The sequence below is a fragment of the Antechinus flavipes genome, chromosome 1 (assembly GCF_016432865.1).
Source record: "Antechinus flavipes isolate AdamAnt ecotype Samford, QLD, Australia chromosome 1, AdamAnt_v2, whole genome shotgun sequence".
Classification (NCBI taxonomy): Eukaryota; Metazoa; Chordata; class Mammalia; order Dasyuromorphia; family Dasyuridae; genus Antechinus; species Antechinus flavipes.
Genome location: NC_067398.1, coordinates 574,683,236 through 574,827,414, shown reverse-complemented (window position 1 = coordinate 574,827,414; position 144,179 = coordinate 574,683,236).

Here is a 144,179-nt window from a genome sequence, read left to right as displayed (position 1 = left end):
AGAATCTCAAAACACAGGGGAAAAAAACCTAATTAAAAGAATCCACAGATCATCTCTAGGAAGAAAAACAATCCAAAAGTTAAACAAAGAACCCAAGACGGAAAAGCTTCAAGACATGAAGTTTCCAAATTTATTAATTCCACTGATGAACAAAAAATTTTACAAGTAAGCTGAAAAAAGAAAGATATTGAGGAAAGGAAATTTAACCAACACAAGAGTATTTTGTACTCATCATCAGGGAGGGAAAGCAGGACAGAATGGAGTAATGTGTTAAGAAGTTCAAAGGCGCTTAAGATAAAGCCCAAGGAGACCTACCCTGCAAAACTAATATAATTATATATATAAATTTATTATGTTATTATAATTTTATAATTTATATTATAAATTTAAAAATGGACATTTAATTTAACAGACATTTAAAATATTCCCACAAAGAAAAATCAGACCTGAAGAAACTATTTGTTTCTCAAAAATCACAAACTAAAAAAAAATAATAATAATAATACAAGAAGGGTAAATAAATGCAACTAAGGACAAACAACAGCAACTAAGGACAAAAAAAAATAAAGAAAATATTATAATGTACACAAATAGAGAGTGGTGGAAAGAAATTAAATAAAAAGTAATGATCAGGAAAGGCCTGATACATGATATCAAATTTTTTATTACCCTACTTACAAGCCAATCAGTGTTTTTTGTGAGGTTAAATTAAAGGAATATGTATTGAAGGAAGGAGGGGAGATGATAAAATAGAATGTTTTGAACCCTAGTCAAGTGAAAGTCTAATAATGAAGGGGGGAAAAAAAAACTATTTTAGTGTCATAGGAAAGATTTTACAGAAGAATGAATGAGAATGAAATAAGGGGAAAACTGAAAAAGAGGGAAATATTGTTTCAGTGTTGGAAGAGGGTACCTGTAAAGGGCAGAATGACTGATTTAAACAAGGTGTTAACTCCGTGGAATTGATAAGACAATGATTATCTAGTTTTACATGTACTTAGTACTTAATATAGTTCTACAAGATTGACACCTATTATACAAGATTCACACCTATGATGATGTAATTATAATAGAGTATATAAAAGTCAACAAGGACTGGACTAGAGACATTCACTACATCTCCTGTCCTTTTTCATTTCTCCACTGAAACCAAGACCCATCTGAGGGGCCTCCAGAAAGCAAGCCAGGACCCAGGTGAAGGAGACAGACTGTGGAGGAAATAATGAAGAATTTGGACTTTATCCCTGGCTATTCTCATGGTGATTATTACTCAGCTGAAATGAAGGCTGGTCCCAATGTTCCTACAAGAGGAGAGATGTTTAATAAAAAGAGATGGAAACTTTGAAATAGGAATTCTCTGTAGAGATTCGTTCCTTAAAGAGATAGTTATCCAATTGTAGAAAGCTCAGGGAACTTGACACAAGAATGAAAGAACATGGTTTACTAGGAAGAGATTTTGAGATGAATGGGTGAAAAAAAGACAGAGGGAAGGTCAAAGATCAATAATAAACTGAATGATATAGGAAATAGGAAGATTCTATCATGGGACAATATCTTCCCTATTATATGCTGAAATTGATATTTCTAAGAATGAAGGGCAACAGACAAAAAAAGGGACCAAAGGACAAGATATATAAGGTGATAATACAAGGGTTTTTTTTGAAGAGGGAGTCTAAAATAAATATTTCAAAAGTTTTAGTGTCATGAGGAATACAGAAAATATAGAAGGAGCCAATAAGAATACAGGCCATAAACAGGTCCAGAATAGAAAGAGAAGATGAATAATAAAAAAATGAGAGAAAATATTTTTTAGGAAACAGAATAGTAAAGGAAATTTTAAAAATTAACACACAAAACAAGTTGAAGGGGAGGAAAGAACAATGAGACGATTACTTAAATGAAAGAAGAAAAAAAGAGGTAAATAATTAAATAGATAAAAGCAAGAACAATAAAAAGGAAATAACAAACAAAACTCTAAATGTATCAATAGCATAACAAATGGGAGGAGTACTTAGCAGTAAAGGAAAGATAGTGGGAATAAAGTTACATTCAAATATATTATTCTAAAATAATTGCAAAGAAATAATACTATGTTTTTAAAGGAAGAAGGGGGAAATCCTAATTAAAATATTAGAAATAAGTGAAAGAAATTATGAACCTAACTCTAATAACTCTAAATGTGAATGAATTAAACAACCCAATAAAATGAGAGGATGGAAATGAAATGATTGGGTAAAACAAACACATTAAGAAAATACAAAAGCATACTCAAAATAAAAATAAGGGACTGGGAAAAATGTTCCATATATTAAATGAAAAAAATATAATTATGCTATCATATAAAAGGGGAACACATTTAAAACTTTAAAGGGGATAATAAGAAAACTATACTGTCCTATAGAAAACTATACACAACAAATATTATTATTAAATAGTAAGCTACAAATACTGTAGCAAAGAATTCATAAAGGAAAGCCTAGCTGAATTATGAGAAAATAGAAAATAATATAATGTTGATAGGAGATTTCAATGTTCTCTAGGTTTTGAATAAGTTTAACAAAAGATGACCAAAAGAGCAAATATAGTACTGAACAAATTTCTGGAGAAACCAGAACTAAAATATTTGTCATTTTTTATCTGGAACTGCTAAAGCACATTTCTCAGCACCATTTAGAACTTTTACAAAAATCGACTGTGTTTTAGGGCACAGAGATATTGCAAACAAATGTAAAACATAATAAATTTAACAATAAAATTGGTAGTCAGTTCAGGGACCAAAAATAAAGATACAGATCCAAATGAACTCAACATTGAAATCATAAATAATGTCAAAGAAAAAATCATAGAAGCAGTTAAAAATTATGGGAAAGAAATGACTAATAATGAAACAATTTACCTTACCTTACTGGGATGTAACTTAAGCTATCGTTAGGAGAAAAATCATTATCTTTCTATGATATATTAATGTAATAAAAAAGAGGATTAATGTACTGAATATGCATATAAAAATTAGAAAGGCAATAAATAAACTTAAAGTAATCATATCAGAAGAGATATAAAAAATTTGTAAAGAAATAAGTAAAGTGAAAACAAAAAACTATAGAAATCATAAGTAAAATTAAAAGTTGCTTGAAAAGACATAAAATTGAGAAGCTAAAAAATTTGATCAATAAATCAAATAAGTAAAATACAACAAATAAAAAATGAAAACACAACAAAACCAGAAGAAATAAAAAGAGTAATCAGAACATATTCTAGTTACATGCTAAAAAATTTTATTTTTAATAATTAATTTCTATTTTTAGCATGTAATAGAGAATACAAAAGATAACTTAAAAAATATAAAATACTCAAATGAATGGAAGACCAAATAGAGATTTTTAAATGATCTAATCTTAAAAAAAAGAAATAGATGTAAAGGACTACAATAGAGGGAAAACATAACAAACTTTTTGGTCCTGATAAATTTACAGGATTTCTATCAAATTTTTAAAGAATAATTAGTACCCATATTACACAAATTATTTTCAAAAACTGAGAATTTATCCTACCAGAATCCTTTCATGAGACAAATGTAGTCCTGACATCTGAATCAAAGAAGAATAAGACACAGATGGAGAATTGTAGACCAATATCATTTTAAAATATCAATTTAAAAATTTTAAATAATATCCTGTCAAGCAAATTGCAGAAATTTGTCCAACAAATCATTTATTATGATCAAGTTGGACTTATTACAAGGATGCAAAGATGGTTCAACATTAGGAAAACAAACAACATAATGATTTATATTATAAACAAAAACATCTAAACCACATAATATCTTAACAGAGGAATGAAAAAAATCTTTGCTAAAAGCATCTTTTTTAGTACTTTTAAAAAAGTACTAATTTAAGCTAAAAAAATTCTACAAATTATAGTTTTATGGGGAATATATTTTTAAATCATGAAAACTTTCTGAAATCAAAAAGAAGCATTATATAAATTATAATGATATATTTGAACTTTTCCCAATAAATATAAGAGGAAAGCAAGGATGGTAATTCTCCACACTATTATCTAATTTAATTCTTGAAATATTTATAGCAATGAGACAAGAGAAAAATTAGAAGCATAAAGACAGATAAAGAGAAGTGAAACTATATTTGCTGATGACATGTTTTTGGAAAATATAGAAAATCAGAAAAAACTAATTAAAAAAACAAGTTTCAATACATTTCTGGCTACAAAATAATCAAAGAATTAACTCCATTTCTCGTAATAATAATACAATTACAGAGACAATTAAAGAAAGGGAAATCCAATTTTAAAAAATTGTGAAATGTCTATCTACCAAAGCACATGAATTACTTGTATAGATTCAATTAATAATTATGATGGTGAAACCAACATTTACATAGAGTTTACTATGTGTCAGTCACTGTGCTGAATGCCTTACAAATAATATCTCATTTTATCCTCACAACAATCCTGGAAGAGTTATTATTGCTCTCATTTTACAGTTAAAGAAATTGAGGCAAAGAGAGGTTGAGTAACTATTCAGGATCAAATAACTAATAAGAGACTGAGCCTGAATTTGAGCTGACTTTTTAATTGGATTTTCTGACCTCAGGCCCATTATTTTATCCACTACAATTTCTAATTGCCTTATCTTCTCAAAATATTCCTTAAAAGAAATTAAGAATAGATTAAATAGCCAATGAATATTCAATGCTCATGGCTGGACCTTGCCAATATAATAAAAGTGACAACATTTCCAAAATTGATTTGCAGTTTTAATACTACATCAATCAAATTATCAATGGGATATTTTATAGAACTTGATAGAATGATAACATTCATTTAAAAAAACATTCATTTAGATTATCATCTATACAATCAAGAAAAATGATTAAGAATCAAAGATAAAGGTGAATGGCAATTCCAGATCTCAAATTATATTATAAAACAACAGTAATCAAAAATATCTGGTATTGTTTAGAAAATGGTGAGATATATCAGTAGAAATGGCTATACAAGGGAGAATTAGGAATAATGGAACTTAATGCAGTGTTCAACAGAGTACTTAGAAAAGAGCTGTCTATTTGATAAAAAATTGCTAAAAAGATTTACAATTTGAAACAATCTTTCAAAGTAGATTCAAATCAAACCATTGGATTCAAATTATATTTATCAAATCAATACCTTGGTTCACATTCCACAATATACTTACTGTAAGTAATCTGTGACCCTAATAATAAAGCTCCTATTGTTTTAATAGTTACAAAGGAACCAGATCATATATCTCTTAAAGTTATTGGTAGGAAATGTATTCTTAACCAAAGGATAGAAACAATAATAAAAGATAAAAGTTTACTCTAAATGAAATTGGAAAAATGTCTGTACCAACACAATTAATGCACTTAGGATAAGAAAGGATAAAAACTAAAATAGGAAAAATCTATCAAATTTATTGGATTAGGATATCCAAGATATATAAGCAATTCATACATATATGTATATATGTATTTGTATGGATGTATATGTACAAACATGTGCATATATACCTATATACATTTATTGAGATAATCATGTGTTTCAGATGTTTTTGTTTTTAATATAATTCTGTTGATTGTTTTCCTAATAGAGAATCATCCTTATAAATCTCTTATATAAATCTAACTTGGTCATAATGAATGATTTGTGGATGCATTTCTATGATCTCATGAGATACCCTAGTGTTCTATCCACTGCACTAGGCCTGGAATCAGGAAAACTCATCTTCAGGAGTTCAAATCTGGCCTCAAGCATTTACTAGCTATATAATCCTGGGCTAGTCATTTAACCCTGTTTGCTCCAATTCCTTATCCATAAAATGAACTGAAGAAATAAATAGCAAACCATTCAAGTATCTTTGCCAAGAAATACCCAAAATAGGTTATGGATAATTAGACATGATATAAAAATGACTAAACACAAAAACAGAATAATTTTTAGAACATAAACATTTCTTGAGACCAAAGCATTTGAGAACTATTGCCCTAGAAGGTGTCAAATAAGACAAAATACTCAGAACAGTATTTTTAACGTAGTGAAAAATCAGAAGCAAGATGGGGGCTCATTATTTGAGAATTGTTTAAACAAATTGTGAAATTTGGTTGCAATGCAATTTACAATAAATATAATATAAATGACAGGAACAATAAAAACTAAATAGTGTGTGATCATAATGATATATGTTGGACTGGGAAATGAGAAGAGGAACCATCTTTTCTTTACTTAATTGCAACTGATGTCAACATTTTGATGGGTTTTCCTTAACATTAAAGGACATTCATTGGCTATGGTGCAGCTAAATAATTTAAATTTAGATAAACATAAAAATAAAAGTCACCAATACAATTTAAAAGAAAACAATCTCTTTTGGTGTTACTCTACCTGTACATTCTCATCTTTCATTTTTTACTTTAGAAGTTAATTTCTGGTAGAACAATGCAACAAGTCACATGAAAGCTAATGATTCTAAAATTAAGGTTAGGGAGCTAGTCCTTAGGGAAGATGAACATTGTCATGTTGAGTAGTTATGAAGGTCTTTTTTTCCCAGCTTGATTTCTCCTAGTGCTTCAGCACAGTTCCTTTCACATGATAGGCATTTAGTTAATAGACTTACTGATTTGGGGACTAGTTGAATCATTAGAAAAAATTTCTAATTTGCATGCAAGCTCATGGGAAAATCACATAGAAAAAAGACAAAAAAGTATATCAGCAGTGTATAGGTACAAGAAATGTTTCCATCAGAAAGGACTAACTGACTGAATTATCTCTTGTGAAGAAAGTAATTGCAGTCTGAGTGTTTAATATAGATTTCAGCAATGAGACTGATAGTGATGTAGAGAATGGCCACTTGCAATTTTACTGAGTTTTTCTCATGTATGTATACAACATATCTGCATGCCATATGAAAGTAGTACTTGTAAGTAACCAATTTTGGTCACTGACTGGAAATTAAAATGATCCCACCTATAATATAATATATTGAGCTAAAACTCTGAGCCAATGGCACTTTATCAAATGGCCCATAGTCTCCTTTAATGAAGTAAACCTCAGATCTTCCTCATCATCTGAGATGCTCAATCATTCAATTTGGAACAGCTGTACCAAATGCAGAATAATTCTATTGATCAATATGTGATGCATAAGCTAAAATAAGCAAAATAATATGTCAGCATAGTCATCAATTAGGTAAAATAAAGAATATCCCCTCATGAGATGGACAGGCTTCTCCTTAATTTGGGCAGCAGAAAATGGCAAAGCTAGTGCCCTAAGTGGTCTATTTCTATTGGACAAGGTCTGGAGGTACAAAAATATTTTGGGAGACTTTCCAAGTAGTTGTGATTTCTGCCATTCTGAGCTTGGCAATAATGACAAGGCAAAACAAGGGTGAAGGGACTTTCGTTAACTTCCTATAAGTAAGTGAACTTAGAATCTGCAGCTCACAACTCTGGGGCCTTATATAAAGAATCCTGATATAATTCAATTAATACTAATAGGAAAAGAATAGGGGTCCAAATGAATTATTACTCACATGACAGCTCTTCCAAATCAATGCAGCATTGATTATTCAACTAAATGTCTTGTAAATTCCTTCTAGTCACCAAATAAAGGAACCAATTTTTATCATTTGTCTATCACCACAACTGAAATGAAGTCACTGGCCATTTCTCTGCCATCTAGTGTAATTTTAGAGATAATCTTTCAGAAGATTAAAGTAATGTTTTCCTGGTTTGCTCCATAGAAATAGCAAACAGGGAATCCTGAGGCTAGCTGGGTCCTGAGGTAGCCTCAGACAAACAACAGAAACTTTGATTTCTCAGAAAGCATAGGGAGTTTGAGGGTCTGAGTCTGGGATGACTGAGGGAACCTCTGCTGATTAGAAACTTTAAATAACTTTTTGTTGACAGAACCCATGCCAGGGTAATTTTTTACAGCATTATCCCTTGCACTCACTTCTGTTCCGATTTTTCCCCTCCCTCCCTCCATCCCCTCCCTGGGATGGCAAGCAGTCCTATACATGTTAAATAGATTACAGTACATCCTAGATAGAATATATGTGTGCAGAACCGAACAGTTCTCTTGTTGCACAGGGAGAATTGGATTCAGAAGGTATAAATAACCCAGGAAGAAAAACAAAAATGCAAGCAGTTTATATTCATTTCCCAGTGTTCTTTCTTTGGGTGTATCTCCTTTCGTCCATCCTTGATCAATTGAAACTGAATTAGCTCTCTTTATCGAAGAGATCCACTTCCATCAGAATACATCCTCAAACAGTATCGTTGTTGAGGTATATAATGATCTCCTGGTTCTGCTCATTTCACTTAGCATCAGTTCATGTAAGTCTCACCAGTCCTCTCTGTATTCATCCTGCTGGTCATTTCTTACAGAACAATAATATTCCATAATGTTCATATACCACAATTTACTCAACCATTCTCCAATTGATGGGCATCCATTCATTTTCCAGCTTCTAGCCACTACAAACAGGGCTGCCACAAACATTTTGGCACATACAGGTCCCTTTCCCTTCTTTAGTATCTCTTTGGGGTATAAGTCCAGTAGAAACACTGATAGATCAAAGGGTATGCACAATTTGATAACTTTTTGCATAGTTCCAAATTGCTCTCCAGAATGGCTGGATGTGTTCACAACTCCACCAACAATGTATCAGTGTCCCTGTTTTCCCACATCCCCTCCAACATTCTGCATTATCTTTCCCTGTCATTCTAGCCAATCTGACAGGTGTGCAGTGGTATCTCAGAGTTGTCTTAATTTGCATTTCTCTTATTAATAATGATTTGGAGCATATTTTCATATGGCTAGAAATAGTTTTAATTTCTTCATCTGAGAATTGTCTGTTCATGTCCTTTGACTATTTATCAATTGGAGAATGGCTTGATTTCTTATAAATTAGGGTCAATTCTCTATATATTTTGGAAACGAGGTCTTTATCAGAATCTTTGACTATAAAAATGTTTTCCCACTTTATTATTTCCCTTCTAATCTTGTCTTCATTAGTTTTGTTTGTACAAAACCTTTTCAATTTGATATAATCAAAATTTTCTATTTTGTAGTCAATAGTGATCTCTAGTTCTTCTTTGGTCATAAATTCCTTCCTCTTCCACAGATCTGAGAGGTAAACTATCCTATTCTCTTCCAATTTATTTATCTGATTAGAAACTTTAGACCCAGATGTGCTGCAGAGACACAGACCTGGGGAAGAAGGAACCAGTGAGTGTAAAAACATCAGGGCAGTAAAGCTGCTGGCTACAAGCATTTACTGGAGGGTGGAGCTTTTGGTTTGATGTTCCAGATCAGAGAAAGCTAATGTGAAGCTAAAGGCACCATCCCTCTACCACAGCACTATAGGTGCTTAAATTAATACTTCTCATTTAAAAAAAAATTAACAGGCAAAGAGAAAAGAACCCAACCATAGAAACTTACTACAGGAAGTAAGATGACTGGGGTTCCTCTTCAAAGCAGGACTGTGAAGTAAAAAAAAAAAAAAAAAGCCTCTTCTACTCCAAAGAGTAACATTAAATGGCTTTGGGCCCAGAAAGAATTCATAAAACTCAAAAAAGCCTTAAAAAATCAAATGAGAGAATTTTAAGAAAAACTTTAAAAATCCAAGACAAACAGGAAGATTATGAAAAAAAAGTTAATCAACCAGTAAAGAAGATATAGAGTCTTAAAGAAGGAAATATTTTTTTGAAAATTAGAATTGGGCAAAGGAAAATAGTAAAGCTATAAGACCAAGAAATAATCAAATAAAATAAAAAGAATGAAAAAATAGAATAAAATGTGAAACATCTTATAAGAAAAACAATAGATCTGGAGAAAGCTTAAAAAGAGAAAATATAAGAATAAGTGGATTACCTGAAAGCCATGATCAAAAAAAGAACCTTGATACAATAATGCAAGATATAACCAAAGAAAATCATCCTAAAGTGATAGAACACAAGGGGAAGTAGAAACAGAAAAAATCTATCAATTACCACCTCAAAGAGATATTTTTGTGGAAAATAAAAGGAATATTATTGCCAAATTTTAAAACCTTCAGATCAAGGAGAAAAGAAACAAATAAAAAACTCAATTCAAATATACTGTAGTTACAATTAGAATTGTGCAGGATGTATAAGTAACTACAACAAAAGACTACAGGTCCTGAATAATATATATCAGCAAAAAAACAGGAACTATGGTCAAAAATATCATATCCAGCAAAATTTTCCATAATATTGAATGAAAAAAGGGACATTCAACGAACCTGCACATTTTCAGAGCCTTGTTTCAACCAAAGCTGAATTTTATAGAAAATTTAATGTATAAGGGCCAACATCAAAGATTAATTTCAAGGGACTCATCATGGACAAATTGCTTGTTGTTTTTTTTTTTTTTTTAAATATGGAAATGCATGCCATTTTTTTAAGGTTGACATTTGTAATTGGGTAGCTCAAAAGGAAGATTGGGGCAGAGTTCAGTATGATGTAATGAATAATGATGTAATACTATCTAGGAAAATGTAAAAATACTAATGATGTTATATGCATGAGGTATGACACAGAGATATTAGAGGAGGGAGGAGAGCTCATAGTAGGTGAGGAAACCTATTCACATTGGAAATGAGTTAACATAGGGAACACTACATATGTACTATGAAGGGTATAGCAACCTCCAAAATCTGTAAAGAATTAAAAGGGGAGGGAATAGGATAAAGTGGGAGTATAGAAAGATATGCAGATTTATGGCAATGTAGATTAATAGGCAAGGAATAAAGAATAAGATGGGGTATAAAAGGGTATGTAGAATTATAGATTAATGAGAAAGGGAAAAAGAAGGGAAAGGTAGAATAGGAGAATGTGGAGTATAGAAGGGTGTTTAGATTAAAGAGAGTGGAATAAAGAGGGAAAGAAAGGGTGGGGGGAGAAGATAAGGGAGACATCCATCTGTGAGGGGAGGTTAAGTATTAGCAAGAGAAATTAAGGAGTGGGATAAAGGAGAAGAATTAGCAGGGACAGGAAATAAGAGATATATACAAACACCACAACAAGGATCAGGAAAAGAATTTATTAAAAATAAAAAGAAAGACCAGTAATCAAGGATCTCAAAGTCAAACTTTAAGATTCAATCAAGAGAGAAATCTCCATTATAATAAATATTATTTTAGATGTATGTTTACACATGTGTAAATGCTTGTATATGTGTATATATGTGTGTGTGAAACATATATATGGGTAGGTACATGTATAATTGTATGCATATGTGTATATAAGTATGTGTGTGTATGTATGTGTGTGTGTAAATATCTGAAATCTACTTGGGGGACCTGGGGAGGGGGTGAAAGTGAGAAACAAAGAATAAAATAAAAAGTACACAGCAGAGAACAAACGAATAACCTACAAAGAAACGAAGATAAGGTAGACAATCATGAATATAATCTCTTCCATTATTATATATGCTTTCTTGAAATGGAAATTTATTGCTATATATTTTGTATCCTCCTTGATGTGGTCATGAGCACTTGACAATGGGTTTTTGGTTTGTTTTTGATTTGTTTTCAATTTTTTTTTTGATGTCTTTCTTTTTCTAATCTTTTTTCTTATTTTATATTTAACTTAATTTAAAAATTTATAAAAATAGTTTCTATGGAATCTAAATCCATAGACTCATATATGTGGTTTTTCTTTCCCTATTTCTCTTTAGTTTATTTCTCTGTTGGTCAGATTTTAAGACTCTAGTCAAATATATTTTTTACCAACTTGAATTTGGTGTACTCCATCTCTAAGAACTCATCAATCCTATCTTTTAAAATGCACTTCATAACTCTAAATATTATTTTCACATAACACTCGCTAAACAAATTATTATATTTCTCACATCTTTTCTTGTCTTCTGAAACCTTTGACTTTGATAGATAGCAATGATATTTTTATCACCACATGTACCCTTAAGATCATCACTTCTTTATCTGGGCTTTTGTAATCCCTAGCAATGCTTCCTTATTTCCTTCTAATAATCATTTTCACTATCAGAATTGGATTTAGAGACACTTGCCTTCATTGAATTTTATTTTAAAAAATTAAGTTTTATAGGATAGGATGAAATTGTCATACTCCATTCCCACCTCTCTCTCTGGCAATGCTTCTATCAGTAAATATTTAAATCTTCCTGTCTTGAATCAGTATTCATGTTAAATGCCTTCTTCCAACTATCTTTTTTTTTTTTTTAACTTCCCCATTTCTTGAACCCCCGTGGTGGCCAACTCATGTTCAGATTGCTAGTTTCCTTATTTCAAGTCTTAATATGTTTCTTAATAACTCCTGCCTCCTGCTCCTAGTTCTGCTTTCTAGAGCCAATCATATCCTTCTGGTACATAATAGCCTTAGTGGTGTTTGAATAAGGCTGTCTTATCTCCTTTAAGCCATCTTTTCTCTAGGCCGAACACCTCAAATTCATTAAATTGATCTCTTTTTAGCTTGATTAAGAATCCTATCACCTTTGTCCTTTTGTTCCCCATAGGCCAAATACTCCCAATATATTAAATTGTTCCTCTCTTAGCATGATTGAGAATTTCCTCATCACTTTGATTGCCCTCCACTGAAGGAGGTTCACCTTGACCTACATCTTTCCAAAACCTCAAAACCCCAAACCGAACACAGAATTGCAAGAGGAGCTGGGTGTTCTCTTGAAATCACTTGCTTCACCAAGCCCTGATGAAACATTACTATGCCATAATGATCCCCCATCAAGAGGACATCTAGATTTATAGGAACATTTTCTCATCCTCCTCCCATCAAGAAAATGTGGGAGTTTTTTGTTTGTTTTTTGTTTTACTTTAGGGTGGTCCGATTCTAACATCATTCTCAACCTAAGTTATAGGAAACAACTATTAAAAGAAATATAACCTGAAATGTAGGATCCCATGCATTAGAACTGGCAGAGACCTTAGGTATCACCTCATCCACAGTCTTCCTTATTTCTCTCAGCAGTTCCAACCTATTGCTTTGTGGATTGGAGTAAAACTATAAAGACTCTCACTGGCTCCTAGAATTAATGGAAGAAATTTAACAACCCATGTCTGCTATCTTGGTAGGTTTTAGTTGCTTTGGGCTGGTTGTCAGCAGCTCATCTGGCAACCCTGTAGGAGAGGTTAATTAGAAGGGCGAGTTAGAGTGCTACCCAGAGGGAGCAAGTGTGCTGTGCCTACTGTGAGCCTGGGAGATATACAAAGAACTTTGGAAGTATTTATTTTCTCTGTTGGGGAATCTTTTTCTCCACAGGACCCGAGTTCAGACAGGGGCCAGCACCTTGTTGCCTCCACATGAGAGACAGAGAATCAAAGTACACTGAAAATGAATGATGGTTAGAATGGGGATCAGAGCCTTGACTTCTAGTCAGAGGAGCCAAAGAGGTTTTCTGCAGCTCTCCATAGTAAAAAGCTATTGATTTCCTAAAGTAAGAGCTTACTGTTTCCTGAAGTTTAAGTTTATTCAGTTTCCTGCCCTTTGAGAGTCCCTTGCTGTTAAGAACTACAGTAGAATTTAGGACTTGTTAATAAAAAGATGAATTATTTGTCTCTGGCCATAACTGAACCCTTGAATTGAGACTTTGTTGTCAGGGTCAAATGAGAAAAGGGAGGAATTGTCTACTATTCTCTCCTTTTGATGATCTTCCAATGATGCAACCAAGACCAACTCTAGCAAGAGATTTTGAGCTAATATCCCATCCGGATCACTGTTCTGCAGATTTTATATAGTAATCCCAGAAGCCATATTTCACAAGTACAGAACAGAGCTGGAAGCAAGCTTGGAGACCATCTAGTCCATCCCCCCTCATTCTACAGAGATAGTACAATAGTAGTTTCAATCCTGATGAAATATTTACAAAAGCATTAGGATAACAGTACTTTTCATGCAGACATATTAGATTAATTGAAACCAAGAAAAATATCATTGACATATTTATGCCAATGGTACAAAATTATGGGCAAGTGTCAAAATGACCTTGAAATCAAAATCTTTCTAGAAAGTGTCTCAGTGTTAAAAGAATGGCAAAGTGACACATAAAGTTTTAGAATATCAAAAAATTATTGTATCTCTCCTGTGTCTCCATGTCTTCAATCTATCAATGAACTTTGTGCTGGTTGTTGACAAAATATCAAAGCTTATCAAAGAGATGTTTAGCAAACGTCTAGAAGAAATGTGGAAATCATAGAGGGCAGTATGGTTTCATCAAGTACAGATTGTATCAGACTAAATTTGTTTCTTTTTTTTAATAGTTACTAAACTGAAAGTTAAAGGGAATGCTGTAAATATAACTGACCTAGATTTTAGCAGAGTGTTTGATAAAAAGTTTTGTGTTATTATTGTGAAAAAATGAAAAGATATGGACTAGATAATAGTTCAATCAAAGAGTTTCCAAATTGGTTGCATGGCTGGTCTCAAAGAATTGTCTTCAATGGTTAGATATCAACTTGGAGGGAAAACTCCAATGGAAAGCCCAAGGAATTTGTGTGAGGCTCTGAACTTTTTAAACATTTTTATTTAACATGATTATCATTAATTTGAATAAAGGATTAAATGGCATTGTTATTAAATTTTCAGGTAATTCAAATCTTGGAAAAACAGCTATACACTGAATAAAAGCCAGGTTAGAAAAATATTTTTGGTAGGTTGGAGAATTGAAATTCTGGAGGAAGAGCCAAGATGAAAGAGTGAGCAAAACACCTGCTACGAGCAAAACACCAAATACAAGGGACTCCTGTGCTCAAAGACAACACTCAGAATTGCACAGGAAACACAGTAAAGCTCCACCTTTACCCCAGGAGCAGAGCTCGGCCATAAAAGGCACAAAAGAGGACATACAAAAAGAGAAGTAAAGAAAATGATCAAGAAACAGATATGAAAGTTATTATGGTGACAGGGAAGACCAAAACACCAACTCAGATGAGGACAAAATGTCCAGAGAGGAAATCTCAAATTGTGATATGAATTGGTCTCAAGTCCAAAGAGGCTTCTTGGAAGTTCTCTTAAAAGATTTTAAAAGTCAAATAAGAAAGGTAGAAGAAAAAATGAAAAAATAAATGAGAGCTATGCAAGAGAGAGTCAACAGCTTAGAAAAGGAAGGGAAAAAATTTGATTGAAGAAAACTATACCTTAAAAACACAATAGCCCAAATGCAAAAACAAAGTCCATTGAAGAAAATAACACCTTGAAAAGTAGAATTAATGAAATTGAAAAAGAGAGAAAATCACACATTAAAAAGTAGAATTGGGCAAGTGGAATCTAATGACTCTGTGAGATATCAAGAATCAGTCAAACAAACTTAAAAGAATGCAAAAATGGAAGTAAATGTAAAATACCTGATTAGAAAAACAACCAACCTGGAAAATAAATCCAGGAGAAACAATTTTAAAAGTATTGATCTACTTGAAGACTTGGATAGCATTCTTCAAAAGACCATGAAGAAAAATTGCCCTGATATACTAGAACCAGAGGGGAAAACAATCATTGAAAGAATCCATTGATTACCTCCAGAAAGAGATCCCACAAGGAAAACCCCAAGGAACATTGCTACAAAACTCCAGAACTATAATCTCAAGGAAAAAATACTGCAAGCTGCCAGATAAAAACAATTCAAGTATCAGGAAGCAACTGTCAGGATTACCCAAGATTAAGCAGCAAAAGTAAAAATAGATCAAGTTAAAAGAGATAAGGAAGGAAACTACATCTTGTTAAAGGGTCCCATAAACAATGATGTATTATGATGTAATTACACAATTACACAAAAAACAATGATGTAATTAAGTATATATGCACAAGTGGTAGAGCATCCAAATTCTTAGAGAAAATGTTAATCCAGTTACAGGAAGAAATAGACAGCAAAGCTATATTAGTGGGGAGCCTCAATCCTCCCCTCTCAGAATTAAATAATTCTAACCACAAAATAAACAAGAAAGAAACTAGGAGGTTTAATAGAATTAGAAAATTTTGATATGATCTATTTCTAGAGTAAATTGAATAGGGAAAAATAAATAAAGCTTTTTTTCTCAGCAGTACATGGTACCTACACAAAAATTGACTATGTATTAGGGGAACAAATACTTCACAATCAAAGCCAGAAATAGTAAATCCTTCCTTTTCAGACAGCAACACAAAAACAAATTGTATTCAGCAAAAGGCTTAGGAAAGATAGACCAAGAGCCATTTGGGAATTGAATAATCAAATTCTAAATAATGAGTGGGTCAAACCACAGATCACAGGAACAAACAACAATTTCAGCTAAGAGAATGACAACAATGAGATAATAGACCAAAACCTATAGGATGCAGTCAAAGCAGTTCTTAGGGGAAATTTTATATCTCTAAATAGTTACATGAATACAATAGAAAAAGAAGAGAGTAATTAGGTATGCCACTTAAAAAGTTTTAAAAAAGAACAAATTAAAAATCCCAATTAAATATCAAACTAGAAATTCTACAACTCAAAGGAGAGATTAATAAAATTTAAACTAAGAAAACTATTGAATGAATCAATAAAAGTAAGAATATATTTTATGGAAAAAAAACCAACAAAATAAATAAATCTCTGCTTAATTTAATCAGAAAAGGGAAAGGAAAAAATCAAATTATTAGCACCAGAAATGAAAAAGGTGAACATGCCATCAATGATAAAGAAATTACAGCAATAATTGGGGGACATTTTGCCCAATTGCATGCCAGCAAGTATGGCAATCCAATTGAAATGAATACTTACAAAAATATAAATTGCCCAGATTAACAGAAGAGGAAATAAATTACTCATATAGTCCCATTTTGGAAAAAGAAATTGAACAAACCATCAATGCACTTTGTAAGAAAAAATCTCCAAGACCAAATAGATTTATAAGTTAATTCTGCCAAACATTTAAGGAAATATTAATTCCAACATTATGTAAGCTATTTGGAAAAATAGTTAAAGAAGGAATCCTGCTAAATTCCTTCTATGACATAAATATGGTACTGATACCTAAACCAGGAAGAGCCAAAACAGAAAGAAAATTACAGACCAATCTTTCTAATGAATATCAATGCATAAATTTTAAATAAAATATTAGCAAAAGTGTTACAATTTATCAGCAAGATAATACACTATGACCAAGTGAGATTTATACCAGAAATGCGAGGCTGGTTTAATATCAGGAAAACTATTGCCATAATCGACCATATATTGAGATTATCATGGTAATTTCTGTTGATAATCTCAATAGATGCAGACAAAGTTTTTGACAAAATACAGCACTCGTTCCTACTAAAAACACTAAAGAGCATAGGTATAAAGGAGTTTTTTTTTCTTAAAATAATAAGCAGCATCTATCTAAAACCATTAGCAAGCATTATTTGTAATGGAGAGAAGCTGGACACAGTCCCAATAAGATCACAGATGAAACAAGGATGCCCATTATCACTGCTATTATTCAATATTGTACTAGAAATGTTGGCTTTAACAATAAGAAAAGGAAAAAAGAAATTAAAGAATTAGAATAGTCAATGAAGAGATAAAACTATTAACATTCTTTGCAGATGATATGATGATGTACTTAGAGAATCCTAGATAATCATCCAAAAACCTATTTTAAACAATTCACAGTTTTAGCAAAGTTAGGGATGAAATAAAATAAATTCACACAATCACAACATTTCAATATATTACTGACAAAACCCAGCAGCAAGAGATAGAAAAAGCAATTCCATTTAAAATAACTCTAGACAAAATAAAATATTTGGAAGTCTGTCTTTCAAGACAAACTTAGGAACTATGTGAACACACTTAACACTTCTCACATAAATTAAGTTAGATCTAACAATTTGAAAAATATCAATTGCTCCTAGGTAGACTGAACTAATATTAAAAAAAGACAATTCTACCTAAATCATTTAATGCCATACCAACCAAACTGCCAAAAAGATATTTTATACAAAGATAGAAAAAATAATAATACAATTCATCTGGAAAAACAAAAGGTCAAGAATATCAAGGGAATTAATGAAAGAAAAAATATAAAGGATGGTGTCTTAGCAATACCAGACCTAAAACTCTATTACAAAGCACCATTTATAAAAACCATTTGGTACTGGCTGAAAAATAGAATGGTGGATCAGTGGAGTAGGTTTAAGATGTATGACACAATAACCAATGACTATGGTAATCTAGTATTTATTAAATCTACAAACTCCAGCTTCTGGAATAAGAACTCACTATTCCACAAAAATTGCTGGAAAAACTGAAAAATAATGTCAGAAATTTGGCATAGACCTACACCTTACACTCTATACCAAAAATAAAGTCAAAATGGGTTCATAATTTTGGGCATAAAAGGTGATATCATAAGCAAATTAGTGGAACAAATGATAGTTTATCTATTAGTTCTTTGGAGAAGGGAGGGATTTATGACCAAAGCAGAACTAGAGAACATTACAAAATGCAAATGGACAACTTTGATTGCATTAAATTAAAATGGTTTTGCACAAACAAAACCAACACAAAAAAGATTAAAAGGGAAGTACAAAGATGGGGAAAATGTTTTACAGCCAGTGTTTCTGATAGAGCCTTAACTTCTAAAATAAATGAAGAATTGTGTCAAATTTATAAGAATGCAAATCATTCCCCAGCTGATAAATGATCAAAGGATATGGCTAAGATGACAGGAAAAGAATGATAAATGTTGGAGGCGATGTGGGAAAACTGTGATATTAATATATTGTTGATGGCATTGTGAAATGATCCAACCATTCTGGAGAGCTATTTGGTAGCCAAAGGGCTGTGAAACTAAATACCCTTTGATCCTGGGTCTGTATCCCAGGAAATAATAAAGGTGAAAAAATGATCCATATGTGCAAAAATGTTTGTAGCAATTATTTGTGGGGGCAAAGAACTGGAAATCGAGTCACCATCAATTGGTGAATGGCTGAACAAGTCATGATTTATGAAAGTAATGGAATATTCCTGTCCTATAAAAATGATAAACAAGCTGATTTTAGAAAGGCCTGGAAAGATTTACATGAACTGATGCTGAGTGAAACAGAAGCAGGAATGCATTGTACACAATAACAGCAAGAATGTATAATGATCAATGATGAAAGACTTGGTTCTTCTCAGAGCTTCAGTGATCCAAGTCAATCCCAATAAACGTTGCATAGAAAATACTATCTGCATCCAGAAAGAGAACCATGGAGATTGAATGTAAATCAACACAAAGTATATTCTTTTTTCTTCTCTGGTGGTTTTCTCTTTTGTTCTGATTTTTCTCTTCCAACATGATTCATAAAGAAATGCACATTTTAAAAGTTAATAGATATGTATAACCAGAAAAATAAAATGATTAAAAAAGAGAATTTAACTGAATCTAATAAAGTATTAAACTTGGGTTCAAGAAAAGTTTGCAACATTTTATATTTGAAGAAGACTCAGTTGGAGCAAAGATTATATGGGATAAAGTTCTAAATGTTTTATTGGGTTACAAGGTCAATATGAGTCAACTGTGAGATAAGGCAGCCAGAAATTTAATGTAATTGTTTTTAGTGGTGTTGCCATTGTATTCTTTTTTTCCCCTTTCAGGTCCAATTATTTGTGAACCTACGTGAGAATTTTTTCGCTAAGATACTTGAGTGGTTTGCCATAACATTCTCTGGCTCATTCTATAGATGAGGAAACTGAAGTGAACACAGGTAAGTGACTTGCTAGGGTCACACAGCTGGTATATGTTTGAGATCAGATTTGAAGTCAGGCAAGTGAGTCTTGCTGATTTCAAATCCACCTCTCTATTCACTGAGTTACCTAACTGCCCACCTAATATAATCTTAAGAGAAGGAACAGGGAGATGAGAGCCCTGCTGTACTCTTATTCAATTCACAGTTTGAGAATTTTTATTAGTCTTAGACACCATGTTTTAGGAAAGTCACCAACATATTTTAGTAAAGTTACCAACAAGGTGAAGAATATGCAAAGGAGGACTAGGATATTGAAGCTGCCACAAAGATTGGTTGAAGAAAAAGGGGAAGTGATCACTAATATAAAATATCTGAAAAACTGTCAAATGTAAGGGAGATTAACTTTACTCTTTGGTTTCTGAGAAGAGAAATAGGAAGAGTAAGTAGAAACAGCAAAGAGGAAAATGTAAGCCTGATGTAAGGAAAAACTTCCTCCTAATTAGATGGGAAGATCTTCTTTGTTGAAGGGCTTCTAGCAGAGTTTGGGTAACTAGATATTAGGTATGTTATGGTGGATATAGTTTATAAATCAGGAAGTAGTTGGACCATTAGGCATCCCTGATCCCTTAAAATTCCCCAATTTTATAATACTATGATTTCTATGTAATAATTTCTTGTTTTTAGCATCTAATTTACTATTAAAACAGATATGAAAACTATCTCTAGAAAATTATCTTATCCAGTGGTGCCAAATTCAAACAGAAACCAATCTCTGTGACTAGAAAAACAAAAATTAACATCAATATTGTATTGTATTTTTATTTATTTTGTTAAATATTTTTCAATGACATTTAATCTGATTCAAGTTATACTCAGTTTTGCAGGCCACCTTGTGAGTTTGATTCATCTGATTCTAATCTAATTACCATATCCTATAAATGATAACATCAAGGTCTAGAAAAACTGAGTATTTTGCCAGAAGCTTCACAGCAAGTTATCAGCAGGACCAGGTCTGGAAATCAGGTCATGATTTCCTCTTTTGAATTATGTGGTTGGACATAGTTCAAAATTCACTTTACTATCTGCTATAGAACCATAGAATTTAGAGCTAGAAGAGACTAAAGATCATTCACTCCAACCTCCTCATAAATAAGAAAATTGAATGCCAGAGAAATTAAATATTTAATCTAGGCACATAGATAGTAAGGAAAATAGTGTATGGCCTTGAATCCAGATTTTTTGACTCTAAATCCATTCCTATTTTTACTGCATTATAACTGAAGAATGACTTTGCCTTCAATCATGTTCACCATTTTAAGATTATTCTTTTTATTTTATTAAAGCTTTTTATTTACAAAACATATACATGGGTAATTTTTCAACATTGACCCTTGCAAAACTTTCTGTTCCAAATTTTTCCCTTTTTCCCCCCACTCCCCTTCCCTAAATGGCAAGTGATCCAATACATATTAAATATGTTAAAATATATTTTAAATCCAATATATATATACATATATATACATATTTATATAGTTATCTTGCTGCATAAGAAATATCGGATCAAGAAGGGGAAAAAACCTGAGAAAGAAAACAAAATGTAAGCAAACAACAACAGAGAGAATGAGCATGTTATGTTGTAGTCCACACTCTGTTCCCAAGGTTCTCTCTCTGGGTATACATGGCTCTCTTCATCACTAAACAAAATGGAACTGGTTTGAATCCTCTCATTGTTGAAGAGAGCCACGTCCATCAGAATTGATTGTTGTATAGCCTTGTTGTTGCCGTGTATAATGATCTCTTGCTTCTGCTCATTTGCAGTAAGTCTCTCCAGACTTCTCAAAAATCATCCTGTTGGTTGTTTCTTACAGAACAATAATATTCCATAACATTCATATACCATAATTTATTTAGCCATTCAGTTTCCAGTTTCTTGCCACTACAAAGAGGGCTGTCACAAACATTTTTGCACATACAGGTCCCTTTTCCTCCTTTAAAATCTCTTTGGGATATAAGCCCAGTAGAAACACTGCTGAGTCAAAGGGTATGCACAGTTTGATAACTTTTTGAGCATAGTTCCAAACACAATAAGATTATTGAACTATAGGATTCAGAGCTGTAATGGATTTTAGAAACTGAATGGGAATCCCACATCATAAAGATGAGGAAATTGAGGTCTAGAAAGTCAGGTAAGTCATTTACTTATGGTCACATAACACATATGTAACAGAACCTTGATTCAAATGCTAGCTTTCTAACTCAAAATCCAGTCCTGTTTTCACTGCATGGAATTACAAGTAGAGTTTATTTTTTCCATTCAATCATTTATTACTTAGTCAATAAGTATTTCTTAAGAACTAACCACTAAGCACTCTGTTGTTAGGTATTGAGGAAAGAATGATGAAAGCAAAATAGTCTTTGCTCTCAGAAAAGTTGCATATATGTAAGACTGTACAAAACATAAGTATAGAATAATTTGGGGTGAAGGTAGACAGTATCTGGGGAGACCAGAAAAGGCCTCGTGTAAAGGGTCATACTTAAATAGAGTAAAAAAAGAAAGCAGGAAAAAAAGAAAGCAGAAATAAGAGGCAGAAATGGGGAGAAAATGTATTTTTGGCATGATTGGGGACAATCAGCATGAAAATAATGGAAGAGGGAATGAATGTCCTGTGTGAGGAAAACTAAATAGGCTAATATGACAGTTCTCTATGTATATGACCATGAAAGAATAAAGAGAAGGTAGGGGGGACTGACAAGGTTAGATTAGTTACCTAGGATAACTACTTGACTGCTTGTGGGAAGAATGAACTGGGATGGGAAGAAACTTGAGGTAAGGAGACCAATTAATCAGTCATTACTGTGAGGGAATTATAGCAATAATTGTTTTATAAAAAATGATGAGCTTGCAGGACTTTCAAAATATAATGTAAAGACTTAGAGAAAATAATGTTCATTTCAATGAACAGAACCAAGAGAACATTGTATACAGTAATAGTCATATTATTCACAGTGCAACTGTGAACAACTAAATTATTCTGAATATTATAAATATTCATATCAACTATAAAAGAGCTATGAAAGAAGATTATATCCACCTCCAGAGAAAGAATTGATAAGTAGAAGCATGCATAGTATATTTTATTTCTATTTATAGCTTTCTCTCTCTCTACATATATATATATAGATATATACATCTAGATATAGATAAATGATATGACTATTATCCTTTGTCTTTGAAGAGAACCAAAATGACATTACTTTGTTAGAATTTAGTCACTGTGTGTCCAATTCTGGCTAATCAAATCAATATGAACTCTGAATGCTCTGCCACAGGTCGGATATAAACAGTCCATGTGAACATTTGGGGTAGCTTCTCTAATTTTGTGCATGGCAGATACTGTCATAGGATGCCCATCATGGTGTGCCCTCATCAGAGAAGGTGCTGTGCTCTATGAGCAAAGAAGAATTGAATTATTCAAAAAACAACTCAAGAATATATATATATTCTTGAGTTGTATATATATGTGTGTGTATATATATATATATATATATATATATAACATATATGTTATATTTATATACACACATATGGGAGAACATTGTGCACAGTAACAATAATGATGAACTGTGTAAGACTTAGTTACTGTGACGAAGACAATGATCCAAGATCCACGATGAAAAATGCCATCCACTTTCAGAGAGGGAACTAATGAATCCAATGCAGATTTAAGCATATTTTTTTCACCATCTTAATTTTTCTTATTCCTTTTTTTGGAGAGGAGAGTGTTTTCTTTTGTAGTATAGCGAATGTGGAAATATATTCTGCTTGACTTTACATACATATGGATATATTGCTTGTCCTTTTGAAGTGTGAGGGAGAAGATGGAGAGAAAAATTGAAACACAAAATTTTCAAAATGAATTTTGAAAACATAATTGGGAATAGTTAACAAAAATAAATAAAAACTTTTTTTTAAAAAGTAAGTTATTATAATATTCTAACCAAGCTGGTAACTGGGGTTTTAGCTATATAAGTGGAAAAAAGAGAATATATATATATATAAAACATAATATATGTATATAAATACATATGTATATATATCCATATACTAATAAATAACACAATATAAAATATGTATACATGTGCAGAGACAGTGAGAGACAGATACAGAGAGACAGAAACAGAGACACAGAGAAAAAGAAATTTGCTAGAGTTGCCTTGTATCAACTAGAGAAGATCAATTGTTACATTTTCAGGGTAAACTTTTATACCTCTGAAATAAACAGATGCTATCAACCAGGATTCAATTTATGATTTTGTTGAGAGAAAATGTTAATAATTCAGATAATACTTTAAAATGTGTTATGCATACACCCCTACCAAGAATTATTGAAAAACTAAAAATGACAAAATTTGACAACTGATTGAATATGTGAGGTGAGAGTGAAAATTCAAGAGTTACACTGAATATATGTCTTTGAATGGGAGAAGAATAATTTTTCAATAATATAGAGAAATTAAGAAAAGAAATATTTTAAAGAGAGAAATGTGATCACTTCCATTCAGACACACTGACTTTTTAATGTCTAGATTTTGAAAAATATGCTCAGAAATTGGTGATGCAGGACTGAAGCTCCAAAGAGACAGCATTAGTTATATATATATATATATATATATATATATATATATATATATATATATATACACATACATACATAGATAGATAGATAGATTTGGGTTTCATTGGCACAGAAATGGTAACTAAATCCATGGAAACCGGTGAGATCATCAAATTAGAGAATATAAATATCGAAAAGAGCACAGGACAAAGCTCTAGGGCTAAACCCAAGTATTAGTGATCATGACACAAAGAATGATCAAGAAAAAAACATGATAAGTAATAGATTAGCCGAAAGAGAAGCAAGAGTAAACAGCATCACAAGTACCCAAAGAGAAGCATATCCAAGAGGAGGGTAACCAACAGTGTCAAACGCTATGAAGATAATCAAGAATTACATAATGAATGAGAAAATAAAAACACATTTGATAACTAACAATTCACTGTCATAGAAGATGGCAATTTCAGTTAAGTGATGAGATCAGAAATCATATTACAAAACTTTTAGAAGAGGGAGAGGAGTATAGATAATTTTAAGATCTCATCTTTCTGTTCTCTCTCTCAGCATCTCACTTCTTGTCTTCCCTATCCCCTTGGAATTGCAAACAACTAAAACCATTATAATCCAAATTATTCTGCTTCTAGCCCTTAATCCACTTTCACCCCTTCCATTTTCTAACTCTGTTTTATGTATGCTATATACGTGTGTTATTTTCCATGCAAGCTCTTTGAAAGTAAGGAGAACATTTACTATTTGTATTCCTAGTGCTTAGCACAGCATTTAGAACTAAATAAGTATACCTTATTCACAGTGGCAGTTTTGGTTTTACTCATATTTATTAGAAACATATTAGAAACAGAAATAAACATATTCATTAGAAACATTAGAAACATTTATAAACAATTATTGAATCTGGGGAGGGAACAAGCACTCATTAAACACCTACATTGTGTAAAGCACTGTGTCAAGTAAGCACTTTACAAGTATCTCATTTGGTTCACACAACAACCTATGAGACAGGTTACTATTGTTGTCCCCATTTAACAATTGAGGAAATGGAGCCAAGTTGAGATTATGTTACTTGCAGGGGATCACATACTTAATTAAGTGTCTGAAACTGGGTTTGAATTTAGCTTTTCCCGACTTCAGCTCTCTTTGAACTGTCCAGCCATATAGCTGAGGTACATTGCATCCTGTTCCTTTTTTTTTTTTTTAGCCCTGACCGGAGCCCAGTGCTAATAGTCATTAGCCCTGATAGGAAGTGAACTTCTAACAACCCGATGCTCACAGAGGATTCCACTGATGAGTTTCTTGCTTAACATAGAAACTAGCAAATTTAATCCCAAAGGGATACACCAAAAAATACAAAAAGAAAACCAGAGAACTGCAAATATGTGGCTGCAAAAATCAAAGTAGATCAAAAGAAAACACCTTCACAAGTGTGGGGAGATTGGATCATGCTGCTTATTTACTTTTGCACACGGGTAGCTCATGTTAATTAGAGGAGCTCTCCTGCCATTCCCCATGAGGTACATCAATGGCTCATGGAACAGCCAGTTATTTCCAATGGAAATAATGACTCGCAGATGCAGTAACCTACTGTAATGCCCAGAATTACTGTCACATTATCTCAAGATGGGACAGGGCATTTGACTCATGGCACGGCAGTGCATCATGGTGCATCCTGCTTATTATGCAAATTTCTGACTCCATTTTCTGCTCATTATTAAAATGAAGGGCTATTAGCAGCATTGCCTAAAGCCAGTAAGTGCCATACAAGCCTCCACCTCACGGGGCTCTGCCAAATCACTGCCCTTCTGACATCAGTCACCCTGGTGCCCCACAGCAGGATTTCACATGGACAAAGACAGGCATGTCTATGAGCATTTTGTGAGAGGAACGCAGATCTGAGAAGCCCTGCTCCCCTTTGTCTCTTCAAGTACAGCCACTCAAACTCATAGTGCATGGGGGGAAAGGTAAAATTTTACTTATTATCCCAGTTTGCTTTATATTGATATTGAAAAACTTATTATCTATAAATCTCTCTCTTATCTATATCACATCATTGTCAACTATATTTTTCTACACTAGTGCTTATTTGTTTATTTACTCCTCTCTCTATCTCTATTTCATTTATTATCTGTCTATTTACTTCTTTCTTGATCTCTCATCTATCGATTTATCTATCCATCCATCCATATATCATGCTGATTACTTATTTACTTCTATCTTAATCTCTTATCCATCCTTCCATCTATAAACCTATCATATGTATCCATTTATCTATCACTGAAATATCACTATCATCTGCTAATTGAGCTATCTATCCAATCTATATTTATATCAAGCTACCTACTACTTATCATTTCTTTCATCTTTCTACCTATTTATTTTTCTATATATCTTCTTTTCTCTCTCTCTCTCTCTCTCTCTCTCTCTCTCTCTCTCTCTCTCTCTCTTCTCTCTCTTTCTCTTCTTTCTCTCTTTTTGTCTACCACTCTCTGTTTCTGTTTCTCTGTCTCTATCTCTATATATGTGTATGTAAAATGGTAGCATGGTAAATGGAGAACTGCTCCTACAATCAGGAAGATCTGGATTCTAGTCTTATCTCTGAGACACTTATTTGCTGTGAAACCAAGGAGTGTTTCACTTTTGTCTTTGTATCACTGGCTACTATCACCAGGCACAAAGTGACTGCTGATTAAATGCTTGTTAATTGTTTGATTAACTCTTACAAGTCATTTAGCCTCTCAGTGCTCCCAGTCAAATTCTTGAGAAGAAGTTGGAGAAATGTAGGTTATCTGTATTGATGAAGGTAGTTTTCTCACTGTTAATCTCCTGCACTTTAAAACCATTTCTGGACATGAGTATGTTTACACATATATGTGTGTATATAAATACTTAACATATAAATGTATCATTAAAATTCACATACATAGCTATGTCTATATGTAGAAAGAGTGATGAGTTTGTAGCTTGGAGGATAAAATGGTTAAATATTAGGTTTAGAAACAAGACCATAGTTCAAATCCTGCCTTTGATACTTTCTATCGTTGTGACCCCATAAAAGTCATTTCACCTTTTTATGCTTTGGGTTACTCTCTAGAAGTATCTGTTAAGCTATAAGCTGGTTTTCCTCTTTGTGGTGGGGAGATTTCTCATATCATGAGTTTTTTGTGCTGACAAAATCAAAGGTTCTTTTGAATTCTTGCATATAATTGCTTTTATTGTAAAGCAAATCAAATTATAGAAAAGAAAAAGCTCTTTGCAACCTATAAGACTTTTTTTTAAAGCAAGAAATAAGATATTTTGAGAAATTGGTTTTGTTTCATTATATGCAATAAATGCTGATATATCATGGGCCTAAAGGTTAATTTCTGGAAACAGGATCTTGAATCATGGCTGTCTCAGCATATCATTATACACAAGTGGAAAACAGCAAAGGGAAGAGAAATCATGAAGAATATAAATAAAAGAAGCTGGAAAAGCACAGATTATTCTTGCTTTCCCTCTACCATCTTTCTTTTATATCTGTAACTGCCATTATTTCCCTTGAGGCCATGAGAAGAGAGGAATGTGAATTTTTTTCACCAATGCAGAAAGATTACATGGGAGTGAGATGAACAGATGTCCATTCCTATAACTCAAATGAACCTTTTCTGAAATGGTGTGCTATGTGCTATGTGAGAGGGGAGTTGAGATCAGTTCAGAAAACATAGCTGACTTAATAGAAATACTACTTGTAAATATGCTTTGAGGGAAACTACAAGTAAAACATAGTGTTTAAATTCTCAAAAAACCTAACTTGTTCAGGATGAGTCAGTAGCCTTTTGGGTCTGCCCTTGCAATTTATTTTTATTGAGGGTTATTTTGTTGTTATTGTTGGGTACTTTTGTGCATAGGTTTTTGTTTTTGTTTTGCTAGCTACTTTCTTAAAATACAAGTGTGTTCTGTGGTAAATTGAAAATTCTTTATAGAAGAAGAAAACCATGTCCTGTGTACTATTAATAAAATAGAGCTAGGGTCTTGAAGTGAAGCCTCCTACCAAGACATCTTTTTTAAAATCAGTAGTGTGCTGAAGCCAACTTCAATTGACTTTATGAACTAGTTGTTGAATTTTCAGTATGAACATTTATACTTTGGAAACTAACTGCAAACCTGGGCTTGGTTTATCATTTTATCAATTGTTTATACTTTCAAAAGTAATGAATAAAATATTAATCATGCATGTTAAACATAAAAGTATGTTGTACTTAAAAGTGCTTAAAATATAGAAATTTACTTTTCCTGAGAATCAGTTGTTAAAACATTTGGCAGCAAACTCTTTTTTGTAGTATAAAGTCTTAAAAAGGACTAATCCACACTGAGGTTAAGTGATTTATCCAGTCACACAGCTTTGACAGAGGCAGGATTTAGGCCCTGAGGTCTTCCTGACTTTGAATATGTTTGTCTATACACTAAGCTAATTCTGATCTTATTGAACTTATTGAATATTAATATTATTAATTATGTTACATGCACACATATATTCATTCAACAAATACTTATCAGGGTCCTATTGTATACTATACAAACTACAAATATAAAAACTGAAACAGTTCCTAATATCAAGAAATTTATGCTCTACTAAGGAATACTTTTTTATGTACCCTAATTCAATTACACAGAATAGCCTAAAAAAATCCCTAAAAAAATAACAGAGATTTTTTTTTCTCTACCTGTGTACTCAGTAGACATCATGCCTGGAATATATTTCCCTTCACTTTTCTCTCCAAGTTTCTGTCAAAGCTCAGCTCAAATCCCATCTTTTTCAAGTCTTTCTTGATTTGAAAATTTCCCCCGCTTACATTATATATAGCTTATATGTATCCAGCTCAATGCATGCTGATTCTCTCACTATAATGAGGATCTTCCAGGACAGGAAATGATTTTTACCTTTTTTTGGTATTCCTACCTCTTAGCATTGTACCCAGCATAGAGTAGGCACTTAATAAATTTTCATTTACTGGAAAGTCTTTGACAGGGCTACCTAAGAGATGATTTCCTTTAGGACATATGTATGTGATACAGAGAAAGTGATGTCACAGACTAAGCTTACAAAGGAGGGTCAGGGATGACCTGGCAAGAATTCTGATGGACATACACAGTAAAGAGTTTGTGTTCTCCAAACCATCATGGCTATAGGAATATTTGGATAAGAGAAGGAATTGACTTCCACCTTACAGAAAAGGAACTTGTAGGCAAAATAAAAATATTAATATGGCGGGCAAGTGACCCTAAAGCCATCTCACACTGGCCCCAAAAGGGCACCAAATTACAGGAGTGGTGAAAGCCTTATGGCCTCTGGAGGATAGGCAGCCCAACATACACACCTGAAAAGGAGGATGCACTAACGAGGAAGAAAGAGTATGGGAATGTCTGGGATCTAGGAGTTTCCAGGACATAAGGTCCGTACACAGGTTCAGAGCTGATTCTAGTAAGGTCATCAGAATCCTCCCTGTCATATCCAGTCTGTATCCCACCAGGGGTAATGACCCTGAAGATGATCAGAACTGCCAAAGGACCTGAGTGAACTGAAGCCCGATGTACCTTAACCAGTGTCTAAAGCAGAATGATGGATTTGAGATACATATTGAGACATGTCTTTTTAAATATAGACAGCATGGGGACTTTTCCCCCTTTACTATGTATATTTGTTGTAAGTATTGAAACTTACTTTCTTTCATGCTTTTTTCAGATGATGGGAGAAAAAGATAGGAAGGAGAGCAACAAGTGCCTTTTAATTGAAAAAATGAAAGAAAATCACAAAATTTTAGAGGTTAACAATTCATGGTAACAGCATCTAGTTTTCTTATGGATCAATATGGTCCATAATGGTGAGAGAGTGTGCCTCTTTCGTATTCTAAAGGGAGAAAAGCCCCAAATCTGACACATACACACTAAAAAAAATGCCTAAAATTATAACAATTCTGAAACTCATCTCAACCCCTTGGCATTCTGGCTAGACTTTATGACCACATAGACTATGAGTGGAAAAAATCTTCAAGGAAAGGGGAATAGAGTGAATGGGAAGGGGAAGAAAATGGCTTCCTCAAAGAACTTCTCCATCCTCTCTTGTTTTTTTTTTAATATTTTTATATTCACAGTTACATGAAAAACAATTTTTATATTTGTTTTTAAAACTTTAAGTTCTAGATGTTCTTCTCTCTTCTCTACCCCCACCCTCATAAAGAAGGCACATGTGAAGTTATTCAGAACATTTTCTAAAATCATGCTGTGAAAGAAAACATAGGTCTCTCCCCCAAGAAATCCTCAAAAAAATCTTCAATTTGTATTCAGAGACAATTAGTCCTGTCTATATGGATAGCATTTTTCATCATAAATCCTTCAGAGTAGTTTGGGATCATTACATCGCTGAGAATAGTAAAGTCATTTATAGCTGACCATCCTACAACATTGCTATTACCTTGTACACAGTACATTTCACTTTGCTTGAGGACTTTCTAGGTTTTTGTAAGAGTATCCCATTCATCATTTCCCATAAAACAATAATATTCCATCATCATTACATACCACAGTTCATTTAGCCATTTCCCAACTGATGGGTATCCCTTCAATTTTTAATTGTTTGCCCTGAGAGTTGCTATAAATATTTTTTCTTCATATAGTCCTCTTTCCTTTAAAAAAATCTTTTTGGATTCATATACAGTGATATTGTTGGTCAAAAGGTATATATGATTTTATAGTCCTTTGGGCGTGGATCATATCTTTTGATCATTTGTCAATAGAGGAATAAACCTTTTATTTATTGATTCCCTATATATTTGGTAAATGAGACTTTCATCAGAGAAACTTGCTTCAAAATGCTTTCCCCAATTACTTTGCTAAATTTATTTCCCTCATTTATTATATTCTCTTATTCTTTCATCCTGACCCTTCTCAAAAGTGTTCTGCGATGACTCTGGAGGGGGAAGTAATGAAGGTGACTTTGTAGAGTCCTCCCTCACTTAAATCTAATTCATTTGTATGTCATGGATCACCTCCCTGATGTCATAGTCCTCTTCAAGAACAAAGAACAAATAACAATCCTTCTTCAATATCCCTTCCTTTCCATCACTCTTTTCCCTTCTATATCCCCTTCCCCTCCTAATTTCCTGAAGGGTAAGATAGATTTCTGTAGCCATATTGAGTATCAATGTTCTTTCCTCTTTGAGCCAATTCTGATGAGAGTAAGGTTCACTCAACTCTCCCTTCCTTCTTTCTCTTCCTCTCCACTAGAAACATTTTTTCTTGTCTCTTGTGTGGCATACAATTTATACCATTCCACCTCTCCCTTTCTCTCACTTCTTAATTTTATTTTTTTAGATATTATCTCTTCATATTCAACTCACACATTTGGATTCTGTCTATATATACTCTTTCTAGCTACCATAATATTGAGAAAGTTCTTTTGAGTTACAAGCTTTATCCTCCCATGTAGAAATGTAAACAGATAAATCTTACAAAGTCCCTTATGATTATACCTTTCCTGATGACCTCCTTATGTTTCTGGATACTTGTAATATTTTCTCCTTGATGTGGGAGTTCTGGAATTTGGATATAATATTCCTGAGAGTTCCAGAATTTGGCTATATTATTCCTGAAGTTTTCATTTGAGGATATTTTTCATGAAGTAATTGGTGGATTATTTTTCTATTTTACTCTCTAGTTCTAAAATATCATGGTGGTTTTCCTTAGATAATTTCCTGAAAGATGATATATAGGCTCTTTTTTTGAACGGTTTTTAGGTAGACCAATAATTTTAAAATTATTTCTTCTGGTTTTGTTTTCAAGGTCAGGTATTTTTCCAATGAGATATTTCACATTCTTTTGGTTTTGTTTTTATTGTTTCTTAATTTCTTAATTAACTTCCATTTGCTCAGCTCTAATTTTCAAGGAATTATTTTCCTCAGTTAACTTTTGTACCTCCTTTCCCATTTGGCCAATTTTGATTTTAAGGTATTTTTTTCTCATTAGCTTTTTGTATTTTCTTATATATCACTCTCAATTCTCTTCTCAATTTTCCCAGTATTTCTCTTACTTGATTGTCAATATCCCTTTTGAGCTCTTCCATTGTCTGAGACCAATTCTTACTGTTCTTATATAGTTTGGATATAGGAGATTTGACATTGTTACCTTCTTTGGAGTGTGTGTTTTGCTCTTCCTTGTCACCATAGTAACTTTCTATGGTAAGGATTTTTTGGTTGTTGTCTGCTCATTTTCCCAGCCTATTACTCTTTGTTAAAGTAGGACTCCATTTCCAAGATGGAGAAAGCACTGTCCCAAGCTGTTTTCAGAGATCCTTCTAGGGACTTGACTACTACTATTCTTTTTTAGCCTTGGGCTGTGGAGAATGGTCTACTTCACAGTGGCTATAAATTCTAGTTTGCCAAAGCAGCAGAATCCTCCCTCAGTACTAGTAAAGAGACTTCATGAATAGAACCTCCAGAAGTTGCCACTGTCATGCCCACCTGCCTTCGTTCCACCATCTTGTTTCCACCTCTCCATATGTCTTTTTATTATTTTATTGAATATATTTTTGGAAAATTAATATTGGCTATGAGAAGGCATGTTTGCCCTGCTGTCAAAGATGACGTCTCACTTTACGATATATATTTTTTCTTTTTTCTTCTTTTTTGGTGGGGAGCCAGATTTTGGACATTTTATGGGCCCAGAATAGCACGAGAAGTGCACTCTTTATCCATTCTTCTTTCAGAGGTAAACCCATCAAGATTACCTTGGGCTGTTAAAGACCACTATTTTGTTTGGGAGCTCCACTTGTGTCTGTTTAGTTTTACACATAGAGAAGTTTATTTTTTACCTTATAGTCAGTGTAAGTAGGTATTAGAGCTTCCTGAGAAGGCATGATTTGGTCAGAATAATGCTCCAGTGGTGTCAATTTGGCAGCAGTATGACATGGGGGAAGCCCACCTTCTAAATGTCTACTGTGTCTTTAATTAATTCATGCAGTCCTTTGTGCAGTCCAGCTACTCTGTAAGGTGTCCAGAAGAACAGGCTCTGCCAATGTAAAATTTGTAGATGGTGCTATCCAGGCAGGATGTTTGGATTGGAAAGGAATAAACTTTGTACAATGGCATGTAACTCAGAGCAAAGGCAGTGGATGGTGTGAGTAGGTCAAGGTTAAGGCTTTGGCAAAACAACATCTTTGGCAGAAAAAGGAGGTAAGAGACTTGAGAGGAAAAAAGACAGTGTAGAGTCGAATTACTATTCCAAGAGTTCTGGATAGGAAGGGAGGATGGGTGATGGCCTGAAAAAGAATCGAAGGGTATAGGGATTGGCGGTCATAATGGGAGAAAAGAACATGTTTTGTGGCAACAAGGAGAAGTGGAATGCCAACAGATTATGACCAAATAAAAGAATTTCAGATTTTCTGAACATGGAAGTGGAACAATCATAGTGATGACAAGATCAAAGTCTGATCATCTCTGTGTGTTGAGCTGGGCTAGAGGAGTAAGTCATGGAAAAGAGAAAGTGAAAGAAATGGGAGGTTAGAGTATTTGATGAAATATCAATATGTATGTTGAAGTCTCTTAGTAGAAGAACATATAATTTGCAGAAGAGAAAGACTGAGTCAGGCAGTGAACTGGAGGGAAGAAAGTGAGTGACCTAAAGGTCTGTAGAACAAAGCTACTTAAACTATGGGTTGCAACCCCATATGGAGTCCTGTAACTGAATGTGGAGCTCATAAAAAATTGGCAATAATAAAATTAATTCAAAATTAAATGTGTAATGAATCTGAGGTGTTTCTGGCAGTGCTTGCATGTGTTGCATTGTACAATTTCACTAGAGTCTTGGTTATGAACATACAACATGCACACTTTGCATTGTACATGCTTGACTACTGCCAGAAACCTTGGCTCAGATCCAAGATGGGATTGTATAAAAATTTCTTGGACAAAAAGGGATTATGAGTGAGAAAAGTTTAAGAAGTCCTGCTCTAGAATATAATCAGACTTTATTTGGTGATAACTATGGATTGAATGAATCTTTTTAAAATTTTTTTATTTTTATTTTTATTTTTTTTAAATAACTTTTTATTGAAAGAACCCATGCCAGGGTAATTTTTTACAGCATTATCCCTTGCACTCACTTCTGTTCCGATTTTTCCCCTCCCTCCCTCCACCCCCTCCCCCAAATAGCAAGCAGTCCTTTACATGTTGAATAGGTTACAGTATATCCTAGATACAATATATGTGTGCAGAATCGAACAGTTTTCTTGTTGCACAGGGAGAATTGGATTCAGAAGGTATAAATAACCCAGGAAGAAAAACAAAAATGCAAGCAGTTTATATTCATTTCCCAGTGTTCTTTCTTTGGGTGTATCTCCTTTCGTCCATCCTTGATCAATTGAAACTGAATTAGCTCTCTTTATCGAAGAGATCTACTTCCATCAGAATACATCCTCAAACAGTATCGTTGTTGAGGTATATAATGATCTGGTTCTGCTCATTTCACTTAGCATCAGTTCATGTAAGTCTCGCCAGTCCTCTCTGTATTCATCCTGCTGGTCATTTCTTACAGAACAATAATATTCCATAACATTCATATACCACAATTTACTCAACCATTCTCCAATTGATGGGCATCCATTCATTTTCCAGTTTCTAGCCACTACAAACAGGGCCGCCACAAACATTTTGGCACATACAGGTCCCTTTCCCTTCTTTAGTGTTTCTTTGGGGTATAAGCCCAGTAGAAACACTGCTGAATCAAAGGGTATGCACAGTTTGATAACTTTTTGAGCATAGTTCCAAATTGCTCTCCAGAATGGCTGGATGTGTTCACAATTCCACTAACAATTTATCAATGTCCCTGTTTTCCCACATCCCAATTGAATGAATCTTAAAGGAACAAATGTTAATGAGTGATGATGGTGGAGGGAGAGAGTCTGGAAGTGTCAATAGAAGGAGTCTTCTAACTCACTTTTGCATCAGGACTAAAGTTTCAGAGATATGAGTGAAAGTACAATTAACCAGTGATGAAAAGGATGACCAGGAAAATTTTAAAACTAAAAAGGACCTCCAAGGCTAGATATCTGGTTTAATCCACTAATTTTTGTTGTTGTTCAGCCATGTCAGTTATGTTAGACTCTTTATGACCCCATTTGGAGTGTGTATGTGTGTGTGTGGGGTGTTTTGATGTTTGATTTTTTTTGGCAAAGATTCTGAATATGTTTTGCCATTTCTTTCTCCAGCTCATCTTACAAATGAGGAAACAGAAGCAAGAAGGGCTAATGGACTTATCCAGGATCACAGAACTAGTAAATGTCTGAGGTCAGATTTCAATTCAGGAAGATGAGTCTTCCTAATTACAGATCCAATGCTTTATTCACTGGGTGAGCCCAAGAGGCTAAGTGATCTGTCCAAAAATCATTTATAGGTAGTAATAATCACAGACAGAATTTGACTCTAGAGCCAATGTGCTCTGCCCAATGTACCATGTACCATTGTACCCAATGTATCAATGTACCATTATTTCTTCTCTCTTTGAACCTTTGAAATATTCTTTCCCACTGAGTGGATGCCCATTGGGTTGGAGAATGGTTGAATAAGTTATGGTATATGCATGTCATGGAATATTATTGTTCTATAAGAAATGATCAGCAACAAAATGATTTCTGGAAGACCTGGAAAGACTTACATGGATTGATGCTAAGTGAAGGGAGTGGAACCAAGAGAACATTGTACACAGCAATGACAAGATTATGCGATAATTTGATGGATGTGGCTCTTTTCAACAATGAGGTGATTCAGGACAGTTCTAATAGACTTGTGATAGAGAGAGCCATCTGCATCCAGAGAGGACTATGGGGATTGCATAAGAATCACAACATAGTATTTTCACTCTTGTTGTTTGCTTGCTGTTTTTCTTTTCATTTTTTCCCCTTTTTGATCTGATTTTTCATGTGTAGAATGATAAATGTGGAACTTTGTGCACATGTTTAATATATACTGGATTATTTGCTGTTTTGGAGAAGAAAGTGGGGGAAAGAGGGAGAAAAATTTGGAACACAAGGTTTTGCAAGGGTGAATGTTAAAAATTATCTTTGCATGTATTTTGAAAATAAAAAGCTATTAAAATGTTTTCTCAAAATCTAGGTTATATATCAATTTTTCCCTTGATTTTCTCTCCAATTCTATTACAAATCCTAAGTTGGGCTGGCCACTTTCCCTATTAGGTCCTATGAATTCAACCTTAAGAACCATTTTACTCATTGATAAGAATTGGGCCTGGAATGATAATTCACTTCAGTTCCTCAGATTTTTGAAGGAAAAAAATAATCATTGAGTCAAGTAACAGTTGTAGATGTCTAAACATTTGAAACTCTTTCCCCATTGCTTCTGTTTCCTTCTCCTGTGATAGGCCTGTGATCAGTTTTTCAAATTTCTAATCTATCTCTTCTTTTTTTCTATCTTATCTAATGACGATATGATTTTTGTTTCTGTCTCCTTTGATCTCTAACAAATACTTTCATACCACTTTTCTCCCTCTCTCAAGCCCAGAATTTCCTCACAGATATATTTTCTTAATATAGATAGCCATTTTACCCACTATACTTTTTATTGAGTCTATTTATTTTGAAATAAGATATTTCCTTCCAGATCCACGTCCTAGTCATTGATCCCATTCTACCAAATTTAGTAGCATTCCGTTTTCTAACAGGACTTAGGGAAGAAGAACAGATTTTACTCTTCCTCATTTGGCATCAGAAGCAAATATTTAAAATTTGTAATCATGATAGCTTATTTTTGTTTGCCATTGACTATTATAGAATTATAGACTTGTGGAATTAAAGGAGCCTTATTCATCATAAAGTATTAGTTCAGTCTTTGCGTTCTACAGATGAGTAAACTAAATCCTACAGAATTGAAACAGTAAACCATTTTATTACATTTAATAAATATACAAAGAAGATATTGCAGGCCTACCACTATGGGATTATATTTTTTGAGGTTTCCCCTTTCATGATGGAGGTTAACTCTTCTGAACTTCCTTAACTATCTTCTTCATGAACAGTAAGACTCGTTTTTTAAATGTTTGGTAGAATTCACATGTAAATCCATCTGGTCCTGGGGATTTTTTCTTAGGGAGTTGATTGATAGTTTGTTCTATTTCTTTTTCTGAGATGGGACTGTTTAGGATATTTACTTCTTCCTCTGTTAGTTTGGGCAAGCTGTATTTTTGGAGGTATTTTTCTATTTCATTTGAGTTGTCGAATTTATTGGCATAAAGTTGGGCAAAGTAACTCCTAATTATTGCTCTAATTTCCTCTTCGTTAGTGGTGAGTTCTCCCTTTTCATTTTTAAGACTAACAATTTGATTTTCCTCTTTCCTTTTTTTAATCAGATTTACTAAGGGTTTGTCTATTTTGTTGGTGTTTTCATAGAACCAACTCTTAGTTTTATTAATCAATTCAATAGTTTTTTTACTTTCAATTTTATTGATCTCACCTTTTACTTTTAGAATTTCAAGTTTAGTGTTTGACTGGGGGTTTTTAATTTGTTCCTTTTCTAGCATTTTTAATTGCAAACCCAATTCATTGACCTTCTCTTTCTCTATTTTATACAAATAGGCCTCTAGAGATATGAAATTTCCCCTTATTACCGCTTTGGCTGCATCCCATACATTTTGGTATGATGTCTCATTATTATCGTTTTCTTGGGTGAAGTTATTAATTATGTCTATGATTTGCTGTTTTACCCAATCATTCTTTAGTATGAGATTATTTAGTTTCCAATTATTTTTTGGTCTACTTCCCCCTGCTTTTTTGTTGAATGTAATTTTCATTGCATCGTGGTCTGAAAAGGATGCATTTACTATTTCTGCCTTACTACATTTGAGTTTGAGGTTTTTATGTCCTAATATATGGTCAATTTTTGTATAGGTTCCATGTGCTGAAAAGAAAGTGTATTCCTTTCTGTCTCCATTAAATTTTCTCCAGAGATCTATCATATCTAGCTTTTCTAGTATTCTGTTTACCTCTTTGACTTCTTTCTTATTTATTTTCTGGTTTGATTTATCTAATTCTGAGAGTGCAAGGTTAAGGTCTCCCACTATTATAGTTTTACTGTCTATTTCTTCTTGCAGCTCTCTTAGTTTCTCTTTTAAGAATTTAGATGCTACCCCACTTGGTGCATATATGTTTAATATAGATAGTGCTTCATTATCCATGCTACCCTTTAGCAAGATATAGTGTCCTTCCTTATCTCTTTTAATTAGGTCAATTTTTGCTTTAGCTTGATCTGAGATCAGGATGGCTACCCCTGCTTTTTTGACTTCACCTGAAGCATAGTAGATTTTGCTCCAACCTTTTACCTTTAACCTGCATGTATCTCCCCGCTTCAGGTGTGTTTCCTGTAAACAACATATTGTAGGATTCTGGCTTTTAATCCATTCTGCTAACCGCTTCCTCTTTATGGGGGAGTTTACCCCGTTCACATTTATGGTTAGAATGACCAATTCTGTATTACTTGCCATCTTGTTAACCCCGGTTTATGCTTTCCTCCCTTCTTTCCCCTTTCCCCCCCTTCCAAGTATTAAGCTTGTGAGCACCCCTTGCTTCTCACAGCCCTCCCTTTTTAGTGTCCCTCCCCCCGCCTTAGAGTTCCTCCCCCTATCTTACCCCTTTCCCTCCCAGTTCCCATATTCCCTTCCGCTTAGCTTATTCCTTCCCTTTCCACTTTTCCCTTCTCACTTTTCAATGAGATGGGAGAAGTTTCACCATAGATTGAATATGTCTTAAGATTTTTCACTTAAAGCCAATTCTGAAGGCAGTAAGATACCCACTATATTCATCCCCCTCCATTCTTTCTCTCAGATATAATAGGTTTCCTATGCCTCTTCATGAGATGTACTACCCCCACTTTACCCTTTTTCTGGTACAATGTCCTTTCCACATCAATTTCTAGAACAAGGTATACATGTATTCTTTATACATCTATATAGTCAAAATATAGTTCCCAAGATTAATCTTTACCTTTTTAGATTTCTCTTGAGTTCTATATTTGTAGATCAAACTTTTTGTTAAGTTCTGGTTTTTTCATCAGAAATAGATGAAATTCGCTTACTTTGTTGAATGTCCATCTTCTTCCCTGGAAAAAGATGCTCATTCTCGCTGGGTAAGTTATTTTTGGTTGCATACCAAGTTCCTTAGCCTTTCGGAATATCATATTCCAGGCCCTTCGATCTTTTAATGTGGATGCTGCCAGATCCTGGGTGATCCTTATTGTGGCTCCTTGATACTTGAATTGGGTTTTTCTAGCCGCTTGCAATATTTTTTTCTTTCATCTGAGGGTTCTGGCATTTGGCCACTATATTCCTTGGTGTTTTGATTTTAGGATCCCTTTCAGTGGGTGATCGATGAATCCTTTCAATGTTTATTTTTTCCTCTGTTCCTATGACTTCTGGGCAGTTCTCTTTGATAATTTCCTGGAAGACAGTGTCCAGGCTCTTTTTTTCATCATGTTTTTCTGGGAGTCCAATGATTCTCAGATTGTCTCTCCTGGATCTGTTTTCCAGGTCTGTTGTCTTCCCCAGAAGGTATTTCACATTTTTCTCCATTGTTTGATTTTTTTGGATTTGCTTGACTGATTCTTCTTGTCTCCTCGAGTCATTCAATTCCACTTGTTCAATTCTGATTTTCAGTGAAGTATTCTCTTCACTCACTTTTTTAAAATCTTTCTCTAATTGTCCAATTGAGTTCTTTTGTTCTGTGGAATTTTTTTCCATTTCGCCAATTTTGTTTTTTAGAGAGCTGTTTTCTGTTTCCAGTTCACTAATCCTATTTTTCAAGGATTTTACTTCTTTATCCACTCTCTCTTTAACTGACTTCTCCAGGCTCTTTTGCCAAGCCTCCCTCTCCTTTTGCAGAGCCTCCCTCTCCTTTTCCCATTTTTCTTCTAGCTCCCTTGTGAGAGCCTTTTTAATCACTTCTATGAGGTTCATCTGTGCTGAGGAACAGCCGATCTCCTCCTTTGGGGAATCACCTGGGGACTGCCTGTTTTTAGTCTCCTCAGGATTTAGAGTCTGCTCTCTATCTGTGTAGAAGCTGTCAAGGGTTAAAGTCCTCTTCAGCTTCTTGCTCATTCTGTCTATTAATCAGAGACAAACTACCAAAGAAAAACAGAAAAAACTGGAGTCTTTCTTTGGGGGGGGGGCTGGGTGTGTTATCGAGCTTCCTCTACAGACTGCAGGGGCAGCAGTGAGGCACTAGCAGGACTGTGCTGCGCCTGCGCTCTGAGATCCCAAAGCGTGCTGAGTCACTGAGGGGGAGGAAGGGGGGGCGGCCAGGTCCTGAGAGACTCCAGCTGTTTGGGGTTGTATTCTTCAGCCCAGGTGTTTTTAGCTTCTCTGCTGGGCTGTTGACTTGCTGCAGGTTCCAAACCTGTAGCGAAGCTCTCCCCGCAGAGACGGCTACGATCACTCCCCACCCCCTCTCAGCTCTGCTCCCGTGCTCTCACTGCCGCTGCCCTCAGCCTGCGCCCGATCTAAAACCGCCCCAGCCCTCCAGTAAAGACAGACCTTTCTTGGCGGATCTCAAGGATGGCTTCTCTTGGTAACTATTTGTGGGTTTTTTTCAGTCAAGCATTGATTCAGAGGCTTGTAATGAAGTGGATAGTGAGAGAAAGCGTGGAGCTTATGCAACTGTGAGCCTCCTCTCCGCCATCTTAACCGAAGTCCTGCTGGTCATTTCTTACAGAACAATAATATTCCATAACATTCATATACCACAATTTACTCAACCATTCTCCAATTGATGGGCATCCATTCATTTTCCAGTTTCTAGCCACTACAAACAGGGCTGCCACAAACATTTTGGCACATACAGGTCCCTTTCCCTTCTTTAGTGTTTCTTTGGGACATAAGCCCAGTAGAAACACTGCTGAATCAAAGGGTATGCACAGTTTGATAACTTTTTGAGCATAGTTCCAAATTGCTCTCCAGAATGGCTGGATGTGTTCACAATTCCACTAACAATGTATCAATGTCCCTGTTTTCCCACATCCCAATTGAATGAATCTTAAAGGAACAAATGTTAATGAGTGATGATGGTGGAGGGAGAGAGTCTGGAAGTGTCAATAGAAGGAGTCTTCTAACTCACTTTTGCATCAGGACTAAAGTTTCAGAGATATGAGTGAAAGTACAATTAACCAGTGATGAAAAGGATGACCAGGAAAATTTTAAAACTAAAAAGGACCTCCAAGGCTAGATATCTGGTTTAATCCACTAATTTTTGTTGTTGTTCAGCCATGTCAGTTATGTTAGACTCTTTATGACCCCATTTGGAGTGTGTATGTGTGTGTGTGGGGTGTTTTGATGTTTGATTGTTTTTGGCAAAGATTCTGAATATGTTTTGCCATTTCTTTCTCCAGCTCATCTTACAAATGAGGAAACAGAAGCAAGAAGGGCTAATGGACTTATCCAGGATCACAGAACTAGTAAATGTCTGAGGTCAGATTTCAATTCAGGAAGATGAGTCTTCCTAATTACAGATCCAATGCTTTATTCACTGGGTGAGCCCAAGAGGTTAAGTGATCTGTCCAAAAATCATTTATAGGTAGTAATAATCACAGACAGAATTTGACTCTAGAGCCAATGTGCTCTGCCCAATGTACCATGTGCCATTGTACCCAATGTATCAATGTACCATTATTTCTTCTCTCTTTGAACCTTTGAAATATTCTTTCCCACTGAGTGGATGCCCATTGGGTTGGAGAATGGTTGAATAAGTTATGGTATATGCATGTCATGGAATATTATTGTTCTATAAGAAATGATCAGCAACAAAATGATTTCTGGAAGACCTGGAAAGACTTACATGTATTGATGCTAAGTGAAGGGAGTGGAACCAAGAGAACATTGTACACAGCAATGACAAGATTATGCGATAATTTGATGGATGTGGCTCTTTTCAACAATGAGGTGATTCAGGACAGTTCTAATAGACTTGTGATAGAGAGAGCCATCTGCATCCAGAGAGGACTATGGGGATTGCATAAGAATCACAACATAGTATTTTCACTCTTGTTGTTTGCTTGCTTTTTTTCTTTTCATTTTTTCCCCTTTTTGATCTGATTTTTCATGTGTAGAATGATAAATGTGGAACTTTGTGCACATGTTTAATATATACTGGATTATTTGCTGTTTTGGAGAAGAAAGTGGGGGAAAGAGGGAGAAAAATTTGGAACACAAGGTTTTGCAAGGGTGAATGTTAAAAATTATCTTTGCATGTATTTTGAAAATAAAAAGCTATTAAAATGTTTTCTCAAAATCTAGGTTATATATCAATTTTTCCCTTGATTTTCTCTCCAATTCTATTACAAATCCTAAGTTGGGCTGGCCACTTTCCCTATTAGGTCCTATGAATTCAACCTTAAGAACCATTTTACTCATTGATAAGAATTGGGCCTGGACTGATAATTCACTTCAGTTCCTCAGATTTTTGAAGGAAAAAAAATAATCATTGAGTCAAGTAACAGTTGTAGATGTCTAAACATTTGAAACTCTTTCCCCATTGCTTCTGTTTCCTTCTCCTGTGATAGGCCTGTGATCAGTTTTTCAAATTTCTAATCTATCTCTTCTTTTTTTCTATCTTATCTAATGACGATATGATTTTTGTTTCTGTCTCCTTTGATCTCTAACAAATACTTTCATACCATTTTTCTCCCTCTCTCAAGCCCAGAATTTCCTCACAGATATATTTTCTTAATATAGATAGCCATTTTACCCACTATACTTTTTATTGAGTCTATTTATTTTGAAATAAAATATTTCTTTCCAGATCCACGTCCTAGTCATTGATCCCATTCTACCAAATTTAGTAGCATTCCGTTTTCTAACAGGACTTAGGGAAGAAGAACAGATTTTACTCTTCCTCATTTGGCATCAGAAGCAAATATTTAAAATTTGTAATCATGATAGCTTATTTTTGTTTGCCATTGACTATTATAGAATTATAGACTTGTGGAATTAAAGGAGCCTTATTCATCATAAAGTATTAGTTCAGTCTTTGCGTTCTACAGATGAGTAAACTAAATCCTACAGAATTGAAACAGTAAACCATTTTATTACATTTAATAAATATACAAAGAAGATATTGCAGGCCTACCACTATGGGATTATATTTTTTGAGGTTTCCCCTTTCATGATGGAGGTTAACTCTTCTGAACTTCCTTAACTATCTTCTTCATGAACAGTAAGACTCGTTTTTTAAATGTTTAACTGAAATTAGAGATGTGATCTTTGACCAGAGATTTACTGATTGTAAGTAAAGATGGAAGTCAAGACATTAGTCTCATTAGCACTAAACTATAATTGACTGAATGAGATGACTTATGCCTAATATAGTTTTCTCACATTTTTACCATGTGTGATTATTAAATTCTTTCTGATTCAATGAAACTATATTGTTAACACCAAACTTCTATCCAAAAGAAACTTGGAACAGGGGTAACAAACCTTATGTCTCATGTTAAGAAAGCTTTAATTGAGGACAGGTGTTTTGTTCTTCTGTGACAACCCTAACAAACTAGTCACAGTTTTTTGTCTATCATTTCTCAGACCTTTCACACCTTTGTTCCTCTGAAAGTTTCCATAAAGTTACAAATACAAATTGATTTATACATGTAGTCATTTAAAACACACACACATTCATATTTTCTTACTCACCTGTCATTAAAGGAGAAGAGGTGTGAGACAAGCACAAATCTCTCATGACAGTTAATCTGCACCCTATGGGGAAGACAGTGAGACTCGTACAGAGCTACAGTGATATTTTAGGCACCATGCAGAGGCTTTGGCTCAAAGGTGACTGGGAGAAATCACCTGAATCTTGGGCCATTTTCTATATGATCTCTTAACTTTTATAAGGCCAGTGAGCTTAGGAGACTGAATGACAGTGGCTAGGATCTTAAGAGTTTTCTGAATGATGGGTCAGATAAATTACTTGAGTGAGAAGTTTCTAAGGATCACAGAATGTAATCAAAGGTATAGATGAAACATGTGTCCCATCTATAGCATTCTTAAGAAGTGGTCATAAAGATTCCTCTTGAAGGCTGACAAGGATGAGAAATTCACAATCTTTCAAAGCAGCCTATGACATTTCAGACAAGTAAAACTAAAGTCAACCCAATATGATAGGTGCAATGCTCTACAATACAATACAGTACAATACAAAGCAACATAATCAATACAATGTGATGTAATATATGTTTATGAACTATCTATTATGTGCCAGGTCTATAGCATTGGGAACACAAAAAACAGTTATAGTTACTAAAAAATTCTTTTGAGCAGTAATCTGTCTCACTTTAGCTTTTCTCTATTGGTCCTCATGTTGCCCCTGTGGCCAAAAAACAAAACAAAATAAAACAAATTAATCTCTCTTACAAAGGGAAACTTTTAGTCATTTGAAAATGATGATCACATTCACTTTAGATGTGAGTTTCTCCAGGATAACAACCCAAAATACCCTTAGGCCCATTCACTACACCAGTTGCTTTCCTCTGGGTATATTTGAGCATCTCAGTGTCATTTCCAAAATGGACACCCAGAATGGAACCCAGGGCTCAAAATGTGAACTGACAAGGACAAATTATGGTAGGATTTTTATCATCTTTATTGTGAATACTATATAGTGCTGACTTTTATTGATTTTTTAATCCACCATTGCTTCTATATCATTTTCTTTTTTTTATCAAAAAAAAATCCATATATGAACTATAGGCTTAAAATGCACATGGCACCCATTCACATTTCTGACAATGCTTAGAATAAGGTATAGGTTTTACATTTACAGAATTTACAGTTCTGATGCTGATGTTTTAATTTCAGGATAAGTTTTTTTTTTCTAAGAGTAAAATAAACCAGGGGCAGCTAGGTGGCACAGTGGATAGAGTACCAGCCCTGAAGTCAGGAGAACCTGAGTTCAAATCTGGCCTCAGACACTTAACACTTCCTAGCTTTGTGACCCTCGGCAAGTCACTTAACCCCAATTGCCTCAGGAAAAAAAAAAAAGTAAAATAAATCATCAAATGTCAAGGTTGGACTTCAGTTATCCACTGAATCTTTGATTCATTTGAATAATAAAAGAATAATACAATATAATGCACTAACAAAACAACTTTAAAAAAAAACACAACAAACCTAAATGATGATCATTCAAAACTGATTTTTCAGAGTCCTAATAGAAGGATAGAAGTACAGACTATTCTGATCCTCAGAGGGCAGAATGTTTCAAGATATGAGGTGGACATAACAGATGTTTTGAAACAGATAATTTTGACAAAAGTCTCAGAGGAAAAACTTATAATGACAAAACCTATTCTGACACTTTCAGAATTCCTAATTCATATGTCATATGGGTATAGCATAAAGTACATGAAAGGGAATAATGTGAAATATTCTAGAAAGGTAGGAAAATCTTTTTTTAACAAGAACTTTCAATATCAAACAGAAGAGTTTACATTTAAATTTTTGCCTAGAATCAATTGAAAACCATAAGAGACTCCTTGGAAATGAGAGATTGGGTTGGATTGGGTGGGAATGAAATAGTAAGAACCATCCTAAAATAAGGTCATTTTGACTACTGTGTGGAGGATGCATTTAGAGAAGGCAAAGACTGGTTGGTTGTTGACCTTCATTCTGAAAGAGGATCAACATGATAGCACTATGTCAGGGTCACTGAACAGTGAATCAGATTGTGGCTTATCAGAACAATGCGAGCTTGGAAGCTATAACCATAGCTAAGGTACATATTATCCATATGAATATTTGGAGGGGAGATGTCTCTAAATTTGTGCATCTCACATTTCTTTTGGGCTAATGTAATTCTGTTTCACTCTTAGAGAGCCTTTAATGTGGGCGGGCCACGCTGGATGATACGGTTCCAGTGTCTCTCATGTCTAAGAATTGATTTCAAAGTTCTTCAGAGACCCTGAGAATGTCCTTGTATTTTTATTTCCTGTGAACACTTGTCTTCTGTGAGTTTTTGATAAAATAGTCTTTTTGGTCAATTTATGTTTGAAAAATGTGGCCACCCCTTTAGAGTTGTTCTCAATGCAGTAGAATTTGAATGCTTGAAAGTTCAGCTTGAAAAAGGACTTCAGTTTCCAGTATCTTATCTTGCAAGATAATCTGCAGCATCTTTCTAAGACAATTTAAATAGAAGGCATTCAGTTTCTTGGCATTGCACTGGTATATTGTCCAGGTTTCACAGGAATACAATAATGACCTTAACACAACAGCTCCGTAGACTTTGAGTTTGGTAGAAGCCTAATCTTCTACACTTCCTTTCAGAATCTCAGAAACACAGCGAATGCTCTGGCAATGTGTGTGTATTAATTTCATCATCTATATGGACATCCCTGGAAAGTATATTAGTAAAATATGTGCCCTTATCCATAGTATTCAAAATTTCTCTATTTTCTATAACCAATGGTTCCACATATGAATGCTATAGTACTGGTTTGTGGAGAACCTCTGTTTTCTTGGTGTTAATTATGAGGTCAAAATTAGTACAAGTACCAGAAAATTGATTTATACATTTTTTTTTTTTTTTTTACATTTCAGCCTCAGTAGCTGCACGGAGTGCAAAAACATCTGCAAACAAAAAATTGCACATTAATTCTCCCTCCATTTTAGTATTGGCTTATAGGCTTTTCACCTTAGGTAATTCACCATCAGTGCAGTAGCTGTCCTTGATGCCATTTTCTTCCTCAATGAAGGTGTCTGACAACATCACTGAAAACATCATGCTGAAAATCATGGGAACAGGCACACAACAGGCAACATATTCCACTGATGACTGGGAAAGCATGAGTATTGTCCATTATTTAGAACTCATGATAGAATGCCTTTGTGGGGCTAACTTGTAATACTTTTTCAGTCAGCCATTTTTTTTTTCAGATTGAATATTTTTATTAATATGGTAATTGTCTTTGTTACATGCACACACACTCCCACACTCTGAATGATCTGTCTGGAAAAAAAAAGATATCTAAATATGCCTAAGGAGAAAATTAAAAATTAAAAATTCCTTTAGGTTTTTATTATCATAGGCAATTATGTCCACATCATTTACAAAGCTATTGCAGAATCTGTCCAAGGAAGCAGAATTTGGGAGGAGAAATTCAACAATGGCATAGTAGAGATCTCAATATGTGACATAATGTGGACTTTTCCTGTGAAATTTGTCTCTGCAAAATATGGGGAGAAGTTTATCAATGGGCAGAAAATAAGAGAAGGCAATGTGAATAAGATTTTGCAGGGTCTGTTTTTCTCACTGTATTGTGCAGGTACCTCAAGATAAATGCTTAGTTCTTCTCTGAAAACAGTTTCAGAAATTTTCCAATTGTAATGGTTTTCTCCTCATCTCTTAAGGTAAAATAATGCATCTGAGGGAAATCTTTGAAGATCTCAAGGCTATAGATAGTTCCTGCTCTCCTTAAACAGCAATGCATACTTGATCTTGTTTAGCAAAATGTGGTCATGTCTTACCTTTTTCTCTGGACTTTTTGTTTACCAAGCTTATTAAGGCGGTTTGTTTGACTTTTTTTTGATTCAGGTATGAATGTGCAGCATCACATTATAACCTGGGTAGATGATAGATTTGTACTCAAATAATCATTCTCTGTACACTAAACATGTATATAGAATGATAAAGATTATTAGGATCACAAAGCATGAATCCTGGAAGAATTTCTTCTTCAATTCTTGTCAGTCAAATCTAGAAGTTTTCAAATGGGGCTACAGAATCAGTTTCTACATCATCAGAAAGAATTCCAAGAACTTCCACATTGTGCTTGTTTGGTATCATCACAAATAGAGCCTGATTTCAACTTTCCCAGGACCACAGAGCCCATCTCCTTGCATTTATCTACAACTGGCAGCCTAATTGGTCCATCAACTGATTGGCTGAACTCAGCCAACCAGATTTTTCTAAATACTCTATTGACTCAGTTGACAACATGAGAAGTTTTGGTTAGATTGATGAATACTGTGTACAGATCTCTGTTCTACTTCTAATATTTCTCCAGGTATTATTGAGCAACAAAACACCATACTGACTATTCCTTGTTCTTTTATGAAGTCACACTGACTCTCGGATAGATAACCATCTTCTAGGTGAAAGATCAGTCTTTTAAGGAGGACTGGCAAAAACGTGCTGGCAATAACTAAGAAAGAGACTCCTCTGTGATTGTCACAGAATAAACTACTTCCTTTTCTTTTACAAAGATGGACAATGGAAGAATGTTTGAACTGGAAAAATAACCTCCTTTTCCCATATAATCTGGAAGATTTCAGTTATTTTTTGTATGAGCAGTGGACATCATGCCTTGTAAATTTTAGCTGGAACAGAATCAGCACCTGACACATTATACTACATTATAGGAGTCTAATGATATTTATAAATTTTTCTCCATTTGGAAGTTTAGCTAGAAATGGATTGATTCCAACTTGAACTATACGATCGATGGATTCAGTATTAATTGGTGATGCTTATTTATTAACATTATAGAAATATTCAGCTCATTTCTCCAGGATCATGTCCTTATAATTAATTTAAGTGCTGAGTCATCCACAATTTCTCACTATATTTCAATCAATTGATAAACATTTTTACTAAGTGCTTATTATATGTCAGAAACTATGCTAGGGATACAAAAAGAAACAAAGGATAGTCTTTATACTCAAGGAACTCACAATCTAACAGGTAAGACAATAAATAAATATATACAAATAAATTATACATAGGATAAATAGGAAGTAATCGAAAAAAGAAGAGAACTAGAATTAATAAGGATTGGGAAAGGTTCCCTTTAAAAGATGGGTTTTTAGCTGAGACTTGAAGGCAGAGCAGAGATGAGGAGGAAGAACATTCCAGAAATAGGAGATGGCCAGAGGAAATGCCTGGAGCCAAAAGATAGGGTGTCTCATTCATGCAACAATAAGGAGGTCTATAGAGCTGGATTGATGATTATGTTTTGGGGAGTGAAATATAAGAAAGATTGGGAAGGTAGGATGATGCTGGTTATGAATGACTTTGAATGCCAAACAAAGTATTTTGTATTTTATCCTGGAAGCAATAGGGATTTCTTACCTTAGGCATTCAAACTATAGCCAAGGGCTAGAGATTTCACCTCTTCAACATCTCTTCAACACCTTTCCTTTTTTCTTCTGTTAATAGCTTTTTATTTTACCAAATACATGGAAAGATAGTTTTCAATATTCCCTTTGCAAAATCTTGTGTCCTAACCTTTTTTCCTTCTCCCCACCCACTCCTACAGATAAATAGTCCAATATAGGTTAAATACATGAAATTCTTCTAAATATATTTCATATTCATTATGCTGCACAAGAAAAATCAGATCAAAAGGTGAAAAAAATGTGAAAAACAAATGAACAAACAATATCAAAAATAAGGTGAACATATTTTTCTTTGATCCACATTCAGTCTCTATTGTTCTCTCTCTTTGGTTGTGGATGGCTCTTTCCATCAGACATCTATTGGAATTGCCTTTAATCACTTCATTGTTGAGAAGAGCCAAGTCCATAACAATTGATCACATAATCTTGTTGCTGCTTTACACAATGTTCTCATTTCTATTCACTTCACTCAGCATCAGTTCATGTATGTCCAGGCTTTTCTGAAATGAGCCTGCTCATCATTTCTTATAGTACAATAATATTCTATAACATTCATATACCATAACTTATTCAGCCATTCTCCAACTAGTGGGCATCCATTCACTTTTCAGTTCCTTGCCACTACAAAAAGGGCTGCTACAAACAATTTTTTTCCACATGGGGGTACTTTGCCTTTTTTATGATCTCTTTGGGATACATACCAAGTAGACACACTGCTGGATCAAAGGGTATGCACGTTGGTAATAGTTCCAAATTGTTCTCCAGAATGGTTGGATCAATCCACAACTCTACCAACAATGCATTAGCATTCCAGTTTCCTCAGATTCCCTCCAGCATTCAGAACTATCTTTTCCTGTCACCTTACCCAATCTGAGAAGTGTGAAGTGATACTTCAGAGTTGCTTAATTTAAGTTTCTCTATTTAACAGTGATTTAGAGCATTTTTTCATGACTAGAAATGGCTTCAATTTCATTGTCTGAAAATTATCTTCATATCCTTTAACCATTTATCAATTGGGGAACAAACACGTCCTTTTTTCTATCCACCACTCCACTACAGACCATCATTACCTCATGCCTGGACTGTTGCAGCACCTTGCCTACCTCAGATGTCTTCCTAATCAGTCCATCGTCTATTCAGAAACTAAACTGAATTTCCTTAAGTGCAGGTTTGACCACGACACTCCCTTGCTTACATTACAGTAGCTTCTTGTAGAGAGCTACAGACAGTGGTGGAACTCTTGGTGAGGTATAAGACCCTTCAGCCCAGAGGGAACCTGTTGACAATGTCTGATTCGGCTTTCATCTCTTCTTGGGGGCATCTCAGCCTTCTGGAGAAATCAGGGGGGCGTGACAACCTGTGTTTTACTTGAAGCAGAGATACTTGCAGTAAAGAGGCATTTACATGATAATAGCACGGTGCTTATAGGTGATGTAATTATACTATAGTTAGCACATGCTCAGTATACTGGGGTGATGTAATTGTACTAAGGTATTTAAGGGCTGAGAGGAGTGGAAATAAATGGACTCCATATTTGACCATCCATGTGGGTCCCTTCCTCATCATTCCTCTAAGACCAAAGACTCAGGCTGGTTCTAAGATCCTCCAGAGAGCTAATCCAGATGGTTCATTTTAGCACCCCAACGTGGAGCTCTAGAAAGCATACTATAGCTTCCTATTGCTCTTAAAATCAAGTATTAAATTCAGATTGTCTTTTATAAAGCCTTTTACAAACCACCCCCATCTTATCTTTTCAGTTTTCTTACATGTTATTTTTCATCATGTATCTTTCAATTCAATGACAATGGTCTTCTTGCCATTATGCAAAAAAGACATTTCATCTCTCCAATCCTAGTATTTTCTAAACCTGCCTCCTATATATAGAATATTCTCTCTCCTTACATCTACATACTGGTAATGGAAAAATGCATAGTAGAGGCTAGTATATTTATAATTGCCTATTAAGTAAGAAGTAGCAAAAGAGAGAACAACCAGGAGACATTATCAAACAAGGAGATAGATTTGACATTTGTCTCTCAAACAGCACTGGAACCAAGTCTCCTATTTCCCTCTTTCACAAAATTCAGCCCATTTATTCTTGTCTCTTGATTTGGAACTCATTTGTTGCTGCTCTTTGAAGAGGACAAAAATTATATCATGATGTTATATTCAGTGTCTGACTAAGGATAATAAAAACATACAAGTTTGTTGAATAGATCATTTTTGATTGCAAAATTCATGTCAACTTTGCAGAACTTGTCATTACAGTTGTTACCCCGAAAAATGTGTATACATCTCCTACATCAATAAACTGGACTTCATTTGCCAGTCTTGTCTCATTTAGGGTTGCTATTTGCATGAAGTACCTGCTGAGTTCTCAAGAGCTATTCCTTTTTCAGGTCTATTGGATTTCATGATGTCCATAAGCACACACACACATTCCATATATTAATAGTAAGTAGAATCATTTTTGCAACAATTTTTGTACATTTTTTGGTGTTCTAATTGCAGGGTCAGGACACCACCTGCCATGATCAGCAAGTCAAAACAAAAACAAGCAGACAATCTTAAAGAACCTTTTCTAGTTCATGTTGCCAAGATGTGAACAGTTCAGTCTTTAAAAAGCCTACTCAGACATTCAGGGGGTTGCTGAATCCCACTGCTACTTCAGACCAGAGAGAAGATGACTGATAGCCTAAGCCACTTATGCTTAGAGTTGTGAACACAGCTTTGATGTATTATGATTTTGTGGTCCCCTGATTTTGGGGGGGGGGGCTTCTCTTCTAACAATAAGTCAATACATCCTAAATTTTCTGATTTTTGGAGTCTGTCTCAGGGATTTCCCACAACTCCCAGGCTAAGAACAGCAACCTGTCTGATTCTAGAGATCATTCCACATTTATTGCTGACTGATAATCTTGTCAGGAGGAACCAAGTTCCAGAGCCACTCTTCAGTTCATTGCTGACTGTCAGATAGATAGTCTATTTATCAGTGTTAATCAAATTCCAGAGATCACTGTTCTTGACCATAGAATTAGTGTGTCAATGATAAAAAGCTAGATAAAGAGGTCTCCTCTCCCTTAGGACTTTGATAATTTCTTTTGGAATTCAGTCCATTTGTAATTGGCATTACAATTACAATGAACTTTGCCCTTTGACAACAAAATGGATTCAAGCCTGCAAATTCTTTTGAGACACTTTGTGACCCTAGTCTGTGAACCCAAACTTTTGGGGTTCCCTTCCCAACCTCAACATTTTGTGGCTTGTATGGGGAGAGTCTGGCTTCCCCTGGTTTAATTCCCTCCTTGTCTAGGTAAGCCCCCCATTTTTTTCCCCAGAATCCTATAGTGGGACACCTCACGCCACTGGGAGAAGGGTGTTCATGAGCTCCATGCTCAGCAAGTTTCTTTTGACTAGGGACACCCAGACTGGGAAATTATTGAAATTTTTAGCCAAGTTAACTGCCACTCACCTTCTCTGGGATGCTTGAGAAGACAGAAGTGCTATAGGATAGCTTTTGGCAAAATTTTATGGCTTTTGGTGAAGAATCAATTAATTCTTAATTAGCTAATTAAGATTAAATTAACTTTCTTTTACAGATTCTCAAAGGTTTTGAAAGCAAAACATCTTAGTAAATTCTTAAAATTTTGAAAGCAATGATTAAGAAATTTGGTAATTAGTTGTTTTAAGATTGCCAAAAAAAATTCCTGAAATATTGGGGATAATTCTAGGAATTTACCCTATTCTGAAAGAAAAGAAAAGTAAAAAAAAAACAAAAAAACAGGCAAATAGCAACTTTTTGCTAACCCTTCCCTGACTTCTATCTTCCCCAGAGTACCCCTTCCACTCCTTTGGGAAAGTACTCCAGAAGGTATAAAGGGACCCTTTCCACTCCACTCCCTAGAATGTATCTCAATTATGGGAATTGCTAACAGGATCAAGATAACCCAAGTCACTGAGTTTTCTAACCCCTCTTCTCTTAGATCAGATTAAAACTCAAATTCTGCCTCACCTGTAGAAATAAGGCATGTGGGGACCCCACATAACCTTATCCAAACAACTCCTCAACCCAGCTTGAGGGGCATCAGATTCCATGGGCAGCATTCCCTGGCACCTGAAACTACCATCAGAGGGATATCCTGGCACCAATCACCCCAGCTTTCATCGGGTTCTGTTCAGGAACTGCTTAGGGAGAATGGCAGCATGAAGTGAAAAACCCACTCAGCTTCTACATTTGTCTCCAAGCTATGAACTTCCAACTACTCGTTCAATCTGAATATCATGGGCTGACTAATTCAAACACTCAACATCTCCTAGATATTGCTGCTTCCATCTTCAAATCATGCCCTTCCCCTCCAGGGCTGAACCCCACTGAGTAGGGACAGCTCTACACCTCCTATCAGCATGAAACAACTTCAGAAGATGAGATCTCTGTCTCTTTGTCCCAAATAATTTTAGGGGATGATTGTTTGAGAGGGGAAAATGATGTAATATGATTTTGTGTCCCCTGATTTTGGGGAGGCTTCTGTTCTAACAATAAGTCAGTAAATCCTAAATCTTCTGATTTTAGAGTCTACCTCAGAGATTTCCTACAATTCCCAATCTAAGAGCAACAATCTGATTTTGGAGACTTCTCCTCAATTCATTGCTGACTGATAATTTTGTCAATGGAAACCCAGTTCCAGAGCCACTCAGTTCATTGCTGACTATCAGATAGATAATCTGTTGTTCAGTGATAACCAAATTCTAGAGACCACTTCTCTGGGTGTTAGAGAATTAGCATGTCAATGATAGAAAGCTGAATAAAGGAGTCTCCTGTCTTTTAGGACTTTGCTAATTTCTTTTGGAATTCAGTCTGCTTTTAATTAACATTGTAATTACAATAAACTTTGGCCCTTGACAAGGAAATAGGTTCAAGCATGCAAATTCTTTTGAGACACCTCATGACATCAGTCTGTGAACCCAATAGTTCCTAATGTATCTATCCCTGCTGCTTTATAATTAGCCTGTTACTATAGAACTTAAAAGATAGGTAAAATTGTAAAATAATAGCATAAAATCATCAAATAAATAATAATAATAAGTAGTAGTAGTTAAAATAATAATAATAAATAGTTGAAATAATAAAAATAATAAAAGAATCAAAATCCAGTGGCAAAACAAAAGTCATGATAACTGATAATGGCTCAAAATTCGGTAGTTGACCTTGGCATCTTGTGTGTCTGACCAAGCTCTAAGCACTGTGAAGCCAGCTTCAGCCACCTTCATGGTTGTTAGAATAAATTGCTCACATCTACCTACTCTACCAGGGAACTCTTCACATGCTTGTGGTGGACAATTCCTTAAATCACTGATGGTTTTGAAGTCTATTGGTTACCCTCAACTTAGTTTAGCTATCTACAACCTTTGGTTTGGTTTGGTTCAACCCAAATTCTAGTAGAGTAAGTACAATGACAGAAGTTTAAGAATCTTCTTTGTTTGCTTTTTTTTTTTTTTTTTTTTTGTAATTACCTTGTGATTTCAGAAATGAATGAATGATTTTATAATTCATACAAGTGCATAAATAGCTCACATGAAAGGATAGTTCATAATCAGTAGACAATTCTAATAAAGTATTTGTTCATTCATTCATTTAACACAGATACCCAGAAAAGGAAATTTGGAGATCATCAACCCGAATAGTTTTTTGCCTATTCTATGCAAAGTACTAAAGTAGTTGGGGGTTGGGAGAGCTGCCAAGATAAATAAGATAAGGTTTCTGTGTTCTTGGAACTTAGAAGCAGAAAATTCCAAACGTGCATGTTATTCATATGAATTTTTTCTTCTTTTTATGATGGAGTTTATTTAAATGTTGTCTAATTACATTTCTTTTTGATACAGAATGGTTTCAAATTGATCTGATATAGCCAAGTCATACATACATATATGTTTGCTTCTATATATATAAAATACTTGCTTGTAACATATGTGTTAATGTTTGTTTTTATTTTTCTTTGTTTCACATCATATATAATAAGAAAAATGTTTCTTTCCTCAATTAGAAAAATTTCTCCCTATTATAAATGCAGATCATGATTAAAAGTCTATTTTTGGCCAATACATTTATTTCCATATTGATATTCCCTGAGAATGATGTGACTGCTTTATGCTACATTTCTCTAAGCATTAGCCTTCTTTATATCTATAGAATAGGCAGCTGGAATCTGACCTAAGCCCAGGCTGAAATATATTCCTTAGATGTAATAGGCCATTCTAACTAATTTGGTTTTAGCCTTTCTTGAGCTGAGCTGAGATTAACAATTACGTACAATTATGGAAGGTGATTTGGAGCTTCTGACCTACAATCTGCTCTAGACTCAACTGAGATCATCTCACCTACAGTATTTCCCTAAGGACTTCAGGATAATGATTTTAAATGCTAATTACATCATGAGATCAATTCTGTGGTAACATTGAGAGCATTTTGATTTATGATGGATATTAAGTAAGAGCAAGAAGGAAGCCCAATAGATTTAAAGGATTAAAAATATTCAATATTGCTTTAGCACAAAAATAACCACAGGAAACAAGTTTCAAATTGTCATATTATTTTTCCATTGTCAATGAGTCCTTCCTCAAAAATGCCTTCTTGTTGATTACCCACTTTTCTTCATTCTCTCTTGTCTATATTGAACTCTAAAGCAGCAACGGAAAAAAGAATAACCATGTACAAAAATAACTTTGTATATAAAGAGTGGGCTTTATGAAGAGATAGATGGAAACTGAAAATTACAATAATAATAGCAACAACAATAACAATAATAATAATAATAACTAGTATTTATATAACTTGCATCGTGGGAGTTAAGTGAACCACACTGACTCAATTCTGAAATTCAATTATAAGCTTAGGCAATTTCTATTTTGTAAGAAAACTTTATTCAATTGTGGGAATTGGGAGAAAACCTTATTATATTTTTTTGAACCTAGTCTTGCATAGCTGGGAAATATTCTCCCTGCTGCTTAGAAACCTTAATCAGGGACCTAAGTTATGCTCATTAGAAATAGTCAAATCCTAAATTGATATAGGAGTTTTCTCACAATTGTACATCTCAAACAATCTATATGTCTCATCTGAAAACTGGTCTACTGAATAATCAGTTATTAGCTCCATGTTCCCTTGATTATTGAAAATAGTTGAAGAGAATGATATATCCTTTTCTGAATTCAGGGGATAATATAAGTTCATTCTCCCCCTTCTTTTTTAATTAAATGAACCTAATTAATTAATTAATTTTAATATATAAAAATTTGTCTTCCTCTTTATTCAGGTTTCAGTCCTAAACTGAGGAAAGGGCCTGGTCCTGAATTATTAGGCAATCAGCATGCATTGTCTAATAAATCAATATGCTCAGCAGATCAAACTTTTGTTTTCCTCAGTTATTTAATCTTTCACCTGACACACTACTACATGCCAAACATTGTGCTAAGTACTTTACAAATATTATCTCATTATCCAAGGGTGTAAATTTCCATCAAGATAATTTCACAATAATCCCACAACCCCTTTTGGTAAAGTACCACAAAACTGTACAATGTCTATATTTTTGCTGATGTTACTGTTTGGGCCAGTTATGATGTTTAAATAAATGAAGTATTTTTAAATATGTCTTCTATATTGAGAATCAGTAGTATGCAGTGAAAAGAATATTTCAGAGGCACAAGAAATCCTGAGACATTTCTAGCCCTAATTGCTTTGGTCAAGTCACTTAATTTCTCTGGAGTTCATTTGCCAAAGAGGTTGGGCTAGATTATTTAGATAGCCCACCCCAACTCCACAAATCTAATGTATTAAATCTGAAGTACAAAGGGATATGTTTTTATTTTCCTCATATTTTCCTCAGCATTCCCTTGAGCTGCTGATCTTGATGTACTAGAAGACATTTGGAGTCCATCATCCATCTTCAATATCTCTCCCAGATGTAGGAAACATACTCATTTGGACCATGTTGGAGGGCTGTTTAGTTATTTACTCAAATTAAAGATATGCAACATGTAAAGTTAATGCAGCAGCACTTTCACGATTATTAAGTGAAATAAATATAGATTACAGATGCTCTTTCCTTTGCTAAGAAATAAAGCTGTTGATGGCAAAGTTGCCACAGAGCTCATTGAAATCCCACTCTGAGTTGAGCATCTGAGTTGGATTTATTTGGAAGAAATTCTCTGGCACAGAAGGTTTTATGGGTGATATAGGTTGTTGTTGTTTTCTATGTAAGCATTAAGTAGAAACTGTGCATGCTATAAATCACATACTCAGCGCCAGCCAGGTTTCCATGCAAGCAATGAGTTTCTTAACTGGTGCAAAAGAAAAGGAATTGTCATTAGTTTTTAGATGGAATATTTTAGGAATGAAGTTACATTTTCTCTTAGGGGAGATATTCATAAATCAATTTGTGGTTAAGTCCCTATGGAAAACATGTTTCATTTATGTACTTTTTCTTGGTCTTTGTCTTTGAAGACAAATGTTATTGATTTTATAAAACTGATTGTTTGATCAGATTAGTTTATTGGATTAGCCTTTTAAGATCATCATGATTTATTTGCTTTCCATGATGTTTTTATTTGGATTATTTTATTGTGGTGTATCCTTGTACAATTTTGCAGATTGAAGAAAAATATTAGTAAACAAATGCAAGTTTGGTTATCATTTTGTGTGAAGATGGTGTAAAATATATGAGAGAGATACAACTATCTCTAAAATTCAATTGGGGAAGTTTCTACTCATTATACAAATATTTATTGAAGTAACAGAATGTGAAACCAAGAGAAGAGAGACTTAGAGAGTAGAGGTTATCACTTCCTAAATTTTTAAAGTTTTATCATGTGAATATTTCATGAGGAAGCAAAATGTTACTAAAGTGGATAGCAGAAGAATATATATATGTATGTGTGTGTGTATATATGTATATGTATATATATATATTATATATGTATGTGTGTGTATGTGTGTATATATGTATATGTATATATATATTATATATGTATGTGTGTGTATATGTGTATGTGTATATATGTATATATATGTACATATATATATATATATGTATATATATATATATATATATATATATATATATATATATCTCACTTCAACAATAACAAGCCTCATGGGAATAGAAAAGAGAACAAATTTTGAAAAAGCTTGGTGTTGATACCAACTAAACTTGATTATCCCAAAAATAGTTATAGGTGAAACTGATAGTAAGAAAATGAATAGATACACTAATATGTCTATAAGTATTAATTGTGTATGTGATTATGTAACATAGTCTCATTATTGCTGAAAACAAAATTTCAGATTCTAATATCTAAATACTTTATTTGAAATATGAGCAAATGGAAATAACACTTAGGAAGAGGAACTTTAGGGAAAAGCAATTGATTGTAATAAAATATATGAAGAAATAAAATTTAAAAGTAACAGAATTTTGAAGGTCAATTTTTGAAAATCAATTTGATCAACAGTTCAATTTTTAAGCTCAAATAAGCAAGGATATAAGAAAATGGAAAAAAAAGAAGACATGGAAAGTATTATTACTAGAAAGGACTGATGGGATGTCAACAATCTTAGACCCATATGCTTAGTATCTCATTTCTGTAAAAATTTTTTTATGAGAATGGCATAAGTACAAATTGAGAATATTCTTGATGAAAAATCAAGAAGGGAACAGCCACGTTTTCAAAAGTGATTTTCAATATATTGTAGATAGCTTCTTTGCAGTCACAACTGATTGAAAAGTATAAAGAATAGAAAATCCTACTGTGTTCACAGTTTTTGATTCCAAAAAGCATTTAATTTAGTAAATCAAAATACAAATTTAAAAGCCCACTTTCAACATATACTGCCACTAGATGGCAGTAATAGCCAAATGCTGAGGGGTTAAATGCTTACCCTGATATGGGATGAAAATGCTTATTCAGGATTTTCCTTTCTATGATTACCAGTGAGTCAGCAAACTTCTTCCCTCAGTTTATCCTGTTTATAGGGCAAAGTTACTTTTCATCTATGGGAATGTCAATTTACAAATCTAGGTAATCAAAATTAATTCTGATCCCTCACTAGCTGGATTAGCATACTCCCTACATCTCTACTTTAGACACTAATTATTCTGTGATATTTCAAAAACTATTAGCCACATGACCTTGGCCCAGCAGAACTGGTTTTCCCCGAAAGCAGATAGCACTGGTTATTACTTAGCACAGAATCAGTAAATAGCCATCTATTGTAACTCAAGTAGAATGAATACTAAATCATATAAACTTTACTAAACCATTATAAAATTGTGACTTTCCTAAAGGTTTAAAATCACTCCACTAATTTTCACCAAGTGCTTTTTTTCCCATTTGTTTTTGGACTAGTCATCAGGTGAAAATACAGAAAGATCTGAATCAAGATCTGAGGTCCCATGCCATGGGATCTATGAAAACTGGAATTCAGGAGGACTAGAATTTGTCTGGTCATTGGAGAGGAACTCTGACTTTAAATGCCAATCATCACAAACATGAGAAATGGAGTTGGAAGACAGCCCAGGCAAAGTACAATGTCACCATTATTTTTGTACTCTTTTCTCTAGAGCAAAGACCCATACTTTTATGCCATCATATCTTTCACCTGCAATTCCTGTCATAACCTCAGTTAGGTGTTGTTGGGAAAGAGCACAGATTCTATAATCAGGGAGACCTGATTTCAGATCCAACCATAAATACTTATTGAGACATTGTTTGAATGATTCTGGCCAAGATACTCAAATTCTGACTGCTCACTTTATTCAGTTGTAAGGCAAGAGTAATAATAGCAACTATCTCACAGATTACTGTAAAAATCAAATGAGATAATATTTATAAAAGTATTTAGCACAGTGTCTGACACATTAGTAGCTGCTTAATAAATGTCATCTCTTTCTTTTCTTCTTCCCAATCCCTAATCTTCACAGGATGTTTGGGAAGAATCAGCCCAGGATTTCTTGATATATGTAACCACAGAGATAACCTTGTTCAATGACTCTTTGGTTATCAATATTGACTTAAGCGTAAATAGGCAGATGTATTCTTATAAGAAATTTTTGACATCATTGTATGAATGCTTTTCTCAATATCCAAATGGAAGAATTCTATAGAGATTTTATGATTTTCCAGATACTCTTATTTATGTATGCATTGTGCTAGTTTCATCAGTCCAGAAAAAGATATTGCTTATGCAATGAAATCCGTAATTACTTGAAAGAAATAATCTTAGTAATACATAAAAGATAATATCAATGGATGAAGGAAAGAACAAAAATTACCTAGAGTATTACATTCAGTTGAGTGGGTGACCCATTGAACTAGTACATCCATATCCTTCTTGGAGCTGAGCTTATAATTTAATATGAATATTTAATAAAAAATGACTACATTTGCTTAATTGTTTAATCATTCCAGGTTGTTCCCTGACAAAAAAATCCCACCCTTTTTTTTTGCATCAATTTGCTAGTGATATTATAGATCACTACAGAATTGTGGGTGATCCAAGCTATAGCGAAGAGATACATTACAGGTAAAAAGAAACTATATTTTACATGAAAAAAATCACAAGAAGTGTCATAAAATATATTATCAACAAATATGATTAGAAGAGATAATATGTGAGATAAAGTAGATAAAGAAGAGATAATATAGGAATGACAAATGGACAATATAAGTATTAAATCTGTGTCCAAAAATGTTTTAGAATGTTTAGAAGTTGGTCTCTAGAAAATTGAATACAATCTTTACAGAAGATTAGTGGAACCATATGGATAAGAAGTCACATGAATAGAAAGTGTGATCATTGGATCACAAATTTAGAGCTATTCAGGATCTTGATGATCATTGAATAGATTTCTGTTCACTCTACTATGTGATTTGTCTGTGATCTGTTCTATGGGGGGAATATTTCCTTTGAAATTATGAATAAGTATTAATGGATATGAATCATGTGGAAAAAGGGAAGGATTCTACTTGGTCCAAAAGTCATAGAGGGAAGAATTCAGAAAAGTTGGTAGAGTAATAGAAATAAAGATTTTGTTTAAATGTAAGCATTTTTAAATGAAAAAAAAAAAAACAGATTTCATTCACATACTTATTTGCAACTTGCCTCCACTTATGTAGATTGAAATTTTTAAAAATTTATAGCCAAAAAGTTTTTCTTGGAGGCACTTAGAGGTTAAGTGATTTACTTTTGGTCACACAGCCAATCTATGTCAAAAATGGGACTCAAATTTAGGCTTTCTTTACTCTAAGGCTGGTTGACTAATCTTTATGTCATAATACCTTTCAAAATAATAAATATATGGAACAACTTCCCACCAGTTATTTATCTAAAACAGGGATGGGCTGCCTTTGGAGATAATTAGCCTTCTATTACTGGAGGTCTTCTAAAGGAGAATAAATCTTTATTTTTTTCTAGGATTTTTTAGGCAAAATTTTGATCTTATATGAGATTGCTCTCTAAGATTTCTTTTATCTCTACAATTCTATATATCTATGAAGTGATTCAAAAGCTAGTCTAAAGATGATTTAAGTGACAAGTTGCTGCTGAATATCTATAGTTCTTATAGAATATTTTATGAAACATCAGGTAACTTCTAAATCTGTGAGTTTTTATGATTTGCTGAGACTTAGGATCCTTTTGAAACAACTAAGCAAAAAGATCACTAAAATGAAATTTTGAAATCTCTATCTTTCATATGAAAAACTGAAGAAAAATCCTTTTTGGTAGGTCCAAGGGCACTTTAGGTCCTAAACAAATGGTAGTAACTAATTAAAATCAAAATAATTTTAAAATGTTATGGAAATATTGACCAAATACATAATGCATTGGGAACCCTGCATTCTGGGACTTCTGCTAAATAAAAATAAAAATATGAAATTACTATCTTAATTTATTAATATTAATCATTAATATTATAATGTATTATTATGTCAATTAATTGATACATAAAATATAAAATTAAATATAAAAAATCTAGCTTCCTTTCCTTCTTCTGTGACCTTCTGGATTACTTTCCATGTGCTTCATGGTCTTCCTTAACTATTACATACCACCCCCCTCCTTTTTTTTTCATTTGGCCACAGGCTACTATTCTCAGAGTTCTGTCATCCTGCTACTTCTCTCTCAAGTCTGCCTTGTGCTATCACCATGTCCCTTCATCTTCTTGATGAGTCAGAGCCCACTGTCTACACAAAACTACATAGCTAACTAAGGAATGGGGACCAATAAAATCTGTTGCTTATTTGTCTCCTGTAAAAGCCCCATCTTGACTTCTTCTAAATCCAAGATTCTTACCTGTTTCTTTCCTTAGACAAAGATAGCTTGATTCTTTTAGCTCCTTCCCGGATCCTTCCTTATTTGTCCTTTACATTTTACAATCTTGTAGGCTGTTAGCTTGAAGACTGAAGCCCCAACCTTTCAGTATATAAAACTCCCAAATTTCTTCTGATAGACTCTCTTAGAGACGAATCTTTCAGCTAAGGCATTAATAAACACTGTTGTACTATAAAAGAATCTCTTTGAATTCTTTCAAACAAATTATGAACTGTGACTCTTGCTTGCTTCAATTCCAAAGTTTAGGAGGCAAGGAAAATAGTTCTGAAGTGGGAATGTGATGTAAACACTTTGAGATTTTCCTGACTTGGTGGGGCTACACATGAGCAGATTCTCTTTGGCAATCACCCCTGAAAAGTGAATTTGGCTTAAGTGCAATAATTCTCAGTTATGGTTCAAACACAAGAGCCTTCATGTAGGTGCATGATAAGGTGTTACCATAGAGAATCATCATAGGTGATTATAGCTACGTATAACTTTACAAGGATTACTTCTTAGGAACACTGAAGGATAATAAAAATCAGCATCATAGTTAAGTCAAGTCAACAAGCATTTATTGGCTTTTATTATGTGCCAAATATCTCCACAAACAATGGGAGGTCAAAACCAAGCAAAGATAGTCTTTTCTCTCAGAGGGAAACATAAAACATTAAAGTATGTGGGTTGGGTGCTAGACCCCCTTACCCAAACTGACTTCTCAGAGTCATCTTCAGATACAAAGAGGAAGCATTATTTGATCCTTGCAAGGAGAGGTCCAAGCACACCTGCTGAGCAGACATAGAGCCTCTCAGCTCCCATCTCCCGCATGTGTTTGGCCCAGAGAGCCAGAAATAGTGAATTAGTTAAATAGCAAAAGACTTGGGTTCATTGGATGGACTGAAAAGGTAGTAACCATTGGCCAGTGGTCAGCAATGCTGTCTACTTCCTGTAGGCCACCTAACTTCCTGAAGCTTAGACCCAAAGTCTGACTTTTCTACCCCACAGAGCTCTGAGAATAGGGATCACGTGACTTCCAGCAACTTAGGCCTAGGATCTGACTCACTCTAACCCATAGACTTTTTGAGAAACCTTCACCTGGTCCCATTCACTCCCTTCTTTTTTCATGTGTTTGAAGATTTCTCACCCCAATCCTGATGTATTTCTTCCACTAGGAAGGACATCTCTATGACCTGGGCCTTCAGGCTGGTCCCTCTCTTCAGTACTAACTGTAACCTGCCCTCCACCATTTAGAATCACCTCCTGCACATCAGTGGAAGCTTTCAGGAACCACTTTAGCTAAGAAATCTCAAATTATTCTAGTCATTTAGTGCATAAGCAAGTGGGTGACAGGAGTTTGTTGCTTAAAGCAGTGAGCAGGAATCAGAGACCCCACTTTCACCAACTCTCACCATTTGTCTTAGAAATTCAGTCATCCCAGACCAACAGATTGGTGTCTGGCAGCCACAGAACTCCAGCACTGTGAAGGCCCGGGGGTCTCGGGGCCATTGTCACATCATTACCATCTCAAGCAGTCCAGACCCAGCCTCATTTGGGACAAAGGGACAAAGGTCTCATCTTCTGGACTGCTTCAGGTTGACAAAGGGCATAGAATCAGCCTTGCCCAAGGGGGTCCAGTCTGAGAGGAGAGACAAGTGACTTGTCAGAATCAGTCTCAGATGATTTCAAGTTGACCAAGTGGTTGGAATTTCATGGTTTACAGTCTAGAACTGTAACTCTCATAAATAAATTAAAAATATAAGAACCAAATATGAACAAAAGAAAAAAAATAAACAAAAGTGGAGTTAATATGGAACTTCACCCAGAAGAAGGCTGGGATGGGGGGAGAAGGCTATTATGAATGTCTCTCATCCAAACAGGTTTTCTTAGAAAAAAATACCAAAGAATATTTTCTCCAAATTCCTGCTTTTGTTTCCTCAAAGAAGTAGGGTCAATGAGTGGAACACTGTGGCCTTAAGGGAGTATGATTTCCTTTAGCAAAAACTCTAAAGCCTTTTCAGTCTTACAAGGGAAGGCCTTCACCCAATTAGTATAAGTGTTAACAAAACAGAAAGCAGTTTGTAGCCCCTGCATGGGGGCCTATGTGTAGGCCTTTTGAATAGTCCTTTCAGAATTTACTTGCCTGGAAGCTATAAAAGGAAATGTAAGAGTCAGGATTGGGAGAATTAAAGGTGCCATGGTCTGGGCAAAACAGGCAGCAACATGGGCAGCTGCTCTGTATGCCTGATTCCCTTGGCCTGAAGTGAATCCCCCTTCCGGTGTCCTTTACAAGACATAATAGAAATTTCTCTAGGTTCATGTACAGCTTGCAGTAATTGTTTCCCTGCATACTTAATGGGGGAATGTTTGGCTGTCAAAAATCTCCTTTCTTTCCATACAGCCCCATGAGACAGGTAAAATATGTTGGAGTCAATATAGATGTTCACTCTCATTCCTTTCCCCTATTCTAAATGCTGATATAGGCAAAAATGCTCTAAACCTAGTGGAGAGCCGGAATATTCAACCAATGGCCCTGGATGAGCTTAAAGGCTTTCTCAAGTAGAAGGGCTGTGGGAGCTAGCTCCAAGGCAGGGGGAGTCACCCCAAAGACACCAAGTTTCTTAGAAAAGTAAGTAAAGGGTCTAGGATAGGTCTCCAGAGACTCCTAGGACCTAGCCCCACCTTCCATCAATGTAAAGTGTTAGGTAGGGCTAAGGCCCAGGAAAGAGATTAGTTTTTAGGGTCCAAGAACCTTAGCCTGATCAGGATGTGCTAAGATTACTTCCTTTCTCAATGAGCAAAAGGGAAGGTGGGAAGTAGGCTAAGTACTTAGGCAAAGATGGCCTTTAGACAAAGAAACTCTCATCCCAGGAAGCAAGAGTTAAAGGTTTTATGGTAACAGCCAGAGAAGCCTCCAGGGCTGGGCTGCAGAACAAGGTATCATCTACATACTTGTCTTGTGCCTCATATCTTCTACTGACCACTTGCTCTGATTATAAAAATTTGCTATAAGAGGAGAAAGCAGGAACATAATTAAAACAGCATCAAAACAGGTTCTTCAGGCCTCAGTCTGAGAGTATATACATGACTGGATAAGGCATTCTTAGATTTGTTTGACAACCAATCATGCAGTAATAACTCCACCTTATAGCCAGAGTCAGGAATACTCAGCTGGAAAGCAAAGAAATGAAACTGGGAAACTGAGTCAAAAAGATCCCACCTTTCAATCCTTTTCCATATGTCCTTGCTGTAGTCAGGGAATGGGGAAAGGGGAAAGAAAAAGAAAGAGACTCTTTTTGCTCTATGCACTATCCTCCTCACAGAGGCCTTAATTTAGTGGAATTTGTTTCCATTGGTATTGCATATTGGTCATATCTAAAACCCATATAAAATTACCAAGTGTGAAGCAATTAAATCCAATACAGAAGTCACTGATCTCAAAAATAACTAACTTTTTCTGCACCCCCCCAGTTTGGCCAGAGCTGAAGTTTACAGGAAAGTCAGGCCTTCTTCACTTTTTAACAAAATCTGGCTCACAGAACATACATGACACAGACATTCTGCACAAAGATACAAACACGGACAAAAATTACATGGAAGAGGACCATCTCTTCTCCTCACAGAAATTTCTCATTCAGTTCATTTTTGCTCTGAAGATTTGATTTGGATTGCTCTCCCCACTCCTGAGGAGAGAAGCTCCAGTCTCATGGCTTGAGATCCTGTAATATACAGAGCCAACTTCTCTAATTGGATCCTAAAGCCCAGAAGGGGTCATCCCCCATCCAGCAGTCATCCAGAGCGCCCCTGCTCTGAGCCATTTATCAGGACATCCTTTTGGCTTTCTAGGTGCCCCCCCTTAAGCTTGGATCACCAAGCCTGATCCCAGGGTCCCCATCTGCTTGAGGACATCCCAAGGACACAGGCAGTGCCCTGGGGAATGCAGTTCTGATCTGGACTGTTCTTTCCCCTCTACTCCTAGATTACGCCTGCATAAGTTACCTGATTGGCCACTTGTCCTCGGGCTGCTTCTTCTTCAGAGACATGTGCTTCTGATTGTATTTGGATACCTCTGCTTCAGGTCTATAGAGGGAGAGGGAGGCTGAGGGTCTGATCTCAAGGATGGTCAGAGAAAAACCCAACCTGGCACCTACTTTGCATCACAACCCCAACCTTCTCTCTGGGAAGTCACAGATCCTGGATGAACCCCCATAAACTGTGTGGGATGGGGGCTAGACCCCCTTACTCAAATGAACTAATCAGAGATATCTTCAGGTACAAAGAGGAAGCATTTACTTGGTCCTTGCAAAGAGAGGCCCAACCACACCTGAGCAGACATAGAGCCTCTCAGCTCCCATCTCCCAGCATTGTATCTGATCTAGTGAACCAGAAATAGTGAATTGGTTAAAGAGCAAAAGACTTGGGTTCATTGGATGGACTGAAAAAGAAGTAACCATTGATCAATGGTCTCCAGTGCTATCTACTTCCCGTGGGCCACATCACTTTCTGAAGCTTAGACCTAAGGTCTGACCTGAGAATATGTGACTTCCTGTAGCTTAGGCCTAAGATCTGACCTACTCCATCTCATAGATTTTTTTTTTTTTTTTTTGAGAAATCTTCACTTGGTCCCATTCAAAAGGGAACTTAGAAGGGTAGGGAGGAGGAACAAAAGTACCCAGCTCTAGGGCATGGTACAGAAAGTGTCATAGAGTTGAGTCAGGAGTACAGCATACAGAGGAAGAAGGCAAGACTGGGCTGGGCTTCTTCCTTAAAATGGAGGTTCTAAAGAAAACTAGCCCACCATAGGAAGAATCTTAGAGGTGGAGGATAATGTAAATATGAAAATTAATTCAGTAGTGGAGTGAGCTTACAGGGTTAAAAGACTTCCATGATATAGAAGAAAAAGTCCTAATGATTTAGGAGTACAGCTTGAAAAGGAAAATCTAGAATGGAAGATTAGACAGCTGATAACACTCTGAGAAGTCACAATGGCTTACTTCCCCTGAGGGAAAGAGGAAGGGGAAGAATGAAGGACAAAAAGTAATTCATTTCTGAGGATGTGCTGGTAGATTTATCTTTGCCTGAATATCTATGCTTAATCTTAAATGAAAAAAAAAACTTTCTTGAAAATAATCCATCCTCCTGCAACACTTAGCAGATTTCTTTGTAACTTTATATTTTAAAAGGAATTTTACTCACAAAAACCTCCTCACCATCCATCATTATCATCAAAATAGGGTAACATTTACTTTAAGGTTTGCAAATTATTTTAACACTTGTTATCTCAATCATCTCAATTAGCTTTTAGAATAGGTGCTGTTATTCCTGAGCATGAAACCAAAGTCTAGTGATTTGTCAGGAGTCACCAGCTACTTATCATGGAGGCAAGATGTGAATTTGGTCTTCCTGACTTTGTCTAGCACTTTCTCCACTCAACACTTCATGGCCTGTAACAAGTTAAGAGTGCAAATATCTTTTTTGTTCTTTCAGAGACAACTAAACTGAGCCTCAGAGAGATTTGATTATTTCTACAGCCACAAAATGAATAAGCATTAGAGCTAGACTAAGAACTCAAGGTTAGGTGAAAACATTACTTTATAGCATTATCACTGTCCTAGTTGTAAATCCATACTTCTCTGCTGCACATCCTATTTAGATTTCTTTAGCCCATACTACCAGAAAGCACTCACAGCCACTCAGAGATGATTCCCCATATGTGTTATTTAAATATCTAATTATTAACTACATTAATATTTAAATATGTTGTTTTATATATCTATACACACACACACACACACATATATATATCTTTTTCTGTACTTTATTCCAGGAAGTAGATATATTGCTTCATCACAGGTGTTTTAAAGGCAGATTATTTCATTGATCAAAGTTTTCAAGTCTTTCAAAGATGTTTTTATTTAAAATGTTGCTTCCCTTATATAAATTGTTCCTTGTTTCTGCTCTTTTCATTTTGTCAGTTTATATATACACAAGATTCTCTATATAAGATTCTCTCAATTTCTTATGGCTACAATAATAGAATATTGCAATCACATGCCAAAATTTGTTAAGCTATTCCCCAATTATGCAAGATGGTATCCTTTGAGTTTTGGGTTTCTCCTTTCCTCTTTTCAGAATCAGGAAGTTTATTTAGATTTTTATTTTTTCAATGTAGTATTATCTTTCTTCTTAAACATGCCCTCCCATCCTTTTTTTTTTCCAATTGAGATACATATATATATATAATCTGTGTGTGTCTGTCTGTCTCTGACTTTCTCATCAATGCTTTTTTTTCTTAAACTTATAGGCTTTTCCCCTCATTTCCTGTTTATTTGGGGGGGGCATCTTTTCCATATGAAAAAAGCAAGTTCAACAAAACAGAAACCCTAGGAACAGGAGGGATGAGTGCAGTGTAGAAAATGCATAAGTGGAGAGGATGACAGAAAATGAAAGAGATGGTGATGCGAAGTGTTTGTTGCCCCAGTTTCTCTTCTTTGGGAGGGAAGTGATTTGGAGGGAGGGGTGAGAGAAACTGGAAGAAAATTGAAATCTTCCTCAAATGAGGGACTTCTTTGGAATTTTAGAAGTTGAAGCAAATCTCACTGATGGATCGCAAAATCATCAATCCTTCTTTGTATATTTTGGATAAGACTGAAGTTCACCTGATGTGCACTCCCTCTGATCTTTCCTCCATGCTTGCATATTCTTCTCATGAAATCCAATCATGAGAAATAGCATTTTTTTCACTCCTTTTCTCATGTTTTCTCCATTACTGAATTTCTTTTACTTTCCTTTCTTCTTTTCTTCATAGTCTCAGAATTTTTTTTCTTACTTAATACCTTTGTACCCTTTGAAATATTAAGCTTCCGTAGAGACACTTGTTTTTTCTCCCACTGAGAATGAAATGTTTATATACATCTTTTAATTGCTCAAATAATTTTAACTTTATAAGTTTTCTGGATTTGACTGTTTGTATTTCAAAGTTCCAACAGTTATGTTTTTGTCATCAGAAAAACTGGGAATTCCTTTATTCCATGAAAGATCCATTTTTTCCTCCTTGTAAGATTACACTCAGCTTGATAAAGCGCTATTCTCAATTGTGTGAGTAATTAGCTGAGTGAAGACACTCTCATAGGAAAATACCCTTAATGAGACTTTATAATAACAAACAGAGCTATAGGTAAAAGTTGCCTCCTGTTTTTCTTCTACCTCTTAATCAGCATTTAAATACTTCTTTTAAAGGTGATGATGGCTTTGAATTCTTTATTGGAGGAGTTTATTAATTTTGACGTGTATTCTTTTGCTTCTGGGTTAGATATCAGCAATCAGAATATAAGCCTGGACTCTCTCAAACTATGGGAAAAAAGGTCATTGTGCTTTTACTCTCTTTGATTAGAGAATCTTGCAGTCTACATATGTCTCTGAACAGTATAGGATTACAATGGAGGCCATTTAGCTCTATCTTGCTGCTACTTTTCCTTTCCTATTGCCCTCAGAATTCTGATTGACCTCTTGCGCAATTTTGGGGTGGAAGAATTTGCTTCTTATATTTTCTCATCAGATTTTGTGATCATTCGTTCTGTTAAAAATCCAAGATTTTGCTGGAGTCCATATATGAGAGCTGAATAGCTTGCCTCCCATTCAAACAGCTATTTTCTATATCATATATATTTTCTCTTACCTGAAAATTGCATTTTAGGTCACAGGTACCAAAATATTTACTGACCACAGCCAGAAAACTATTTTATATAAACTACTCTGTCCCCAATAACTCACAGTGTTATTTTCTTCCTTGATCTCTGACCAAACACATTTCTTAATGCCACTTAAGTGCTTTAGTGAAAAGCCATTCTCTTCTTGGATAAATTTTGTGTACAATTCCCTGGCAAAGAGGATAGAATGAGTTTAGGGATGGATCTCTGACCACAAAACATCTGGAGAAATTATAGGGCCTGGTGAGTAAACAAGCTTTTACTCTGCTCTCAGACATGGAGACAGGGAGTTAATGAGCCAGCTTTCTTGCTTGCACAATGCTCTTATCCACCCCCTATGAAGCTGAGAGGTGGGCTTTGGCCCTCCTACTGATAACTGGGCCCAGTTCTTCTCTGGCGCCATTCTTTGCTTAAGATTCAGTTTTCATTCTCATGTGTCTGCAAGTATACTTCAGAGCATATTGCTCAAGAATGCTAATGGACTAACATTACTTGAACAACATTTGAGAGCCCTGGTTCAAAATGTATCACTACACTTGGGAAATATGCTTAGGAGAGGACAGAAAGTTTTTACTCTATGTATTTTGCCTGAATTGCACACAGGATAAGGCCCCAGAAAAGACAAATAAAACCCATATTTTTAAATAAGATCCTTTCCACTAGAAAATATTGATGCCTTTGGATGAATAGGGATTTACTTCAATTTCACATGAGAAACCTAGAAAATATTATTGCCTTTGGGTGAATGAGGATTTATTTTAATTCCACATGAGAAACCATCTTTTAATGTTGAAGCATTCACAGATATATAGAAATGTTGTCTTTCAGAAGCAGAATGAGGAGAGAGCTGGATGATTTATTGAAATAAAATACCATTATATTCCTCATAACACTGCCTTGTTCAAAGATCTTGAAAGATTTCCTCTGACCTATAGGACCAAATACAAACTATTAAGTTAAGCATTCAAGTTTCTTCATTGTCTGGTCCCAATCTATTGTCCAACTTTATTTTCTCAAATAATGCTCACCTGCAGCCAACCTGATGTCCACTGATGGTTCCATTTTCATACTGTAGAATGTCAGCTTACTAAGAACAGGGACTTTCATTTTTTGGCTTTGTATTCCCAGAATGTGGCAGCTAGGTGGTACAGTGGAGAGAGTGTCCAGTCTGGAGTCAAGAAGACCTATGCTAAAACTTTGCTTCCTAGCTATATGACTCTGGACAAATCACTTAATCCTGCTTGCCTCAGTTTCCATCTGTAAAATGAGCTGAAGAAGGAAATGGCAAATGACTCCAATATCTTTGCCAAGAAACCTCAAATGGGGTCATGAAGAATGAGACAAAAGTGAAGAAAAATCCCTTCTATGTGAAATTTTCTGTCACATGTTAGATGCTTAATGAATACCTGCTGTATAATTGATTGTAAATTCCGAGTCTTTGCTCTTCCCCCTTCTAGATAATCAGGTGTCATTCCTTTCCTTCTTTTTTACCCCAACCTTAACATTTCTCAGCATCCAGATCAATGTCCCAAATAAATATGATGTTTTCCATAGTCACCCATTCAACAATCACTCACTTCTTTCTGTATGCTGAGGATTGTATTACATTCTGATAAAAATTCAGTTTTCTTAGTACATTGTCTCTATTCTCATAAATCTCATATTCTAGAAGAGTAATAAGGCACAAATGAAGATGACTTCACCCCAAAGAAGTGGCTCACTCTTCCCAATACTGGTGGTATTCTATTCTTTATTTTCCATTTAATATTTCTTATATCTTATATTCATGGATATTTGTTTTTTAATTAAATATTTGATGATATTTATTATATTAATATTAGTTATTATATATTATATAATGACATAAATTATATTAACATTATTAGTAGTAGTAATAAAATATACTCTTTATTTCTTATTTCCCATGAAAATATCTTAATAACCAGTCAGGGCAGCAACCAATAATGGAACATTTTCTCTTAGCAGGATATAATTTTTTAACTCCATAATTATTTGGAGAGCCCAATAGGAACAAGATTTCCACACATAGCCCTGTATGTAGCACCATTTTGTACATAGCAAGTACAGAAATTCTTGTGGAATGAATATTGAACCTAATGGATATGTCAAGTTCAAGGTATTTATGTGTTACCTATGGCAGTAGGCACAGCAGCAACATCAGGAGAGCTGAAAACTCAGGAGTTAAATGCTAGATACACTTTTGAACTGAAAGGCTGCAGGTGAAATGAGATACTGTATTTGAATAAATACCTTACAGTGAGAGCACATTAGCCTGGATGAGACTTGGATCTGTTAACAGGATTTCAAACAGTTAACATCTGTTACTTTTGGGGTTGCTGCTTTCCTATGGCACATCAGAGGATCAGTAAATAGTGCCTGGTTCTCTGACACAGCTGGTTTAAAGGGTGATGTCTACGGCCTGCAGCTTAATGATGGTATCATAGATTCAGAGAAGTCTATAGAAAAGAGAAAAACACCTGTTAGGTCAGCTAGCTTTAGAGATAATAACATCTTAGAGTACCAGCTTGCAAAGTAGATTTATTCCTATGGGTATAAATTGGATTTTGTAAATCAAATCATATTTTAAAGGAGCAAGGAAGCCTGCTTTGTAGGGAATGGAGCAGCAAATTCCTTCATAAAGTGAAGGGATCGTTCTGTACTGCAAATAGGCATCTCTGCAGTCTATATAATTGGTACATTGGAATTTATTCATATTGTTTGTTTTTGTGAGAGGTGAGCCTAAGGGGATCATAGGAAGGGGTTTTAGAATACATCCATTCCTACTTTGGACTTACATTTTTTATTTTAATTAATTTCTGGAAAGGAATAACTAAATAGTGGCTGTGACAAATCAGAAATTAGAAGCTAAGTAGTAGTACAGTGGTTGTGAAGCCAGAAAGATCTAAGTTCAAATTCAGATTCATATAATTATTAGCTATATCCAATCTGGGCAAGTAATTAACCTCTGTTGGCCTTACTTTCCCCAGGTCTAAAATGATGATAACAATTGCACTGATCTTCCTTTCTCCCTCGATTCATCTCTCTCCCTTTCCCTCCCTCCTTCTCTCTTTTCTTTCTTTCTTTCTTTCTTTCTTTCTTTCTTTCTTTCTTTCTTTCTTTCTTTCTTTCTTTCTTTCTTTCTTTCTTTCTTTCTTTCTTTCTTTCTTTCTTTCTTTCTTCTTTCTTTCTTCTTTCTTTCTTTCTTTCTTTCTTTCTTTTTCTTTCTTTCTTTCTTTCTTTCTTTCTTTCTTTCTTTCTTTCTTTCTCTTTCTTTCTTTCTTTCTTTTTTCTTTCTTTCATCTTCCTTCCTTCCTTCCTTCCTTCCTTCCTTCCTTCCTTCCTTCCTTCCTTCCTTTCTTCCTTCCTTTCTCATAGATCTCTCCTGAAACAGATCTCAATTCAGCCTTCCTTTCTTGTCTATGAGTAATTATACTTTTTTTTTTTTTTTTAGTAATTATATTTTCAATGTTATTGTTGTCTATTTGCTTCTATAAATCTTCTTTGGAGGATCAATCCAATCTGTTGGTCTCTGCAATATTTCATGTTATAATCAGGCTACCCAATTGTTAACACTTAATCTCCTTTTCTGGTTGATTCCCCTTCTTTTCCAAGTATATTTGTCCTTGGTGATGCTTAACACATTAAACTGAATATTTAAATAAACATGTGTTCATGCTAGATAAAAGAAAAGCCTCGATGCTTTAATGTAATCAATCACTACAAAGAATTTATACATTTTGGAAGATTAGGTAAGGTGAAATTCATACAGAAGACATAAGAAATAGTTCCAGGATCCCTTCAATTTCATAAAATTCTGTTGTTGTTGTTGTTTTTGTGTGAGTTAAGTGACTTGCCCAGGATCACACATGTTAGTAAGCATTAAGTGTCTAAGAAAGGATTTGAATTCAGATCCTCCTAACTTCAGGCCCTGTACTCTATCTATTGTGCCATATAACTGTCTAAAATTTCATAAAATTCTTAATAAAATATTATAAATCATACAAAATTCAAGCCCAAATTCCATAACATCTAATGTTCTTTCCATTGTACTAAACTGCCTCCAGAAATGTTATTTTTATAAGAAAAAAAATTTCTCTTCTTTCATCTCCTCAACATTTATCTTATGCTTTAAACTTTGCTCAAGAAGCTATAATGCCTTCAATATATCATCTCATTTTATCTTTAAAATTATTACCAATACTTTACTGATGAAAGAGCAAAGACTCAGAGAAACTAATTGAGTTGTCCAGATTCATAGATTTGTTCAGTCTATTTCAGTACGGTCTGGCTCGTTTTGACCCCATTTGGGGTTTTCTTTTTTCTTTTAGTTTTTTTTTCAAAATTTTTATTAAAGCTTTTTCTTTACAAAATATATGCCTGGGTAATTTTTCAACATTGACCCTTGCAAAACCTTCTGTTCCAAATTATACCCTCCTTCTCCCCACCCCCTCCCCTAGATCGCAGGTAGTCTAATACATGTTAAACATATTAAAATATACGTTAAATCCAATATATGTGTACATATTTATACAGTTATCTTGCTGCACAAGAAAAATTGGATCAAGAAAGAAAAAAATTAGGAACAAAACAAAATACAAGCAAACAACAACAGAAAGAGTGAGAATGCTATGTTGTGGTCCACACTCAGCTCCCATGGTTTTCTCTTTGGGTATAGCTGGTTCCCTTCATCATTGAACTGGAATTGGTTTGAATAATCTTGTTGATTATTGTTGAAGAGAGTCATGTCCGTCAGACTGGATCATCATATAATCTTGCTGTTGCCATGTATAATGATCTCCTTGTTCTGCTCATTTCACTTAGCATTAGTTCACATAAGTCTCTCCAAGCCTCTCTGAAATCATCCTGTTGGTCATTTCTTACAGAACAATAATATTCCATAACATTCATATGCATAACTTATTCAACCATTCCCCAATTGATGGGCATCCATTCATTTTCCAGTTTCTGGCCACTACAAACAGGGCTGCCACAAACATTCGTGCACAACCAGGTCCCTTTCCCTTCTTTAAAATCTCTTTGGGATATAAGCCCAGTAGAAACACTGCTGGATCAAAGGGTATGCACAGTTTGATAACTTTTTGAGCATAGTTCCAAATCGCTCTCCAGAATGGATGTATTCACAATTTCACCAACAATGTATCAGTGTCCCACTTTTCCATTTGGGGTTTTCTTAGCAAAAATATTGGCTTGGTGAGACCTTTCTTGCAGCTCATTTTATAGATCAGGAAACTGAGGCAAGCAAAGTAAGTGATTTTCCCAGGTCACATAGCTAGTAAAATTTCTGAAGCTGGATTTGTACTCAGATTTTTCTGCATCCAGGCCTGGTTCTCTGTCCACTGTGCCAATTTGCTGTCTGTTAATGAGATAGTGAGTGTTAAAAGTAAGATTTGAACTTAGGTCTTTCTGATGCTAAATCTAATATGCTTATCTACTGTACAATAAGCTGCCTTTGTACTTCCTACAGAATTGCCTCGTTTATTGAAATTAAGTGGTTTTTCCCAGGTTCATAAAGTCAGCACATGTCAAAGGCAGGATTTGAATCCAGATCTTCTGACTGCAGCCAGTCCCTTGTCCATTAATCCAGGATGCCAGTGTCTTACAAATCATAGACATGAGTTGTATTGAATTATCTGAGGAAGGAGGGAATTTTTAGTTATTAGCGAATTTGTGACCATATTTTACAGATGTTTTAGATAGAATTTCTCTAGAAAACTAAGACTTGAACTAGCTGACCATTGAAGTCTTTTCCAACTCTGAGATTCCAAGATAATTGCTAGATAAATTGATAAAGCATTCAAAGGCACTTTAGGAGCTATGAAACTATTTCTTATACGAAGGTCATTTCAGTGGTGCCCAAATAGACATTTTTCACATTTTTCCTTTTGAATAGTCCAGTTTTATGCTGTTCGCCAACTCTACATGTAGCATTTTAAAGGATAAATTGCTATCAATTTAAAGATCAACATGAAAGAATACTGATCTCAGAGTCTCAGTAAATTTGACATAATTTTGTCCTCTTTTTTGAATTTAAGGAATCTGCCTTAATTTTTGCTGACAAGGATAACAGTTCTATAAAGCTCTTCAAAAATTCTTTGAAAGCATTTATTAGTTTTTTTTCTTCCCACCATTAAAATAACATAAAGTAAATATTTGAAATGTTTGGGAAACACTATGAGAGAATGCTGAAGATGAAGTTTCAAATGGAAAGAGCCTCAACCAATTTAGCTGGAAACATAGTGTGTGGAGGAGAGCAAAGTGTTAGCCTAAGAAGTGCCAAATTGGTGAGGCAGGAAGGGGCCAGGTTGTAAAGGACTTTAATTGCCAAATAGCATTTTAGAATTAGTCCTGGAGAAAACAAAGAGCCACTGGAATTTATTGAAAGGGTTTAAGGCAAAACTATAAGTAGGAAAATTACTTTTCATTGTATTTTATACTTTGTTTTTGTTTGTCCTTCATTTTTTTGTTTTCTTCTTTCTTTCTTTTTCTTTTCAATAGTATTTTATTTTCCCCCCAATATCTATAAAGGTAGTTTTCAGCATTCGCGTTTGGAAGACTTTGTGTTCCAAAATTTTCTCCTTCACTTCATTATTTCTCTTCTCCCCAAGACAGCAAGCAATCTGATATAGGTTAAATATGTGATATCCTTTTAAACATATTTCCATATTTGTCATGTTGTGCAAGAAAAATCAGTTTGTTCTTCATTTTTGAAGAGGATCAATGACATCACACGTAACACCTTGACTTATGTATGAATTGGAATAAAGTGAAGAAGAGTAGCATAAAATCATCAGCTTCACTCTCTCTTCCAGAGTCATCAAAAATAAATGGCAGGATAAAAGTTAGGATGACAGGTGATGGCTTGGGATGCAGTGGATGATTTTGGCTTCTTCAACATCTGACCAAGCCCTAAGCATTTCACAATGTCTACTTCAGTTGCTTTCATGGCTGTTGGAACATATTGTTTTAATCTGCACATTACTCTTAGGAAAGTCTTTGCAAGCTTAGGATAGACATAACTCTAACTTCCTGGCAGGCTTGAGTCTTATAAGTTACTCTCAAACTGGTTCAGCCCTTCTGGTGAGATGGTTTACTGAGATGTAGCCATTGTACATACTACAGGTTCGTGTAGTCATAGGTGAGAGTTTGGTGAATTAGGTGAAGACCAAAGGTGGATATGCCCTGAAAAGGGCTTGGTAAGCTTTTACATCTCTTGAACACCTCTATTTTATATTTTAATTATGTTAAAATATATTAATGTATAACTGAATATATATTCATATTCATATATATAAATATATAAAATTTGAGTCCTAGAGCAAGGAATAAAACTATTTCAAAAACTTAAAAGTTGGTACATCTTTAAATAGTTGTTTATAATTCTAAGAGAAATTTGATTCTATCTTTAGGGAATGTAGTAAATGAACATAGAATAGTTAATGCCATTGTTTTTTTTTTTTTTAATAACAGTAATAATCCTTTGAAAATCATGTGGAAATAATACAAAAGGATTTTTGGCACTCTTTCAAAATTATTTATGAAAATGTTATCAGTAGGTGGTATTTCATTTTTTAAAATGGTGTTGCAACAACTCAATAAAGCATTTTAAGACTTCCTTAATCCAACCCTGACCTTGTGTTTTTTATTTTAAAATGGCCAACATCTATTTGTTTGTTTGTTTTGGGGGGTACTTATACTAATAATACTAGTGTATTGCTAATGAAGAAAATATACTATTACAGTTCAACAAACCATTTGTTGCCCAGAAGTGGAAAATCACTGTGGAATGGTGTTAATTTTGCCAGTAGCAAGTGATAAAAGGGTGGTTTGGCATATGTTTGCAAGACCTAAATGTGGACTAGTAATGAGGTGGGAAGACATTTAACATTTGGAAAGAGTATGGAATTAGGAGCTGGGAGAAGGGGCAGAGTGTTATACAGGGGAAAGAGTGCTTAATGTAGAGTCAGAAGATCTTTATTCAAATCCTGCCATGGCGCTCAACCACCTAAGTGATCTCAGGGACATTGCTTGCCCTACCATGACCTCATTTTATCTGAGAAAATTTTATGTGATGCTGGGTTTGTAGATATAAAATAAGTATGTAAACCAAATAATAAATTATAAAGTAATGTATTTTAAAACAATTCTTTGGTATACAACATACATATATAATTTTACCATTAATTAAAAATGAAAGCAAATTTGCATATTAATGAGATGGCTGCATTTGTTTATTTTTACATAAAGAATTAAATCTTGGCAAAAATTTGATATCTTTTACTGTTGCCAAAGTTTTCATGACCCCCTCATTCAGTTATACAACACCATATGGAACTGCAATCTATAATTTAAGATGATTTTGCTCTATAGAACTTTTTATTCCTGTCAGCAAAGATTTGGGCAGATTCCTTAAAGACAATAGAAGAGGATAAAATAATGTCAAATGCACTGACTCCGAGATCAATATTCTCTTCCTGATATAATGTTGTCTCTTTTATTTCCTGTAGTTATCATAGCGTATGGTGTTCATGACTTATTGTTGCTGAAAGCATTCCTTACTTAATGGCCTACTCTAGTGAAGAGTTGTTTCAGATTTATCTAAATCTGGACCTGTGACAATCCATTGCCTTGCCTATATGCAAAATTTTTCAACTTATGTAGGACCTGCTAGAGCTGATTGCCATTGACATGGATTTCATAAATAGAATTTTTAAGGTTTGCAAAGAATTTTTATTTTATTATTTCTGAATTTATGGAATAAAACGATTTTTATAATGTATTGTAGTAAATGTTGTAGTACAATAAAAAGACAACTGTACATGAACCTACAAATCTATCATACACACCTTATTCCTTTTGAAATACAAAAAAAATAATTCCAATTTTTACAGCTAGTTTTTCTGATAAAGGCCTCATTTCTAAAATATATAGAAAACTGAGTCAAATTTATAAAAACACAAATAATTTCCAATTGATAAATGGTCAAAGAATATGAACAATTTTCAAATTAGGAAATGTAAGCTATGTATAATCATATTAAATGCTCTACATCATGATTGATTAAAGAAATGCAAATTAAAATAACACTGGGGTACTACTTTACACCTATTAGATAGGCTAAAATGATAGAAGAAGAAAATGATAAATGTTGGAGAGAATGTGGGAAAACTGGGATACTAATGCATTATTGCTGGAGTTGTGAACTGATCTAATCATTCTGGAGAGCAATTTGGAATTATGTCCAAAGGGCTCTATAAAACTGTATTTCATTTGATCCAGCAATGCTACTATTGTGCTGTCTCCCAAAGAGATCATAAAAGAAGGAAAAGGATCCACATGTACAAAAATGTTTGTAATATTTTTGTGGTAGCAAGCAACTAGAAATTGAGTGGATGCCTATCAACTGGTGAATGGCTGAATACGTTATGGTATATGAATGTAATAGAATATTATTTTTCTATATGAAATGATGGGTAGACTACACACTTCTCAGACTGGCTAGTTGACAGGAAAAGATAGTGATGAATGTTGAAGGGTGTGTGAATGTTAAGGAATATTGTTGTTTTATAAGAAATGACCAGCAGGATGATTTCAGAAAGTCATGGAGAGACTTACATGAATTGATGCTAAGTGAAGTGAATAGAACCAAGAGAATATTATACATAGCAACAACAAGATTCTGTGAGGATCAACTCTGATAGACTTGGTTCTTTACAACAATAAGATGATTTAGTCCAGTTTCAAAAGACTTGTGATGGAGAGAGCCATCTGGATCCAGAAAGAAGACTAAAGGGACTGAATGTAGATCACAACATAGTATTTTCACCTTTTTTTGGTTGTTGCTTGCTTATTTTCTCTTATTTTTCCCTTTTTGACCTGATTTTTCTTGTGCAGCATGATTAATGTGGATATATATATGAAGTACACATTTAACATATATTGGATTACTTACTGTCTAAGGATGGGGGAAGAGAGAAAGAAAAATTTGAAACACAAGGTTTAACAAGGGTGAATGTTGAAAACTATCTCTGTATGTATTTTGAAAATAAAAAAGTTATTATTTTAAAAATATAATAGTAAACATAAAAAAGTATAATTTATGCTTTCAAAAGTCTTACTTTCTAGAGGATATAGAAGATGGCAGAATAGATCAGAAAGTTTCAAGATCTTCATATTACTCTTACAAACAAAATAAAATTTTGTTTAAGAGCAAACATAGACAAATGAAAAACAAAGAACACTTGGGGCAGAACACAAGTCCTCTGTGGACAAGAGAAAACCCAAAGAAAGATCTCAGGACCAACATTTAACCCAGGTGAAGTGTAAACACCTTCAGGGTAGTTGCACAGAAATATTTTCATGCATAGAATCTTAGAGCTACCTGGTGTTGGAGGGAGCCTCTGTACAAATCACAGGAACTTTCACCTTCCAAGCAACTTTGGGAGCTGGGTCTGAGTTTGAGACTCCTAATTAGGAACTCTAGGCCCCAGTTGTGTGGCTGTGATGGGACCTAAGCAAGAAGGAATCAGCATACCTGGTGAGTATAGGAGCTTTTGGTTTGGGGTTCTAGTTCAAAGAGGAGAGCTGAATCAAAGCTAATGGCACCTTATCCTCCAGCCTTCCCCAACCTAGGATTATAGCTGTTTATGTTAAGAGCAGGCAAAGAAGAAAGAAACCAACCATAGAAACTTACTATGTGAATAGGGAACATATATATATATATATATATATATATATATATATATCAGAACCCATGGGATGATTCAAAATGTGTAACAATAAATTTCCATTTCAAGAAAGCATATATATTAAAAGAAGAGATTATATTTATGATGGTCCATCTTTGCTTCCTTGTAGGTGATCTTTTTTACTTTATTCTTTTGTCATTTGTGTTATAAATGAATATTTGTAGAATTTATACTAGAGAGATAATATGAGAAAAATGTTTTGCAAAAATTAAAATCATAGTACTGGGCACATGACAATATTTTGTCTTATTTTATTTTAATTTTACTTTTCTGTCCTATTTCTATTTTTCTATTTTGTCTTTTTCTAATTTTATGTTTAGTTTTAAATAATGAAATATTTTAAAACAGATATTAATGTTATGGAATATTATTGTTCTATAAGAAATGATCAGCAGGATGATTTCAGAAAGACCTAGAGAGACCTACATGAGTGAATAGAACTAAGAGGACATATTACACAGCAACAAAATTATGTGATGATTAATTCTGACAGATGTGGCTCTTACAATAATGAGGTGATTCAGGCCAATTTCAATAGACTTGTGATGGAGAGAGCCATCTGCATCCAGAAAGAGGATTGTGGGGACTAAATGTGGATTATAACATAATATTTTCACCTTTTTGTTGTCATTTGCTGACTTTTTTCTCATTTCTCCCTTTTTGATCTGATTTTTTTGTGTGTACAGCATGATAAATGTGGGAATATCTATAGAAGAATTGTACATGTTTAACATATATTGGATTGCTTGCTGTCTAGGGGAGAGAGAAAAATTTGGAATGCAAGGTATTGCAAGAGTGAATGTTGAAAACTATCTTTGTATATATTTTAAAAATAAGAAACTATTACTAAAAAAAGTATTTGGGAATAATAGCCTAAAGAAATTTCAGTAAAATAAAAACAGGAAAAATAAGAGTTTCCCTTGCCTCCAGCATCAGCAGTTACACCAAAAACTTAGAGATGTGTTTTAGTTGTTCAGTTCTGCTGAGCACATGACAATGTTTTGTTTTATTTTTGCTTTAATTTTCCTTTTCTCTCTTTCTTTTTCTTTTTTTTTTATTATTTTGTATTCAGAGTTAAATAAACATATATTGGGAAAAAATAGGGAAAACAAGAATTTTACCTTCTAATTTAGCCAAAGAAAATCCCCTATCCTTAGCATCAATAGTTACACACACACACACACACACACACACACACACACACACACACACACGTGCACGTGCAAAAAAAAAAAACCCACAAAAACCCCAAAACAAAACTTAGGATATGCTTTTATAGTTCAGTTGAGGCCATCTGGGGTTTTCGTAGAAAGATACTGGAATGATTTACCATTTTCTTCTTAATTTTTTTTTTTTTTTTTTTTACAAATGAGGAAACTGAGTTAGACAGGATTCAGTAACTTGCCCAGGAGTAATTAAGTGTTTAAGGCCAGATTTCAAATAAGGAAGTTGAATCTTCCTGACTTCAGGACCCACAGTCTCCCACTGTAATCCTTAGCTATTCCTTAAGTGATATGAGGGCAACTAAGAGCATAGAACACTAGTTCTAGAGTCAAAAAGACCTAAGTTCAAATTTGGCTTCTGACATTTACTAGCTATGTGACTCTATGTATAGTAGATAGAATACCCCAAAGTGAAGATATGTTAGATTTGAATCTAGCTCTAACCTGCTCTGTATTCTGTCTCTAATTACCTCTCTCTCTACTACTTTTCTTCCCCCAGATATAAAAATGAAAATGATAACAATTAAACTACTTAGGGTTGATATAAGATTCCAATGGCAATGAATTAAAAGACATTTGTAAAGTTTTAAAGTTTTGTATGATTATGTGATTATAAGACAATTCAAACACAGAAGCAAATTTGATTGGCTCTTTCATTTTTCTATTTTTGAAAAAAAAATTAGCTACTTAGAGTCCAACACATGAGGAACAAGAGTTCTGTAATTATCAGCACATAGGTGGGTCCATCTAATAAAACCTTTTGTTAGATTTTTGTAAACAGGATTTTTTGAACAAAATATTTCAGATTGTTGTTCTTGTTCAATCATTCAGTCATGTCTAAATCTTCATGACTATATAAAATGTCAGGTTCTTCTATTCTCCACTATCTCTTGAATGAAGTCTGTCCAAGCTCATGTTTGTTGCTTCCATGACACTATCCATTTGTCTCATTCTGTGCTGTCTCCTTTTTCTTTTGCCCTTGATCTTTCCTAATATCAGGGTCATTTCTAGTGAGTCTTGTCTTCTCATGATGTGACCAAAATATTTAAGCTTTCACTTCAGAATTTGACCATCCAGTAAATAGTCTGAATTAATTTCTTTAAGTATTAACTGATTTGATCTCCTTGCTATCTAAGAAACTCTCAAAAGTCTTCTCAATCAATTCTACATGTTGTTCAGCTTTTGTTATAGTCCAATTTTTACATATCATAGCTTTGACTCTATAGACCTTTGCTGGCAAGGTTTTTAGTATGCTATTCAGATTTGCCAGATATCCTGGGATGGATGAATGGGGACTGAAAATTATTGATATACTTAACCCTTTTTATATTATGATATTTAATCACTATGTCAAAACTGAATTCTGCACAACTAATGTATTTTTTTAAAATAAAGAACAAAATTTGATTAGATTTTCCAATTGCTTAGTGTTGTTGGGTTCTTTATTCAAAATCCTATTTTATAAAAGAGTTTCTTTTTCACAACTATTTTCCCAGCTTTGGAGAGGGGAAGGAGTATAGGAATTTTTTTTTATTTAATAATTTTAAATGTTTAAAATTTAGTCTTAAAAGTAAATATTTTAAAATTTGTATTAAAAGTAATATAAATAAATTTAAACTATAATATTTAAAAATAACACTTCACATTATATTACATTAAGGGGATTAAATCTCACAAACAAATAGTTTGGTTTTGTTTACAAGTATATTATTCATTGATATGATTCATGCTTTGTTTTCATACTCTTCAAATTCTTTGCTTTTCTCTGTTTAGTGTCCTGGTGCCTGAAAATTCTGTTCATATTCAATTAAACCTAATGAGCATTTATTAATTACTTATAATATAACAGACATTGCTGCATGGTGCAGAGAATACAAAGACAACAGACAAAATTAGTCTCTATCTCCAAAGATTTCATAATATTCTACTGGAGAGAAGTCCAAATCATGGATTGTAACAGTCATCTGCACTGACCTCAAATTCACCCTTTTCTTCATATTTTTCTTAGAATCTCACTCTGCTAAACCCTAACTATATATAGCCATGTTCTCCTCCACTATGATTTTAGTTTTTGCAAAGTATTTTTCTCATATTATCTCTCTAGTATAAATAGTATATTCATTTATAAAATAAATAAATATTATATTCATAATATTTTAATTTATACTATATATAATAATATATATGTAATATTATAAGTAAAATAAATAAATAGTACAAATATTATATATATATAATATATATTTCATATCAGCTTTCTAGTATAGTGAAAATATGATTAACTTCATTATATATATGAAGAAACTGAGACTCTAAGAGGTTAGATGATTTGCCTATGATTAAAGAGCTAATAAGTGTCTAAAATAGGACTAAAACTTAGTATTAATTAGCCAAAGGATTGCACCATATCTGTCAAGGCACACTATGAATATTTGCAAAGATATTCACTTTTAAACATGCATAGCATATTAACAAGTAAATTTGGGAATAGATTTGGCTAAACAATTTTTTCCAACAGCCATGAAAGTAGCCAAAGCATAGATAGATAGATAGATAGTAAAGTTAATTATATAGACCCAGAATTATGATGAATTCTCTTGCCCATGTATAATATATTCCTGTGTCATATTATCTGCTTTCATACAATCACACAAAACTCTTTTGATGCTTTCAAAAGAAGGCAGTGTGGAGTCCCTAGAACATGATCAGACATCTAAGATTTCAAGGTCATCTACTGCATCCTAGGTATTCACCATTTCTCTTGACTTTTCTTCTACCCAAAGTAGCAGAAGTAAGTCTGATGACTTTGTGCCTCTCTGCCTCACTTAAATCACAAATTATTCACAAATCAAGAAGACATCACCTATATCACTGGTTCTCTTTGAAAATGGACAAACAACAAACAACTACATATAATAATTTCATAGTATTGAGCACATACTAAACTACTAATAAAATCATACAGATTGATTATTAATGTAAATATTATCATTATTGCCACTTCAAAGCAGCAAAGCTTAAGTATATTGACAGTAACTTTTGTGTAGCCAATGTATAGATGAGGAAACTGATCCTGACAGAGATCATGTGTCTTATCCAAGATTCCTTAGTAGAAGAATTAAGACTCACACTAAATCTCCTGATTACATGTTCTGTTTTCTTAATCAATAAAATTCTTTCTTTCCACATGGAGTTAGAGTGCTGCATTCCATTTAAAGTGTCTGAATGGAAATTATATTTTTCCCTGTATTTTGATTGGCCAATGGGGACATATTTATATCTTTTCACTTTGGAGTTGTAGAAGACATGGTCATATGCAATTAGTGATTTAACAGGGAAATCAAAAAATCATAGATAAAAGCTGAGTCATCAGAAGCCATTGAATTCAAAATCTCCATTTTTTTTTTTATATGAGACTGGTGGTAGGGGGTGAGGAAGGAAACTCCACCTCCAATTAATGTAATTTAAAGAGGTCCAAATGTCTCAAATATCTGAATGAATGAGTCAATAAAAAGTAAATTTGTTGTGAATAAGTTCTTAAGCAATTTGAAAGCATCAAAAGAGTTTTGTGTAATAAGATGAAAGCCACACAGGAATATGTTGTAAATATGTGAGAGAGTCAACCTAATTCTGGACCCATGGAATTAATATTATTACCACTCTATCTATTTATCTATCTGAAAGTCAGTCCATCTATCTATCTATCTATCCGTTTATATAATAGTACATGCCAGTACTGTGCTTTTCAAATATTATCTCATCACATCCTCATGGCAATCCTGAGAAGTAAATGCTAATATTATCCTCCATTTTATAGTTGAGGAAACTGAGGCAAACAGAAGATAAGTGCCTTGTCAAAGGTAACACACCTAATAAGTGACTGAGGCAGGTTTTGAACTCATATCTTCCTGAATGCAAGTCCCAAACTCTAGCTAGTACATCTCTTATTTGCCTCTATATATAACAAAGTGCTTACAGTTACTTAGAGGGAATTACATTTGGTGAGAAAGGAAGTTTTCCCTCTCTGTTCTTTCCTCATCAACTAGGTGATAATTCTGTAAATTTCAAAAAGTCAAAAAAGCTGAAATTCCAATTGCTTTTAGAAGCAATGTTCACCATACCTGATAGCATCACTTATAGAGCAATCCTATGGAACAGTAGCTGATAGTAGTTTTTATATAAAAAATTGGGAGATATACTGATGACAAACCACTATTAAGAAAAAGTAACCTCAGGGTTCTACAAGGACATTGATTCCTAGATCCCAGAAGGCTAAACTTAAGAAGAAATTCATGAGGTCTACAGAGAAAGATCTCATTAAACAAGATCTGTTATATCTTTGTCACATTTATTCTCTACCCATGGCTTCACTAGAATTTTAGTCTGGGTTTGAGTTTATTCTCTTCAGTCTCCCTTATGTGTACAAGGGGAACTTGATCTGAGAGAATTATTTCAGTAATAATTATCTTTGATATACCTGCTTAGTAAATTTTCTTTCTAAAATCTGGCACATAATCAATGGCAGGCACACCTTCTTTGGAAGCTCCTGAACAATAGTACTAGAAACTCTAAGGACACTCAGGGATACCCCGAGAGCACTAAATAGGAGTAGCAGGAACCCTCTCTGGCCTCGTTTAAAAACATGGATGGGGTGGGGAGATTGGACATAGAGGAATGATACAGACATACATACTGAAAGGAAGAGGTGATGCCAATTGAGGTTGGGTGATTTGTACAAGATTAAATAGGTAAAAAAAATCAATGGAAGGATTTGAAGCTAGTTTCTCTGACTCCAAATCTGAAGCTCTTTCTGCATTCTTAAAAAACATATATTTGTCTTGTTTCCTAGAACTCTGTTTTGAGATTTTGTTTTAAGGCTTGGCTAGAAGAAAAGAAAGGAAGGAAGAAATAAAGCAAGCAAGAGAGAAAGAAAGAAAGAAAGAAAAAAGACAAAAAGGAAAAAAGAAAGAAAGAAAGAAAGAAAGAAAGAAAGAAAGAAAGAAAGAAAGAAAGGAGGAAAGAGGAAAGAAAAAAGAAAGGAGGAAGAAAGAAATCAAGGAAGGAAGAAGAAAGAAGGAAAAAGGAAGAGAAGAAAAGAAAGGAGGAAGAAAAAAGGACAGAAACACAGGAAGGAAGGAAGGAAAGGAGAGAGGGAGGGACGGACAGAGGGAGGTATGAGAAATACTGGAAAGTTGGATCTCCACAGTGTTGCAAGCTTCAGATAATATAAAATAAAGGATACCACTGACCAATGAGTTTTCAGAATATGAGAGTTTAAGGAAAGTTAAAATTCCACAGAATAATTAAATTTTAATCTCTCAGGAGCCTTGAGCAAACAAGGAACTGGGGAGCTAGGAAGGCACAGATGGATTCAGCCAATCAGAAAAAGTCTTGTGGTTTTGAGAAAACCACAAGATTTAAGATAATAGCTGATCTAACCCAAACTAGTTGGGGTCAATGATATGACTTGACCAAATCATTATTGCCCTGTTTAATGGGCTAACTGAATATTAAACAATGAATCTCTTAGGAGGAGTTTTCCACCATTTTTGAAAATGGGATGTATGATGAGGAAGGGGAGACAAGGTTATATATATTATACATAATATGTATATATATATATACACATACACACACACACACACACACACACACATACACACACACACACACACACACACATATACATTACACCCATATAGTGGGTGTATAAGAAAGATTGTAACCCAGAAGGGAATGAATCAATCAATTCTCTGAAGGGAGGGACTGTGCCAAGCTGTAAAGTGTAAATATTCTCTAGTGTCTATGCTCAGGGCTCCCTCTTTCCCAAGAGTCCACTTTTGGCTAGAAACAAAAAAACAATTCCTTGAGATTATTCTTTTATAAATTTTCCTTGATATATGATTTTTGTGTCAAAAGTGTGTTTCTAATAGAGGGGGGAAAAGGAAGGAAAGAAGGAAAGAAGGAAAAAAGGGAAGAAAGGAAGAAGTAAAGAAAGAAGAGAAGAAGGAAAGAAGAGAGGAAGGAAGAAAGAAAAGAAAGAAGGAATAAAAGAAGGAAAGAAAGAAAAAAGAAAGAAAGAAGTGGGTGAGGGTAAATGTAGCACCAGAACAGAATAGCAGCATATGTGTACCAGAGTTGCTAAAGGATGAAGTATCAGGCTCCCAGCATTTCTCTGCAGCACAGTTGCTTATCAATGAAGCGTGCATGCAGCCTAATTAACATAATTGGAACTACTATAATTATGCTATCATTTTGTTTACTTTAGCACATTCTGTTGAGGTATATGGGTAGCAATATTTGCTATTGAAATATTGCCCCCTTGCTGCATCCAGGCTGTTTAATCATCCTGTTTATCTTACCTTATTTGTAGTGCTATCCTGCTACTCAGAGGTGAGGGAAGTGTTAAGTCCGCAGAGCCCTAAAAGGAGATGAAAAGGAAAACAATGAAACTAATCAAGATAACTGCACAGCAGAAAGCTCCAAGTTTGGGCAGTTTGCAAAAAGCACTATGGAAAAATAGCACTCCCTCATTCGAAGCATTCAATCCAATAAAGAAATGAAGGAAATTGATTTTAAACAAAATATATTCATCATACTTGTTTTGCCCCTGCGTTTTAAGCAATGGAAACAAAGTTCCATCTCCTTGAGGGAAACAGTATGAAGTCATAAAAGCTCAGGGAAGCTCATTCAAACTTGTCTACCAAAATAGCACCAAGAGACTTGATTTGTTGGGGCTGTTGGGGCTTTTAAAGTAAGATTATAGTGACCATAGAAAAATTATACCTTGTGATACATTGTATCTATTCCCAACACCTCGTATTATTATCAGTGCTTAGTAAGTACTCTTTCCAAAATCTGGCAACTAGACAATGGCAGGCACATCTTTGCAAGCTCCTGAGCAATAGTACTAGAAATCCCAATGACGGATACCCTTAGAGCACTGAATAGGAGTAGCAGAAATCCTCTCCTGGATCCTATTCAAAAACATGGATGGGGTAAGGAGAGTGGCCATAGAGGAATGCTACAGACATTAGTCAATTGTTCCTATTTCTTACGTTTCTGTTAAACCAGAGAGAGAGAGAGAACTTTGTGAAATTGTGTAAGAGGGAGTTTATGCCACAAATACCATAAATATCACCTAAGGCAAATGGGTTACATCCTAATTAAGCTTATTTTTCTTTTTTTCTCTTTTCCTATATATATATATATATATATATATATATATATATCTTTTTATTTATTTAATTTAAAATATTATTTTTCCTATTACATGTAAAGCTAACTTTTAATATTTATTTGTGTAATATTTTGAATTCCACAGTTTTTTTCTCTCTCCTTTTTTTTAACCTTCCCCCTCTTCATAGGTTTATCTTTCTTAATAATAAATTGTTCATCAAGCATTTATTAAGAACTTCATATGTGCTAGGCACTGTGCTAAGAACTAGACATATAGGAACAGAAGAACGGGTTTTACCTTCAAGAACTTAATGTTGTTTTTTCTACTGCTAACTTTTCTTAGTGCCCTCCAAATGCAGTATATCATGGCAAAGCTCCTTTCATGATAGCCTAGGTATAACTCTGGCTATTTCCAACACAGATACCTAGGATTAGCTGTCCCTTCTAACAAATTTGGTATTCTGGACTATGTTCAAAGGAGGAATGGTAAAGAAATTTGAAATCACATCATTTGAAAAAGCTACTGAAAGATCTTAGAATAGTTAGCCTGGAAAAAGGACAATTTACAGGAGCAGCATTATAGTAATAAAAGCTGACATTTCTGTAGTACTCTACAAAGCAATTTCCTTACAATACCACTATAAGGTGGAGAGCATATTATCATCATTTTAAAGATGAGGAAGCATTGTCAGCAGGATTAAGTGACTTTCATAGGCTCATACAATTATGGAGGTTGGTTTGGGCTCAAACTCCGAACTTTTGACTCTGAGATTGGTTTTCTTGACATGACATCACACTAATTATTGATAGCATCATTTGAGGAAATCAGGCAGGGTTTTCTTGGACATGGAGTGAAAAACTAGATTCAAGGATACCAAGAAATTGTAGTGGGAACTTGCAGGTGAGAAATTTGGATTGCAATCTTGTCTCTGACACAAGGAATCAAATGATAACCACTCTGTGTTTAAAGTTTTGGCATCTGTCAAATAGTTCCTAAACTATTGACCTCATAAAGTTGTTGTGAGAAAAGGATAATCTAAATCTCGATGTGCTATAAAAATGTGAATGGTTGCTATTATTCAATTCCAAGGAACTGGAATTCATTTTCTTATAACAAGGAATTTCCTAAGAGTTGAAACTATCTGAAGAGGAACTGTGTTATCTCATTTACTATCACTTCATATATTATTTCATATGATTATCCTTAGTGATTTTTAAGTAGAAGTGACATATAACTGGATTAAAGATTTTATAGTATAGAATAATAATAATAACAACAGACTATATAACTGAATTTCAGAACATAGGATCATAGCTAAAATGATTGAGGCAGGATTGAAATTAAGGTTTTTAAGATTCTAAGCCCAGTACAACTTCTCATACTTCAAGTAAGAGTTGGGATAGATAACCTTAGTTCCTTCTTACTCTTTAATTTCATAGCCTTCAAGATTAACAAATATGTATTTACATTTTCAAATTTAGTACTGAAAAGTTTACCAAGGTGTTTCAAGTCATCTGAAAATTATTTTTATTGTTATTTTTCTCTGAAGAGAATGTGTGGCCTTATCGTTTCTACCAGCAGAATTATGCCAAGGAAAGCAGATGTCAATGTCACATTCACAGCCAATGAGTGGAATATTGGGGTTTTCATAACTACTCTTCCAAGGAGCATAAACAGCATAGTGTAGATATCAATAAAACAGGAGGAAGCATGCTCTGTGCCCTCTCATCCCACAGAGATCTCCAAAGGATTCTAACACATTTTGCCTACATTTTCTGCATTCCCTCTTAGGCACCAGAAGAACTGAGAAAGCTGGTAATATGTCCCCCATCCCCATTTCTCTTAAAGGAATATCATATTTTCTTTGCACAAGTTCAATATATGAAACACTAATTTATTAGATGCTTTTATTTACTAATTGCTATTTGAATTTCCTGATTTTATTCTGATTCCATTCCATTTTGAAGTTTTTAAATGTACATGACTATATTCTTGAAGGATAGTTCTATTACCCATTTTACCCTCCAGACTTAGAATTCTAAAAGTACTCTGTGAGACTAATTAAAAATTGGTCAGTGAGTCAACATTCCTGGCATACTTCACCTTGTGATGGAGTAGCAGAACCTAAACTTGAAACTTGGTATCAGGAAGATCTATATTCAGGTCCTGCTTCAGATGTAGACTATGAATCAATCAATAAATATTTATTAAGCATCTACTATGTTCCAGATACCGTGTTAAACCCTTGGAATACATAAAGAGGCAAAAGGCAGTCACTGCTTTCAAGAAGCTTACAATCTAATAGGGACAATAACATTCAATTAATATATACAAAATAAGGTATATACAAAATAATTAGAAAATGGAAGGAACAGGAATTAGTGATTGAGGAAGGCTTCCTATAGAAAGTGAGATTTTTATTTGGAACTTAAAAGATTTAAAGATCTAAAAGTGTGCTCCTCGGTAAATGACTTAATTGCTCTGTGTTTATATTTCCTCATGTATAGAATGAAAAGGTTGGATCTGATGGCTTCTAAGATCCCTAAATCTATGATCCTATGCACAGGGACCTTAAGGAACATTCCTAATAAATAGCAAGTGACATTTATGTAGTACTTTCAAGTCTACTACATCTTTTAAAATGAGCACTGTTCTAGCTACTGAGTCATAGTGATTCAATGAAGTACACAAATAGGGGATTTTAAGTTCTAGCTCTGCTACTTATCATGCATGTAACTATGATTAAGTATGTTTACTTCCTTGGGCTACACTTCTTTCTATATACATTTTTTCTCGGTAAAATGATGGGATTTGGACTACATAGACTTGGAAGTCTCTTCTGTTTCTGAATCATTAATCCCATCTTACAAATGAGGAAACTGAGACTCAGAGAGTTTAACTGACTTGCCCTTAATGACATACCTAAAAGTGTTGCATACAGAACTTAAATCCAGGACTCTTGACTCCAAGGTTAGTGATCTTTCCATTATATCACACTATCTATCTGATATATAAATCCCTGAAAAATATGTCTAGCCACTAATTGAATGCCTCTGTGGAAAGTAAAGTCATTACTTTCTTACTAAGAAAACCTTTCCCATTTTGGACAACTCTCATTCTTAAGCAATTTCCTTTATACTGAGATAAATCTGCCTCTTTTTGGTTTCCACAGTTTAAGAGTTGTTGTTTGTTTGTTTGTTTGTTTTTTAAACAGAATTAGCTAGAAACATCAACATTTTATGCTACATTAAGAAAGACACAGTGTCCTTAACACAGAAAGGTATTGTTCTATTGTACTGTGAGTGAATGAGATCAAATCAAGAATATTCTGTACAGTTCTGGGTGCCAGTTTTGTAGAAGACCACAGGGGTGTTAAGGAATGTCCAGAGAAGTTGGTGAAAGCCCTAAAGACTATATGATTTGGGGATCAATTAAAGAAATGAATACATTTAGTTTGGAAAAGAGGACAATTAAGGGATCTGTAATAACTACCTTTAAATGTTTAAAGAACCTAGATAAATAGACCTGGATAATAATAAATAATATATAATTATATTATAAATGTTATATATATAATAATTATATATAAATAATAGATAAATTAATAAATAAATAATAAAATAAATAAAATAGACCTAGATAAATAAAATCAATATGAAAAGTAGATTAGGCAGTAGGAGAAGAACCAAACAGGCAGATTTCAGGTATATAAAAGGACTGGCTTTCTATCAACTCTCTACAAATTAAATATCAAACTATCCAAGAGGGATCTCCCTTCTTCTACTGATAGACTTTATGATGAATTAGATGTCAATTTCATAGACTTAGTCAAACATCAAAGCTACTACCTGTACAATGTATTGCTAATAAAACAACCAAAAGTTACATTTAAATATCTCAACAATGAATTGTCCTTAAGAAAGATCACGACCAGAATTACTTCTAAATCATTAACAATAACTACTGAATTCTCCCTGAACATTAGAACTACAGTTCCACAGTTCAGCTCTCTTGTTTGAAATCTCTCAAGATTTCTCTTCAGGATTGTTTTTCTACAATATATTTTCTCTAAAGGAAAGAAAGAAAAATGCCTCAAAAGGGTATCCCTAAAATAGAAGTTTACAAGTCAAGATTGGCCTGCCAATTTGGAGACATTATAAAGAGACTAAAGTATAACTCAGATAAGATATCTTCTGAGGTCTGTTTGGGACAATAAGACCTACACTGATTAACTACTCCAGAGATCACTCAAAGAAAGCAGAATTATTTATTAGAATCTCAAGAAGCAGACCCTATCCTGGTCTGTGAGCCAAATTCACAGCAGGAGAGAGCCACTCCCTTGAAAATATTGACAGTTTTTATACATTTCAGACAAAGAACCTCTAAATCCCACCCTCTGTATGTTGTGATTGGTCACATAAGTTTTGTATTCCCCTACTTGGTCAGTGGAATGTAGTAGACAAGGTGATATACAGCTTCTTCGGCCACATACATGTTTTTAATCCCTTCTTTGGATAATGGAATGTAGTCTAGGCCTTATCTAAAATCACGTGACTGGGGCCTATAGGCTTAATCTACTTTAGGTAACAGTGTCTGATCAATATGTGCTTAATCTATAAGTTCTTCACCTTTCCACACAGGTTTATTTCAACTCTCAAATTCTGCTCCTATTTCTTATCTTATGGGCCAAGGGAGAATAAGTTTATTCCCTTCCTCATTAAAATACTTCAAATATTCAAAAAGTAGCTCTTATGCCCTAATCTTCTAAATCTTTTCTTTTTAGGATAAAAAAGGGCCATAATTTCAACTAATCTCCAAATTATGTGGTTTTGATTCTCATGACATTAATTACTCTCCTCTGAACATGCATCAATTTATCAATATCTGAAAATGTGATTATAAAATTTAGGATCTCAGATTTTATGAACAGCAAAAACTATGATATTTTGATCATGGGCATAAAGAATGAAATAATTCCAGGTTTGAAACTGAGAAATTAAAGCCACAAAAATAGTGAAGAAATGCAAATTCTATTCTGTTTTATCTCAATGGAGCTCTGCTTTCAGGATTGAGTGTGGATAAATGAAAGCCATCCATTACCATGAAATAGTCATTTTCTCTTTCTTTATGAATCAATTGCCTGCAGGACTACTAAGCTTTTCATAGGTGACAAATGACAAAGAATCTAAGAGTTCTATTCTAGGATTAAAAAACCATGTTTTGTATGCAGCAATGGGTATCGGAAACATTACTGAAGAGTCATAGGACCTTAAATCTAGAACTAGAAAGAACCTTAGTAGGCCTGGAGCCTTAGTTATACAATAAGTTGGGGACATGGCTCTAAAGGAGCTATGTCCATTCTATACTGGTGTTGAGCATAGGACCAAGTTGCCATTGTTAAACTTCAGTTTTTGTCTTATTCCAAACATGGAAAGAGGGAAAGATTCATTATTTTTGTATCTTATTTTAGAGTTGTTTCTTACTTTTTGTAACCTCATCTGAGCTTTTCTTGGCAAAGTTACTGGTGTGATTTGGCATTTCCTTCTCCATATTGTTTTATGATGAGGATTAAGTGACTTGACTAGGGTAACACAGTTGAAGTCATATTTGAACTCAGGCTTTCCTGACCCCAAATCTAGCATTGCCACCTAGTGGTTTATATGTTCCATTACAACAAGAAATGGCAAGGAAATTTTTTGATTTATGGTTATTGATATAAATATATCAATAACTATATAAATATACATATGTAAATGTATGAAGACATAGATATTGAGAGAAAATATCTATGAGAAAAAAGTCAGATACTTAAAGCCACCATATGTAACCTAGCAATAGGGGGTCATAATCTCTAATAAATACTGACTGACTTCCCTATTCAGACATGAGTCTCATAGGCTTAGTCAAACTTAAATGTAATTAGCTTTATAATTTATTACTGATAAAACCCCAAACTATATTTAAATACTTCCACAATCTGTGAAAAACATCACAATCAGAATCACCTTTAACCATCAACTTAAACTGTTGACTTCTCCAAAGATTCTAGAATTAGAGTCCTATCATTAAGCTCTCTCAGGTCAGTGATAATCTCTCAAAAATTTTCTTCAGTATATCTTCTCACCAGTATATTTTCATAAAATTCAGTTTTGTTTTAATATGACTCATCCAGCTCTCCCAAATATAATAGTTAATTCACCCCATGTCTTAGGAAAGATGTTCTCTTGCTCCCTTCTTTCTGCATTTCTTGATCCCAAGACTTCCTGATTTCAAGGTCAGATATCTATTCACTATACCTCTCATCACAAAATAATGGGCTACTGAAGTTTTCACTTAGTCATAATCTATGTATGTCAGCATTTGCCTTTCAGGAGTTTCTCCTCTGCCAGATTTTCTACCTGACATTCTTGCCTCAATCAATATACACATACATGTGTATATATACACACATATACATATACATATATATTATCTATCTATACTGGTCCAGAAAATTCTCATTTACCACAGTCCAGCCTCTTTACTGATCCCTCAGATCCTCCATCCTCTGTTGTTTTGCTTTCTTCTCTCCATTCCCGTTTCTATTTTCTTGAACTTTGGACTTCCCACCTTCCCAGTTCCTCTGACATTTATCTCTAATTAGTTTTTGACTATCTATATTTAACATATAACAAATATTTTTGAGTATCTAGTCAAGACATACTTATTAAGTGCTTTCTATATACAAGTCTGCAGTATCATTGGCATCTTTGATACTTACTCCTTATTCTTGGCCTATACCATGATTTTTCCTAATATTGCTTTGGTTTGTGATCTTATTCTGATCTAACCTGCCAACCTGGTTATTCAAATCTTACTTCTGCTTCTCTCACCTATAAGTTACAATCTACTGCTGCCCACAAAACTTTGGAAAATCCATTCAAAATGCCACATCTGTGATTAAGAAAAATAGAACTGAGCATCTAAAATTATTAATTCAAATCATAGCTCTCCCACTCACTTTTCATGTAGTGTTGAGAAATTCATCCAAATGCTTAGTGGCTTTATTACTTCATCTGTAAGTAATTATCAGATTCCATATCTCTTTTTGCTTTATGACAAAGAAAAACATTCAATCCTTTTCTATTTCTGTTCATCTAACAAGATCTCCTAAGATATTATATTATTGTATTCTACCTTCATATTGTCCCAAATCATAAGATCATATATTAAAAGACAAAAAAGTTACTTAGACCAAATCCCTATTTTACATAAGGCTTAGAGAGAAAATTGCCTTAGCTCATACAATAGTGATGGACAGGAATAGAGCCCAAGTTTTCTCACTCCAAATCAAATCCCCTTTTTATTACATATTGCCTTCTCTCCTTCCTTGCTTTCTCTCCAAAGAGTTTTAGACTCTATCTGGACACACCTCCATCCATTTCCTTCTCAAAGAATTTCCTAGGGATTTGATTTTCATTTCTTCTCATACAAAATGTTGAAAACATGGGTAGTCAATTAGCTGCCTGCCTTTCCCATTGCACTGGTGTCTCCATCTGGAAAATGAGGCTAAAAATATTTACCAAGTTCTAGGGCTATTCTGTGGGGAGGCTAATTTAAGTTATGTTTACAAACTGCTTCTTATGTTCAAAGAGCTGAATCAATAGTAGGTATTCTGATTCTAGTTAAAGGGAAGCATACTGGAGAAGTATAATGGAGGAAGTATGATACATCCAGTGGTTGTCTTGGTCTGCACATGGTCGTAATTCCCCAATGTTCTCTCTTTGAGACAGATGTTTCATAGGAACTTTGCCAAAACACATGCATGTTCTGTTAGCAGTGAAGAAGTTAAATAGAAAGCCACTTCCTCTTCCCTCAATGCATGCTTGGAAATCAGAAACTATAATGAAATGCATATGTGGCATTTTTTTCACAATATGTTAGGTTGGTGGTTTTAATTATTATCATACGTGCCATATTTAATCTGGTAGAACATGTGAAAATGTTTATATACTTTTACATTATGGTTTAACAACACATATAAACATTTAGGTACAAAAGGATTATAAATTTTGTTAAAGGCATAGAATTACTGTCAAAAAAGGAGAAAACTTTAGCAGTTCTCCTTGTATTTTTTGAAAACCTTTTGTTAGCAAATGGACTATTTCAGAAAGTAAAACTGCAGGAGAAACCAAATTGAGGAAATGAGACTGAAATGTGTCAAGTAAACAAAAAGCTCTTTTTAGGAACAGTCTTTCAGAGTTCCATGTTATTTTGTAGGATTTTAGAGCTGGAAGAGATCATTTAGTCCAAAGTACTTATTTGCCAAACTTGGAAATATAAGTACTGAGATGCCTCGCCATGCAGTGATAGAGCCAAACCCAAGTTACCTGTTCTCAGGAATCCTACTGTGTTACCTCACTGATTCTCTATGATGGTGATGCATTTGGGTTAGTGTGCCAAGGGATCTCATTCGGTCTGGATCACCTCACTCCCAATCATTTTTTAATATGAGTCCAGTTCCCCCTATCTTGAGAATTTGGCCTTAGTTCACTTTAACCATACTTCTTTTTTTATATGGATTCTCCTCCCCAGTTCCCCTTCATGTTTCCCACACCCTCTCCACTCTTCTGTTGTTTCTGAAACAAACATCTCACTTTTTTTTTTGAAAAATTTCAAAGGATAGGACTCTGGCTTCCCTAGATATTTGCCTAGGTAGCCTAACAGGATAAATTTATGTAGAAGTACAGGCAATATTCAGAATATTCAAGGAAATTGGAGGGAGAAGACTGAAGTTGACTACAAAGATTTTTAATTTCCTCCAGCTACTTTTACAGGGACTTTGATAACAGGTAGACATTACTTTTGGTTTTATGGGGGATGACATTCAATAGACTTTATTTTGTGATAAAAGGAAAATGGATTCAGGAAGAAGACTGACAGAAGATGGAGTTGAAGCTCTATGCTTCATGTATGATGTTACTTAATTGTCCCAAGTATCTTTGAAAGAGATTCCTCGGGATGGGTAAGTGATGGTGCTCAGTTTCTTGCATTAAAGCATGAGAAAATTAATTTTGAACATTATAGATGACTCAAAAACCTATTTTTACTTGTTACATGCAATGCTGAACTTGATTCAGGAAGAGAAGATAGATTTCAAATCTTGTCTTAAGCGCTTACTAGCTAAGTCATTCTGGAAACACCTCTAAATCTCTTTCAGCATGTTTACTCAACTATTAATTGGGGATTGTTAAGTGCGTTGAAGCATTGAAGTACCATAGGAGTTCAAGATATTATTATTATTATTATTCAGGTTACTACCAAGGGAAGTATTGGGAAAACCAAATTTGGGGGTTAGCCTGAACACACATATGTTCATACTCACCCACACATATATCTTATTTGTACACAATTGTTTACATGCCTTCCTTATTAGATTTTAGCTCTTAAATGACAAGGACTGTTTTTATTGTTGTTTTGAGAATGTTTTTATTTTTTTCTTATGTCCTCAGTATTTATTGAGTGTCAGGCACTATATTAAGTAGCCTGACACCTAATAAATGCTTAATAAATGCTTGATAAGTGGATTTGATTTATTTAAGTCTAATTGTTAAGAAATTTCTCTTTACATCAAACCTAAATCAAACCTGATCTCTAGGGTCAAGCTAAAATTATAAAAGCATGGTATAGTAGATATCTCTGATCTTCACTGCAACATGAAATGTTTAGTTCTGGTCTTTGTTAATTCCTGTTCTATTTCACTAAGATTTTTCCTTAAAATAAGCTTTGTTATAAATTACTCATATAAAAGAAGTCTCCTGCGCATATTTTTTTTAAAATCTTGTAATTACTAAAATGAGGAACAATGTGGCATTAGACTTACCCCTGACACAATGAAAAAGATATTAAAGCAATTATTAGGAGCTATCTTGCCCAATTATAGGCTAACAAATCTGAAAATCTAAGTGATACGGAAGAATGTTTACAAAAATATAAATTTCCCTGATTAATAGAAGAGTAATGAATAACCCTATCCTAGAATAAGAAATTGAACAACTCATCAATGAGCTCCCTAAAAAAATTGCCCAGGATTGATTCACAAGAGAATTCTATCAAAGATATAACGAAAAATTAATTCCAATACTATATAAACTGTTGGGAAAAATCAGTAAAAAATGAGACCTTCTTAATTCTTTTTATGACACAAATATGGTGCTGATAATTAAATTAGGAAAAGCAAAAAAAAAATGGAAAAGAAAAAATTTACTCCAATTTTCCTAATAAATATTGATGCAAAAAGTAAAATAAAGTAAATAAATAAAGGAGATTACAGGAATATATCACAAGGTTCATATGTTATTATCAGGTGGGATTTATACCAGGAATGCAGGGCTCATTCAATATTAGCAAAATTTTAATCATGATTAAGTATATCAATAAGAACAACAACAAAAATACTATGATAACCTTAATAGATGTAGAAAAAGCTTTTGCCAAAATACATTACCCACTTCTATTGAAACACACTAGATAGCATAGGAATAAATGAAGCTAAATGTGAAGGGATAATTTATTTAAAACCACCTAGCAAGCAAAATCTGTGATGGGAAGAAGCTAGAAGCCTTCCCAATAAGATCAGGGTTCATGAAGCAAGGATGTCCATTATCACCATTATTTTTTAATACTGTACTTGAAATACTATCTGTAGTAAGAGAAAAAGAGAAATCAAAGGAATTAGATTAAGCAAGGAAGAAATAAAATGATCACTCTTTGCAGATATGATGAAACATTCAGAAAAATCAACTAAAAATAAATAATTGAAATAACCACTTTAACAAAGTTGTAGGATAAAAAATAACCCACATAAATCACCATTTCTATATATTACCAAAAATGTCCAAGAGAAAGTGATAAAAAGAGAAATTCCTTTTAAAATAAGTGCAAAAAGTATAAAATGCATGAAAGTCTAACTTCCAAGACAAGCACAAGAACCATATGAACACAATTACAAAACACTTCACACAAGTAAAGTCAGATGTAAAAAATTGTTGCTTATATTAGATGAAGGAAGTTTTACATACACACACAGAGACACAGAGAGAATGACAGAGAGAGAGAGAAAGAAAGAGAGAGAGAGACAGAGAAACAGAGAGAAAGAGAGAGACAGCGAGAGAAATTCAATGTAACTAGAAGAAAAAAAGAAAACTAGGGGAAAACATTTACAGTATGTATCCTGACGAAGATTCCATTTCTCTCCATATAGAAAGAACTGCATTAAATTTATAAAATATGTCATTCCCAGTATGTAAATAGTCAAAGGATATGAACAGGGATTTTTCAGATGAAGAAATCAAAGCTATCTATAATTACGAAAAATGTCCTAATTCACTATTGCTTAGAAAATTGAAAATTAAAACAACTCTGAGGTATTCAACACATTTTTGAGATTGAATAACATGACAGAAAAGGAAAATGATAAATGTTAGATGTAGGATGTAGGAAAATGAGAACACTAATGTATTGTCGGTAGGATTTTGAACTGATCCAACTATTCTGAAGAGCAATTTGAAACTACATTCAAAGGTCTATAAAACTGAACACGTGCTTTGACCCAGCAATAGCAATAATTCTGTATTCCAAAAAGATCATAAAAGAGAGGGGAAAGACCCACATGTGCAAAAATGTTTGTAGCAGTTCTATTTGTGTTGGCAAAAATAAATGAAAATGGAGATGTCCACCAATTGAGGAATGACTGATAAAGTTTTGATATATGATTAAAATGGAATACTGTCTTGCCATAAGAAGTGACAAACAGGATACATTCAGAAAATCCTGAAAACACTTAAATCAGCTGAAGCAGAGTGAAATGAACAGAACCAAGTGAGTAATGTTACTACTCAGTAACAGCAATGTTATAGGATGACAAATTGTAAATGACTAAGCTATTTTTAGTAATACAATAATTCAGGACAGTTCTAAAGGACTCAAGATTTTAAAAGTGCTATCCACCTCCTGATTTTCTTTTTTACTTTTTCATGTTTTTTTTAAATATGTGTTTTCTTTGAAGTTTAGTTGGATATCTGTCTTTTTAAAAATGTATTTTTAGTACACATTGTTTTATGAATCATGTTGGGAGAGAAAAATACAGCAAAAGGGAAAAATCATAGGAGAAATTTTTAAAAAGTGAATATAGTATAGATTTATATTCAGTCTACATAGTTCTATTTCTGGATACAGATGACATTTTCTATCCAAAGTTTATTGGGATTGATTTGATTCATTGAACGACTGAGAAGAGCCAAGTCTTTCATATTGATCATCACACTTTCTTACTATTATTGTGTGCAACTGGTTCTGCTTGTTTAACTCGGCATCAGTTCATGTAAATCTTTTCAGGCCTTTCTAAAATCAGCTTGTTCATCATTTTTATAGAACAATAATATTCCATTATCTTCATATAGCAAAACTTGTTCAGCCATTCCCCAATTGATGAGCATTTAGTCATTTTTCAATTCTTTGATACCACAAAAGGAGCTGCTACAAACATTTTTTGCACATGTGGATTCTTTTCCCTCCTTTATGATTTCATTGGGATATAGACCCAGAAATGGCACTGCTGTGTTAAATAATATGCAGTTTTATATCACTTTGTGCATAGTTCCAAATTGCTCTCAAGAATGGTTAGATCATTTCACAATTCCTCCAATACGGCATTAGTGTTCCAGTTTTCCCATATCCCCACCAACATTCGTCATTATCTTTTCCTGTCCTTTTAGTCAATCTGAGAGGTATGAGGTGGTACTTTAGAATTGTTTTAATTCACATTTCTTAGTTGGATATCTTTCATTAAGCTGATCTTAACAACTTCATTTTTTTCTTTCTGTTTTATGAAGCAAGACTACTTAGACTTACACCCTCCTACTTTTTAAGAATTTTAAAATGAATTTATCTTCTAAATGACAATTGACTTTGGCTGTTTTGTCTTCTCACTTGGCAAGTGTTTTTTTTTTTTTTAATCTAAGAGATTTGTGGGCTCTTCTGTTCTTATGGAAATTGATTCACTTAATTAAGCTTCTTTTTGAAATATTTGTAACTGCTATTAATGTTCTTTTCTCTATTTCTCTTTTCTGGGCTTGAATACTCAATATTCAAGTTTTCTATTTCATCAGTTTGGAAGTTCTCTCCTACAACATACCTATTCCATGTGGCTCTTATTTAAGTACATATAGATGTTTATTGCAAGAGGTCAACTCAAAACTTCTGCATTTTTTCATAGCATCTCAAGAGTACTTGTATACACTCATTGTATGCACCAACATACAACATACAGCAACCTACTATTTATCTCTTTAATGACTTTTTATTTAATCCTTGTCCTTGTTTGAAATTCTTCTTTGGTATCTGATGTAGCCTGCTGATTCCCACAGTTGCCTGGTATGTGACATTCACTTTTAGTTCTAAAAACTAAAGGCAGTTGTAACCCAAAATTTAAAAATATTTAACAATACTGGTAAACTGTTGATATTAAAATTATGGACTTTTCTTTCTTTGGAAACTTGAGGTTCATAAAGAGCTTTGCAATTTTCCTTTTTCTATTTTTTTCCTTTTTCTTTCATTTCCTTCTCTTTTGCCCTTTTTTTCCTTTTTCTTCCCTTCTTTTTTGAGTTTCCCTATTTCATCAGGCTGAAAGAGCAGCAGGTCCAATCTCACTACTGATTTTGAACTGCTTCTTTTCCAATCTGGACTGACTTTTCTCTTCTTAGGCCACCTGGTGGGCTCTGACTCCTGGGAATTTACCATATCAATGCTAGACTTAATTCAAATACCCAGTTAGTCTAGCACAGTGCATTCTTAGCATCTGTGAGCCCACAAGATTTGTGAACTTTAGCCCCTCTGGTAGCAGGGATTATAGACATGCAAAACCATAGTTAACAGCTTTTTAATTTTTTAAAGGTAAAACAACTTATTCTCTTCTTCCTATCGAATTCTAGGCCTAGTTTCTTCCATCTGTACTATCTGTCCAGATATAAATACTGTGACATAAATTCATTTATGTTTCCAGATATAAATAGAGAAGTGTTTAGAGACTGTCCATATAAATGCATATCATAATCTAGGCCAGAGGTTGGCAAACTATGGAGGAAGGACCAAAAATGGCTTGCCATCTGTTTTTGAATGGCTAATGAGATATTTTTTTTATCATTTTAAATAAAAGTTTGTTTTATTTAAAAATAAAAAAACACATTCTTAGCTCAAGGACCACACAAAAATAGGCAATGGCTGAGTTTGGCCCATGTGTTATAGGCCATATTTTACCAACTCCTGATATAGGCACTACATATTCTTCATTTACTTGCTCTTTCATGTGTAGCTGATCAGACCAAACTCTTTGCATAGTTAGATATCCTTCTGGGATTTTCTGTGGTGTTCCAGGGTTTGATATAATCATGAATAGGACCATCTGGAGGCTTTCCCCATCCATAAGGAATTATGCTTCAATGTGGGTTTTGTGCTGAATCTCCTCCATCACAGGGGTGAAAACTTGGTGAGTATGTGTCTAACTGTCTCTTGCCCTGCATGATGAAGAGGATGATTTCTGTTTTAAAGTCTTTTAAGGAATCCTAAATGATCCTGATGAATGAATAGGGGGAGGCATCTTGTGGAAAAAATCGAGCTTTTTAGGGAGCATTTTTTCTATGATATGAAAGGGGTTTAAAATCAATAAAAATAATAGTAATGATACCTTATATTCTATACATCTTTTAGGCAATTATTAAATGGTAAAGATGTGGTAAATTGTTTTATACTGTTTGTGAAAGTCTTATTTTTTTTTAAATCTCTCATTAAGCTTTGGTACAATCTGGCTGCTATACCCATTTTTCATCTCTTTCAAACCATTTCTTTTTTTTTTCTTAACTTTTAAAAATAATAGCCTTTTATTTTTCAAAATACATATGAAGATAGTTTTGAAGATTCACCCTTGCAAAAACTTGTATTCCATATTTTTCTCCCTCCTCCCCTAGATAGCAAGTAATCTATGTAAACATATGCAATTCTTCTAAACATAGTTCCACATTTATTATGCTGCACAAGAAAAATCAGATCAAAAGGGAAGAAAAAGAGAAAAAAACTGGCACGCAAACAAAAAAGGTGAAAATACTATGTTGTAATCTACATTCGGTCCCCATAGTCCTCTCTCTGGATACAGATGGCACTTTCCATCACAAGTCTATTGGAATTGGCACAAATTACTGTATTGAAAAGAGCCAAATCCATCATAGTTGATCATCACATTATTTTGTTGTGGGGATGTACAATGTTCTCTTGTTACTCACTTCATTCAGCATCAGTTCATGCAAATCCAGATTTTTCTGAAGTCATCCTACTGATTGTTTCTTATAGAATAACAATAGTCCATTACATTTATATACCATAACTTATTCAGCCATTCCTCAACTGATGGGAAATTCAAACACAAAGGAGAAGTTACAAATATTTTTGCACATGTAGGTCTTTTTCCTTTTTTCATGATCTCTTTAGGATACAGACAGAATAGAGACACTGCTGGATCAAAGGGTATGCACAATTTGATAGCCGTTTGGACCTAGTTCTTTGGAATTTTTTCTGCCTCCTCTGCAAGCATATTAAAGTCTGGGATAGTGAGAACAAAAATGGGGTGACTCTACTCTCCTTTATAGTGAAAACTGTTATAGAAATATTTTCTTCAATAAAATTTTATCAATACAATTATTCTTGATATTGCCTAAATTTTCTTCTATATCCTCTCTCCTTAGCCTATCCTGTATTTCCCTTCCATTCTTAGAAGACTATATCTTATTACAATTTTTAAAAAAGGAAAGTAGAAAAGCAGTCTATTAAGTCATTTGCAAATGTAACCATTATCTCAAAATTGAATTGCATGAAACTCTTTTCACTGATAGGGATTAATAATTTGATGCTCCTTTCCTTTGTGAAGTGAAGACTTGGGAGAAAGGAACCTTGATCTTTTAGTTTTTAGCTTCAAGAGAGAAGACATGTATGATTCTAGACTTTTTTTTAGGTCCCTGAAGTGAGAGACTCTAGAAATACACCAATTTGTAGCGAAGCCAATACCTTAAAAATAACCCTATTCCTAGTTTATAACACTTTGGGATTTTCCTATTGGGTAATATATGGCACCCTTTGTTTTGATGTAGTTGACTTTTCTTGCTCCCAATGGGAAAATTCATTCAATCTGTATATGGTCTAGTACCTATTCTAATGCATAGACTTATTCTAATTTGTTTGCTATTGGCTTGGATAAATGGATTTATTTGCTGTTTGCAGTGAGTGTTCCTTGTGGAACAAATATGTGGAGTTAAGATATACAAATAAAAAACAAATATATTTATATTACATATGCATATATGTGGATATACATATATAGGTATGTGTGCATGTGTATATCTTGGAGAATGCATTCCTTGTTAAGGAATAGTGATCAAAAACTCAATTGAACCTAAAAATTATTTTCCCTAGACTAACAATATTTAATGGAGGAGATATGTACAATTTTATCTGAGAAGAACAGAGTTCAACTTCTGTCCCCAACCTCCTGCTTCCCTCTTGACAAGAATCAAAATCTTCCCTGGGAAATAGATTAAAAAAATACTCTAGAAATACATATTCTTGACTTTTTACAAGGCACATCTAGACAGACTTATGTGGATACAAATAATATCTTTAGGCAAATTATAGCCTACACAGCCTGAACATGATATTCATTTTTTATTGTTTTGTGGTTGTTCTTTCCACTCACATTATTGTGATCATGTTGTGTATTGCCTTCCTGGCTCTTCTGACTTCGCTTAGGATCTTCCTATACTTTTCTACCTTCACTGTGTTCATAATTTCTTTACAAGAGAGTAACATTAATTTATACTATTAACCACAATTTTTAAAAGCCATTTCCCAAACTAATGGGTGTCTATTTTGTTAGAGTTATAGTTGTGAAAGGCCTTTGTTCAAATTTGACCTCAGACTTTTAACCAGTATTTAACCCTGGATATGTCACTAAACCTCTGTTTGCCTCAGTTTCTTCATTAAAAGGAGATAACAATAGCATCGGCTACCCAAAGTGAGGCTAAAATGTAAAATTTGCAGTGTTTTGTTAACTTTACAGCACCATATGCATTCTAATGTTGTTGGTTGTGGTATTTCAAGTTCTTTGTTCTTACAAAAAGTGTTGGGATTAATATTTTGGCTTATATGGAGTCTTTTTTTTTAATCAATTACCCCCTTGTGGTATGTGCCAAGCAGTGGAATTTTGGTTAAAGAATAGGGATGTATTAGTTAATTTATTTGCATATTTTCAAAATGCTTTCCAGAATAGTTGTCCTGATTTAAAGCCCCTTAACAAGTTAGGATCCATAGTTCCTATATTTTTACAATCTCTACAAGTTTTACTGTTCTCATTTTTGTTATCTTTGCCAAGATAAGAGATAAAATCTTAGTGCTGTTTTAATTTTCATTTCTTTTATTACTAGAGATTTGAATCACTCCTTCATAACATTGTGAATGTTTGCAATTCTTTGTAGTTTTTGAGAAATATTTGTTTATATTCTTTAACCATTATCTCTTGGGCAATGGATTTGCACCTTATATATTTTTTGTTATATAGTTGAGATATGTAGATATTTATCCAAGGCATTTTATACAAAGTTGTCCTCCTCTTCCTAAATTCAATTGTTTTCATTCTCATTCTGGCAGATTTATTTTGTTTAAGCAAAACCTTTTTGATCTCACATCATGATTATTTTCTATTTTTTTTGCAATTGCCTTTATTCCATGTTTACTTAAGAGACTATCTCCTGCCCATGGTTGTGAGTGGTATATAATTTGCTTAGCTTCTAATTTTTGTATGATTTTCAATATTGAGGTAGTGTATCTCATTTTGAATTTACAGTGAAAAATGGTGTAAGATTTGTTCTAAGCTTAATTTATATCAGGCTCTTTTTAATTGTTTCAGCAGTTCTTATCAAATAAGTTATTCTTTTTAAAGTAATTTGTGTTTTAGACTTTGAAGAACACCAAAATATTTTGTTTCATTATTTCTGAAGATCTCTTGTCTATTATATATCATCAACTCAATTTCTATTATTTTAACTAATAACAAATGGTTTAGATAAGTTCTGCTTTATAAGTGGATTTGGGGTCTGGAATTGCCATTCTCTGTTCATTCTTCCCTATTCTTTTCATTAATTCTCTATTGTCCTAGATTTTTTATTCTTCCAAATATATTTTGTTGTTATTTTATTTAGTTCTATAAAAAATTTCTTTAGTATTTTGATTGATGGAACATTGCACTATAAAATAACATTCATAATATTGGCTTTTAGTTATATTGGTATGGCTCAGTTATAAGTACTGGATATTTCTCCAGCTATTTAAGTTCTTTATTTCTTTAAGGGATTGTTAAAGTAATCTTTAGATTAGATCTTTTCCATTTTTGTTCTATTTGCTGTCCTTCCATTTTTATCCTTAATTGCCTGTGGGACAAACCTGCTTTTCCAAGCTTTCTTTAAATTAGTTTTCCCCTCCATTGCTACTTTTTGTTTTATGAGACTTTCATAAAGATTTTTATAGTTGAAAGAGTAGACATATAGGTCAGTAGTTGTTGATTTTTCTGGTTTTTATTGTTATTAACAAAGTCTAAGAATTATTATGCACTTGCACTTTTGGTATAGTCCCCCTCTTTCTATGCTTTTCATATTGATGCTTCAAGGCCTTCACAATTGTCTCCTTTAGAACACATCTCCTCTCTCTTTAGAGTTGTTTCCAATATTTGTTCTCTTTAGTGTCATTCCTACCACCTCTAAAAGCACATCTGGGAGTAGAATGTTAGAAATACTGAAAGAATAGTTGTACTATTCTTGATGGTGAAAACAGTTTTTTTATAGTATTCTTTACAAATCTTTTCCATTTTTCTAATCTTCATGCTTCTCCTTCTCCCTTTCATGAACTTCTATCTTACTGTCCTTTGGAAGAATTTGCTAAGCTAAAACTTTCATTTCCCTCCTTTTATTCCCTTTTCTTTGTGCTAATTTTAGCCTAACAGTTAATACCAAGATTCCATTAACCAGAACCACACCATTCATATGTGGAACCCTCACTTACAGTGAATGGTGAAGTTTTGAATGTTGTGGATAAGTTCACTTAACTTGTCAGTATACCTTTCAGGGATTTACACATTGAAAATGAGATGGCCTCATGCATTGCCAGAGCTAATTCAGTGTTTGGGAGGCTCTGAAGAAAAGTGTGGGAGAGGAGAGATATTAGACTGATTACAAAACTAAAAGTCTAGGTATCCATTGTTGTGTGACTGTGAAATCTGGACAGAATGCCAGCACCAAGCCAGGAAACTGAATTACTCCCGTTTGAATCATCTTAAGAAGATTTTGAACATCATCTGGCAAGATAAGATACCAGACCCTATGGTTCTTTCTCAAACTAAACTGTCAACTATACAAATTCTACTGTGGAAACAGTAGCTCTGTTGGGCTGACATATTGTTCAAATGCCAAATAAATGCTTGCCAAAAATACTATTTTATAGAGAACTCACAAAGGACAAGTGCTCACAAGGTTATTAGAAAAAGTGACACAAGGAAACTCTCAAGGTCTCTCTTAAGAACTTTAGAACTGATTGGATGACATGAGAGACACTGGCACAGGACACCCAAATGCCGTGTCTTTATCAGAGAAAGTGTTGTGCTATATAAGCAAAGCTGAATTGAATTAACTCAGAAGAAACATGAGATGCTCAAAGTTAGAGAAGCCATCCAAATGTTCATAGGGACTATTCATGTCTGACCTGTGGCAGAGCGTGCTGAACTCATATTGTCTGATCAGCCACAATTGGGCTCACTATCTCAACTCTATTATAATGATGTCTAATATAATAAGAATGATGTCTTAGAGAATGAAGGACAACAAACAATAGATGAAATGATACTTCTCATAATCACCAATGATCCTTCCTCCTAAGATTTTTTAAAATGAGTTTATATCTTTAGAGGTTTTGCTTTTGACTTTCTTGTTATTTGGCAGGTAAATTAAGTGGTTTCTTACTAAGCATATACATATACACATACATATATACCCATATATTTTATATAAGTATACACTTATAAATTTATATTTATGTTAGTTAAACTTTATAAAATCATCATAATCAGTCTAATGTAACTTCCATTGTACATTTAATATTTTATGGCTAATTACATATTTAAATAGCTTCAGTATTAGTTGTCAGACTTTTTATCGACTAGTTAGTAGTTTACTGTAAAAATGTTTGTGGCAGCCCTTATTGTAGTAGCAAGAAACTGGGAACTGAGTGGATGAATGTTATTGTATATGAATGTTATGGAATATTATTTTTCTATAAGAAATAATCAACAGGATGATTTCAGAAAGGCCTGGAGAGACTTACATGAACTGATGCTGAGTGAAATGAAAGAACCAGGAGATCATTGTACACAGCAACAGCAAGATTATATGATGATCATTTCTGATGCACGTGACTCTTTCAACAATGAGATGATTGATGCCAGTTCCAATGATATTGTGATGAAGAGAGAAGATTGTGGGAACTGAATGTAGATCACAACACAACATTCTCACTCTTTTTGTTGTTGTTCACTTGAATTTTGTTTTCTTACTCATTTTTTTCCTTTCTTACGTAATTTTTCTTGTGCAGCAAGAGAATTGTATAAATAGGTTTACACATATTGGATTTAACATGTATAATATATATATTGAATTGCTTGCATCTAGGGGAGGAAGTGGGGAGAAGGGAAAAATCTGAAACACAAGGCTTTGCAAGGGTTAATACTGAAAAGTTATCCATGCATATGTTTTGAAAATAAAAAGTATTAAAAAAAAGGCAGCAGTAACATTTTCTTTTTTAGTCAATATTATCTTTGTCATTGTAGTGTCATATGGTCCTTTGTTTCTTGAAGAAAATAAACATAATATGAAGAAGTGGGACTTCTGTGTAATTTGTAAGATTTGGCTTCTCATCTTGTTTTATCATATACTTTTAATTTTATCATATGCTTTTAATTATCCACATATTTTCCTAAGTTTGCATTGAATTCACCATAGAGTCTTATGGAAATATTCATTGAATATTTCTGTCTATTGACTATTTCTATTAACCAACTATATCAGTTAATAAATTGCAATTATTTTTCTTGTGATCTTTTTACAAATGGTTGTCATTAAAAATGAAATAGGAAATGACCTGTTTTATTTAGATCTATAACTATTTAATGATCCCATAAACTAATGACTTAGGTATCTTTGGGCCTATCATAAAACCAGTTTTATCCAAACTACTTTCTTTGCCTCTCTAAGGAGTAACTGTGATGTGATCCATTTTACTGAAATTTCTATTTTCTGTTTTATTTCTTGGGGGAAAAAGTGTGAATTGATATTACTGAACTCCTCCAACAACATGTGCACTTAATGGTTACTGGATAAGATTGTCACATTTAGAGCATCAAGAGTCAAATGAAAGTTTGATAATCTAAAAGTTGTGTCATTCTTAATACTCTTCATCTTTTTTTGTCATTATCATTATCACTGAAGAAACTGAAAGGCACTGCCCAAGATTTAGGGACGTATTATATTTTTCTTGATTCTATTGTGTTGCTATGGCCAAGAAGTGAAAATGGAGCAACTTGCTCAATGATGAAAAGCCATTCTGGACTCAGCTGAACTGGTCCTCAGAAACTTGGCTCATATATGAAGTTTTTCCAGCATGATGTAACCTGCCATAGCTCATAAGCATAACCATAGAGAACCTAGTGTCACATTTATGTCATAATTAAATATTTGAATAGGTCCTTGCAAATGTTAGTGTTAATCTCTCATTTAATTAATATTTGAGTCTTTTAACTTCATGGCTTATCTTCTTTGTTGTTTTATAATTTATCTTCTAATGTTACAATAATATTTGTTTTAACAAGTAGATATTTTGACTTGATAGAATCAGCTGATTCAGGAGCAACTCCAGCACCAATAACAGACTTTTCCTGTCTGTTAAAATACAATGAATTTCTTCTCCTCCTCCTTCCCCTCCTCCTCCCCCTTCTTTATCACCATCTTCTCCTTGTCCTTCTTGTTCTTGTTCTTCTTGTCTTTTTCTTGTTCTTATTATTATTCTTGTTCTTCTCTCTCTCTCCCCTGTCATATACTGTCTCTAGTATTATGTTTCTTAGTATGAAGCATAGCCAATATTTTCTAATTTTAATTCTGGATACCAAAGCCTATCTTTTCGCACAGGTATTATTCTAGTGATGTCATATTGTCATGAATCATGGAATTATAGAGTTTTAGAAAGATTAATTTAATAGAAAAATAGATGGGATTAAATAACTAGTAATGTGTTATCAATATTGATATTTCTTGGGGTGGGGGTTCACAGGTCTTACATATCTCTTATTCTATCTATTAGTCTAACTCCATTGTTTTGAGGAAACAGAGGACCAGATGATTTTCCTGATATAGAGCTAATAGCAGAGCTGGAATTCAAAACCATATTTTCTGATACTAAATCCATGAATTTTTTGACAGCATCACATTCTACTTGTGATAGAAGTAAAAGAACTTTAAAATTTGAAAAGTGTACAGTGTGATTTTTAGATTTTTTTTATTTTTTATATAAAGTACATAATAATATACTTTATTTGGGTTCATTTTTAGCAGAATTGCTGTATTCAACACACACACATATACAGACTGTTGATCACACAGACACTTACATTGTTTTATATGAAGACTGTAGTCCATATTTTCTGCCTTTATCTTAATCTGTTTCATTCTTTAGTTATTTTAGTATTGAGGCTTCCAAAGCAAGAACATTCTTTCTCTTAAACAAAATTTTATTGATATCTTTTGTAACCTATGGCTCAAAGCCAATTTCCATGAGACTTTTTTTTCTGTGGGTCTTGCCCTTCTATAAGAGAGCTGCAGAGTTTGAGAACTAGTGTGAAAACAGATCGAGGTTTTCTGATTTCCAGCATTGAGAAAGACCACGCATAGTTTCAATCTTTCTTCATGTCCCTGATGATAAAGACTTTGGAAAGAAGCCAAAACATAGAGGAGTGTTCTTGTTTTTAACTAGCTAGCTTTGCTTTTTAAGATGGTCATGCTTTGGTGCTTATGATTGGTTGCTGTGCACTACCAATATGCATATACTTTTGAAATGTGCATGTAATATATCTTTTATGTAGTTTTCCATGTTGTCACCATAGTACTCTCTCAAGTGATGCTCTGTTTCTTATCTATAATGTTAATTTATATTTATATTTGTTTTGTTTTAATTTACTGGTACCATAGGTTGGTTATCATCCTTATTCAATAGCACTGAAGTTTGTGTTTATACTATGCATCTTTTAAGCTTCTCCTGGCTGATCTTGCAAAGGACTGGAAAGAATTTGGGCTTATAAGAGGAATGTAAGATGCTATTTGCATAAGATTTTCTTTTGTGCCTGCCTGAGCAACAGATTTGGTGAGACCTAAGGAAAAAAGATATTTTGGTCTTCTCACTTCCAGTTTCAAGAGAGAAGACATGTATTTCCAGACCCTTTTTAAGTCTCTGAAAGGAAAGAAAAATTTTAGGAAAAATCCAATATGTACAGAAGCTAGCAACTTGATGATATCCCTATTCCCAGCTTACTACACTAGACATTTGGGAATTTCCTTATGGATAAGATCTGGGGTTCTCCCTCTCTCTATTGGTTAAGCTATCTTGCTCCTAAGGATAGAACTAATTCACTCTCTCAATATTATCTAAGAGGTAATATGCATGTAGATGTTTATATATATATTATATATATATGTGTGTGTGTGTGTGTGTGTGTGTGTGTGTGTGTGTGTGTGTATACACATTATCATCTGCAGACTTTCTCTGATTTTTATTTGCTATTGCCTTGGATAAATTGGTTGATATGCTTTTTGCTATGTGTGTTCACTGTTAACCTGAAATTTGGAAAGAAGGAAGTCCATTTATGGATATACAGTGTGGGCTGGTCTTTCCCCTTTAAGAGATATTGAACAGGAGCTCAGATAATACCTAAAAATTACAGCTCCTAAACTTACAATATATAAGAAAGAAGATAGATATAATTTGAAGCTGGGGCCCTTTTTTTTAGGTGAGCAGAATGACTAGCCTCTGGTCCCATATCTAGACACATCTATGTGGACACACGTAATTGACCTGTGCATCAAATATCACTTATACTGTTTTATTTTTATTTTACTTACATTTCCCAATGTATCGCAATGCATTCTTCCCTTCCCAAAGGTTATTTCTTATAACAAAGAATTAGAAAGAAAAAATCAGTTTGGCAAATTTAACTATAAGGTTCTATATTCATAGTCTTTGAACTGCATAAAGGAGGGAAGTTCCTTCTTATATATATATTTTGGGATCAAACTTAGTCATCTTCATATATAGTGATTTCATAATCCTGTTCATTTTACTTTACAGAAAAGGCCATAGAAATTTTTTCATGTTTAACTTTAATCACAATATTTGATCCATCCTTTGTTCAGCACAGTAGTACTCTATTATATTCGTGTTTCATAAAAAACAAATTCAAAATATACAAAATTGAACTCATTAACTTTCTTCCTAAATTCTCCTGTCTTCCAATTTTCTTTATTTTTTAAAAAGTATCACCAACTTCTCATTCATCCATGCTCACAATTTCTAGCTGTCATCCTCAACCCTCTCATTGTCACTCTGCCATACTCAATTTCCTGCCAAGTACTATTGATTTTTACCTTTTTATATGCTCTCTTTTCTTTCCTCTGACATTGCCATCATCCTGGTACAGGTCCTCATCATATCCCATATGGACCCTTGAAATAGTTTTCTGGTTGATTTCCCTGCTTTATGTCTCTCTATTCTAGTCCATCCCCCACTCACCTGTCAAATTAATTTTTCTAAAGTACAGATTTGACCACAACACCCATCAATTCAATGAACTCCATGTTTCCCTTTCACTTCCAGGATCAAATATAAAATTCTCTGTTTGTCATTCAAACCCTTCATAGCCTGTGCCCCTCATACCTTTTCATTCTTCTCATACCTTAATCCTATCCATATACTTTGAGTTACATCCAGTCACGCTATTCTCTTGGCTGTTTCCCAAAGTACACTATAAATCTCAATTCTGGGAATTTTCATTGATTCTCTCCCAATCTTAGAAGACTTTCCATCCTTGTCCCTGTCTCCTGTCTTCTTTCCTGTAAAATTCCACCTTTTATAAAGAATCACTCCTTAACCACATTTAATGTTGATATGTCCCCTCTATAGACCATCTCCAATTTATCCAGAATAGATCATATTTATACATGATTGTTTGCAAATTGTTTCCCTCATTAGACCATGAGCTCTTTGAGAGCAAGGACTATCTTGTGCCTTTCTGTAGATTTCCAGACTTTACTACAGGGTCTTGCTTATAGTAGCCACTTAATAAATGCTTGTTCACTGATCTGTCCTTTCTAAAACTCCATATTCTTTTTTTGTCACATAAAGATGACAAATGTCCAGTTGCTCTCTTAAGATCCAAATTACACTGTAATTTGGAATTCATAGTTTTTTCCTTCTTTAGTTCTCTTCCCTGGACTTCAGTTCCCCCATGTGTCACATAAAGTGTGCAAATCAGTGTTTTTTTTTAAAGTTTCATTTATGCTTTCTGTAATGTCACATTTATTTTCAAACATTTCCTTTTCCTATAATCTGCTCTGTTAGGCTTCCATTGTAACACATATTTTTCTCAAAAGTTTTGCAAACCTGCATTGACTGTGCTTGACAGTGTGTATCAGATTCTACAGCCAATCTCCCATATCCCCAATAAAAAAGGAGGAATGTGCTTTTTCATAGCTCTTTTCCAGAGCCAAGCTTAATTATTTTAATTATATGCTATTCAATGTTGTTTTCATTGTTCATTATTTTTTACATTGCTATAATCATTGTGTATATTTCTTTTATTATGTTACTTCTGCTTACTTCATCTGTATCAGTTTATAGGTTTTCTCATGTTTCTCAAAATTCCTCATATTTGTTGTTTCTTATAGCAATGATAAAAAACAGACTCCCCAGATTTTCCTCCTTCTGGAATGGGGCTAGATCATTTGTCCCACCTGCATCCATTATGTTGATTAGGGTTATTCTCCAGAAAGGCAGCCACACTTTCAGGGTTCTAGGGATAGTCCTAGAATAGGAGGAAACTGTGTCTACTATTGCTCCTGACTACTCACCACTGTACTTCCCATTTCCACAAATTATTCACAGTGACACCATTAAATATTAATAAGCAAAAATGCAAAAGCAAAAAAAAAATACTCAATAGAAGGCAAAAGCAGGATTAATCAAAATATAATAGTCACACTAACCAACCAATGCACAATTTCCATGTTAGGAAAATATGTACAAACTTAGAGAAAACTAGCAAAAATTCAGATGAGTAGGGAAATCTAATTGCCTAGTACAACTCATGATTCTCTGCTTCAGGCCTGGTTGTCTCAGAGTCTCTTTAATGAGCAGACTTCTTTTGAACCTATATATTATTCTACTGGGAAAAGTCACCTCGTTGCTTTTCTCAGGTCACTGAAACAGTTACACACTTTTAAGCCTAAAATCTGCAGAGCTTTTTAAGATAGGCTCCTTTGGCTAGGTGCAGAAATGGTCTCTTAAGCAATAGAGAGCAAAAAAAAAAAGCTGTACAGGTAAAAGCCCATGAGTGTTTCTCCCCCTAAAGCAGCGAATGATGCTAGAAAGCAAGGCAACTTTTTTACTAGACATCTTCCAACAGCATGCTTTTCAGTTGTGTCCAATATTCCATGACCCTATTTGGAGTTTTCTTGGCAAAGATACTGGAGTGGATTGATATTTTCTTCTCTAGCTCATTTTACAAATGAGGAAACTGAGGTAAACAAGGTTAAATGACTTGACCAGTAAGTGTCTGAGGCTAGATTTGAACTCAGGAAGATGAATCAATAAATAACTCCAGTGTTAGCACCTTATCCATTGATTCACCTATCTGCCCTTCCAATGGAATAGTTTGTTCCTTTTTCCACTAAGTCCTCAGCATTCAAATCTTCCTACAATCAAATTAATTCACTTTATCAACTGAGGAACCTTCCAGTCTTTCATCATCATATTCTTTGAATTTTTCTTCCAGTTTCTTAGCTTCACTGGCTTCTCTGAATCTTCTCATTTGACTTCTCAATCTGTGACTTCTCATTTATGTTCTTACCTGAAATCTCAAAGGCTCCTATTTATTTTAAGTTGAGAAGCATGTCAGTTCTGACAAGAATAGTCCATACAATTGTCTCATGGTCCCAAAAGAGTTTTTAAATTTTGTTTTTGCAAAAACTTTTTGATTTCATAAAATTGAAGTTGTCTATTCCCTTTTTAAATTTAGGAATTCTCTTTCCAGCTAGAGTTGTGAAAGGTTCCTCCTTTTCTTCAATTTTTTTGTATCCATGTATTTTTAGGTATATTTGCAACTTTTAGTTTCACATAGTATAAAGATGCTCCCAACCTGCACTCCATCTTCTAATTTTCCCAAAAGTTCTCCTAGCACTGACTTTTTAATAAAGAGTATAAGATATGGCATGTGAGTTCAATGATACATACAAGGGCAAGTTTAGTGGAGAGAGTGCTAAAGTTGGAATCAGTATGTCTTGAGTTTAATTTGTGCTATAATAACCATGTGACTTTAGACAAATCACTTAACTTTTCTCAGTTTTCTTTATCTATAAAATGGGTAAAATAATAGCATCTGCCTCACATGGTTATTATGAGGATCAAATGAGAAAACAAACAAATTGTTTTGCAAATTTTAAAGTGTTATCCAAGTTACTTCAGTATTTTTTGCAATAAAACCCTAAAAGGGGTCATATGATTGAAAAATAACTGAACAATAACAAAAGGACTTTTTTAATGTGCCCTAGAGCTCAATTAATTAATTAGTGATGCAGGCAGGATGGGAACCTAAATTTGAAATTTTAGTCAAATTCTCTCACCACCACCACCACCAGTGTTACTACTCTTACTACTCTTACTACTCCTACTGCTGCTGCTATAGTGCCAACTATGGATCAAGCATTGTGCCAAGCACATTATTATGATTATGATTATTATCATTATTATTATCTAACTTGAAACTTACAACAATCCTGTGAAGTAGGTGCTATTATTGTTATTCCCATTTTACAAATGAGAAAATTGAGATTTAAAAAAAAAAAGGTTAAGAGACTTGCCCAGGTTCACACAGCTAGTAAAGTGTCTGAGGCCAGATTTGAATTTAGATTTTTCTGACTCCAGACTAGAGTACTCTAGAGTACTCTATCCACCTAACTAACATGGCAAAACCATTGGTTCCCAAAGGGAGTGCCACAAATCATTTGGAACGTTGATTTGCAATTTCATTAACATGTGCATGAACAAAATCTCTTTCCTCTCCCTAGTGTTGCTGAGATTGTTCATGGGAAAGAATAATCACTCTGCTAGGAGCAAAAGAAGTTTGAAAATCCCTGCACTATACCAATTAGTAGGCTACCGGTAGAACCTATTTCTCTTAATGAGCACTATCAGTTAATCAAGTAGTTGCTGTATCAGCCAGTATTAGCTGGGGCTTAGCACATAATTGAGAGTGCTGTGAAGCCCACAGGAGTTAAGCCCACTGCAACCCTTAGTTGTTGCTTCAGTCTAACTTTAGAACTTATAGGAAGTCAGGCTGTCCTGAAGTAAAGATACAGAGGCTGATCTTTAAAGTTGGAATATGCAGCTATGGAGAAGACCAGTTATAAAAGCAACACTTAGTATCCCTGATTGAGCTAATAATGACTAGAAGCTGCTACGCTACAGCTCCCTTCTGACCTAAACTATTAAAGGTTACCAAATGATTTATAGAAAGATAGCAGCAGAGATCGGCTTCCTTCTTTCCTTCCTTCCCACTGTTTCACTAATGCATTTTGAAGTTCTGTGATATCACGGTTGCTTCTCTCATTCATCTCTTGCTGTGAAGGAGATCACAATTACCCATTAGAACTGTAAAGTAGCTTGAAAAACACACACACACACATTTTAGGGAGTGTTTTTAACACCATATGGTCGAGTACTGACAGGATACGGCATAAAGGCAACTGAAAGTAATTCGTGACTGAGGCATTTTCATTAAATCCACCTTTTACTTCCTCTGTTTCCCATTGCCAAGGCTGTTTAGCAGAGGGATTAATGTCAGTGACTCTAAGAAAGGATGACAGTAAAACTCAGCCCCCAAGGAAAGAGGCAAGTATACTGAAAAAAAAGATGGTAATAGAGCTAGAGGGAAACACTCTTTTGCTCCAATATTTGGGAATGCTAAAGGTTTGCAAAGATTTTTTTGTTCTTCATTCTTTCATCAATTTCTTAACACCCTCCCCTATCTTTTATTTTATTTTTTTTTAATTTTGTTCCTTCCTTATTATAAGGCTGTATCAAGTGGGGCTTAATTTTTCTAAAAAATAAAATAGACTATTAAAATGATTCTTATGTTTCTTGCAAAAGAGAAAACAATTCACCAAGCACACCAGATGTGCCAATTATCAGTCACCAAGTCTTCATTGCAAGCCTGTTATGTGTCTAGTATTTGCTAGGCACTGTTAAAAATATTAGCAGAGTGATCTTGTTTTTGATGAAGAACCCTTTTAAATCTCAGTATTCTGATGTATTAAATGGGGATAATAATGCTTTTCCTACATACTGAGGATGATAAATTTGAGCCTTCTCTCGTCTTCCTTCCTTCCTTTTTCCTTTCTTCCTCCCTCCCTTCCTCCCTCCCTTCCTCCCTCCTTTTCTTCCTTTCTTTCTCTTTCTTTCTTTCTTTCTTTCTTTCTTTCTTTCTTTCTTTCTTTCTTTCTTTCTTTCTTTCTTTCTTTCTTTCTTTCTTTCTTTCTTTCTTTCTTTCTTTCTTTCTTCCTCTTTCTTTCTTCCTCTTTCTTTCTTTCTTTCTTTCTTTCTTTCTTTCTTTCTTTCTAAGGAGATCAGATGATTTGCTTAGAAAATAATTTGCACAGAGAATAATTATCAATCAGGATTTGAACGTTTTCCTTCAGAGAAACTCTTTTCAATATAAATCTCTATACAACAATATACAATTAACAATATATTTAAGGAAAGCACTTTGTAAGTCTTGAGGATATATTTTACAGATGAAATATCTCTAGTTCAACCTCTCCCTTTATAGATAAGGAAGCCAAGGTCCAATGACTAAAGCAATTTGCCCAAGATCAAATACATAATTAAAAAACATGGGATTTGATTCCATAGTCTCTAATTCCAAAGTTAATGTGGTCTCCCCAATATCATACCACTTTTTATTCCTAAGGTGTTTGTAACTCATATCTTAGTAACCAAAGGTTATTGTGCAGAAAAATGAGGTAACATATATAAAATACTTATTTTCTTCTTTTCATGTTATTCTTGTTTGTTCTCTACAAAATCAATGATATCAGGATTGGGAGGTCTTGACTTGCAAATGAATAGAATTTAAGTGAAGCAGTGTTGTACAGTCATCAGCATTACTCCCTCCTCTAGAGTCATGGAGTCCAGATGTAAGACAATGAAGAGACTACTGATTAACCTCCGATGTAGTAGAAGACTTTGGCCCTTTTAGACTACGATGTTTCCTAGATCTGTTTGTCTAAGACAATGACTATTCTGTAGTTAAAGGTTAGGTAAGAATTGAGGCAAAAGATTGTTTACTTTGACTTCCCAAAAGAATCAGTCTGGGATGAAAAAAATCCTTAGAGTTTGTAACCAGATTGAATGGAATTGGATCCATACTTTCATTAGTGAAGGAGTCCCCTAGTGGAGAAATCCGTAGACTCCAGTCTACTGATACAGAATGGCTTCCTGACAGTAAAGAACTATATACATTTCTTGTTATAATCATCATTTAAAAAAAAGGTGAATCCTAAGTTTTAAGAGAAAGAAGGAAACTGGGTATAAAGGTACACACTTGCAACAGATGCTATCTTTGGGATTGATGTTGGTAAATCTTTTTGTTTATAAGGTGTTTACAAATCAATATACAAATTAATATTTGACAATATTTAAAAATCTAGATAAAATATTTAGATAAACATTTCTCAATTATGAAATCTATTTTAATTTCATTTATTCTGAATTCAATGCATCTATGGTAAATCTTCATAAAATCCCTTTGAATGACAAAGGTTCAAAAAAAATTTCAAAACAAAACAAAACAAAAAACCACAACCAAACACTTTTCTCTTGGATAAACAGAAATAACATCAATTTTTATTTTCATTAAAACTCTTTATTTATTAAAACATATGCATGGGTAATTTTTCAAAATTGACCCTTGCAAAGCCTTCTGTTACCAATTATTCCTTCCTTCTCCCACTCCCTCCCCTAGATGGCAGTAGTCCAATATATGTTGAATATGTTAAAATATTTGTTATAGCCTATATATGTATACATATTTATACAGTTATCTTGCTGCACAAGAAAAATGGGATCAAGAAGTAAGAAAAAACTGGGAAAGAAAATAAAATGAAAACAAACAACAACAGAAAGAGTGAGGATGTTATGTTGTGGACTGCACTCAGTTCCCAAAGCCCTCTCTCTGGGTGTAGATGCCTCTCTTCATCACTGAACAACTGGAATTGGTTTGAATCATCTTCTTGTTGAAGAGAAACATGTCCATTAAAATTAATCATCACATAGTCTTGTTGTTGCTGTGTATGATGATCTCCTTGTTCTGCTCATTGCACTCAGCATCAGTTATTGTAAGTCTCTCCAAGCCTCTCTGAAATCATCCTACTGGTCATTTCTTACAGAACAATAGTATTCCATAACATTCATATTCCATAATTTATTCATCCATTCTCCAATTGATGGGCATCCATTTAGTTTCCAGAATAACATCTAATTTACAAATAAAGTATAAAGTATAACTGTAACCAAAATCAGAGCAATTGTTGCTCTTTTCATTTAGAACATGGATATAACAATATAAAAACTAACCATGAGTATTAAGTATACTTATACCACATATAATTTTTCAAATTACCTTTGAAATTCACTTGTCCTCAAATGTTTGTCCTCAAAATAATATTGACAGTATCTATTCAGCAAATGCTTTGTAAGCATCCACATAGATCAGGTAAGTTGTGAGAACAGTGTTTGAACATGGGATCCTTTTTCAATTGACCTTTTTTTCCCCATCTTTGTTTAGAAATATGTGTTTCTGCTACTTTAAGGTGAATTATTGTCCAGAAGAATAAGAGAAGTCCCCAATTATGTAAGTTCCCAGTTAGTCTTATCTCTCAAACTCTCTTGCTCAGTGGAGAAAACCAACTGGAGAAAAAGTCTTCCTTACTGAAAACAATTGGTATTAAGAAAAAGCACTGAGAAATGATATGCTGAAATCTCCTCTTTCTAATCCTGCTCAAATAAACTTTCTTCATTGTGAGAATTGAAATATGTCATCAGAGCTAGCTCTAGGCAGAATTATAAGGTAGAAGACATCTATATTCATTTTCTCCCTTTTGGTTCTTTCTTCCTTATTCATAGTACTTTTCCTTCACCAAATCCCTAATGTTGACTTTCCCCAGAGTGGGAGAGTAGAAGAAATCACCATAAGGGGCCACATGGTATCTTTTTCCTACCATTTTAGCTAACTGTGTGATCTTGGGCAAATCTATGCATCTTTCTTTTCTTGTTTCTTTCCCTTTCTTCTTCCTCCTCCCTTTCTCCCTCCCTCCTTCCTTTCCTCCCTCCCTCCTCTCTCTCAAACACACACACTCTCTCTCTGTCTGTCTCTGTCTCTGTCTCTGTCTCTCTCTCTCTCTCTCTCTCTCTCTCTCTCTCTCTCTCCCTCTCTCCCTCTCTCTCTCCCTTTCTTTTTCTTTTAAACTCTCTGGCAAAATTCTAGACTAGTATGATTAAAAAAATTGTTGGTGAAAACCTAAAAAATGAAGGAATGATCACAAAGAGACAGTAAGAATTTGTTTAAGAATTGGTCATTCCTGCCTGATGAAACTAACTTCATTTTCTCACAAATTCTGTAAATAGTTGTTACCAGTATATTGACTCTTTCCTCCTTTCTTATATGAATTCAATGTCTGTGTCATATTCTTCCTCAAGTTCTGTTGTTATATTGAAGGACTTCAATATATATTTTGTGCTTCCATATGCTCTATTGATTTCCTGTGCTCTACTCCACTCCACCTTAGCCACATTCAAAAATGGTCACTACCTTGATCTTTTCATTGTTGACAAGTGTTCTACTTGCATTTTTAAGAATTCCAAAGTCTCTTTAAGTATAATTTTTTTCTTAGTCTTATCTTTTCTTATGTTTATAATTCCTAACTCTGTTCTTCAACATTACTATTAACTCCAATGCATCCATCACTCAGGTATTTCTCATTCTGTCACCCCTGCATTGGCTTCATTTTCCTCCCTATCTTATATTGCTTCTCTAGCAGATTGTTCCCTCTTTTAACCCCTCACTCTTTCATTTTCAATATCTATCTCTCTCTTTGTTACTTTCCTAATGATTATAAAGAAAGATTTGTCTTCTTCATCCTCAAATAGCAAAAAAATCAAAAACCCTATCACTTGACCAGACCACTCTTGTTAGTTTTTGCTCTAAATCTCTACTCCATTTTATGATTAACTCATTGGAAAGACTGTTTATTTAATGCTTTCAACATCCCTTCCTCTCATTTTCTTTTAAAACCTCCTTATATATAAGAGAAAGTTAATTGAGAGAGCTACATATTAGTTTATGTCAGATTGTAGGTTTCTTGAAGGCTTTTTTATCTCCTTTTTTTTTATCCCTGGCACTTAGCACAGTGTCTTATATGTAGTAAGTACTTAATATATGCTTATGACTAGTTGATAGAGTTAGATTTTAGAAAAACTTATAATGTGAAATTTGGGGTCACATCTGTGAACAGAAAATTTAATTTAGAGAGTTGATAAGTTTCATTTTTTCATTCAAAAAGTTGTCTTATGTATGAGATGTATGAAGGTGTATTTGAGTACTGAAAAAAAAGACAAGGGTTTTAATGGAATATTCAACATGAATCAGCAGTGTATTGTGGTGGCCAAAAAAGTAAAATTCAATTTTGGTCTCATCAGGAGAGGTAGAGTATCCAATAAAAAATAGCTATTTATTATTTATATAATACTCTAAGATTCACAAAGTACTTTACATATGTTACCATATTTGACCATCACAAAATTTTATAAGTTAGGTAATTTGATTATTCTCATTTTATAGATGGGGAAACTGAAGTATAGAATGGCTAAGCGAACTATTTTCCTGGTTCACATAGCTAGTATGGTCTGTGCAGGATTCAAACTTAGTTCTTCCTGAATCTAAGTTCTATTCTCTATTTTATGTGTCTCTTAGCTGTATCTAAGATTGAGGAGATGATAGTCTTACTATTATCTCCCCTTGTCAGACTACATTTGGAATATTGTGTTCCTTTATAAGCACCCAATTTTAGGATGGAATTAATAAGTTATAAAGCACCCAGAGGAAGGAAACTGACTAGGTTGTAGAATGACCTTTTGTGAGCAATGGTGGAATGGTTAGAAAAACTGATGAAGTTCAACATGGAGAAAAAAGTCCCAAAGTATAGGATACATATATTCAAGTATTTGAGTGTTTTTTTTAAATTTTTTTATTTTTAATAACTTTTTATTGATAGAACGCATGCCAGGGTAATTTTTTACAGCATTATCCCTTGTATTCACTTCTGTTCCAATTTTTCCCCTCCCTCCCTCCACCCCTTCCCCCAGATGGCAAGCAGTCCTTTACATGTTGAATGGGTTGCAGTATATCCTAGATACAATATATGTGTGCAGAACCGAACAGTTTTCTTGTTGCACAGGGAGAATTGAATTCAGAAGGTATAAATAACTCGGGTTAGAAAAACAAAAATGCAAGCAGTTTATATTCATTTCCCAGTGTTCTTTCTCTAGGTGGAGCTACTTCTATCCATCTTTGATCAATTAAGGCTCTCTTTATCGAAGAGATCCACTTCCATCAGAATACATCCTCAAACAGTATCGTTGTTGAGGTATATAATGATCTCCTGGTTCTGCTCATTTCACTCAGCATCAGTTCATGTAAGTCTCGCCAGTCCTCTCTGTATTCATCCTGCTGGTCATTCCTTACAGAACAATAATATTCCATAACATTCATATACCACAATTTACTCAACCATTCTCCAATTGATGGACATCCTTTCATTTTCCAGCTGCTAGCCACTACAAACAGGGCTGCCACAAACATTTTGGCACATACAGGTCCCTTTCCTTTCTTTAGTATATCTTTGGGGTATAAGCCCAGTAGAAACACTGCTGGATCAAAGGATATGCACAGTTTGATAACTTTTTGAGCATAGTTCCAAATTGCTCTCCAGAATGGCTGGATGTATTCACAATTCCACCAACAATGTATCAGTGTCCCTGTTTTCCCACATCCCCTCCAACATTCCCCATTATCTTTCCCTGTCATTCTAGCCAATCTGACAGGTGTGTAGTGTTATCTCAGAGTTGTCTTAATTTGCATTTCTCTGATTAATAATGATTTGGAGCATATTTTCATATGTCTATAAATAGTTTCAATTTCTTCGTCTGAGAATTGTCTGTTCATATCCTTTGACCATTTATCAATTGGAGAATGGTTTGATTTCTTATAGATTAGAGTCAATTCTCTATATATTTTGGAAATGAAGCCTTTATCAGAACCTTTGATTGTAAAAATGTTTTCCCAGTTTATTGTTTCCCTTCTAATTTTGTTTGCATTTGTTTTGTTTGTACAAAAACTTTTCAATTTGATATAATCAAAATTTTCTATGTTGTGGTCAATAGTGATCTCTAGTTCTTCTTTGGTCATAAATTCCTCCCTCTTCCACAGGTCTGCGAGGTAAACTATCCTATGCTCTTCCAATTTATTTATCATCTCATGAACCCATTTTGACCTTATCTTGGTGTACGGTGTTAAGTGTGGGTCAATGCCTAGTTTCTGCCATACTGATTTCCAATTTTCCCAGCAATTTTTGTCAAATAATGCATTCTTATCCCAGAAACTGGTGTCTTTGGGTTTGTCAAACACTATATTATTAAAGTTATTGGCTGTTTTGTCCTTTGAACCTAACCTATTCCATTGATCAACTAGTCTATTTCTTAGCCAATACCAGATGGTTTTAGTAACTGCTGCTTTATAATATAATTTTAGATCTGGTACAGCTAGGCCACCTTCATTTGATTTTTTTTTCATTAATTCCCTTGAAATTCTTGACCTTTTGTTTTTCCATATGAACTTTGTTGTTATTTTTTCTAATTCCTCAAAGTAGTTTTTTGGAAGTCTGATTGGTATAGCACTAAATAAGTAGATTAATTTAGGTAGTATTGTCATCTTTATTATATTTGCTCGCCCAATCCAAGAGCATTTAATATTTTTCCAGTTGGTTAGATCAGACTTAATTTGTGTGGAAAGTGTTTTGTAGTTTTGCTCATAAAGTTTCTGATTTTCCCTTGGCAGATAGATTCCTAAATATTTTATACAATCAGTAGTTACTTTAAATGGAATTTCTTTTTGTAACTCTAACTGTTCGGTTTTGTTAGTGATATATAAGAATGCTGATAACTTATGTGGGTTTATTTTATATCCTGCAACTTTGCTGAAGGTGTAGATTGTTTCTAATAACTTTTTGGTAGAATCTCTGGGGTTCTCTAAGTATACCATCATATCATCAGCAAAGAGTGATAATTTGGTTTCCTCATTGCCTATTCTTATTCCTTTAATCTCTTTCTCAACTCTTATTGCCAAAGCTAGCATTTCTAATACAATATTAAATAGTAACGGGGGTAGTGGGCAACCTTGTTTTACTCCTGATCTTATTGGGAATGGTTGCAGTTTGTCCCCATTACATATAATGCTTACTGCTGGTTTTAAATAGATGCTACTGATTATTTTAAGGAAAAGTCCATTTATTCCTATACTCTCAAGAGTTTTTAATAGGAATGGATGATGGATTTTATCAAATGCTTTTTCTGCATCTATTGAGATGATCATATAGTTTTTGTTAATTTGCTTATTAATATGGCCAATTATATTGATAGGTGTTTTTTTTTTTTATGTGGAAGGATTAGAATTTCTCTGCTTGGCTCCAGAAAGTAAAACTAATAGCTATTGATAGAAATAGCAAAGAGCTAGATTTGAGCTTCATAAATATAAAAAATTACTGAAATTTATTGTTATCTAGAAGTGAAATAGATTACCTTATGAGGTATTGAACCAAAATAATTGGCGTCTAAAACAGAAGTCAGATGACCACATGATGAGTATGTTATAAAAAGGACTATTGGTCAAATATATGCCAAGCTAGATGACCTCTGAAATTCTCTTCTAATTCTGATTATCTGATGCTATGACACACCTTGAATTGTACCAGTCAACCTGCCCTATGTTCTGTTTAAATGTAAGATAAGGTCAAAAAAGGAAATAACCACATATCACATTGGTATTAATGTAAACCTGTTATTTTATCTACCCTTGAAACTCCAATTCAGCATCTAAGTAAACTGAACAACACAAAAGTAGTGACATTTTTGCTGCTGTTTTGCAGATTCTGAATTAGTGGAAGATCATTGATTGACAGCAGAATACAAAAAGAAGGGTCACTTTAATAAAGATTACCAACAATTTGAAAAGTCACATATATATGGCATATAACTCTTAGAGTTTAGATAGTTACAAGTTTCAAAATGACCACTCAATAGTGTTCTGGGATATCTTTCTGAGATTTCTACAACTGACAACACCTTGGTCCTCTGAATTGGGTTTTGTTTATTTTTCACTCAAATCTGTGATTTCATTAGCATGGGGAAATCTCAGTGAAAATAATTTAAACTCGTCCAGATAAACTCCTGCTCTGAAATTTATAATGTCTGGAGGGTACTAGCAGTTTAGGTAATAATCTGCTGGTTGGTCTATCTCTCCCCAATTTTTTTTTCCTTTCTAGTGCATCTTCCACTCATTTGTCAAAAGGATCTTTGCAAAACACAGTTATATTCATTTCACTCTCTCCTCCCCATTCAATAAACTTCAGTAGATTTCTATTATCTCAGGATAAAATATAAAATAATATTAATTCTTTGAGGGCAGAAACTGTTTTTTTTTTTTGTATTCCCAATGCTTAGCATACCACTTGACACATATTAGGTACTTAAATGTTTTATTGCTTGATTGATAAAATAGTTTATAAAGCTCTTTATAATCTGGCTACTGCCTATCTTTCTAGAATTCTAACATCTTACTTCCTTCAGTGTTTTCTGTGATCTGGACTAGCCCCCTTGACGTTTTTCAAGCAAGACACTCCATTTTTCAACCCTGTCCATTGTCTACACCTAGAAGACACTCTCTCCTCACCCCTGACTTCTGGGTTCTGTAGTTCCCTGTAAGTCTAACATCCTATTTTTTATAAGAAGCCTTTCCTATCCCACTTAATGCTACTGTCTTGTTTCTGTTAATTATCTTCATTTCATTCTGTATAGATCTTGTTTGTACACACTTGTTTACATGCTGTTTCCCACAATAGACTATGAGCAATTCAAGGTATTGTCTTTTGCCTTTAAATCCTCAGCATTTAGCTTAGTATCCAGCACACAGTATGCCTTTAATAAATGCTTATTATTTATATTATTATTATTATTATTACTCATAATACCATTGCTTGCATGCTGTTTCCTGCTATAGACTGTGAACAATTCAAGGGCAGGTGCTGTTTTTCACTTCTTTGAATCCTCAGCACTTACATAGTATCCAGCACACAGTATGCCTTTAATAAGTGCTTTTGTGATTTAAGACAATATATATGAGACAGAAAACTTCAACCCAGATTGTTCTGACTCAGAAGCCAATTCTCCATTTATAATATCCTGTTACCTCTCTGAATCAGTCAATAATAAAAGTAGATTTTTAGATCTAGCTTCTATAATGTAGTCATTATAGGAACCTTACAGTCATAGTGACAGTGCACAATGGCTGCTTCTCAACATCTTGCATTCTTATCATAAGAGTCATTAGTTTCTGGGCATAGAAAGGTGGGTGTTTAGAGACAAAATAAAAATGTCACAGTCAATGTGAACACAAAGGCTCAGTACAAGAAGCACTGTAATGTAATAAAGAGAGTGCAGGCCTTAGAAATAGAAGACCTGCTTACAAAACCTGGTGAGTCATTTAATCTCTTGGTTCAGTTTTTTTCACTGATGAAATAGAGATGATGATACCTGCTCAAGATTACTTACAGAGTTGCTGAATGGATAACATTTGGCAAATCTTTAAGTGCTATTTAAAGTGAACTACAAGATACATGTATTAGCATTTGGTATAGAAAGACTGTGACAGGAAGATCCAGTGCATTTTCTTCATTATATTATGCTTTTTTTGACCCTGGACTGTCATTTCCAGCAATAAAAGTATATGGCCAGAGTACAGCTTGTGTTTGTGAAGCTGACTTGTGGCTCAGTTAACTTGCTAGAGGCATCTTATTTTTAAATACTATCATGGTTTCTATAGCATGACTTAAAGCTCAAAGACCATCTTGGGAGAGCTAAATTATATACTTAGCTCAGGAATATATTTTTTGACATTCATGCTTGGTCAAGAAATGGTCACTGAATCCTTGTTTGGGATGATGGATGGAATATTTGTTTCTCTGCTTCTCCTTGTCTAGCAACACCTGGTACCTTTTATCATAGTCCCTGTATGCTATTAATTATCTGGTCCCTATTTCCTGTCATGTAACTGAGGACTACGTCCTGTTAATTAGCAATAGTGTTATTTTTTGATTTATATCTGTATTCACCTGGTTACCCAGAACAAACTGGGAATTAAAACTAAGTCTCCTATTTATATAGAGATCATAGCATATGACAGTTATTAAACCAATATGAGGGTGGGTATGGAAAACCTGAGATCAGGTATGGTCATCACTAAGATAAATGATCTGAAATGATGAATATTCATGTATTGGACATTCAAGGAGATCAGTAAAGGATACTTCTTCCTCTATTGAGACAAAATAGAAATGGGCATGAGAGGGAGGGAAGCCTGCGGGGTGTATGGACTGTTAAGGGAGAATTAGTACTTCTGCATGAGTTTGCTGAGCTCTTTTCAGGGCTGTTCATCTATCTTTGGTGTCCACCTGGCACAAAATTCTCAGCTGTGGCTCCAAGCTGTAGCATTTGCAGCAGCCACACCCCAGTAAACTGTCTTTGCAAAAGAGCTAAAAAAAACTGATGGCCCTCAAAGCTATTGGGTGACTTAGGTGGGTGTCTACCCAAAACATATGAAGATTTCTCCCAGTAGACTGGGCACATGAAAACAATTTGTTCCAATGGCCATGAAGGTGGGTAAAGTAGGCACTGTGGAACACTTAGAGATTGGTTAGAAATGGAAAATGCCAAGGTCAACATTTTGCTGCAAAAAAATAGCACCATTGCCATCTCCAGTCATTCTGACTTTGGTCTTGTCATTGGATTTCAACAACTCTGGAATAAAGTGAGGTGGATAATTTTGTGCAACTCTGCTTTAAATTCAATTCAAACTCTGACTTAAATTCAATTAATGCATGAATCAAGACAATACCCCAAGATACATTTGGGGCCCTTTGAAAATGAAGAGCAAACAATAAAAATAGTAATGAGGAACAAAGGAAAATTGGGTCACATAATTCTGACCTTTACCCCTGAGAATTTATAACATTTGGAAGCAAGAGAACCTGGGGTGTTTTTTTAAATTTATGAGGCTCAAATACTTGGATATCCTTTCTTTACTACCTCCATTAAATGATTTTACTAGAGAATGTAAAAACACAGGGCCAAAGATAAATATTTGGCTTTAATGTTGTTGTTCAGTCATTTCAATTGTGTCTGACTTTTATGATGCCATTTTGGATTTTTTTTTTGGCAAAGATACTGGAGTAGTTTTCTAGATGTATGGGACTCAAATACCTATGTATCACTTTCCTACAATCTCTATTAAGCAGTTTAATTCATTGAGAATATCCTAAACACTTTATCCAAACCCATAAATAATCTGGTAATGTATAATAATAAATTTGCTCCTTTATTAAATCAAGCAATCAAATATTTTTATCTCCAGATTCAGATCTTTTCTGGGAGGATATGGAGGAGTCACAAAGGGTGGACATGCAATATGATGTACATCATTGGAGGGGATATCTATATGGAAATTACAGATCCACACAAGTGCCAAGGATCCAACCTGTTTCTCTTTGGACAGGCTCATAATGAAGTTAGAAACAGAGTGATGATTCTTTTGCTATCAGATAAAACTCTATCTGCCAAGGGATATAAAGTGAGAGGCTATATTTTGGTGACAGAGAAATCATTGATTCAAAATGTTGATGTATTTAACCTGTCTCATCCTTGGAGGGACACTAAGTTTCCTGGATGTATCGATAATACATTAAAAAAAAGTTTTCCTGGTCACTATGAAAATTAATTAGTTCTTCTTTTTGAAGTAGGCAAAATCCCACGAACAACCACACTAAAATCAAACAAGGTAGGAGGTACTTAAAATAAAGCTAGTTAATGATTCTAATAGAAATTCTCTTGTCGACTTTTTTTTTCCCATTGGGTAATTAACATAAAACAAAACTGTGGTAAAGCAGAGAATTTCAACTGGCAGCCCTGAAATTAAAAAAAAATTCCATTAAATATATATGGCTTACCAAAGATATTTGCAATAAGTACTTATTAAAAGGTTACTTTTTGAAGTAGTTGTGCTAGCTACTGGGCACCTTGTGGACATATTGGAAGAAAATAATCAGATTTGAAAACAATATCTGAGAAAGCTTCAAGGACATCTGCACAAGGAGAACATACTATTTTCTATCTTGAAACAGATGCTCACCTGCTTGAGGCTGAGTTCCTCGAGGCCCTTTATGTACTGTAAGGTAGCACCCAGATGTTGCTACCTGGAAGGCCTTCAGTACTCAGTGAACTTGACTAGCATAATATGAAAATGACCGAATATCTGAGTTCATAGCAGTAGAAGAAATGTAGCTGAAAATGCCTCCATGTAGCACAGTGGAAGTGGCTGGAGTCATTGCTCTTGTCTTGTACTTTCTGGCATCTTGTGGGTCTGGTCAGGGAGCAGGCTACCAGACCACTGATTTCAGTCACGCTCTATAACCCTATGGTTAATAAAATGGACAGAAGTTAATCTCAACCTCCTCCCTCCTTCAGAAATGCTGAAGCATTTTTCAATTGAATTAGCATCAGGGCATCTGTGCTTTGTGACTCTTTGTTCAAGTCTACCAAGCTGACAATCCTAAAAAGCCATTGCTGTTCAAAGTGAAATCAAACCATGAGGGGAGGGGAGGAGTGCATAAAGGAGAGAAGAATGGAGAGATGAAGAATAGAAAGTAAGAAGGAAGAAAGGAAGTAAAGGGATGAAGGAAGGAAAAAAAGGAAGGAAGATAAGAGAGAGGGAGGGAGAGAGGGAGTAAAGAAGCAAGGAATGGAAGGAAGGAGAGAAAAGAAGGGACAGAGGGAGAAGAGAAATAGGAAAGAAAGATGGAAAGAAGAAAAGAAGAGAGGCAGGAAAGGAGGGAAGAAGATAAAAAGAATGTTAGATACTTTTGTCATAGATAGTAAGTGTTGTTTTTTTCAAAACAAATTCTGACCACTAACCATCTTGCATAAAAACAAATCTGAGGTCAAATCTTCCTGATTCAAGTCCAATTTTTCTTTCATTTTTTGGCTCAAAGTACTGAAAATATTTAAAGATTCCTTGCATGAAATTTATATTTTAATATTAAAATATGCATATGGGCATACAACATACAACAAAAGACTAAATAAGAAAATAAACAAATATCCCATAAGGCACTTTTGTTAAAAGAAAAACTAGAGCAAAATTAACATTTATGTTTATCACATTAAAGTTTTTCATGTTTTGCTATGTGGGTGTTCTCTTCTCTAACAGGTTTAAGATGAAATTTCATAAGAGGGGAAATTCAAAGAAGGGAGGGAGAAAAGTTGAGAGGTTACTAAATTTGGTTGAGTAACAATAAGTTAACAATATAGAGAAGGATGAGGTGGAGAAATAAAAAGTGATGAAAAGAACAAATGTCTCCTGACATGAGAATGTTGGGCAAGTAAAAGGAAAAAGCAAGCACATTTCATTGAACCACAGAATTTTAAAGTTTATGAAAATGATCTCTCACATTTTTAATTAATTTTTAAAAATATATGCTTATTTTCATATAATGTTTCTTTCCAAATATATCCCTTCTCCTTGTAACAAATCCCTCCCTTGTAACAAACATATAGATATATACACACATATGTCTATATGTAACAATTATATATATACATATATATGTATACATACATATATATGTTTAAAATCAGTTCAGCAAAACCAAGTCACCCATCAATTTCATCTGAAGAATATGCAGTATCCAACATTTATTGGTGCCCACTTTTCTAATGAAAGGATGAAGATACATTTTTTCATCTTTTATTTAGTTCAAAATTGTTTATTTGGTTCATCTTTATTATTTGTTTATCTATAACATAATTATTTTATATCTTCATGCTGATTACTTCATTCTGGATCAATTCATAAAATTTTCTTTATGTTTCTTGAAATTTTTTTCATTAACCATTTCCTATAAGCAGATGTATTTTGTTATATCTATATACTAAAGTTGTGAGGCCATTCCTAATTAATGGGCAATTACTTTGTTTCTAGTTCTTTGCTACCAGAAACAAGTACTATATTTAATATTTTGATGGGGTATGCTGAAAACAATTCATAGCAGCTCGTGAAAGCTGACTTAAATTTTCAGTGTGAGGATTTATACTTCATAAATCAGTAAATGATACAAACCAGGGTGTACCTTATTGATTTGTGGATTGTCTAGACATAAGAGAATGATGGAGAAAATGTTGATAATGCAATTTTAGCTTAAGGGTATGCTGGGTTTTCAGAGAGTTGTTTAACATTTATCTGCACACTCCAGGTTATATAAAATTCCTTCTTTTCTGTCTTTGTACTCTGTAAGGTACATTATATGCCCGCAAAGGTATCTTGGAGCCAGCAACTCCTGAATTCTAAAATGAGAAAATTGAAGTTGGGAAATTTACTAAAGAGATTTGTCCAAGATCACACAGGGTAGTAATAAGTTGGACCAGAATTCAAATTCAGGTCTGTTGACTCCAAATCCAACTCTTTTTCCGATACTCAATTATCATTATTTCAGAAGTTTGGTCTTTCTGATGACTTTATTCTGAATAGCAAGTTGTATATTTTAGATTTGCAGTTTCACGTGCAATAATCTATCTCTCTGTGTATCTATATAAACAAAAACATACATGTACTGTGTTAAAGAAATGCTTATTTTATTCCATAAATTAAAAGTTAAATAAATAAAACTTTAAAATAAAACACTTCTGTTTGGGGCCTTACTTCTTACTTCACTTGTAATTTATATTCATGGAACAAAAAAAGAACATTGATTTGAGACTCAGCATTTCTGATTCTACCTTTCTTTCCATTACTAGTTTCATTACTTTTGGTAAATTACTTAGGCTCTCCAGTTTCTGCTATCTTAATTATAAAATGATATTAGACTAAATCAGTAGTTCTCAAAGTGTGATCCATGGGGGTCCCCAAAACCCTTTTAGTGGAATCCATAAGGTCAAAATTATTTTCATAATAATACAGAATCATTATTTGTCTATTAAAATACTCTTACTTTTTCCAACTACATATCTGTGTATGACCAGATTTTCTTTTTCTACTTCAATCAAAACATATCGCAACATATTGAATGCAAAGATAACTAAGAAAATTCAGCTATTTACTATTAAGACAGACATTAAAGAAATTCACAAAATGTAAAACAATGCCACTTCTCATTATTTTTGTTCAGAAAATATAATTATTTTCCCCCCAAAATTTATTAGTTATGTTAATGTATTTAAATAATATAAATATAAGATGTAAATTATATAAATATAAATAATATATAATGCATATACACATGTACCTCCCCCCCACATACACCCATATATATTAATGGTAAATGTAGATATGGTCTATATAAACTGAAGCTTTTTGTGGTCCTCAATAATTTTTAAGTGAGACCAAAAAATTTGATGAATACTGGTCTAAAATTTCTTATTATAAAATTCCATGATTCTAAATGAGAGGTTACAAGGAATTACTGTTTGAAGATTTTTTTTCCTTTACTATTCATCACCTGAAGGAGAGTAGATTTCTCATTAACTTTTGAATTTAGCAAAAAAAATTTTTTCCAACATTTATGTAAGATTTTGAATTCCAAATTTTTTATTCCTTCTTTCCTTACCTGCCTCCTCCCCATGACAGCAATCAATCTGATATAGGTTAAAAATGTACAATCATTTTAAGCATATTTCCATATTTGTCATATTGTGAAAGAAAAATCAAAAAAAGAGGAAAAAATCATGAGAAAAAAAGCAAACAGACAAAAAAGTTATATGTAGTATGCTTTGATCTGCATTCAGTTTTAATAATTCTTTCTCTGGATGCTGATGGCATTTTTCTATCCAAGTCTATTAGAATTGTTTTGGATCCTTGTATTGCTGAGAAGACCTAAGTCTGTCGTAGTTTATCATCACATAATCTTGCTATTACTGTGTACAAGGTTATTCTGGTTCTTTGCAAACATTTATTAAGTGCTTATTGTATGCAAAGCACTATGTTATTCATTTCAGAAAGCTTAGGTAAGACATAGTCTCTGATCATATCTAGTTTTTAGAGACATAAAGTAGGCATGAGTGGGCTTCCACACATAATAAACAGTGTACTACATGCAAAGATTTTTTTTGTTTTCAAATGAGTTAGTGAAGGACATCCAGGATAGTAAAGAATTATTGAAGGTGACTCTTCATGCTTATCCTGGAGAAGAGAAGACTCTGGAAAGACATTATAGATGCCTTCAATTATTTAAAATGCCGTTGACTTGTTCCATTTGGTCCAGGGGAAGAACCAGGAAAACTGAACATATTTAAGCTAGATATCGAAGGTGAGAAAACTTTCTAAAAATAAGGTTATCCCCAAAGTGTAATGCTTTGTTTCAGGAGGTAGTAGGTTTCTACCGTTTGGGATTTTTTTTGCAGAGATAGCAGAGATACAATATAATATATGTTCAATGGATATTCTTTTTATGTACAGGTTACAGTAGATGGTCATTAAGATTTCTTTTAATTCTCAAATTCTGTGAACTTGTGATCACATTAATGTGGATGATTTCTTGATAGCCATTTATTCATGCTTGCCCAATCCATGCAATCCTCATTTATGAAATATGTTTTCTCTGTCTCTCTCTCTCTTCCTCTTTCTCTTTCTCTCTCTCTCTCTCTCTCTCTCTCTCTCTCTCTCTCTCTCTCTCTCTCTCTCTCTCTCTCTCTCTCTCTCTCCCTCCCCCCCATTCTGTGCCTGTGTTTTGAAATCACTTTCTCTTGATATCAATATAATGCATAGGTCTTCTGTTATTTATCCTCCAATCTCCCCACATGACCATTACATCTTATTTTGATTATAAATCTCTTTAATGACATCGTTTTTTATGGATAATTATTTATCTTATGGGATCACACATAGCTCAGAGACACTATTGTCTCTCTTTTGCCTCTGAGTAACATTCTATTTTTATGCTTCAGAAAGTAAACAATTTTTTGACTTGTAGCTGTACAACAAGATCGTCATACTGTTGATGTTAAAAATCGGTACCTTCATTTCTGAGAAAAGCCTGTGGTCAATTATCAAATGAGGATACTGAGATCCATGGGAGTTAATTGCCTGATCAACATAACAAATGCTAGTATATAGCAAAACTGAGACTTGAAAGCAAGTCTTTTGACTCCCAATCCAATATTCTTCCTATTGTATCATGATACTTGTCTCACAGGTGTTGGTGAATGTGTAGCATCCAGATCTACAAAAAAAAAAAAAAAGAAATATATAGGACACATTTCTATGTTTAGTCTGCATTGTAAACATTTTCTCTAATACTCTTTTAAAGTATAGACAATTAACAACTACAAAAAAATAACCAAGATCTGATTTGTATAATTTCCAAGGTATCAAAGTTCAATTGCTTTAAAAATTGGCACTCATGAGCCAGTATGAAATAGCTCGAGCATAGCTCTTCTATTATGCCAAATATGCACTATTATATGTACCTTTTATCTGAATTTTAAAGATATAAGTATTACGTAACCATTCATAATAAGTACACCAACAGGAAGAAGATATAATTTGGTGCTCTGAGTCATAGGCTCTGTGGGAGACATTAAAAGGGAGCTCAGAGAGAATAGTGATCCACAACATATCATCTTTTTAAATATATGTGTCTAACAAATACACAATCACTACGACAATTAATAGAGAGGCTTATCCTTAACTAATATCAACCATTTAGAACCAATATTTAAAGAAAATATATTTAGGCAGAGAAAACATCATTACTTTGAAACTACTAAATAGCAAACATAAAGCTCATTTCTTAAAGCAGCTGATCTAATAGAAGTATGTATGATGAGGTATGGTGATTAATCCCAATTAGAGTACTGCATTTTAAACAGTAGCTTCTCAGCATTATCCAACTTAAATTAGATAATAAGAGTTTGAAGATTTGGGGACAGGATTCAAACTCCATAATTGGAGCTCTGAAGATAGGGTAATTAGGTACACTGGGATTAAATCCTTAGCTAAGGGGAAGACATGAACCCATGTCAATGATAGCAACATAAAGTAAGCAACCCTAAAAAGACAATTCTGTGTTTTCTAAACTTGTTAAAACAATTAAAGTCCAAGCATTAGTGTATCTCAACATTAACTATTTTCATTGAATAAATGTTCAACTTGGGTTTTAAAAAAATTCATCAATTTAATGTATTCATGTAAAGTTTAGAGGTCAATAAGGATGAAACCTAGGAAGAAGTTTTTTCTCATATTTTCTAGCGCCTAACCCCTCTTTTTGGTTAATTTAGCAATTAATGGTGACATTAGCTGTCTAATCAGTCCAAGATATTAGTCATAACATATCCACTCCATGAAAATGTGTTGTTGCAACAGGAAAACTGTTTGCATGCTGTGCTTGTGTTCTGCTGGGAACCATCTGAGAGACTGTACCACATGGGTATTTTTCACATAAGGTTTTCATATTACCCATAATGGAGGCTCAAGTTAAAGGTTCAGCAGAAGTAAAGTTTATGCCTGCTTCTTTTTGACTAGACTACAAAGCAGTAAATTACCTTTGGCTCTAGGAATCTCCACCACAGTCACAATAGCAGCACACATAGTGGTTCCAGGAACAGCTTCATCCTAACACCTGACACAATTATCATATACCTAGAAAGTCATGTCAATAGTGCTATACTTGCCTTAAACATTTTATCTCCCTCTGTTATTCCTCTTCTTTCCCATTTGTTAAGTGAGAATTATATTAAGTCAACAACCTAACAAAAGACACAGAAAAGATCAGGGCAAGATCTAATGTAATATTGTAAGGATGTTTTTAGCTCTTTGGATGGAAAGAGTCCCGAATCCTGACAATGCAGTTGTAAAAGGTATGTGATTGATCTCAGGGCTGTGGTTGGAGGGAGATTTAATTCTTATACCCATTTTTCACTTGAAAAAAACATAGCCATAGTTACATTAAGTGAATTCATTAAGCTTGGCATTTAGTCGGGAACAGAAATAGGTCTCCTGACACCCACACAAAACCACAGTAGCAGATACTAGTCAAAAGCCTCAGTTCCCTGAAATATTTTCACAAACACTTGCCCCAAACTGTATCCAGTGGCAGGACCATCTGGTTCCAAGAAAAAACTAGAGCTTGTGCCATATACTATCTTTTCAACTATGCTAAGCATCCTAATTTGAGTCCATTCTAATTTCCTATATGCCTGGGATCTGTGCCGAGTATCTAACTGCACAGGGATATGTACTATGATAAATTCATTTGCAATATACATGTACATATATATGTATATATACATATACACAGTAAAAACATCCCTACTCATTATTTCAGAATAGTAAAAATTTAAAATTTATTTTCCTGACTTCAGTGAAAATAGAATTTCTCAGCTGAGATATTGTAGACTAATTTTCAGCCAGAAATAAGTGGAAGAAAAGAGGGATATAGATTAAAACTGCTGACACATGGAGGCTGAAATAAAGGACATTCTTAAGAGAGTCTAAGTATCATTGGGTAGCACAAAGCTTAACTGAAGGAATGAGTATCTCCAGTATTATTGCTTACAATTCAGAGCTGGCTGCTATTAAAAAAAAAAAAAAGAAAGAAAAGACAAGACATGTGGCAGCCGGAAAAGGTAATTAATTTGGTGGTGTAAGCCTTCATAAATTATCAAGTATTCCCAATAGCAGGCCTGAAAAACTTGCAGAGAACATGATCTGCCTTTAAATTACTTAGTTTGCTCACTACCAGAATTATTTTAAGGTGGTTGAGTTGTGACTGGTATTAAAAGATTTTTAAATTATTACTGAGGCTAATGGCCAGGTCTACCTTTAATGAAAGCCCTAATGTTCCTTTGGGTCACACACAAGCCAGCATCAGCGTCTAGAGGCTGTCATTCTTCTCTCTAATGGACTCCAGCTTACAGAAATTAATTATGGGGGAAAGGTTGCTGCTTCAACCGGGACTCCTATCTCCATATTCCAAACTGAGGGTATTTCTGAGTAGCAAACTGTGATGTGCCTAGTGGCTATAGTTTCCATAACCCTGGAGACATAATACTTCCCTTGAGGGAATAAAGATGCACACAAAGAGAAGGATGATTTTGAGAAATAGTTTTTCATTTTTTCGAGATAATCTATGCCTATGTTTTGTCCTTTGAAAATTATTTTTTCCCTCTGGGTCCAGAATAAAAATGATTAAGGAAGAATGAAACTTGGAATTTTATTTAAAGGTTTTTGAGACATAGGAGAGGATAGAAGTTTCTCCTTCCCTCACAGGAGGGTTAGAGGAGACTCCCCCTTCTAAAAGTCAGAAAGCATCACAGTGTCATAAAGGGGAAAGAGTTGTATGATGAAATTAGAGATCAGGTACCAATTTTGCCTTCATTTCTCCAGAAAGCAAAATCTTTCTGATCATCATAAGGATATTAGGGGAAAAGCAATTAATGCTTTCTGTTTCAACCTTTTCAGCCTCCAAGGAATAGATCAAAACACAGAGGAGCATAGTTGCTGGAAGTCAGTGGTACAGAGGAGAGCCTATGTATGGAGCAGAAATGAGAGTAAATACAGGAGACTCCAAATCCTGAGACTGGCAGCTATTGTAACTTCCATTATATGGAAGTTTCTCCCTTTCTTCTCTGTTACATATTCTGTGATCCTGAGATTTGGGTCCCCAAAATAAAACTTTCCTGTTTCTATTTTTTCTCTGCCCTTTTTATTTTTGAAGAATTCTGATTACATGTACTTCAAGGAGCTTTCAACCACACTCAAAGAATTGTGTAGTAAAGAGAAAATAGAAATTTCCTTCAATTTTTACTATTTTTTGGCAAGGCAATTGGGATTAAGTGACTTGCCCAGGATCACAGTAAGTATTAAATGTCTGAGGCTGGATTAAACTCTGACTTTAGGGCCAGGGATCTATCCCTGCACAATCTAGCTACTCCAAGAGGCATTTTTACTCTTTTAAATGAATTTTTTTATCATAGTATATTAAATAATTGAGTCTTTTGGATGTTAGGAGTAGGATCAGGGTGGCAACAAGAGAAAAGTAAACTCAGATATGAAGTTGTGATTCTGGAGCTGTATTTAGACCATAGGCTTTACATTTAATATTCCAAGTATTAAAGACAATAAGATGGTTCAGAAGATAGAGTGATGAATTCAACTTAGGAAAACCTGAATTCAGATCTTGTCTCAGACTCTTCACAAATAGTGTGGTCCAGAGCAAGTCACTGAAACTCTAAGTTTCAATTTTCCTATCTATAAGACAGGGATAATAATAATACCTATTAGGTTAGTGAGGATTAAATGATACAGTTTAAGAGAAATGACCATTAATAATCAAATCAATGATTTGAAGAGATTCAGATTTCTCCCTTTTTCTTTAATCATTATTTCAAGATCTTAGTCTCTGAAGGTTGAACTAATCTTCTCCATCTGGATCCCACTCATGTGGGGAAGCCATTGTGTTCTGTTCAGTTTGATTGGGGATAAGTTCTTTGAATAGATTACCCAAGGCTAGGGGTAATTTATAAGTAAAAGACATAATCAATGTTCAGGTCTAGTATCTCATTCTAATATTCATTTTCTCATTAATTGTTAACCAATAAGAGTTGATTACCTCCCTTGTGAACATTTTGATAAGCTGACACCAGGTCTTTGATCTAAGAGAAAGATGATGAAATGATAATCTTTTTATTAATAATCATGCTGGCATTTTAGTAAAATGATTAAATTAACCAGAAATTATGTCTCAAATATGATGGCAATTTAAAAGCATTATATAAATGCTATTTATTGTTATCATAACAAATAATATTCCATTTAATTCCCAATATTGATTCTAGGTCTGGTCAGTGCCATGCTGAAATTGTGAGCAAAATTATTAGAGAAAAGTCTCAGTATCTGGAAGATGAACACTCTATGTTAATCAGTACACATATTTGGTAGTCCTTGAGAAAGGCTCCATTTAGGCCTTAAAAAATTCTAATGAGACTTCAGTGTTTCTGGGCAACTCAAATACTTTATTCTCTTGCTTGGTTACCATTGCCATGAAACCACTTTTCTGTGGTTTATGGAAGACAGTACTGTAACTGTATGACCCATGGATAGGAGTCACAAGGATTACAGGTATCATACAATACAGTTCACAGCCAACTAACCAATATTTATTAATTACTTACTATGTGCCAAGCATTGGAGAAATAAAGAAAGGTAAAAATGGGGTCCCTGAGCTCAAAGGGCTCCCATTGCAATAAATCCTACAAAGATATTAGACTAGTGATTGAAACAATTAACAGTGAAATAGGTCAAGGTTTTGCCCACAGGTGGTCTTTGACATGTCACTCAGTAACTATGATAGTATTTCTACTTATAAAATTAGAATATGATAAATGTTCTTTCCTTCTTTTCTAAGGTAATAGTGAGACTTTATAACACATGTAGCAATTTTCCCTTCCATTCTAGTCGTTATAAAATGTTTTGAATATGAAGGATTTTTTTGGGCTGGGGGAACCTGCAAAACTCCTAAAACTTTATTAGTAATTTTTAAATAAAAAAACACCAATAAGACTAAAATAGTTGCATCCCTTTAATTGAGATACCCATAAGCAATGGAATAAGTGAATAATTCAAAAGAATAGACAGCTATACCGTGAATATTAGTATTTTAAGGGAACACCCTCTCTTGGATGTCTAATACATCCTTAACAATCTGCCACCAATCATTAGATCAAGCTTTGAGACCCTTTAGTCTATAACCATCAGAGATTCATTTTAGTTTCAACTTATTCACTGACAAAGTTCCTTTGTGAGTATTCCTATACTTTTTAATGTTTTTAAAAACCTATTTTATCCTATTCAAAATATGTTTAAGATATTTAATCTAGTCATTCAAGCATCTGTGATTTCATCATTGTAGATATTATGGCACCTTCAAATAGATTGATCATAACTTTCAGAGTCAAAAGAGACAGCAGAAAACATTTCATCCAGAATCTCCATTTTACAGTAGAGAGATTAAAAAATTAGGTCATGGTCACACAGTTTGAAAGTACTAAGTTGAATTTTGAAACCAGGTTTTCCTGACTTTGAGTACAACACCAAATTCAGTCTGCCAAAAATTGGGAAGTGTGCTTGCATCCTATGGAATAACCATATTCTGAGATTTCCTTACATTTTGCTTGTTTAGCCTATCATTCTGGATAGAAACACTGCAGCTGAGGACAGACATAAAATTCTCAATCAACTTACCTTAGGAGAAGAGAATAAATGCTATTGCTCACTCCCCCATTTTGAGGACACTGATTAATTCTTTTAATATTTCAGTTCTCCCTGCTCCTGGAAATCAAGATTGTCAAGCTCTTTGAGTAAATGGGAGAATTGTTTCACAAAATATTGCGATTACAAGTTCCTGAATATTTGATTAGAAAATCTACATTTTTTTTTTTGCTTCTTGTATATCCAGTTCCTGCAATTACAAGGTGTATTAAACTGGGTCATGACCACGATGTTTGATAAAAACCATCCCACATTAAAATATAGAGAGGAGCAAACTTGCATGAAAAGTAGGAAATGCATTTCTTCTGCAAATAGCAGATAAGCCAAAATGAGGTCAGAGCATTACCACTGCTTCCCTGTGTTAAAAATTCTTCCTTTATAGTAAGCAAAAGCAAGATGAATATGCACAGACATGCTTCCCCACTTGAAGGGACTATAGAGCTGAGTGTGGGGTAGATTGTCATGGTTCAGACTCCTCAGGCCTAGGAATGACCCAGTGGAAACAAAATCAATTTCTTTACCGAATGAATGCCTAAACCCTCACGAATAAGTCTCCCTCCTGCCTTTGTCATTTCTTGGATTGCTCTAAAGTCTCTGGTTGTCATTATCCCCTTTCTCCTAGACAGCTTGACAGAAACTTATTTCACCTAGTCAAAGATGCTCCTGAATTGCTTAGTAAAAGGTTACCAGTGCTATCAATGGACTTAATCATTGGAAGTACTAACCCTAATTGCTATAGGGCAATACTTCAGCTGCCAAAAAGGGAGCATTGGAGCTTGTAAAGGGCAAGAGTCTTCTTAAATCCTTTCCCTATGCTTCAATCGCTGTGCCCTTCTTCATCCCAGCACCCGTCTCTGATCTACAGACATTTTCTTTAGCTATCTCCCATGTCTGGAACACTCTTCCCTCCACTCAGACTACTGACCTTCCTGACTTCCTTTAAATTCAACTCAAATCTATCTTTTAAAGGAAGTCTTCCCCCACTGCTCTTTCTTTACATGTTGTCTTTCCTATTATATCGTAAGATCCTTCAAAGCAGGAATTATTTTTTTCTAAACCTTTTTTTTGGATCCTAAGAACTTAGTACTGTTTTGGACACATATTAGGCATTTCATAAATGTTGGTGGGTTGATTGATTTCTTCCAAATTCCCTCTCCCCATCTTAGTTCCTATGATCACTATACTACAGAGAAAACTTTTGTATTTTCTTAGAAAACAGCTGCTATAAATATTATATATA